This window comes from Pagrus major, chromosome 3 (assembly GCF_040436345.1).
Source record: "Pagrus major chromosome 3, Pma_NU_1.0".
NCBI classification, from domain to species: domain Eukaryota; kingdom Metazoa; phylum Chordata; class Actinopteri; order Spariformes; family Sparidae; genus Pagrus; species Pagrus major.
In genome coordinates this window covers 11742582-11884983 of record NC_133217.1, presented here as the reverse complement: position 1 = coordinate 11884983, position 142402 = coordinate 11742582, and the positions used below count along the sequence as shown (strand labels likewise).

The following is a 142402-nucleotide window of genomic DNA, read 5'->3' as shown; positions in this document are numbered from 1 at the left end:
ACCACTCCACAGCACACAGGCCTTCCATGTATCTCCCTGTGTGCTATTCTTTGGCTGTCTTTTCTCTTTCTCAACCTCAACTCTGCTGCTCTCATTTTTGCCTTTCCACCTCTCTGTCCTCCCCCTGCTCCTTCTTACCCAACATTTCCCTGTCAGATGGTTGTGGCAGGGACTAGTGGCCTAGCGGTGGGGGTCCTGTGGTGAAGGGAGACAGGGAGGAGGGGGTGGCTGTCCATGTCTGTGCCTGACAGGAGCGGGGCTGCCTTTACACTGTCCAAACGGGCCGAGCCGTCACTCCTGATTAGCCCTCGTGCTGCACAGAGCCAGGGAGTCGGGGGTCTCTGGAAGCCATTACTCAGCCAGTGAGTGAGTACCCTGTCCCCTCCTCTCACCCTTACACCACCCCCAGCCACCCACCCACCACCCGCCCCTTCGGCTCAACTTAATCACTCACAGCTGAGGAGAGCTCGAGGAGGAGGAGGAGGAGGAGGAGGGAGAAGAGGCAGAGGCAGGAGAGCAAGGGGGTGGAGTCGAGGCTCAATCAGCAACAAGTGCGATTGATTCCTTTTTGAGTGCATGACTTTTCATTCCCGTTGGTAAGAGAAGGCACACAGACACACACACACACACACACACACAAACACTGACATACACTCACAACAGGCCCATTTGCCCCCCGACGGTGAGCTGCCATGTTCTGTGAGAGGAAAGTCTGCCTCACAGGAACAGGAAATGAAGGAGTAGACACATACACAGGCTGCCTTGTGTCACTCTGGGTAGCAGCACACACACACACACACACACACACACACACACACACACACATACTTACACACTCACAGTGGCCTATGTCCACCCTCAGCTGGAGCTTGTTAAAGTCGAGACTGCTAGGCCAGCTTGTCTTTGTCAGAACTCTGATACCACATACAAGCTGATGGTTGGGACATTTTCATATGTGTGTGTGTGTGTGTGTGTTTGTGTGTGTGTGTGTAGACTGGTAACCAAGCCAAAGGATGCTGAGCGATGGTGACACACTGACCCCAGGCCTCTGTGTTTTCCCACAATCCCTCTCTTCCGTTAGCAGCTACCCATGATGGCTGCTGGGTGGGCACGAGTCAGAGCAAGAAACCTAAGCCTTCATCAAACGTGCACTAATCAGCCACACGGGCACAAACAAATTCACAGTTAATATGGATCAACACAAAGAGGAAAAGCCCCAAAGTTGTCTCACATGCCACTTTCTTTCCTGTTATGAACAGGGGAAGTGCCTCCAGAGCTCTTGCATGGTAAAATAAGACTGGCCTCCCAAGAAAGAAAGGAATGACAGCACCAGTTTAACCAAGTACCCAAAAATGACATGTTTACATTCAAGTGATAAAGCCCTCTAGCAGCTGTAGAGATTATGACCCTTGTTCTTCGGGGAAAAAAATGTAAGAGGTCCATAGAGTGCACAGAGTGGGTACCAGTCCAGGGAAGGAGAAGGTGAGGCTGGATGGATGGGACATCAAAAGATGGATAACATCCCATAACAAAGTAGTAATTTTAAACCAAACCTCGATCTTACCCTTACTTAACCAAGTTGCTTGTCTGCCTCAACCTATCCAAAATGTAACCACTTAATGTTGTCCTGCTGATAGAGACCTGATGTCATCCGTCCATCCATCCATCCAACTATTTTCTTGCGCTTAAGGAAAGGTAGGGAGTTCCAGACATCTCTCTCCGCAGCAATGTTTTCAAGCTCCTCCTGGGGGATCCCGAAGCGTTCTCAGGCCAGATGAGATATGTTATCCCTTCAGCAAGTTCTCAGTCTACACTCCCACAATAGGTTACCTTGGATGCCGAAAAACATCTAAAGTAAAGTAGAAAGGAGGCTTTCCTAATCAGAAGTGGCTCTTCTCGAGCTCTCTCTGGATGTCTGACCTCCTCACCCTAAAAACTAATTTTGGCCGCTTGTATCCATGATCTAACTCTTTCGATTGCTGCCCAAAACTCATTACCATAGGTGAGGGTTGGAAACGTAAATCGACTGGTAAATCAAGGCTTTGTCCAGTACAATGCCTGCATCACCTGGCATGAGATCAGTAAGCGCTTATGTCATTCTTGAGGTTATGAGCAAACAAGGTATTTCGTCATTTTTTATGTGGAGGACTTGTTGGATAAAAGACACTGAAAGGTGGATAAGGCCTCGAGTCTGCTTTGATTCAGGGACACCCCACAGGACGAAGAGGGCTTTGTGGCTCAGGAGCTGAAAAGGAAGACCCGTGTGATGATGGATCACATTTCCCGCTCTCCTCCACCTCTCATCTTCTTTCTCCTGCTCTCGCTTTCCTTTCATCTTTAAAGTGCTGATCCCAGGTGCGGAGAAAAAGATGCGTTTAACTGCATGTGAAAGTTAGACACCCACAGAGAGACAGGGAGGTGAATGAAAACATTCCTCACCTGTCGGCGGAGAAGCACGGTTCAGCTGACAGCTTATAAAGTGTGACCATGGATCAGTTTGTTGCTCTTTGGGGTAACGGTTCAGCAGTCAAAGAACTGCGAGCCATAAACCTCAGAAAGGGAGGTGCCCTGGGAAAAGGGAAAGATTGAAGGAGGAGGAGGAGGAGGGGTCGGTTCCAGAGATAGAAGAGCAGATAAAGGAAGATTGTTTATCTTCTAATTCCAATTATTGAAAAGCCACGGTTGCATCACCCTGTTTTATGTGCTACACTTCATTATCTTGAGTACCTGCTCACGTCTGAATCCATTTAGTTTCAGAATCCATCTGCAATATCCTTGAGAAATCTCTATGAAAACACACATTATCCATTATTGTGAACATGACAGCCAGGCATGTTTAGCCCCTCTGTCAGTAAGTGTTTTATTTTTTCAGCGTAATAATGAAGTTTTGTTCACTGGGAGCCGCGTGTTTCATGGGAATAGATTTGCAAATCAATGTGTTTTTCCACTTGAACCACAATAATTGGAGTCTGTTGTATTTGCTGCTTCCACACGGCCACATTTCACATGTCCCACGCTTTTGTCAGAGCCCAGAAAATCAGCTTAAAGGTTATATATTGTCACAAATTGAAAATAATAAAACTCCCTTCCTTTCGTCTCTCTCCTGGGGTTACCAGGCAGACAGGGTCTCTGGCTGCCATGTGACTCACCGGCCAATTAGTGCAGAATTTGAGCGTTGTAACGAGCCTGGGGGGAATAAGGAGAGTTTGATTACAACACCTAAACCTTCCTGTCGCCCCCAGCCAGCACCCCGAATATCTTGCTGACAGCCAAGTCACAGCTGGGGACACCGGGGTGAAATACTACAGCCCACTCTGCTCAGGACAATTTCTGAATGAACAGTCAGTGATGTGAAAACAGGGGGTACAGTTTTTCTTGGTTTTTTCAAGCACTGTTTGCACTTATTACAGCGCTACGGCGAAGAATTTATCTTTCAGAACAAGAGGCTTATTGAGGCAGCTACAGACACAAAGTGGGAGAGAGAGAAATATACAAAGCATAAGTGCCTGGTTTTTCCTACATGCCTGTTCGTGCTCAGGCCTTCATTTGGAATGCATGGCGTAAAAACCATAATAAACGGTGGGATTGAATCATTCAACAGCGCTGATTTGCTTGGCCAAACGCTGGCTAGGAGTTTATTTGTCTCTGTTGTAGTGAATCAGAGCCTTGGAGTGGACTGGACTCAGTCATCCCTGTTAGGAGACGGATTCAAACAAACACATGGATCCCACTATTTGGGGATCATTGTAAACAACATTGTAAAAATTGAGTGGATTGGCACTTCATCTCTGTGGGTGATTTTTTTTACCAACATGACATGTTTCCTGAGGTCTGGATATGATTCAGCATCAGACCACGCACAAGTGAGATGGAAAAGAGTAAACTAGCACTTCTTATCAAATGTAGTTCTGGACATAAAAAAGTAGGACGCCCCAGCTTCTCAAAGTTTATCCACTAATAGCTCACATACACCACGTGGATTTGTCCCCTGGACGAGGCCCAAACTCCTTCAAAATCCAGGAAAAGATCCACCGGCTCATCTGGGAACGCGGTGCCCTTGAAACGGCTCGACCTGGCCACCTCGGATGTCATCATGTTCCGCTGTAATCCTGACGTGAGACCGGCACCAAAGGGCTCTGCTGATGCCAATATTATCCTCAATGTCAGCTCGGATCTGCCGTCAGCCCTCTCCTAATGCATAGTGACAGGAGCCCCACTGTGAGGACCCCACTCTGTCTTCTGATCGGGCAGCCAGATGGACAGCTCAGCAGCAGGAGGGGACCCGATATCAGTGTCAGCAATCAGATCTCACCCTCCGAGAGCTTGTTTATGCGTGTGTGTTCACATGTGCGTGTGTGTGGGAGAGAGAGTGCACAGTGCCAAGTGATTGTTGGGAGCACATGTGCCGACGGCGGCCAGAGTGTGTGTTGAAATGAAGATTAATGAATAAGGGACCTGAATGCATGTGTGTGGACGAGGCCAAAGGGTCAGCGGACGCATGTCAAAGAGTGCACAAACCTGAGCTTGTGTTTACCTACAGTGTGTGCGTGTGTGTGTGCTGGTGTGTGTGTGTGTGCCAAGTTATACTGTATCTTTTAAATTTCAACACTTCTCGTCCCACAGCTGTGAGGTGTGGAGTGACATGAGAGAAACTCACAAAGCTTTGCTATAACCGCACGATTCAACAAGTCCAAAGCGTCTACTTTTACTCTGGGTGTGTTTGTCTTTTTTGTGTGTGAAAAGAAAAGAAGAAAAAGCAGGAGATGATTATTTGCATGTGTACATTTGTAACAATTTCAACTTCAAACCCACTGACAGACAAGTGAAAAGTCCCGGCAGCACCACATCTATCAACAAGCTGAGAGGGGAAATATGCTTCTCTGTGTTGAAATTAAAAATGACAACTGTAGCTGTTACTTTGACACCTTACAAAGAATAAATCAGTCCAAGCAATTTAACAAAATTATAGCTAAGCTGGTTTTATGCAATATCCTTGGCAGATGCCGTTCTAAACAAACAGTGAATCAAAATAATGCTCGGAGGCAAAGTGTTACTGCTCTGCAAAGCCAAAGAGCATAAACCCAATGTGTGTAGTAAAACTTTATCTCTCTCACAAAACTTTTGTTGCTACAGAAGTGGAGTTTGTATCAGTTTATAGGCCACGATAACAAATAAGCTCATAATGCTTTTGGAGAAACTGCACGACTTAAATCATGACATCTGACCTTTTAAATACAATTGTTGCTGTAGCTGTGTGTTTCAGAAAGTTTGATCGACCACAGCTACTGTATTTTGTGGCATTTCTGCTATATTAAAGGATAAGTTCACCCAAAAATAAAAATTAAGTCACAATCTACTTGCCGTCATGCCAATGGAAAGTCAGAGGAGGTTTTGTAGTCCACAAAACATTTCTGGAGTTTTGCAGCAAAACTGTGTTGCAGCATTCTCCTAAACAACTGAAATAAACAACTGAAAAAGAAAACATAAAATGGCTCCACACAGCTTGCCCAGTGTAATCCAAGTCTCCGGAAGCCCAGAGATTTTCTAAATTGGTTTTAAAAGACATTATTTAAACCCTCAGCGCGTGATCAAGCTTGTGCACTCACTTCATATGGGGTGTGTGCTAACACTTTTAGCTTAGTGCCTACAGTAATGATTTCTCGGCTGTAAAAAAGGTATCATATCAATTTGAAGTCTTGAGGCTTTCGGAGACTTGGATTACAGCGTGGCCATTTTAGGTTTTGTTTTTCAGTTGTTTTTTTAGCATTTTAAAACAAGTCCCCATCTAGAATGCTGCAATGCTGTTTAGCTGTAAGGCTCCAGATATTTTTGTGAACTACAAAAATTCAACCAACCTTCCATCGGTATGGGGATGAGTAGATATTGACTAAATTTTCATTTTTGTGTGAACTGATCCTTTAATACTTCACTGGGATGGTTTTTACGTACATGCGACACAACAAAAAAGTTCTAAAGTTGAATAACTTATTTTTTGTTTTCAATGTTATACCTCATATTTTATACAGATGAAAATTCTACTTCAATTTGCGAGGTAGATGTCAGATATTTACATATCACTTAAAGGTACAGTCCCCAATTCTTATCCAGTACAGTTTTTGTTAAATTCAGTGAAAATCTCCTCACAGTCCACAAGCTGCCCTCTATGTGTGTGCACTGAAAAAAAATCTGGTGTTCATGCACAACCCTGGCTCTGTAACACAACGCTGTCAGCAACAAAGGAACCAGTTGCACTTCGACCTCTGTCTCTTCCCTTTCTCCTGCCGTCTACTCTCACTCTTCCACGTCCTCACCCACGAGAAACCGAGGTCCATCATGATAGCAATGAAATTATAAGTAACATCAGAGATATTTCATGTCATCTCATTCTTCCCCTTGGAATTACATGTCTTACTTTTGGGCAGCAAACGCTTTGGATTCCACCATATTTCTTCTTCGTTCAGCTGGCCAAGTTGTAAGTGTTGTTGCCCTCGCAATGGGTAATGGAGCTTCTGAAGGAGCACTGGAGGGAGGGGTGTATAGTTTGTTGAGTCCAATAATCAACAATCTTTCTCCAGATTCGCTTACTCCACCTTTAAGTTCCAGTCACAGCCAAGATAGTAAGGATTGGCTCACTTCCATTTTCTTTAAAGGAACACTTTGATACATTTTTTCCATTCCGAGTAAAGAACACAGCTGGGAATTAGTTGTTGTTGCCAGGGTTTGTGACTCATGAGGTTATTGAAGTCTAAGTGGTGTTGGAAAATGTGCGAAATACAAAGTTTTTTCCGGGAGGACAACAAGCTCGTCCCAGCTGTGTCCGGGCCTGTTCGGTCCCCAGACACAGTTTCTCTTGTTATTTGATGTTTTCTTCATTTGCTTGAGTTTTGTCAATCAGCATGTGTTGAAGCGGCTGTGTGTTGGGCCACCGTAATTTACAGTTCAAAGTTACTTTAGACTTTTTTGACCAGAACAATATGTTTCAAAATCTTACATGGGGAAGGACTGCAGGGATAAAGACTTATTTCCACTCATACGGGAGCTATAGCCTGTCTTTTAATTACATCTATGAGTTGTGGATATGAAATGTAAATGGTCATAAAAGCTGACAGTTACAAGCCAAAAATGAGGTACTGCTTGATCCTTGTCGTGTGTGCTGGATACACAAAACAACATGTTCTTGAAGTGATTAATATCACAGCCTCGACAAGACAGTTTATCTCGAATGACAAAAGACAGTAAACTGAGACTACAGCAGAAAACAAATGAGCAACACCAGGGACATAAATAGCAAGACGTCAACACTCACAGCAAGACGCTGACAAAAGCCTTATGAGGGTTGGAGCCATGCAACATAATTATGAAGTACAGATGTATTAGTCAAACCCCCACCGGCACCACCATCCTTCCCGTGTGTGTTTGATGGGAAGTGTGCGTGTGTTTCTCTGAGTGCTCTTCGTTTGCTCTCTCGTCCCGCCTTTCAGCCACAGCATTGATAGATGTGACGAGGCGAGGCGGAGAGAGAGGAGATCTACCCTTTTCGGCGTCAGATGGCTCTATTGAGAGGAAGCAAGGGAATGCCAGTCACCCCCCCACCACCACCACCCCATTCCTCCTTTCTGCCCGTCCAGTCAAGCAGAAGAAATCGGAAGTCCATTCTCAAACAGAGAGCCAGGACTAGTTTAGACAACCCATTCCCCAGAGTAAAAGTTGACAATGTAAGATTTTAAAAATCATGGCGATGTTGAAACTTTACATTTCTTTGTTTTGCAACTTTTTGTTGGTTCCAGTTTGAAAGAAAGTTGATTTTTGAGTCTCATTCCCAACTCATCACATACTGATGCCTTGGGATGGCTGCCGACCTGACCTACAATTCCAAAGTGTCAGTATTTGACGAGTTGGGAATGAGACTCAAACATCGACTTTCTCACAAATCGGATCTTTAAATTCCCTCCTTTGGTTGCCACAAACACAGCTGCAGATGTCCCGACTTCCCGTCAAAAGGACACATTTTTTTGTCGCCACAGACTGAAAATTGTCCCGAGTTCTCCTAAAAAATATCCAGTTGTTTCACACCCAAAAATGTTGAAACACAGTCTTGAACCGCGGTCACTGGCTTGGCAGTCTTATCGCTTAACTCCACCACTATCCCCCTCCACCACCTCCTCGTGTGCGTGATATGGCACGTTTTGTAGAAATGTCAATAGGGTACATGGACTATGATTTATACAAATGTTAGACTATGAGTGGTTTGCAGACAACTGCCAATATTTTATTCTGGCGACTGGACCAGTTTAGATGCTGGTTGTCTTTTACTTTGGAAGCTGTCAACACTTCAGGCTCCAGTTTGAGCCATAAAAGGTGTAAAAATCAATCACTTTCAGCAGTATTAGTCAGATTTGGTGGTCGTTGTTTTCATCACTCACTGGACTAAATACCATGTCTTCCTTTTGGTGTTGCATGACAGATAATCTGTTTTCTTTCTTCCCTTTTTTGTCACTTTGCGTCTTTATTCATCTGTCTGCCCTTCCATCTATCTGTCAATCTGCCCATTTATCCGCCAGCATCTGTCATTTCTCTTGTCACTTAAATCATCCCTCCATTAGACCATCCATCTTTCAAGCTACGCACTCGTCTGCTTTTCAGTCCATCCCACCTTCATTCATCTGTCCGTCCTGTCTTTTGTGCACGGCGAGCGTTGTTGTGATCTCGACTTCTTTTCTGCTGAGTTATGGTGACAGATTTTAAGTACAGAGCGGCTCGACCGCCAACGCGCTCGCGTGCTTTCACACAGATAAGGCCAAACACACCTGTGCCCCTGACAACACACCAATGCACACTGAGACATGCCGCTTCCCATGACCTTATGTACATGTTGTTTTCACCTTACATGCCAGGTGAGCCGCTGCTGCTGCCGCTCTCACACACAGTGGAGGGTAAACAGGTTGTGTAACTTCTGCGAAATGAATAGCTATAGCTGGGTGAGCGAAGTGAAGAGCGAGGATGAATTTGCTATGTGTGTGTGAGCGAGAGAGAGTGTGTGTGTGTGAGTGTATACATGGGTTTGACAGCGGGTTAGAAGCCAGGGGGCCTCTCTAGGTCTCTCTTTAGCGAGTGAGTGAAATACAGGCCTCGTTGTCAATGTGAAAGACCCTGACAGCACACTCCGGCTAAACCGTCAACGGCCTTTCACCAAAGAAATACACACAAGAACACACACTCAGATCTGCCTCTCATTCTCTGGCTGAATTTGCTCTCTCTCTTTTTCTTCGAATTTCTTTTCCTCCTGCCTCTGATGATTCAACTTTTGTACATTTTCCTGCAAGTTCATACTTGGCAGCAGCTCTTGGCACACACAGATCACCTTCCCTCATGCTCAGGCAAGTTTGCACCACTCAGAGCACTTAAGGTTGTATTTAGATTTATCGGTGGTGTAATTCCGCCGTTCGTCCAGGTGAGGGCTGGGTGCTGAGAGATGAGAGATCTAAGTGAGAAATCACACAGCAAAGGGATGTAAAGAAATGAGAGATAGGACGGAGAAGAAAGGAATACAGGGAGTGACTGAAGGTAATTTATTATTCTAATGTTTGGTCTTTTATGGACCCTTCCCTGCCTCAGCCATCAGTCAGTCATTCTCCTCGTATCAGTGCTCTTTATCTCGTTTCCTCAGTTTGTCTTTTTGTTTGACAGCTGGGAGGTCTGCCACCATGCCGTACCTGTCAAAGCCTGTCACAAACCTCTTTCTGCCCTGCGGGTAAACACAGACACAGACACACACACACACACGATAGAAAGAAAGAGATGGAGTTATAAAAAGAGACTTTTATGAGTTGATTTACACTGCAAAAGAAAATCACAGGAATTCAGTGAAATCAACTAATATTTCCTCATTAACTAATTATAAATATACAAATTTTATTCATTTCAAGTTAATTAAATGTAAAAATTCTATTTTTTAGTTTCAGACCACTTCAGAACTGTAACAGAAGTTACATGCTGTGTATTTAAGGTAATCGAACAGGTTTTCTCAAGTTAACTTACCCATTGGCAACAAGAAGACTTTGTACTCATTTAAGGCAGCAGTTAAACTAACTTTTTAAAAAGCCCATAATTATTTACAGTTTGTGTATACATATGATAAACTGTCTAAACAGTCTAAAAGTCTATATTACTTTAAAAAGCAGGATCATGGAAACCAAGATAGTTTTGGTTTCTGTACAGGTTAAACATATTCTGTGAATTCAATCCTGTTGGCCTGCAGATTGAATACATTCCCATAACTGTCATCACAGCGGCCAAACACAGTGGTTTCCTGGATTCAGCGCTTATTGGAGAGCTGTAGGTGGGTTTCTTCTGGTTACGTTGGACGGTGCTTCCACGTTAAGCCATCTTCACTTTCACAAGCAGAAATGAAATTCCAGACTCACTGGCAATAAAGATGTGCAGTGCTGGAGTAAATCACCTGGGCATGATTTGAAACACAGATGTGCCTCTGCAGATGGGACATGAATCATCAGATCACTGACAAATAAACAAGGAGCCTGTTCAGCTCAAATGATGCCATTGAAGTGTTGTGCAGCTTATTATCAACATGGATTTTGAATTGATTACATTTAATGCAAGGTAGTATTTTATTTATTAACCTTTGACCAGGTAAGTTTGATTCTTTTTTTTTTTTTGCAGGGGTGACCCAAGCCCCCAGGAACAGCACCAGGCTTTGAAGCCAATTTGACATAGTGACCAAACCGTGTAATTACATCATCACAAAATGGACAACGACCCAAAAAGGATTTTTCCCATAGGCTTATATTGTGAAAGAAGAGGCCTTAAAACGCTGGATAATGCATCACAACAGACAATAAAACTTGAAAAGTAGAGAAGAGGCGTGACATTGTTTCATTCCCATTCAAGTTAGTGGAGGGCTAAGCAGGAAGTTAGCCGCTCATCTGGCAGAAGTCTTTAGTGTGTACGCTACGCAGAGGAGCTGTGTGATTTCACACACTGACATCATGTGGCTCTGAGCACTAAACTCTGCCTCTGCCGCTGTATTCAGATTTCTGTTATTATATCCATGGGAAGACGTGGCCAAGATGGCAGCATAAATAAGTTGCAGGCAAAATAATACAAAATCAGACAGCCAATAAAACAGTACAAACAAAAAATAAAATACCAGAATGAGACTAAAAATAAACAATAAACAGAGACGATCGACAAAGGAGTTCGTTAGTAATAGACAGCTATACTGTATGTCTTCTGATCCTAGAAAATGTAATGTACAGAGACGGTCGACCAAAACTAAGAACTTCTTTGTGAACTCTTTCGATGAAATTCAATTACGCCTACCATCAGATGTCGACCATCTGAACAAAGAAGAAAATGAAATGAAAATCAGCTGCAGCTCTTTATATAGACATTCTACTTTCACAATAACAACGCTTATTTGCCAGTGAATGTATTTGTTAGCTCTAAGCCACTTAAAAGGCCACCTCAGCCCCAAGGGTGAGCTGTGTCGGCCTTTGGGAATCGGCTGACTGAAAGATTCCTCCATTAATCTGAAGCCTCTGACAATTGTCTGTCAGCATACGAGGGGGATTTCCACACTTTCTGTGTCTGGTTGTGTTTGAGAACAAAACCGCTCGTTAGCGAGAGGGTAATTGTGACACAGGATCTCTCATCAGTGGCTGGCATGATGTCTGTTTGAGCTGCTCGCTCATAAATTTAAGGCAGACGTCTGCACAGTCACATGCATTCACTGTCACACCCAAGTAAGTAAACAGCCTCTCTAAATCACTTCAAACATGGGCCCAGAAAAATTGCTGTCTGCACAATCCACTGAGTGTAGACTGTCAATGACAGTGAGATCGGATACACAAAATACACAAAAGCTTTGAGCTGACGGTGTTGACAGTGACATAAAAGAATCTGACATGTAATTGTGTCTGATACAACAACTACTAGCTACTGATGACAGGCCAATGTTGGTGTTGGTGTACAGGTTTATGAGGGTTAGACTGTTGTGTCTGTTAACTTTGACGACAAAGCACATAAAAATACAGAAAATGACAAGAATAAGTAAAACAGTTTTTACCACTTGAGGGCAGAACAGCATTCTGTAAACACTGTTATATTATCACCTAATAAAGCTGATATGGCTAATTTATTGCCAAACAGTTGCATACTTACAAATCGAGCAGACACAGGCTAATATTAGTGTTTATTGTGAGTCATGTTTCTGGCCACTTGATGAATTCATATTCTATATTCACTCTCCTTTTAGCTCTGTTCTGGTCTCCACCAACTCCTGAGGGATATATATGGCTGTTAGCTGCTAAATGCTAGTTGCTAACTTTGTCTGCTGTTTGATAGTGGGTAGTGTAGTGTGGGATTTATGAGAACATTTCCACTGAAGACCGCTGCTGCTGCTTGAAAAGATGAAAATTAAAGCATTTTTTTTAAGTAATTTGTATTGCCTGTAAGACACTGCAAAGATCAGTTCAGCAGAGGGGATCTGCAGATTCAGGTGATAATTCTCTGTTGGTTTGTCACAAAGGCTGATTTCCTGCCATAATCTAAAATCCCATAGGCTTTCTGTTAAGGGAACCTTGACGATGCTAACTTCATGGTTGGCCTACAAAAATACATGATCCCTGCAGCACTGCATGCAGACTGGAAGAACGTATCATTTTCCCAGGCAAGATTTTAACAGTGAGTCGTATGGTAAAACAAGAGTACTTGAAAGGATTCAAAACTGATTCTGAATGGCCCTCCTCCTCCAAGACAGGTATGAAAAATGTATATTTTCTTTAGAAAATACATTGTGAGTCATGGCTTTACATCTATATATGAAGTTTAAATTGGTAGCTGACACAAAGCCAGCTGCCAACATTTTATGCTAGCCTTGCTAGCGAGCTATATTTTGTCGTTAGCTTACTATTATGAAGACATAACATTACCAGGGAATGTTGATAACGTACGCAAAATTACTATTACCAAGCAATTGAATCTGTGAACAGTAGCCTGCTGAAAAAAAGTTTAATACACCAACATCTTATTAGTATTAATCTTACATAGCCACAAATAGATGCTTTACCTCATCGCTCTGCATCCTGCAAACAGCCGTGATTAAAAAGGAAAAATAGTGAAAAATAAGTTGAGTCTTTTTTTCACTGGCTTCCAAAATAAGTGTATGACACAAGGCGTCAGTGTTCATGGAAAATTTTATTCTGGGAAAGAGTGCCACCGCTGTCCACACAGGCCACCAAATCTAACACATTATGACAGTTGGGACTTTTACAGCAAAGAAATATGTAAAATAACAAAACCATCCAAAAAGTAATTAACTGGAATATGTTGTGAGAGACTATTTAAGATTAAAGCTACAAACACACAATCATTGAACAAATTTCAACACTGGAGTTTTGAGCCTGCTGTGATGTTAAACTATAGGCTTACAGCTCAGCATCTGCGTGAAGAATCTTAAAACCTTCACAGTGGTTTTCTTTCAAAGAGGCTTATTGGGTAATAAGTGGAAGATGTGATATGTAATCGGGAAATCCCCTGGATTGATGCTCGAAGATGGACAGGACGTGTGGAAATGGGTTGCATGATTGCATGTTTGTGATGTGTTCGTGTGGCATGTACTCTATACACTATACTCTATATATATTCTGCATGCATGCTCATGTGTGTCAGTGTGGTTTTGCTCAGTGTGGGTTCCATGCTTCAGTTTCACATCCCAAACTTAGATTCTTGAGATGCTCTCACTTTCTGGCGGCTGTACTGTCATGCTATGGCGTGACATGACTTCATTGCGTGAATACTCACCATGCCAAAGAACAGACTTGTCATAGCTAGAGAGAGATCTGTATCTCTATAAATCTACCACACTTCTGATCTCAAACAGTACCAGATCAAGTTTACTCAACACTCACACACGAGTCAAAGGCTTCTTCTCTCAGTGCCTTTGTTTCATTTTCCAATGCATGATGAATGGCCGCTGTTATGTTGCTCCACAGAGTGCATCTGTGCTTGCGTGCTGTATGTATAGATGTTTGCATGCATCCACACTCCCTTTCTGCCGTCCTCTCCCCTGCTGTTGTAACAGTTGCTCTCCTTTCACCATTGTTTCTCAGAAAAACACCACACGTGTTCTCATTCCCACTGTAGCAGCCTCACATGCCTGATTCACTCACCACCTCCATTGTGACAGCTCCTGTTACGAAGAAGATAATCTTCATTCATATTTTTATCCACTCATTCTAATATTATGCTGATTTCAGACTGCCATCCTGCTGTATTTTGGGCCCTCTGGGGGTCCTGGAGGTGCAGGGGGTCCCCTCTCCCACTCACTCTCTCCAAGAGCAGATGGCCCTGGCTGGGCTGGCCAGCGTGAATGAGGCCCTATTGTCTCTGGATGTAGCGTAGCCGCCTAGCCCAGATGGCATTTGTACCTTTTGTGTCTATGCTGACTTTCTGCGGAGTGAGACAGTGTGTGCTGTCTGCTTCGGTGGGTGGTAGCCCTTTGCTCGCTTTCATTAGCTTCTCTCTCTCTGTCTCTTTGTCTCTCATTCTCTTGTTTCTCAGTGGGTCCATTCAGTCCAATTCAAATGTGCTCCATTGGCACAAAGGTGAAGAAACACTGCCTCAAAAGCAAAATAAACATATATAAATATATGTTACCAGAAGAGCCAAACTTACTACTACTACTATTATGTAATTAAGTACTTAGTATAGTGATACCCAGGCGTTACACACATATGTAACAAGTGAGCATCTCATTCCAAAAGTAAAATAATTATTTTAATGCCATAAAAGCCTCCACTCTTCTGGGAAGGTTTCCACAAGATTTTGGAGCCTGGTTTAAGACATTTGCTCCATTTCAGCCACAACAACATTTGTGAGGCTGGCGACTATGGCTGGGACGATTAGACCTGGCTTGAGGGCCAGATCATCCCAAAAGTGTTGGATGGCGTGTTATTTCAGGGCTCTGTGCAGAAAAGTTCTTCAGCAAACTCAGAAAACTCTTTTTTCTGTGCACTGGGGCATCGTCACATTGACACAGGAAAGAACCGTCTTCTGTTCACATGTAGCTGCAAACACAGTATTTTCTAAAATATCATTGTATGCTGTAGCTCAGGTTGAGAGGCTACGATCACGCTTTACAGCACTATGTCACACACCACCAACTATGGGTAGCTACCTATCTAAAAGAAGAAGTGGTAGTGTGGTATTCTCTGTGTGGACATCATGGCAGAGGCAAATAGACCAAAGAAGAGAAATAGGGTGAATCTCAAACTGGCTTTTAGTCGTTAGCAAGCCAGAGCTTTGCAAAATAAAAGGCTGCACGACAGACACCAAGCTGTTCGACAAGTAAGTAATATAAGCTGGCTTGCTATTTGTTGTTTTGTTGCACCTGCTTAATGTTTGGCTGTGCTAAGTTGTAATACCTGCCAATCCTCTCCCTATATTTAACCCTTTCTCCCACTGTGCTCCCAATTGGTCATATCTCCCATTAAACAGACATATAATACTTGTTTTTTCCTTTCCTTCAGTGTTCTACATTGGTACTTGTGCATATAAAAGGTCTTCAGAGTGTCCTCATCAGAAGTCCTGTCTTTAATTCTGTGACTTCTCAACATCACATTGCGTCACCATTAGCAGAATTTGAAAATGAGCATGTGTCTCCTTTAATCTCCTAATTTGCATGCCACGCGCAACTGTTTCGGACATCATCTTTACTGGTTCCAATCACTTCAGTTTCAGCTTTGAAAGAAAATACCCAATCTTGCAAAATAGTGCTTTAATGAGTATTAGCAGACACTAATAGGGCCCTTGTTCTGTGTGTGAGTCTTTGTGCATCTGTGTTCTTGCTCAGCCGTCCAAACATGTTGTTTTGTTTAAGGGGTTTTGAGGAATCCGGTATTTGTGGTGGTGGTTGCTTGTTTTGCTGTTTAAAGTTGCACTTTCTTCTCATGCACATGCTTAATGTCTAAAACCACACACACACACACTTGCATGCACACACACACACACACATCTCCTGCTAGCTGGTTTGGCTATCTCTTTTCATATTCTGAGGATGGTTTAGGTGGTGAGGACTGGGTGATTATATTGGTGATCTGACTCTGTAGGTATCTGCTGGCTGAGAGAGACAGAGATATGTGTGTGTGCATGTGTGTGTGTGTGTGCTCCCTCTTGTGTCATCTTCACCCAACCGCAAAAGTAGCATCAGTGCAACACCTCGCTGCTCCGCTCATTTCCATGTAACAGCTAATTTAGCGCTCAGATCAAGTCTAATGAATCTACACATCCATGCTAACACAGACCTTGGACGACCCCTCTGCCTTGCACAAATCATAGTTAGCGTGCTCCGATCGTGTCATATGGAGGCATCATGTGTTCCTTCGTGCCCTCGGGGCCTTCCCAGCACAATGCCAGGCTTCAGAGCATTGGCGAAATCCCCACCGGAGACAGTCTGCCTGGCAGGCTGGCACCTCCACAGACTGTATTTACAGAAACCTCTGGAAGAAAGGGATCTGATTACCACGAGGAGTATATACAACGCATCAATCAGCAGGGAGGGAGAGAGACAGAGAGTATGGTTCAATGTTGTGGTTTTATTGGTGCTCTTAAACCTTTACACACACGCACGTGCACGCACACAATCAAACACACAGACACACACATTGGGTTTGTTCTGGCAGGGGATGTGGGTCCAGAGAGCAGTCTGGTGTTTCAGCTTCAATCTTCCCTTCAGCCCAGATCAAATACACCGCCCGGCAACTAAAGATGATGTCACTATCCCACAGCTGTCCCTACCACTCAGTGCTGCGCCACAGTGTGTGTGTGTGCGTGAAAAGCTCTGCTGAGGTCAAATTGGACTCTCTCTCTCTGTCTCCCTCTCTTTAATTCTGTCTTCCTTCGAAACTCTGGGGATCCTGCAGCCCTGCTGAAAGCTATGGTCCGGATCAAGTTCCCTCTGTGTGTATGAGAGACACACACACACACATGCACGCACGCACACACACACTTTCTGAGTCCAATTCTAGCTGCCGGGAATGGCATGGGGAGAGAGTGGGAAAGGGAGGGGAAATGAGGGGAAAGTGGGGATGCTTTTACCATCACAAACCATCAGAGGATAACAGTGTTTTATTCACACATAACGGGCCACACACACACACTGTATACTGAGCATGTGCACATGTTGAAATATAGAGAAACTTAATATGGACAGTATCGTGGTTGAGTGCTGTGATGCCTTATTCATCTTTTTTGTCAAACATAATTCTTTTTCTCCTCTGTTTCAAAGCAATTTACTTGTTTTCCCTGTAAAAAGAGGTGGATGAACGCTTGCCAGTAGGATCATGTTGATACATTACATAACGATAAATGAATCACTATTAAATTGAAAGCATATTTATCTTTTGTATGTCTAAAATATAAAAACAATTGTGATGATTAAATCATATTTGTTTTTAAATATTATTGAAACAAGATCCGAATCAGATTAAATCCTGTATCTGATTAAACTAATGAATAAAGCATGGTCGTTCCTTCTCACTGGGCTGCGTTCACAGAGCTTAGAAGAGGTTGCATCTCAAACAGACTCATAAGAAGTGAGGTCAATTCTTCTCTTCCGGCTCAGCTCTGTGTTTCTCTGAGATCGGTGTGTTTGCATGCAAACAAGAAACAGTCTCTGCTTTTAATATTCATCTTATTTCTCTTGGCCTACGCTCTTTTAAATAAAGGATGTAAGAACAGCACTTTAATCAACCTGATGAGCCCTTTTGATGCGGACACTTCCTTTTTTATTGAAGCCAGATATGCCGTATTTCCTCGCGGTCCTGTGCTTTCGAGTTTTGTGTTGGTTTGAATGTTTCTAATTTTTTTGGTCTAACCGGTGATAAAAACAGTCTGCATAGTTTCCGCACTACTGCAAAATTATGTCTAAAACTTAAGAACTATTTATAAATACACAGCCTTCCTCTCTCTTCCCTCTCTGTCTTGTTCTGTCCTGCTACAATCACAGTAATGAATGTCAGAAACTGGCCTGGATAATCATCAGCATTTTGTAGCCTTGTTTGACCTCTCAAAAGTTTTTTGGAAATTAAAGTATGTAAAAATGTAAGACTTTCTGTGTTGGACTATTGGGATGTATAATACAATGCAGATAATTTGGTTTTATGTTCATCAGTGACATCAATGACATGTCGTTATGCACATATTGTGTGCTTTATCAAAAAGATGGCCAGTCATCTAAAATAGTTTTATTAATATGAAATAATATGAATAAATAAGATATATATTGTATATGATAAATATACATTTCATCCATCATAATTGTTTATACATTATAATTTTATTTATATATAAGTGATATTTTCAAAGAAATTGTAACATAATTAAGCAAAATCTTTTCAATATTAAACAATAAAAGTGTGAAGGTTAAGAGATTACATTTAGCTAGAAGCTAGAATAGCACCATGACTGCTCACTTAATATAGCATAACTACTATGTGTGTATTCTTTATTTATGGAGGTTAACGCATCAGAGGTTGAAAGCTTCCTGGAAGTGAAACATGAGCGTTTGTGCTGTAACTGAAAGCAGCTAAGTGCTTCGGTACTTGTATTTAAGCCGCTTTCTGATTGGAGGACTTTTAGAGGGCCGTTATATTACATCTGCTTTGATTTAATTAAGGTTACTGTGTGGTTCTCCCACCACTACAACATGCAGTACATACACGCTGGTCATGATAGCATAATGCAAACTACAGTTTCACATTTGGCATTAATTATTACACTAGCTACAAACAATCAACCAGAGGAAACCTGACTGTAAACTCATCATTTGTTGTTTTTGTGTTGGAAGCTTGTTATGTTCATAGCTGCGATTAGTCGATTAATCAATTATTCGATCAAAAGAAAATGTATTGAAGCGAATTAGATAATTGAGTAATTGTTTCAGTCATTTTTCAAGCAAAAATGTTAAACATTTGCCTGGTGCAGCTTTTTAAACATAAGGATTAGCTGCTTTTCTTAATCATTTATGTCTTTGGGTTTGGGGCAAAAGACACAATTTTAACACATCAAGTTGTGCATTTTTTGCAATTTTCTGACATTTTATAGCTTAAGCAATCAATTAATTGTCAAATAATAGGCAGATTAATCGATAATGAAAATAATAATAGGTTGCAGCACCAATTAGCCTGTGTTTAAATTAGGTACAGCATGCAAGAGATTTCCTTACAACACATGCTCACAATACAATTTTATTATGATACAATCCCATGTTTAATCAAAGACTATTATCTGCTCTGGGGTATGGAGCTCCTCATGTTTATTTTTAATGAAGCACTTTCCTTTGATCCGTCCAGTCTGACCTCCACACTTCAGTTTTTCTTCACATGGAGAAAATATCAGAAATACCGCTGATTAAGAAAAGAAATATTCCCTTGAAGTCTGATTCTGGTATTTTGTCCTCTCATGTTTTAGTTGATCCCCCCCCCCCCCCCCCCCCCCCCCCTCGAGCACTCAACATAAAGTGAGCAGTAAATGAATTAAGGCAGTGCATGCTTCCTGTCTCTCAGAGTCTCATGTATTCAATTAGTGATAATGTTGAACAGTCACATCTCCATCGTTATGGTCAAAGTGAAAGAAGTACACATTTCTGAATTTCTATTTTTACTTCCTCCACGTGGCAAATTACAAGCCCCTCGGATAAGCCTGCAAATATTTATCGTGGAGTAAACAAATCTGATTTATTAGTGTTAAAAAATGCCGTGTTCTCCTCTTCCCTGCTTTGCTTTAGGCGCTGTGCAGGGTTCAGCTGTGTGGCGGGGAGAGGTCGGAGGTCACGGTGTGAGTCTCCGTGTGGGTGTCTCAGATGACTTTTGACCTCCTCTGACCTGCTGAACAGCAGCCGAACCGGCCGTCCAACTGGGAGCAGAGAGAGGGCCCCGGAGGTCAGGAGAAACACGGCGAGAAAGAGCGTTTTCTCAGCTACTTTCTCCACTCAGGACTTCATTTTCTGCTTCTTTCTCTCTCGCTCGCTTTATCCTCACACTGCTGTTGCTGCATAAATATTATTTACACAATCCAAGCCCTTAATTCAGCAATAAGAGTGGAGAAAACGATGCTTGTTTTCGTATTGACACCAGTGTCTTTGGGATTTATGCGCCCGGGTTTTTAAGAGGTTTCCAGGTCCCAAGGATCATGAAACTCACTCAACAGATAAACGGCCGTGTAAACATTCAAATCAAGTAGGAGAAAAGAAAACAACAACATGACAGGGATTGTGTTTTTATCCCACCCTGAACAGCAGGAATTTCTCCACGTTTGTCTGCTGTTATCGGACAACTTCTTTCATATTTTACAGATTAACACGTCTTCTCATCTCTTCTTCTGTCATCACACTATTTTTGCTTCTTTCCATGTTTTATTGCAGCTGCTCAATCGCTCATCTCCTCTATCATCCATGCCTTATTTGCCTCTTTACACTTGAACGGGCCTTTTAGCGTTTATGTTTGGGGGAAAAAGGAATATATCTTATAATAAAAACACGAGACTTAACATATGCCTTTACTTCTTTCACACATACACACACACTCCTCTCCCAGGGCCCCTTTTTTCCTCCCCTCATCCTTCCCATCCTCCCCCTCCCCTCTCTCATCAAGGGTCATTTGCTCAGTTTCCTGTCTGCCTCTCCTAGCTTTTCCTCTCCGTCTCTGATTGGTGGATTTCTACATGTCTCTGATTGGACAGTGCTTCCAGCGCCTCCCCTCGTTAACAGTCATGAAAACACCTCCCCCTTGTTTTGGAGACACTCCTTCTTTCTCTGAGGACGGCCTCCTCCTCTGACTCTCCGCCTTCTCTGAAGTGCTCCTCCTCCTCTACAAGCAGAGAAGAAGGGTGTTAGAGCGCCTCCTGGTGGACGACACGTTTTACAACCCATGCTGTTTAAAGACTCCTGCTATTCTGCATTTAATACAAAAAAAGATGAATCTCTTTTATAAAAGGCCTAAAACTTCCCTGAAGATTGAATGATTGCTTAACAGAAACAATGTTTGATAAACAGAAACAGACAAATGGCACAAACAAATCTATAAACTCTTTCTATAGATTTGATCATCCAAGCCTAGAGTGACATCTGGTGGTTTTGTATGACAGAAATAAGAGGACGAAGACAAAATACATTTTAACTTTTAAGTAAAAAACAAACAAACAAACAGCTTATCAGTATTGGCACTACTTTAGAACTGAAGACGTGAATAAGTCAAATCCCAAGACAGTTAAAAGTAACACTTTATGATTCCACCATCAATAAATGGTACATTTATAGTTAATTAAACTGTAGTTAATAGTCATTTGACTGTTAACAAACAATGAAATGCTTTATAAACCATTTATCAAGCGAATGTTTATTGTAAAGTTACAACTCACGTTAATAACACTTTGTTAACAGTGAATTTACACTTTTTAGTTCCTCTATAAACATTTGGATGGTCATTGTAAAGTTGCAACTGGTGTTTATAGACCTTTACAAATGTTTAATAAATGGTTATAAAGCATTGTTTGTTAATGGTGAAATAACCGTTAACTAAAGCTTAATTAACTATAAATTAACCATATATAAATGAAGGTTATTATAAAGTGGTACGGTTTAACTATGACTACAGACTTCTGAATTTTTTTAAGGTTTCTGTTTTATTTAATTAGAAAAAAATGTTTCAAGCCCAAACTGGTTGTTCATCCGGTACAGAGGTAATAACTCTTTAACAAAGAACCATTTTGGGCAACTCAGAGAATTAAATTAGCTGAACATGAAAGATGGGGGGGGTTGCCTGTTTTACAGGCTGATAAACTGACTAAAGGCACCATTAAATTAAATTTAAATTCATTCGTTAAATTAAATTCATTCGTTAAAATGAAACATTGTATGAAATCTGCTAAAAATATACATATATATATATATTTATCAACAAAAATTTGAAAAAGGGAATGTTTAGAGAAGTATGTGTATTTCTCTTGTCTGTATGCAGAGCTGTACCAAGGCTCAGGGCCTTCAAGTACCATTGAGGGGCCCCAAATAAGTAAATTAGAAATTGCTGATGGCAGATAAAAAACATATCTCTTCCAAAAGTTTAGCTCTTCAGGAGCTAAGAAAAATGCTCTTGTTTTCATCTGAGTATCATCCAAGACACTGTGAGAAGGGTTAATCACCTTACAGAGATGAAAAATGATCTTTAAAAACCTGAAAATGCCCCAAAGTAGAGGTGACAAAACATGAAGCCCTGTGATACTTTGATTCCGATTTTAGATCAATCCATTAAAAAGACCAAACCTATCAATATACTGATCCTCATAACAAGTATTGTCTGATACAGCTAAACTGTCAAAAATACTTAATTGTGACACATCATTGCACTATTTTTATTTTTTGTTGTTGTTTTTTACGTGATTCCTCATTACAATGAACGTGGGAATTGTAATACTCACTGTACCAAATCCACAGCTGGAAATAGTCCTTAATGAATGCACTATTAACTCCTGTTTGAGTAATGTTTGCTAAAAAGCCCAGTCATTGGTCAAATAATTTAGAATTATTATTACCTTTGAGAATATATTTACAGTTATTAATGTTGGGATTGTCAACACCTTGATGCTTTGGCAGTACTGATTTTGTTATGGTCATGCCAAAAAAAAATTGTATTTGTATTTGTTTAGTTTTTTTATGTAAAAGTGCATTTACATTGACATAAATGTATAATTCCGTAAAGATTTATGTTTTCAGTAGTAACCAATCCAGTTGGGACTGAGAGCCACTAACAGGCTGGATCAGACTAATTCGTTCTTGGTTTTGGTCATTTCTCGAGAATATTGCCAGCGTTGTATTTTAATGATATCATGTGTTATCCTGTACCACCATAAGAGGGAAACTAACCAGGACAATTTACAGTCTTTTCCTCTTTTCCTTTTCTTTCAGTGGGCGGTTGTCAAATTCTGCTCACAGCTCCAACACTGCTCAGGCCTCTGCGTGTGTAACAGGTTAAAATACAAAAGCATGAAACTCTTTCTGTCTTTGTAAGAAAAGAAATGTTCAGTTGGTACTCCTTCCTGTCTGGCTCCACATCTGTCTCCTGAGCCTGCTATAGGCTCAATGTTTTTATTGGGCCACTTCCTTTATTGGATGCGGTCTTGACTTGTGAGAGACATGACTCCATCATCATCCACCACAATCAAAACTACCCAACACAGACTGACACGTACTGTAGCATGAGCCTGTCTGTCTGTCTGTCTGTCTGTCTGTCTGTCTGTCTGTCTGCCCGGCGTCAGCACGTCTTCCCATACATCATAATGCAGTGATCCCACAGAAATGGATTTGATCATTGATAAAACTATAACCCGTCACGAGGGCTTGATGAATGTGTCTCCTCGCTGAGTGTACGGGCATGTAAAGTGTTGTGATGATGACCCGGCTGATGTCTAAGTGAGGGGGAAGATAAAACTCCACATAAATCAGCTCAACAGGGGGGATAACAGCACATTCATACAAATCATCCTGGGAATCCGAGGGTGTCCTGGTCGTGGAGAGGAATTCTGGGAACGCTGCCAAATCCCAGACAGGCGAGGATCAACAGTGGCATTGTGTTCAGTTTCATTCTACTTCCTGTTTCTGTCTCTTCCATGGTTCTACTTTTATTTATCTTCGCCCTGTCAGTCAAAAACTTGAATTATAAGACAGCCAGATGAACACTGCAGGAAATTCTACACATAGTATATGATTGGTATGAAACACGAGTCAAAATAAGTCAAAAACTTGTTATATGGGAGAGTTGAAATGTAATAAATCAAAACTGCAGGGCCATATTTCTATCAAAGAAGCAGCGTCTGTTTTCGGGCAAGTGGACAGCATGTAGAGGCAGAGAAGGCGGGAGGGAGAGGAGGCCCGAAAGCAAGAAAATGGAAAGATGAAAAGGCCGCCGGGGTGGCGAGGGATGCACATTAAAAACATTAAGAAGAGAGAATTACAGTGGCGGAGAACAAGGTCTTTGAGGGAGTGCTCGCTGAAAGAACAAAGGGAGAGCTTGAGGTATAGGGAAGCCCTCAGCGGATAAGACTCAGAGACAGGATCGTAAATCCCAAACCCCATAGTCTGCGAGCTGGGGGCCGAGGTCAGGGAGGGAGAGCACAGAGAGAAGGGCTGAGGAGAGGTGGGAGGTAAATGATAATACAGAAAGATAGACTGAAACTGGAGCCATAAAAAACATCTTAAGGTTGATACTGACTCACTAAAACCAGATGTGATTCGCTTCAAACGGCTGTACCGGCGCTCAGAGGTGGGACTGGACATGGCAACATGGCAAATGGGAACAATGTCAGGGTCATGACGCATGGATCAAATTTAAGTTCTCTGTGGGTTGTCATTGTCAACCTGCGTCTCACACCAGGCATTCCTCACATTCTGTCTGCCTGGGACGCAAGTACAGCTCCGGTGAGTCATTAATGCATCTAAAGACGCTAAAGACACACTCAGAAACAGGAATGGTGAGTGATGTCACCCCCACTCCTGTGCTCCAAATGCCTGTCAAAGCTGAATCGTTCAGTGGTTGCTAGATACAGCAGTTTATATACAAAAACAAAGCAGCAGATTCATTTAATAAACAGAGAGGGAGAACATACCTCCTGTTTTAGTTTCCTTTATGCTTTTTTTCCAAAGAGAACTGAAAGACAGGATATGAGAAGGATGAAACTTGAAAGTACTTGAAAGTACAACGCAAAGTACAACGCAACCTGTGAAAAAAATTCTATAATGTCTTCTATCGGTCTGTGAGGAGCTTTGACAAGTCTGAGAAAACAAGCCTGTCCTGATGATGTCATTGCGTTATCCCAGGTTGGGCTTAGACTTGACATGTATAATAGAAAGCATGCATCACAATCTGTGCAATTAGCTTGCACAACATGGTTGCTGGTCTTCCAGGGGTCCGTATCAACATAAGCACAGCAAAAAAATAAATAAAATACAAAAAGTAAAATAGCAAAGTGTCAATAAAACTAAAAAATACAGCATAATCCAAGCATAAAGATCAGAAAGCAAATTAAATGACTCAACACATAAATCCAAAAACAACAGTTACCCATAACAGGAATAAAAACAAAAATCGTCCAAAACATGTCTCCAAAAAATAAACAAAAAAACAAAAAGGCACCAAAACAGCTAAAACACAATAGTATGATTGCTCAATTTTAGTTTAAGTGATTTCTTGAAAGTAAATCTGTTTTTAATCTGAAGAAGAAGAACCTTGTTACAGAACAGTTCTCATCATATAGTTTGAGGACAAGGTACTGCCAGTGTCTTATAACCATCAGTCACACATGATCAGATGATTGGTAGAACTCCAGATGTGACATGGAGTTGATGTAGGCATGGAGGGTCTAATAGAAAGAAATTATGGAGTTGCATGATGGGAAGTGTATTTGTCTTATACAAGTAATGACAAACTTTATGGAAGCGCAATGTTAAATCACTGGAGAACCTCTTTAAGTTTTTTTATTCTAGATGTTTAAAAGTAGAGAAACAGCTACCCAGCTGTTTTCCGAAATTCCCACGCCATTTAAAACAATAAAAGTATGAATGATTTTTAAAGATTTACGTCTCCAGTAGTAGGAGTAAGTGGGCTCAGGGATGTGAGCCGAACACAAGCTGTGGTCGGAAAGTATTGAGAAATGGGCTAATTTATTGTTCTTTATTTCATTTGGTCTTTTCATGGGATTTCCTGACATTCAGTCTCGAAAAACACTGGATCCTATTCCTCATAATGTTGCTTCTCTTCTTTGTTTAGTACAGAGTACTATACAAGGCCATCAACCAGGTATCTGCTGTGCTCCTCTCCCCAGTGTAACCATTTAAAATTACAGTAATGTTAATGTACATTAACTGCAGCCATTGTTCACAAGCAATAACTTCACTCTTAAGGACAATGAAATTGTAGAAATGTACAATATATTTCAAATGAAATCGTTACAAGGAAAAAGTGGAATTATGCATGCAGAAGTGAAAACATGAATATTACAGTTGTGATTAACAGTGGGACATGAAAATTGAGATATATTCACTTTCACCTTTTTTCTTTATTATAGGGAAAATAATAGAATTCATCGAACAAGTGGCAGCTAAATAAGATGGATTAGAGACTGCAAAACATCAATTTGTGTAACTGCTTCTTTCAGTGTTTTCAGTGCTGCTTGTCCTGTTTATTGTCCATCAGTCCATTAAAACATCCTCCTACTCTTCTTATGTTCATCCTTTGACAAAAAAGGCCAACTGGATCATTCAGCAGTCCAATTAGGACATTCTTTCCTTTTCAAATATATTCTTCAGAGCTGATTACTTGGCAGGAATTTACTTCGTTTAAATGAGGCTGTGGCTGGGGGTATATATGTATATGTGTGTGTGTGTGCGTGTGTGCATCACATGCAACAGGTGACGTATGTATTCAGGGGTCTTTAATAGCAGCAGGAAATTAGATGTAGGCCTATCGCGTTGCTGTCCTGAGAGAAAGTGTCTCCTGCTGCTAACATGTTGACCATAGTGTTTCTGTCAACAATCCTGATGCTCTGGGTGTTCAGTGGGGCAGAGGCATCTGACTTGCAGGTCTCTGGGAAATCAATCCACAGTGATAAAAGTTTGAGCGGCAATGATGGAAGACACAGTGTGAGGAAGCAGCTACACTCTTACCAGGTAAGAGCCGGACACAGATTTGTCTTATTAGGTTTTCCTTTACAGCTGAAAAGATTAGTCAGTTCAGCAATTTTTCTATCAAACAATTAGAAAAATCTCGGATTCTAACTTTTTAAAGTGAGAATTTGTAGCATTTTTGGTCATCTATGATATTATATGGTATATTTTGTAGTTTTGGGCTGCTGACTGAATTAAACAAGCAATCTGAAAATGTTGTCTGAGCTATAGGATGTTGTAGGATGCTTTTTGACAAAACAATTCATCGATGATGAAAATATTCATTAACTGCAGCCCCATTTTCCTTGTGTTATGTACGACATGACAAGATATTAAAGTATAATTAACATCTTTTTACTGTAAGGTATTTTGATAGCGTTTGACTATTTTCTATGCTGTCTTTGTCCAACCGCCTGTCTAAAAATATAAATGTTGCCATCACAATCATTTTCTATCATATAAGGCAAAGAAAATATACAATTCCTTACATTTAAGAAGAAGATGGAACCAGCAAGTGTTTCACATTTTTGCTTGAGAAATGACAAAAACAGATTGTGAAACTATAGTTGATGATTTATCACACATGAACATATTCTTTGATTTTAATCAATCTGGACTACAACATGTTTTTGTTTTCAGACAAAAAGTGCGATCCGCAGGAGTTTGGATCTCGAGAGCTTAAAAGTGCAAATGAGCCCCACCAGCAGCAGCAAATTCAGCCGCCCGACCATCATCAAGCTCTTCCCGCCCACTCCCCCACCAATCCACATGCACGCCAACATGCCCATGCGCTTCGGCAGGGACAGTGATGATGATGACGAGAGGGCCCCAAATTCGAGCCCTAATATGCCTCAGAGGTTTGGAAGAGCTTGGGAGGTGTTTGAAATATGTGCTGAGTGCCCTGGTGTCATAGAGGCACTGCAGCCGCCTCCGAGACCTTGGAGGAGGAGTCTGTACTGGAGCCTTCTGAGGACTCTGACCAGTTAGTGAACACTGGATTGCAATGGTAGGAAAGTCTTTTTAATAATAATTTAAATGAATTTTATTTCTAAAAAGGATGCCATAACTCTCAGAGATGGATGTTATCGGTGTTATTTTGTCTGTACAGTAAGAAAATGTATTGGCACACATTTGTCTTCAGGGTCACAGCGGGCTTGAGCCTGTCCCGTCATGCATTAGGTGAAAAATAAAATCACCTCAATAAAATCGACAAGGTTGTTATCCTCAGCATCTGAGCCCCTTATTTTCAGTTAACTTTAACATCCTTACATGTCTATGAGTTTTTAAAAATCTGAATAACACTCACTATGTATTCTCTCCCCGCAGGGCTGAAGATTTTGACTTTACAACCAGCTCAGAAGAGTTGGAGATGCAAGAAAAAACCTTTACAGGGTGAAAACGAATCCCAAACAATGATAATAAAAGTTTTCAAGCGAGTGGTTTGGGTTTTATTTTGCTTTATTATTGAGTCCTGCATATTTTCATCATGAGAACACTTATGTTTTTAAATCTTAATGGTCAAGTGTGGATGATTTAAGTTATTTGGGGGCATAAATGGAATTCAATATTCATAACCATGTTTAAATTAGTTTATAGTCACCTGAACATAAGAATTGTTGTGTTTTCGTTACCTTAGAATGAGCCTTTTATATCAGAGGGAGCACGTCCTCTTTCCCAGAGTCTGCCATGTTCCTACGGTAGCCCAAAACAGACAAACTAAACACTGGCTCAAGACAGGGCTCTTCATGTTTTTTGCATTTTTAGCAGCCATTGTATAGGGAGGGTGACACGAGGGGTGTTCAGTTGTTTGCAATCTGCAACCTCAGCACTGGATGCAACTAAATCCTACAAACTGGACCTTTAAGACATTTAAGACACCTCATATGGGCGAACAGTGTCTGAATGAGGGCTCTCCTTCTTGAAATGCCAAAAGGACCAGAGAGTAATTGAATGCAAAATAAACATTTTATTTTCCATTTAAAAGACATTTAAAAATAAGATGCTTTGAATTTAGTTTTAAAGGTCAATCCCACAAAAAAGTGTTATTTATGTTCAATGAACTAATTGTTTGGATTGGATTCTGTTTTTAAATCAAGCAGGCTGCAGATATAGATGACGACTGAACATGACAGTGAGGCTTACTTATATTGTTGTGTCTTTTGAATTGTGTGAATTAAAGCTACACATAACAAGCCTACGGAAGATCACCTTAAAATACTCTGCAAGAAATATAAGAAAATATGCTACAGTCAGCAAACATAATCTTAACAATGATCACAAAGTACAATCATGTATGCAATTCTTCATTAATATTAGTGTGTGCTGGATGGATCTCATCCCACCATCTGCTGTAACTGCTGTAGAAGACACCATGACATGTAAGTAGTCACACTGACGTAGATATATACTGACCTTTGCATAGACTCTCTCAGTGCAGTGATTGGTCACTAGAGGGAGACAAACACCAATTCATGGTCTCCACAGACAAAATAGTTCCCAAATGAACACAGAAGGTACAAACAATAGGATTCAGGTTTAAATCATAACTCTTCAAATGACCAAAGGGAAGGAGAAAAAAAATATGTTATTGGATTTGTCCCCTATATTTGTACCTTCATACCAGTGAGAGGTAAATAAAGGTGTCACCTATCTCTGTGCCATGTTCCCGTCCATCCACTGTCCGCATGATTCAGAGTCTGGAGTGAAGCTTAGATCCATCACGGGCTGCTGGACTGGACACGAACACAAAAACAAGCCTTATTCAGGTTCAGTCACAGTGATCTCTATAAGGTAAGAGGAGAGATGAAGAACTATGTTCAATGACAGCGAATACATCATGATAAATAAATGTTACCTTATTGTCACATTACTATGTTCCTAAATATTAAAGGCCTATTGCGTTTACAAATTAAAAAGTAAAATCATCTGTCATCTCATGATCCCTTGCATTTATTTCACTAGGTGGATATTTACATATTAATTATGTTTATGTACAATCCACATAATGACTGAGCTTGGGAAAGAAACAAACTGCAGTGACAGTACCTAGAACTTTAAAAGTAGCCATATCACAGTGTAGAAATACTCATTTATAAGTAGTCCTGCAGTCCGAATTTTACTTCAGTAAAACTACAAAAGTATCAGTATCACATATACTCAAATTACCAAAAGTAAAAGTACTCCATATGAAGAATGGAACATTTCAGAATAATGTATTTATGGTATTGGAATAAAAGTTATTGTGTACATCACTTTAATACTGATGCTGCTATTGGTGGATTAATTCATACACTGCTGGGTACAGCTTCTGAATATCACTATCATAAATGTAGTGGAATAAAAAGTACAATACTTTTACCTCTGAATTGTCACAGAATAGAAGTATAAAGTGGCTTAAAATAGAAATAATCAAGTACAAGTACCTCGAAATGGTTCTTAAGTTCAGATGTACACCACATTTTGTGTTATTAGAACACGTGCTGCTTATCAAGTATACCAAAATCCCTTCATGACATATTTTGAGTCCATGCTCTTCTATGACAAAATGACTGAATCTAATCTGCTCTTGTAGACCTTGTTCACAGAAGACACTTGTCAGGGCAAGAAGAGCACCGGGTCAGTTAAAACCATTAATAATGGCTGCATTCCTGTTTGATGTGTCACTTGTCAAGCCCTGGTATTATGCAGGATGGCTTATTATGACACATAATAGAGCAGAGGCATCGTTCGTCATAGCACCTGTGCTTTCTACTCATTACAGCAGACTTGTTATAGACTTATCACAGGTGTTACCTCCAGCATTAACGATGGCTCTATTCTCCTCCAGTGTCCCAGTATGTAATGACAGAAGTGAGCCAGCATGAACAATAATACCATGACTCTGAAACTGAAGCAGCTAAATGTAATTCAGCCATTGTTACTGTATTCTGTATTTCCTATTTTACTACTGTGATATAAATGTGTCCCACATAAATGGAGCATGCTCAGCTTATGTCCTCATCAGGGTTACAGCAGTATACCAGTTTAACAACAGTGTTGTGAAAAGTGTCAAGTCAAACTGAGTAAAAGTAAAGATACCATGTTAAAATATTACTTCTGTAAAAGTGAAAGACTTAAAGTATCTGCTGTTAAATGTACTTAGGTATCAAAAGTAGTTTTCTAGTAATAGCCTAAATGTACTTAAGTATCATAAATACAAGTGCAAGTAAATTATTGGCTACATATATTTACATACATTTATATATTGTATACTATGGGTTAACGGATTATCGATTAACGGATCTGATATTCAGCATTTCTGTGATTAGTGGAATCAGAGGAATCTGATTGATGATAAAATACATAATTTAAAAATGTGCTGCTTTGGTTCTGATGCAGCGTGCAATCTTCAAAGTTGCTAGTTGGCTAACTTAGATTATAAAATAAATGTAGTGAGTAAAAAAGTAAAATACTTTTCCATTTTGTTTATACTGCTTTCTATTATAATAATGCATTTTCATTAACCTAATGAAATCAGTCTTTTCAATATGACAGTGTAGGTGTAAACCATGTACTATCCTGTCACGGTCCTAAACAAGGGGAAGATGGGGTGAGCGTTGAGGGGTTCAAAGGTTGTGGGAGAAGAGGACACGGTCACACACTAGCACAAGGCACATCTTGATATAATCCTGCTAATGACACATCTTAACTTGCCTGTACAGTGTCAATGAGCGTTTTCCACAGCAGCTACAGCAGTAACTGTATTCCCATGCATTGTACACATACCTCACCTGCCGCTGGAAGCTGATGGGTGTGTCCCACATACCTTCCTGTGTCGTCTTCACTCAGTTTCGCAATCATGTTTAATCACATCTTATTTAACTCGAGTAAGCCGCTCCCATCTGAAATTTGAGTCCTTTTCCTCAGTGGTTCAATTCCGGTCGTGTTCATTACATAGCTTGTTTACAACTAGAGACGAGCAGAAACCTCGAAGCATCGAGGAAAAACACGAAACTAAGAAGTTTGACGAAAAGGGAGGGGAAACGTTTGTCCCTGAAGGTACGTGAACTACACATTGCCTGCAGGTAAAAGCGGGAAAGTGTTTTTGTTTATCAGCGTTGTTTGTCGTGTTTTCACAAGAGGAAGGTACCATGTTGTCTGTGTTTCATTAGCCTCTGTAATACACTGTTTACCTATTTTACTGTTTTATCACGCAGTATTATGTTTTATCTGTGTCGACATTTTCAATAGTGACAGCAGGATACCTATTTTTTAGGTCACAGCTAACTTTTTAATTCAAGCTAGTCGGTGTTTAGCTTCAGCTTCGCACCACTAACACACTTTTAGGTCCGTTTTTGTTTTGTTTTTCAAACCTACAAGTTTAGCTTGTTGTCATGTTCAATGACTTAGCAGCAATCCGGAAGTTTGAGGGCAACTTGTGTGCCCTGGGCTACATTATGTCAGAAATCCCTTTGGTCTCACTGGTGTTTTTCCACTCTTCATGTGTAACTACAGATTAATATCGTTTGGCTGACTGTAACACACACACACTGATAACCATCTCTTCCTCTCCACCCAGCTGCTGGTCATGGGGGACATCAAGAAAGGGAAGAAGGTGTTTGTCCAGAAATGTTCTCAGTGTCACACGGTGGATGAGGGGGGACGCCACAAGACCGGACCCAACCTGTGGGGTCTGTTTGGGAGGAAGACTGGACAGGCACCTGGCTTCTCCTATACACAGGCCAACATCGATAAAGGTATAGATCAGTGTGGGGAGGATCTTACAGCACACCTCAGAGAAACTGACTGCCTGATTTTCTAGATTACTGTCCATGCATGCATCAACTACAGAAACTGATCAAGATGCAACCAAAGTACCAGGCAAATTAAGGCAAATGAGAAACACAGGAGAGCACATGTGCAGCCTGGATGTATCCTCTCTTGTGTCCTGAATTAATATTGAGATCAAATCATGCTTCAGATAAATTATGCAATATATGATTCCTCCTGGTGTCATCACTGGTAGAGAGGTGCAACGATCAGCCACATCTCAGGATATGTAGGTGTCGTTTTGCACCGTGGTAACCTCTAGTGCATCGCCAGCCTACTCTGGATTAGTTTTTAAAGCAGTTAACAGATAAAAGTTTGATCATCCAGCATTCAGTAGTGTCTCATGATTTATTTCATGGCCAAAATGCAATTAGCATGGCAGCATGAAATGCCCGAGGAAAGGTTTTTACTTGCTGTCTAGGGAGAATGGAGATCCCAAAAGCACAATATAATAATGTAATGTATGATCCTAGTTTCAGTTGTATTAAGGACTGTAAATAAGAATAATTTTTATTGTCCATTCTTCTGGCAACTATTTTCACGATTAATTGATTAAATGTTTAATCTATAATATGTCCAAAACCCAAAGACTCTTCATTTACCATCATAAATGACAAAGAAAATCAGCAAATGCTATATTTAAGAAGATAGACAGAAACATTCATCAATTCTTAAAGACATAACGTAGGAATTCTGCATGAAAATGTCGAAACGACTTGAACTTTGTTATATATTTTATTGAGTTGTGTACATATGTTATCCCAAATTTTTCCAACAATGGCCAAACCCAGAGAAATCCGTAACTTTATTCAAGGTTTCATGGAGAACGGGGATACCAAAAGCAGTTTTTCTGATGCTATGACACTGTATGATTCAAGTTTCAGTATCCAGTTGTTTTCCCTTCACATCCCCAAAAATCCACACCCTTCTTATTAATTCATAAAGATTTCCACTCAGAATTTTCTGGTTTTACAACACAGAATTACCTACTGTCTTTCCTTCCTACCCTGAATGCAACATGTTCATGTTCATCTGAACTTTTAGGCATGTGCAACAATTGTTTCACAGTCACTGCCATAAAGCTGAAAAGCAGCTTGGTCCTTGCATTTTCTGTCAGAGCAGCAGGTCTGAACAGGCAGCACAGCTCTGACTCTGAGCTCTGCTCTAGCATGAGTCAATAAAACCTAAACACAGTTAACAGATGTGTGAGAATGCAGATTTGTCGTGAGATAATGTTCACACATTTTTTTTTCAAACCTCTAACATGTGTTTATTGTTTGTGTTTGTTTTTTAGGCATCATATGGAGTGAGGAAACTCTGGATGTATACCTTAAAAACCCTAAGAAGTACATTCCTGGTACCAAGATGATCTTTAGTGGGATCAGAAAGAAAAAGGAAAGAGCGGATATTATAACCTATTTAAAGGACGCCACCTCCTAATAGACTGACAACACGGGACACACATACAGCTGTGGACAGAAGCAATACATCTACCAAGAATGAAAAACAGTGTGCTCTTTGTTTTCATTTCAAAGAAGTTCATCATTTACAATAGTTTTTTTAAAATGTGCATCACTGCATTGTGTTTCATTCCAGCATTGCTGCCACCCTGTGTTGTGTGTAGGAGACTGTTTTTAATTATCATATGAGTCAGCCTTCGACACCGCTCAGTCAAGGCTTCTTAAAGGGGCAGCCACGCTTTTGGGTTTTCTAAAAAGAGTTGTTTACTAAAAAATGTTCCTTCTGCTTGCACAGAAACTTTGCATTTATGCCACTTTAGCTCTTACCGCACTGTTGATTACCTCTTAAGGTTTCTATTATATTGTGTTTACTACTACTGTTCTGAGTCTCTCTCTGTTTATAGGTTTTCTTTTACAGTCCTAGAATGGGGAGATTTTGAAAAATGCATTTAATGGTGCTGGAGTGTCTCCTCAGTTTTTTCCTCTGTTTTTAAGCTATTTGGAGTAATGTCTTTGATTGTTATAAAGATGCACTTTAAAATGAGTATGTTTTGTATTCATAAGGCAAGTGTGGTCACAGAGATTTGTCATTTTTTTTAAGTAAAACTGATTTTTTAAAGTATAATTTACAATTCTTAAAGTTTGCTAAGTGCTTACATTTGGGTAACATCATATGCCATTTACTGAGTTATAATAGTGTACTATTTATACTTTTATACTGTTATTTCTTTTCTAAACAATACATTGACCTTGACTTGAGTAAACGGATGTGCAAATAAAAAAAAAACTTGTTCCATTCTTTCCAGTGTGTTTTTATCGTCTCCTTCCACTTGTATTCATTTTGTATAGTTAGTTCGTTCAGCACTTTACTGTCTGTAATGTCTTTGGCTTCACCATGTTAACACAATACAGGAAAGGAGGCCCAGCATCAGGAACATGATTCGAAGAGATAACAGAATACAAATTGTTCAGCTGATATTGGAATAAATAGTATTAAATTCAAAACAAATGCGGAACAGAAGTATTTGTACTAGTGGTCTCAAACTTCTGGACCCTTCATGTCGCTGTTTGACACCTTGGCTGTTTTTTCTCAGTTTTCACTCCAACACTAAGATGCCATCCTCACCATACTTTTGCGTTGAGTGTCAAAAATCATGCTGGGATAACATGAGTCATCAGGTTTTGCACAGACTTGCTGAGTCCATGCCAGGTATTCTGAAGTGTTATATTAGTTTCAGTATTCAAAACAAATGCACAGTAGAAGTATTGTTATCACTGGTCTCAGACTTTTGGGCTTTTGGTTTGCATCCGTGTCAGGTATTCTGAAATGATCTGTTAATGCCATTCATTCATTCATTCATTCATTCATTCATTCATTCATTCATTCATTTGTATTGGGGGAGAAATAGTATTACATTCAAACAAATACAAAAAACAGAAGTATGTTTTACTCGTGGTCTCCTTACCTTACAGTATATATCTGCATATCTGCATATTTCTTGGTTTATGTCTGACACAGTTATGTACGAATACAGAATATTTATTTTACTTTGATTTCTTCTATGAACTAAAACATCCAGCAGAGGGCGCCATTTCACTGCTGAGAGCGCACCAGAAACGTGTCAAACCTAGTATAAGCACGCTGACTTAAAATACCAGTGCCACCCTGTTATCCATCCAGCTGGACCGACGTCGATCCAGATGACACAACAGTTAATGAGCTTCTGATCCAGAGACCCGCTGGGACCGAGCTGCCACCGCTGCGCTGCTTCCACTCAGTGGCCTCTGCTGGGAGAGAAAAAAGGTCCTCCCTCCTCAATTGTGTTGGTATTGACCGGCGCAGGGAAAGAAGCGGGTCGATAAGTGGATCAGATTTATTAGCGGTCCAGATTGGCTACGGCACGCCAGATGTCAGAGGAGCCACAGTGTGTGGGACCGACTGCACACCGCGCATTTCATTTAGGTTAGAGGAGCCAGACAGCGTGTCTACAAGTGCGGCGTGATCTCAAGTGGAAGGTAAGAAGGATCCTGTGCATTACAGATGACATCCCATCCATTCACGCTCCTGCATCATTAGGACATTAAAGCATGCTGCACGTTTAAGTAGATATGAATCAGAAGGGGAAATGTTGAATTGAAGCAGGTGCAGCACATTTTTTTTTCTGCAAAACACACGTGTGATCAACACGAGATCATAATTTTTTGTGAGACTCCTCACATCTTCTTCATGCATCCACTGTCACTGACCAGCTGAATGCATGTGGCCATACTGGAGATGTTTGTGTGCGGGAAACCGTGACAGCCTTACTATTGTTGACTTCTGTCATGAAGGGGGGTCAGAAGTCATAATAAGCCTGAGCGGCAGGTCTAATTCTGGCACATGTTTGAGGGAGGGGGTTGGTGCACGGCTGGAAATACAGCGGTGGCTGCATCTGCTGCAGTGTTGAGCTGCAACAAGTTTATTATGCTGTGAGGAGAGAGAGAGATCAGATGGTGACACCATCTAGAGGGAGTAAGGGAAAGTGACAGCTGCCAGGATGTGCATTAAGCTCAGACAGCAAAAATAAAGTGTGTGTGTGTGTGTGTGTGTGTGTGTGTGTGTGTGTGTGTGTGTGTGTGTGTGTGTGTGTGTGTGCATTGTATTGTAGGGACAGTAAAGCAAAGCAGCACCAGCAGGATGGACCTGGTCAAGATTGCAGTGTCTTTCCACCTTCTTCTGTGTCCTGCTTGGGTCCAATCCCGTCACACCTCCATGGACAGCTTCCTCTCAGGGCGCTCAGGTAAGTCGTGTAAGACTGGCTGTTAGATAACACACCTGCTGCCTGTAGACTGTCAGCGATACATCCTGTTTCTCTGTCTTCCTCTCAGCTTTCAGGTTGCTGGGTGAGCCGTTGAGCTTTGAACCCTGCTGCCTCATGTCACCGCCTCCGCCGCCGCTCTTCCCTCCGCCGCCTCAGCTGTGGAAGAGGGGCAGCCCTGTAGGTGTTCGCAAACACACACTCACACCTCCTTTACACACATATGTGTGCTGATTTAATCTCTCTTCTCTTGATTGAAGGACGGTGAGAGCCTCTTGGAGCCAAGTGTCTTTGGAGGAGGAGAACAGGAAGTAAAGAAACCTGTGACACCTGGGTGTTCACCTGGACCTCCAGGACCTTCAGGTCCCCAGGGCCCAGAGGTAAAGCCCTTCTTTCAGGGTTGAAAACCTCCCATTCATGGCAACTTTGCAATATGATTAAATGACAGTGCTGTAATATTGTGACAATACTGGAATGTTTTACTTGGATACAGTACCTTGAAAAATATTGAGATTTGATACCATGTTTGATACCACGGGGAAAAAGTTGTAGTGGAAAGATAAAAAACGCTGCTGGTACTGGTGAGCCGATTTAAGTATTGAAACCATTTAAAATATTCTAAATTGATATGTATCGATACTTCCTGCCTGCTGTAGCTATTCTAAGACAGCAGCTATATCGTTAAACAAGCATGGAAATGAAACAAAATGACCTTTTTAGTATTGATTTTCCTACAAATGTACCATGCTCTATTAGAGTATGTGAGCTGGATATAAACTCGGTGTCATTTCTCAGGGTCCTAGTGGATTACCCGGCATAAGAGGACCAAAAGGGGAGAAGGTTTGTGTTTTGTAGTTTTATCAGTCTTGAAGTATTTGTGCGTGTGTCCTTGTGTGCTCTAACGAGTGCTACATCTCCTCTCCCCTCATTTGTCCTCCTCCAGGGAGAAATTGGACGTCCGGGGTCAAAGGTGAGCCGCTCCTCCCCTCCTGCGTGTCTCGTTCCCTCGCTCATCTCTCTCTGGTCCATCTCGCATGTCCTTGGAAATAATGGGATCTGGAAATCTCTCTCTCTGCCTCCGTTGTCCCCTCTATGCATCCTCAATCTCTGTGATGTGATTTGTCTGTCGATGTGCTCAGAATACCCTCTGCAGCTGCTAAATGGGTCATGCTGCATTAGTCTCAGTAGCCGCTTTAACCACGTATAAGTTTGATCACATCCCTGGATGACTCCCGTCATCCTCCCGCTCCTCACCTCTCTATCATCCCCCCTTTTCTTTCCTTCTCCTCTGCGTCTTCCTCCTCTCTCCCCTCCTTTCCTTGGCCTGGCTCCATTAGCCCTCGTACTGGACTCCAGTCCTGCTGATCCAGGCTCTCCAGCACTCCACTTCTGCACTTTAATCTCCCTAAGTGCTTTTGCTCTCCGTGATAAATCACTTCACACAGCAGCAGCAGGTCCGCGGTGTCTCTGCAGGCTGCTGCTTTAATGACAGGCAGCTAAATGAGGGCACACTGCTAGCATGGCAGCAGCTCTGGGGTACTCATCCAGGTGTTACAGAGATATGAGACTGTTGTGTAATATAGTTGGCTCTCATGCTTGGAGGGAACTGGCGATAGAGTAAGATCAATTAAGCCTTTATTCCTGTCCACTAATTAGCAAATCTCAGTGGTATTGTTAAGGCTTTGCACGCTAGGTTTTGTCCTCTGTCATGTCCTGTTAGGAAATCATAGGAGGTCATTTTGGCTTGCTTATTTATTTCTGACCCTTATTTAAAGCTGGTTAGTCCTTATGAACATCAGTAGGGGAAAAAAGGTCATGAAAGAAGCATCTTAACTAGGGCTCTCCGATGTAGTTAAAAAAATCACATTGTGTTATTGGAAATGATTGTTTTTGCATCACAATTTTCATTTTCACAGAAAAAACTATTAAAATAATGAAGTTTTCTTACATCTGGAGAACAGCATTTGTAGGGCAGGGTACTACAGTACAACAAGACTTCATTATGATGCTGTTTTGTCATAAATTTGAGCTTTATCAAAAATGTGCAGGATATTGCACTTAGCCATATTGCAATTAACTGTGCAGCCCTAATCTTAGCAAACAAAGTGCTGCAGATCAGCAGCAGATATAGCGCAGTACAAAATCACAAATCAGCTCAATGACATTCTGGGAAATATGCTTATTTGCTTTCTTCTTAAGAGTGAGATGAGAAGATCGATATCAGGAGAAGTTGGCAGGCTGCCAGTGGAGGCTTCATGTAGTCACTACACCCGGCCAAGAAATAGTCCAGCACACACACCCCTGTAAAACCACAAATTGTCATTTTTACACTTCACTTGTTGTACAGATTAAACAAATAAGATGCAATGTGTTAAATAGCTCATTTAAGAGGTGATGATGGGAGATTTTGTTACATTTCGATGAAGCCAGGCGAGCTGTTTGCGATTGTTTTCAGGATTTATGCAAAGTTTCTCATTAGCACATCACTGTAGTCGCTCCTGTTTCCTCCTGTCGCTCTGACCCACTGATCTCACCCAGCAGAGAAAACTGTCACCACCAACACACCCTCGTGTCAGGTTAGCTGTGTTCAGCTTGAAACGAGTGAAGACAGCTAACTATACTGTGGAGGCTACACTAAGAAAACGCAAATAACTCTATGTGATTGAAAGAAACCCACTTACAGCGGCCTGCAGAAAAAATTATTATTATTATTTTGTTGAAGATCATCATTCAAACAGAAATTGAGTTGGTCGCAATACCCTGCATGCAATTCAAAGCACCGACTTCTAGTTTTGACATCTCTTTTGCACTGGTGTTTGTGTTTATGTAGGGTCGGACAGGAGCTCCAGGCCTCCCAGGGAAACAAGGAGCACCAGGATGGCCTGGTCCAGAGGGACCCAAGGTAAGTCTCGTCCACATACTCGAGTGATGAACACATTTTATAGTACAGTGGTCTCCTTACAGGTTTTACACAAGTGTACATGGCATATGTATGGTTTTTTTTAGGGTGAGAAGGGGGATCCAGGGCTCATGGGCTTACCAGGACTGAGGGGACCACCCGGGACAAAGGTTAATCACAAATTCACAACATCATACACACAGTTATTTATATGTTGGTAAAGAAAATAACTCGTTCAGTCTTTCTTTGACTGGATAACTGTACTTTTGTCATATCTGCTGTTATATTCCTCATCCTTCCAGGGTTTGCCTGGTTACAAAGGAGAGAAGGTAAGTTGTTTTTCACCGTGCACATGTCAGCTACTACAAAACTATTACATCCTTCTCTTAATGTTTCCCTCTGTTTTCTGTTTTTTAAAAGGGGACTCGTGGTGACTCCGGAGCAGCAGGACCAAAAGGCGATAAGGTTGGTGGAAAAATACAATTTCCTTTTATTGCAGATCATTAAATTGTTTCTGGAAAATGTTGCCTTGTGTTACACTGTACAGCCCATTTATGCTTGACTTTGCCTCCCGCTGTGTTATAATGGAATAATCATTTCATTAGGCAGTGAAAATCTCTAAAACAATTATTGGTTAGAATCCAAAGTGCTTCATGACTTGAAACATTTTCTTTCGGGTCCCTGCGTTTCAAGCTCTCTTGAGCCCTCTATCTCAGACACAGATTAAATGAACATTAAAACATTTTATGAGTGCCTGCTCTGCTGACTTAATGGCTTTTCACACATTAAGCTCTCGTTTTGACTCTTTTTAGGGTTCCATCGGTTTGCCTGGGATGCTTGGGCAGAAGGTAAGAATGATTCAATAATGAGCACATTAAGATTATGATTTAAACTGATTATGCATCAACTCCTCTCCCAGGGTGAGCAGGGACCAAAGGGAGAGCAAGGAGTCTCAGGGAAGAGAGGACCGACTGGACGGCCTGGGAAGAGAGGCAAACAGGTGACGAAAGCGAGGACGGATGATGCACATGTGCACAGTGTGTGTGAGACGCATGTTGGCGGTGAATATTCCACACATTTCAAACATCCTGGTGTGATGCACTGACACTCTGCTCTGTCCTCTCACAGGCTAATTCAGTCACTCAAGTTTTACTTCCAGCTCTAAGTATAGACTTCCTGAGGGGCTGTAGGGTCTTAGATCTTCTAGTCTACACATTTATATATGCACACACACACACACACACACACACACACACACACACTCACACACACACATTTCCCCCATCAACTAGATTATCACAGCTGTGCACAAGTGGCAGTTGCATGTAGGTCACCTTCAGCGTATGTGTGTATGTGTGTGTGTGTGAGAGAGAGAGTATTTTCTAATATTGGGTTGTTGCCTGGTTTGTACAGGGCACAAAGGGCCACTCCGGAGCACCAGGAGTCATGGGCCCCCCAGGACCCCAAGGTCCTAATGGCCATCCCGGGCCACCTGGACCACCTGCCTCAGGTACAGTAGTGTACCTCACACACTCATACACTAATCTACAATAAATTACAGTTTATAATGTAATTACATTGTAATGAAGTAGAGCTGCAAAGAATGATTATTTTCATGATTTATCGTTTAGTCTATGAAATGTCAACAAATTGTGAAAAATGCTCATCAAAGCAAATTAATTGACATTTTTGCTTGAAAAATAATTAATAATTAATGCGATAAATCGATAACCAAAATACTTGGCGATTCATTTTCTTTTTCCAGGTCTCTATCTGGTAGGAGAAAAGGGAGAGAAGGGTGTTCCAGGTCCACCAGGCCGCTGCGACTGTGACTCCAGTCTTGGAACAAACAATGCTCCTTATGGGAGCTACACACAGCGGGGCGGCTCGGATAAAGTCCCTGCAGTAAGACCCCGCTCACATAAAACCATCCAAACTGAATCTGTTTTCATACTGAATCAATTATTTCTCATCCGCTTTCAATGTGTGTAGATATTTGTGGTGAACAGTGAGGAGGAGATGGAGGGTCTACATCTGGATAACGCGATAGCATTCAGGAAGGATCAGAGGGCGCTCTACTTCAGAGATAAAGATGGATGGAAGCCTATACAGGTAATGACTTACAATGACCAATGCTGTAAGTTTTTAAAGTGTATCATAATATGTAATTGATAATTGATCATTTACAGCTCACAACTATGCGTATAATCTAAAACCGGGCAACAGTTGAAACATTGGTTTTGACCTCAAAAACAGTAGTTTTTGTCAATCTCTCAAGTCAAGGTCAACTTACTAGCTTCCCTCAGTCTTCCTCGATGGATGGAGTTTGCTCAGTTGTCTTCAGTGGGAAAGGGTTTAATTGGCATTCACTCCCAGGTCAAACGACTCCGTAAGATTTCTCATTGCCTGAAATGTCAAGTTATGTTTTGTTTTCTCTCAACTTGTCCAGCCCTTCCAGCCGTTCCAGTCCACGGAGAAAGTCCCAGATAGGGTTGGTGTGTGCGGGGACGGAAAGGTGCAGGCCCAGCACGGAGAGGAGTGTGACGATGGAAACCAGATTGTCACTGATGCTTGTCTCAGTGAGTTACATGCAACTCTCGCTCATTTGATTGCCTTAAAAACCCCTTATTCACAGATTATCTGTATCAATTGAGGTAAAACCTAGAAGTGAGACTTTTCTCAGAATACAAAGCAACTTAGGCTTCCTGCTACACAAACACCAGCATGCTGTCCCATACCCAGCTGTTCACGAGACACCCTGCAGCGCCTAAATACAGGACACCACAGAGCCTAAACCCCACATGACAGGGGATAAAAGCAGTAGGCACGGTGAAACCTTTCCTTGATCTTTCATTAATCTCGCCCTCTCTTTTCCTGCCATCCTCTCACGTCTCTCTCCTTCTCTGTTCAATTTAATTAGCAGGAAAATGCTGTACTGGCATCTCAGAAACACACAGGAGTGCCAAAGCAGTTAGTAACGTCATCTCTCTCCCTTCCTTCCCTCCCTCGCTCTCTCCTAACTCCTCCACTACCTTCCCCTCATCCCCCTTTTCTTCGTCGCTTCAGACTGTAAGTGGGCCTACTGTGGAGATGGCTACCGACATGAGGGCATGGAGGAGTGTGATGGAAAGGACTTTGGTTATCAGACCTGCAAATCCTATCTTCCTGGGTAAGTTCACTGACAAGGTTCGGAGTGCAGACACAACACATGTCATTCGTTTGGGTACAACTTGCTTCTCTTCTCTTGAGATCTTCAATGCCAAGTTTGCGCAATGAGAGTTGCTTTTTAATCAGCAGTACATTTATACTGCATCCGTCTAGGGATTTTAAAGGTCACTTGAATGAACTACTGTACTTTTACTGTGATGTCACTGAAACCATTCGGAGATGATGGTGCATTATACTGGCACTGGTAACTGTTCAGTGTTTTATGTGCTGAAATCAGACAACACTGCATACTTTGTACTCACGCTTAAAATATTGCTCAACACACCGGTACCTACCTCTCTTAGCCGTGCAGCTAGCAGTCCGGACTGGGAGCTTGGAAGTGTTTACAGCGCTTGCACAGGAGCTTTGGACTGGATGAAGCTGGCTAGTACATACACATCATAACATAACTGTTATTCCTTCACATTCTGTTGATATTGTTGGTGATGTTTTGAATGTTTTCAAGTAAAACTGTACCTTGCACCTTTAAAGTGTTTGTAAACTCACTTTTACCTTTGGAAAAGAGCCAGGCTAGATGTTACCCCCTGCTTCAAGTATTTATGCTAAGCTAGGCTAATTGACTCCTTGCTCTAGCTCCATGCTTAAAATATCAAACCAATCCCAATGTTTGTTTGCAATAACTTCCGGGTAGAAAACCCCTGTGTGTGTGTACATCTCATGTGTGTTACCGTATGGTTGTTCTGGTTCCTCAAAAACACTAGCAAAGCAACACAGTACATAAAATAAGCAGAAATGTCAGATAGGTTGGATCACTGTTATTAACTATATATCTTTAAATGTTACAGATGCAGCTGAAAAATACAACAGAAATAAGTTTGCCAATTTTTACATATCTCCATGATGCAAATCAGCTGCTAGTTGTCTAGTCAGAAGTGACTGTTGTTGTTAGCACGACGTCACAGTGATTCGGTCTGTAGATGTGAGGGTGGAAAATCTTCATAAGTGTCTGCAAGAAAGCAAATTAGTGTATTTCCTCAAATGTTGAGCTATTCCTTTAATAAAGAGCACATTGTGGAAATGTGGAGGTGTGCTGTATGACATGAGCAGGTACTGAGTGTAAATATAAGTTTACTCTTAGTGTGCTTGTAATAAAGAAAGAGTAATTCTCTGTGTCTTCTGCAGGTCCTTTGGGCAGCTCAGATGCACCGACTCTTGCCTCATTGATTCCACTGGTTGCAAGTATTTCACCTGAACTGGAAAGTGAAAAAAAAAATGGCCAGGATGCAACTTTGCAACTTTCCTCCTTCTGATTGCGGGGATTACACTTCAAATTTCTACTGAAGTCTCACCCCTTTAAAAATAACTGATGGACTGAAGAGAGAGTACTGAAGGGAAGCTCTTGTACCTGCTCTGAGCCATGGAAAGTCATGGGAGTCAGCTCTGAATGGACTATCTCTCCTGGAGGTTTGAGTCTTTTATTGGCCTCAGGGAGCAGCTTCCTGTTACTGTCACTCCATCGGCTGCAGCACTGTTATGAACACTGGTGATGGTGGGGAACATTTAATGATTGTATCATATGAAATACTGTAGTTGTGTATGACTTGCTGACTGTTGATGCAGAAATAAGCTATGTTCTAAACTTTTGTAATGACAGAGAAAAAAAAAGCCTTTTACAAAGAGGCAATGACAGTATTTAAAGTATTTGTACTGTAGTATGCAAATCAGGGGTGTTTAAATGTGTTTATTCCTGTGCCATGTATTGCAAAAACATGTATTTATGAAGTGCAATGCTGTGATATTGCATGTAAATGTGTGCCAGTGCACAGCAGACCGCTTTAACTAGTGCTGTTAATGTACCAGCAAAAGTGTGGCCCTCTTGAAGTGAATGTTCAAATACCTGACAGGAGGAAAATGAATGTCATACTGCAACAACAGCGAGAAAAACAACACCTGTGATTATCGCAGCAGCATGAAGAAACTGCTCACAATTAATGCAGCAATATGCGATTAGAGGTTAATCTCCTGCATGTCTGTAAATTAAATAAAACACTGTACACTAATAAAGATCAGGCCTTCACTTCACACAGTCCTGTGTAGCTGATGCTGAAGGAAGCAGAGGCAGTGGGCGGGGTTTATGAGCAAAAAGCAACCAATCAGAGAACGACTTCCTGCAACAACATGCATGATGAAACTGCCACGTAGAGGGAGCAGCTGCTGCTCCTCAAACTTTTTAGTTTATTCTGCTGTTTCTTGAGGAAAGTGGAGTGTGGCAGCATGCTGCTGACCGTGCTGAGCTGGCTCTGCTCCTCCCTGCTGCTGGCTGTCAGCGGGGGGAAGCTGCCTGAAGCCGAGGTGAAGGTAGAAGTCATGCACAGACCTTTTCTCTGTCACCGAAAATCAAAGTACGGAGACATGCTGCTGGTGCATCATGACGGATACTTCGAGAACGGGACCGTGTTTCACTCCAGGTATGTTTCATGATGGCCTGACAGTTGCTGAGAGGATAAGTTCTCATGTCACAGTGTTTAGCTAGTTGAAGACATTTTCTAAACTCACTCTTAGTTTGAAGATAATTCACATTTTGCACTCAAACATTAGCATACGTGGTCATTTTATCTTGTCCAGCCCTTTTCATGTAAGCGCGCGTGTTACATCTCCTTGGTGACGACGACTATGTCTGTCACGTGATAAAAAAAATTTTTTTAAAGGGTCACTTCACCCAAATAACAAGAATACAAATGTTCCCCCTCTCCTCTAGTGGTTTCTAACGCTGTAGATAGTTTGGGTTTAATTTGCTGCATGTCACACTGGAGGTGAGTTGGATATTTTCTATGGTGTTCAAAGAACTGAAACAGAAAAAGTGAGATTTAATATTAAAAATGGAAGAAATAGCCCACAATATGACATTTGAAAGCTAGCTGTGAACGATTTGTAATTTTTTTTCACCACAACTATAAAATCAAATATAAATACATTACCTCATCGCGATCCATCCTGCGGTCTCTCTGTCACTCACTTCCAGAACAAATGCATGCGCTAGCTAGCAAAGATCTTTACAACAGCAGGGGAATCTGACAGGTGACCACTTCATTTATACATATCGCACTGTTAATTACAGTTTTTTTTTTGTATAAAGTTACAGTCAGACCTAGCCCAGTAATAAAGGGGTATAACCTTCAATTTCCACTTTTATTACCCGTTATTGGCTGCAGACCCTCTCACAGTCCTTCCTCCTTCAGTCTTGTAACCCTCCACTCTCAACATTATGTGGCTGTGTCTGTCCACTAGTCGAGATCAAGCAGGTGACAGTGGAGCAGTGTGGTTTACGCTGGGCATCAAAGAAGTGATCAAAGGCTGGGACAAAGGCCTGCAGGACATGTGCTCTGGAGAGAAGAGGAAACTGGTCATACCTCCTGCCCTGGCCTATGGAAAGGAAGGGAAAGGTACCATCCTGTCTGTAGCCATACGCATGCGGGCTTTACTGCATGCTAACATACAGATACATGGCACTGTCTTCTTAGAAGTCCTTCAGCTTTTCTAAAATGTTTACATTATTATGCATGTATGTATATTATACTTCTCTGTCTTGTTTTGAATGGCCTTCTAGGACTCCCACACTGAATGAAGGTTTCATTCAGCAGTATTAGTCCACTTATTCTCAACATGGAGCATGTGATCAATACTATGCTTTGTCCTGGTAAGCACACACCATTCTAACCAATAGCATTTAACTCCCCTGTGCCTAACAACCTGCACTGCCTCTCATTAACACTGATGACATGACTTTTTACTCACTTAACTCACTTTTAGTATGTGTTGCTGCGTTCACTCACAAGGGGCGCCATTTCTGCAGCATTAACCAAACCAATAGTATATTCTTCAGACTGAAGCATGCTTACAAATACCTCAGGTTATAACCAGTCTGAGTTTTAGTTGACCTCTCTTCCTGTGGTGTTGTCTGCTGTCAGGCAAGATCCCACCTGAGAGCACACTGACCTTCATCATCGAGTTGCTTGAGATCAGAAATGGACCGAGGTCACACGAGTCCTTCCAGGAGATGGACCTCAACGACGACTGGAAGCTCTCCAAGCATGAGGTGAAAACAGGGATTGCACTGTTTATGTTTTCCACAGCAAACATTTTTGACTTTGAATAATATCTAGCCAACCATTTTTCTAAGCGAATGATTAAAAATAACTGACATACATTTAAAGGCTTCCTGTCTCGCTCTTTATGTCTCTCTCTCACACCAGGTGAGAGAGTACCTGAAGAAAGAGTTTGAGCGCCATGGTTACCCTCCCAACGACACTCTACACGAGAACATGGTGGCGGATATCTTCGCCAAAGAAGATGAGAACAAAGATGGCTTCATATCCTCGAGAGAGTTTACGTACAAACACGATGAACTTTAACAGCACTCATGCAGTCTTCCAGTCTTTTTTTATTTGTTCACAGTGGAAATACTTTGGTGCTTTGGAGTGCATTGCAAACACTCTCTCAGGTTACCTGAAAGTATTTCGGTTTTATAGAAATGTTGTGTTTGTGTAGTGTGTGACATGTAAACTCCTCCTGTGTGAAGATTTGTGTGATAGGACTGGAGCCAACAAGGTTTTTTAATCAGTTCATTTCTGCAATGTTTTGCTTTAGCAGGTCTTTGTATTTTTGTGTGTTTTTTGATCCTTGAAAACCTCCGTATACATTTTAAAGCAACAAAATGTACCTTTTGTGGAGAAAGATAGTTGGTTGTTGAGTCTCATCCCCAGATTATAACTCTGACACTTTGGGTTGGCAGCTCGGGTCAGACGCCAAACCAAAACCGTCTGTATTTGATGACCTGGAGATGAAACTCAACAATCAACTATCCTTTTTCAGGAAGTTAGTTTGTTTCTTTAAGACTGTACTTTTATTTGTTTGCAGAACATCTGTTGAGGATACCTGTAATGTAAGAAGATATAGTATCTGTTACTAAATTTGGCTCTGAAATTCCCCTTAAAGGTGAAATATGTAGATGTAATATGTAATAGAAGCATCACAGAAGTGTATACAAACACAACAAAACCACTGGTTATCATTTAATGTGATTTTGGGTTAACCCTAACATCTTACTCAGTTTCCCATTATGTACTAAACAGAACTGGGGAGCACCAGGACCCTGGTAACTTAGGACCCTTGGTCACGTTAACATTGTGTACTACTTAGATTTTAGGGGGAAAGGACCCTGGGAACATAGGAATGACCTTGTGTGTGTTGAGTCATGAAAATGTGAACTTCACACAGACCAACAGGTGTAACTAATAACATAAAAGTGGCCATCATTAATGTCATTAGAGACACCTGTGTTTGAGTGGTGAAAATATCTGTGAGAAAGTCATTTTGCACATGCAAACACTGCAGTATCAATGCTCAAAGGATATACTGGTCAGTCCTGCTCCTCCATTATTTCTCCAGTGCACGCGAAGACAAAGGAAGTTGGAAATACTTCTTACGTTTTAGAAATTTATATAATGACTAATTCTCTCTGCTGACAACGTGAGAGTAACTGTACCTGTTTTTTAAACAATGTGCTGGAGGCAGTTTTGAGACGCTAAACCTGAAAATGTTCCCACAGTGCCAACTAGAATCTCAACTGTCCTGTTTCTGTAGCTTTGTGGTTGACATCTTGTATGCAAACACATCAAGACTAACCTTAATAAGCAAATGTTCTGTTCGGGGTAGCTTTTTGCAAACAATGTGATCAATTAAGTGACAGTGTTCTTAATAAAATACTGTGGTTTATTTGGTGGTCAAACCTTGTAACACTTTACACATTGAAACCAGCAGGTGGCACTGTCTTCACAGGTGTTAGTACGGGTTAATACACTGAGAGAAAGGAAACCATAGATCTCATTCATTATCTATTCATCACTGTGTAACTTAAAACATAATCTTAACATGACAGTATGTTTTCTTCTACACTTTTATGGATTCATTTGTTACTTATAAAAACAATTACATAAACACAAGAGAGCACCATTATATAGTATGTACAAGGATTTATGAACCCCCTGGTTAGCAACATTTTACCTTTATCAAGAACTCAGCTCCTGTATATTGAACATTGAACTTGTCCTTATTGCAATTTTAATAATATTTTGATTGATTGTTCAGCCCTAATTGGGTTTAAGATGAGGTTTACTTCCTGCTAACAGTCGCCATATTTTAATGAATACTCAAAGAATGGAAAATGGATGACATCTTGAGAGGATTGTCTTGCTCGAGGATTTTTAAAAATGGCAGGTAGAACACTGTTGGAATTTGCTGTCGAACTTCATAGTCCACAAAAGATTTCTGGAGTTCACATTAAAGCAGCGTTCAAACACTCGCCGAGACGACTGAGGTAGATGGAGACATGTTTAAAAATGTATAAAAGGCTCCATATCGGCGTAATCCAATTATGTGTAAGCACTGTGATCCCAAATTGATTTGAAAAGACACTATTGTGTCAACAATAGTGCAGACTTTGTGTAACTAATGTCTTTTCAAATCAATTTGGGTCTTCCGGACACTTAAATTACGCCAGACAAGCTGTATGGAGCCATTTTTATGTTTTTTATTCAGTTGCTTTTCACGTTTTAAAACAAGTCCCCATCGACTTCAGTTTGCTGTGAAGCTCCAGAAATCTTTTGTGGACCATGAAACTTCACTTGACTTTCCATCGGCATGAAGGTGAGTAGACAACGTCAGAATTTTCATTCTTGGGTGAACTGTTCCTTTAAGGAGCTTCCCTTTGTACAGTAATTGTTGCTGGACCACAGTTTGTGTATATCTATCTTTACAAGAGCTGAAATCAAAATATTCTCTTCTGCATGTAGAGACTGAAATGCTCATGTCATGATAAATATAACCAGTGGAAGACACTGTCCCTGGAGTGTATGTGTGTGTATGAGTATGAGTAGGGAGATCCCTCCTCCTCACACACATTCAAAACATTCCACACTGAAAAGGTCACAGGTCACATAGTCTGTATGAGGCGGGACCCTGTTTGACACTCGCATACACAAACACACAAATGCACTAAACACAAACAACACACACTCACACGCTCAAAGCCTGCATCCGAACCAGTCCATGGCAGTTCTGTTATTGTCATGAGAAGGAAGAGGAGGAGGACGATTAACTGCCTGATATGTGTGTGTAGGAGGAAGATCCCTTCAGGGGGTGAAGAATTGGGTGAGGCCTTGACTCATCTGAGGTGTGTCCTCATCCCAGGTGGTTTGGGGTTCACTGTAACAGAGAGGAAAATAGTCTCAATAGATTCATAAAAAGTCATGGTGAAATTTGAGAATTAAGGAGCGCTCTGAGCAGCTACCTCTGTTTTCTTTGCTGGGATAGATCCGAGGGAAAGGCTTGAATTCATCAGGAGGGGGTAAGTCCTCTACAGGGTGGAACTGGAACTTGGATTCAAAGTCATCTGCTGAATGTAGGATAAAAAAATCCATCAAAACCATAAATGTATTCTAAGGTGTCACATATATAACTGTAAGATCCACGTAGTCCCACCCAGGCTGTGCAGGTGTCCATTCCTGAGGCTCGATGGAGGCAGGGGAGGCGGTGGTGGAGGGGGAGGAATGCGGCTGGACAGCTCAGTGGAGGGGGAACGTGCCGGAGGAGCTGGAGGAGGAGCCAGCCGGCCCACACCTGTTACCATGGGCGACAACAGCGGAGGAGTCAGAGGGGGTGTCAAGCATAAAAAATCCACAGCATGACAAATACATCAGTGAGACAGTGGGGCTATATTCACACATATTTTTACACAACACATAACTCTGTACGCTTTAATGACGAGGTACGACAGCTGCCACAGTTTCAAACCTATACTTGGTCAGAAAAATCACAAAACTAGCAATTACTACGAATATTTCTACTGCTGTTTTTTCCCCATGAACATGCTGTTGAAATGAGTGATGAAATGACTAAAAAAGAAGTCAGTTGCCTGGAACTGGGCTGTTGGCCTCTTGTGCTTTTTTAAATGATCATCATCTCACTAGAGAAGCTTATGGCTGATCATCATCACCATCTCATTTAACCGCTTCCTCCGAAAAACAATATAACAGTAGGTTCTTTTTTTATCCGCCTTGCAACAGCTCTCTATTTGCCATTAAAGATATATTATATAACATTTCTGCATTAAAATGTCTAAAAACGAATAGACCTTTGTTGTACATGTTGTTGTGCTGTGTACTTATGTTATCTTAAATGTTTTCTACAATGTTCAAACCCAGAGAAATCTGTCATTTTATTCACGATAACGGTGCATTTGATTTGGTCACCTGTCACTATAACTTCCGTTATAACGTGACTAGACATAGCGTGAATAAAACTTTAACACATTACTTCCTCAGTGAACATTTCTGCCTGAGTCATGTAGTTAGATTTCATCGGTAATGGTAGTTGTGTAATAATCAAGACAACATCTCTCATCGTCCCACGCTTCTTCACTACATCATAAAACGTCTTTTCATTGTTTTGATTGAGAGACCCCTAGTGGCAAATTACAAATGAAAATTACAAAAAAAATTACATACTGTGCGTTTAACAGAAAAGTCACACCTACCTGCACTCCTGGGCACAGCAGGCGGCCGTCGGGTGGGAGCGTTGCAGGGGTATGAGGGAGGCAGAGAGCGCATGGCGGGGGAGGGCACTGGTGCCACCTTAGGTGGTGGAGGGGGGAGGGCGGAGGGGCAGGTGGGGGTAAAAGATGCTGGGAGAGGAGGAGGAGGAGGTGGAGGAGGAGGTCCCAGTGGGCTGTCCCGTAGGATGGGGAACCTGGAAGGTTCGGAGTGGACTGGTGAGGGGGGCGGAGGGTAGAAGCACCCTGAGGAGCGGTCCCCTGGAACAGCAGAGGGAGACTGGAAAGGTGGAGGAGGGGGAGGAGGAGTAGAGTGCTGAGAGATGGTGGTGTGGCTGGAGTGCTGGATGGGAAGCCAGGTGGGCTTGGTGACCTGGGACGGAGGCGGAGGAGGAGGGCAGGAGGGGAGAGGTGGAGGCTTGTTGGCCGGCCGGTCCTGGAAGGCTAGGGGTGGCGGAGGCGGGGGAGGAGCGGAGGTAGGTGCAGGCGGCGGCGGCAGCGGGGGAGGAGGGGGAGAGGAAGTAGGGAAAGCAGGTGGGTGCTTGCCGCTGTGAGAGGGGGAGGGAGGAGCAGAGGACGAGGGGGCGAGTGGACGGTGGGCGGAGCCTCGCAGCTCCACCGTCCTGTGAGGCTCAGGGATGCTGCTGGTTTCTGCTGGTGTGGGGGGGTTCCACAGGGGCTTCAGGGAGGCTGTGGAGCTGGACCGCGACACTGTAACACACACACACACACAGTAGTCATTTTAATTGTCAAACTGTTAAAAAAAAAAAAACAGATTTAAAGAGAGCAAGAAGTTTTGCACCAACCTGGGGTCTTGCCTGCTATGTCTCGTTGTCCCATTGGCCTGAGAGTCGGGAAGCCTCCAGCAAAGAGCCCACCCAAAGAGGGTCCCATGGGTGCCGTCCCTCCCGATGAGCCCTGAGAAGTACCAATACTGCTGGACACATCTGTAGGGCTGGCTTTGGGCTCTGGGAAACATTACATTACCAATGACTGATGTCCATTATATATTCATCACATATATATCAACAAATAAGTTCATTCTCCCCTCAATTTTAGGGGCCGGTGCATTATAATTTCTTTAAAAAACATTTTCATATTGCCACATACTGACTTGACAGTCTTTGAAGTGCTCAGTAGGTTTCATATTTGTTGGAATTGTTTTCTTATTTGTGACAACAGGAAAGGGACAGTAATGGTTCTGGCAGGAACATGAGTACACCACCCAAACCACATGATGTCCCTGAGGCCCGACTACACACCTTTGCACAAAACACAGCGGCCTCTTTCAGCTGGTTTGGCTCCATTCAAGTAACTGACATTTCTACAGTAAACACTTGTGTAATGTATGTTAAGCCATTCCTTAACTAACTGAATGAACATCTGGCTAAAATATGATACATTGGCATCCATATTCCCATTATCTAGCATGTTCTCAGATGACTGAGTTGACTCTGATACAGTGTATGCTGTGTCTATTGTGCTTGCCACTGTGTATAGTAGTTTCCTCCTCTGCCTGCATCCTTATCTGCCATAGTGCATTCCTTCCTGAAGTGTGCACTTTGTGTGTATGTGCTCAAATTTAGCTAAAAAAGAAACAACATGTCCCCAATGAACTACATTCTATCATCTCTCCTCTCTTTACCCTGATGCATCACAATCTGGTATCTCACCATACAAACACACTCCATTAAACCTCCTTCCTCTGACCTCCACTGTGAGAAAAACAGTGACACTGTGCCATTCAGTGTTTTAACACAGTCTGAGTGTGTGTGTGCTGTTGGTAGCGTGGTGAGAATGCTGAATGATCTTACTATCGACAACAGGATCACTGCGGTCGTTGACCTGTGTGACTTTTTTGAGCCTGGCTCCTTTCTGGATGTCGGCCAGCAAGGCATTCCTGCCACCTCCTCCTCCTCCTCCAGTCTGGAGCTTGGGAGGATCCGACGGACACTGTCACACAGAGGAAAAAAGAGCTTTTTAGATAATTTTGACTGGTACAATGCAGTACAATGCAAACACTGAAGAAATATACAGTTAAGACAGGAAATAAGCATAGCATTTATTGAAAATAAAACTACACATTAAGGTAGCACAGAAATCAAGCACACAAACAGTAAAAACAATGAAAACTACACAGAAGTAGTAATTATGAAACAGGAGGAGACGAACACATGAATAATTTTTTCCAGGACTTGAAAAAGCCTTGAAAGGATAGTAAAGTTGTGATCAACACTATGGGTGTCACGATTCTCCAAATCCACGATTTGATTTGACTATAGGATTTAGGCTCAGCACTATGCCATCGGTGGACTAACTGCCAGTTAACTTAACTGACATATCTTATTTCTGTAAGAATGTACCGTAGCTGGTTTGACACTTATAAGTGAAGAGGAGTGCCTCCAATCAGTCATAGCTTTTCCTGTGCAGCATAATGCGGTTACAACTTCATTGTTAAACCCTGTGTTGTGGACTGGCAAATAAATGAACCTTGGCAAAAGAAATCAATTGCCCAAAAACGAAAAGAATTGTTAGTTGGAGCTCAACTTCACCTCAACTCCTCTGCCAAACAGATACAAACTGATGTACCGATGAAAGCATTCAGCAAAGGGTTAAGTGAGGAAATCATATTTAGTGATGTGACTATGACTAGAGCCACTAAGCTGTTTCTCTGCAGTGTGGCCTTGTTTGCTGGCGGTGACATCACTCATTTAACATGAGGACACTGTGCGCCTGCTGTGGAAACATTACACTCCTCTGCTACTGAGAGTCTGCTGTCTGCCCTGCTCTCTGTGTGTGTGTGTGTGTGTGTGTGTGTGTGTGTGTGTGTGTGTGTGTGTGTGTGTGTGTGTGTGTGTGTGTCACCTCAATCAATAATGCAAAAAAACCTCCAGGTGATGGTTGATGGTCAGTGAGAAGGACACGAGTGAGTGTTTACAATTGCATGAGAGAGAGTTGGAGTGATACTCAGTCTTTACCTGTGGCAGGGCAGCGCTGGGCGGTGGTGGAGGAGGGGGAGCCAGGGGAGGCGGAGGGGGAGGAGGGGGGGCTGGCATGCCGAGGCCTCAGATACCTGCAGAAATAAAACACTATTCACACACTGCAGCCACTGACCAGCTTCTAGTTCTTTTCCCTTCATGCCAGAAGCTGCTACTGTGTTCAGGGGCACGCTGGATGACCTCCTACCCTCTTCGCTGGACAGGAAGAGCTTTCACCACCGTACAGCGCAAAACAGGAAGCAGCGAGCACACCATCCTCTCTAGAGAAATCTGACACACTATCCCCACCACCACCACCACCACCACCTCCACCCCTGTCCTCCTCTTCTTCCCACAATGCCCCGTGGCAGGACTTGAGAGAGGAACAATGGAGCGTATTGTGTGAAAAGTAATGGACCCCTGCTCTTCAGTCGCTCAGTGACCGAAGGCCTTCACTGTAGTAAGTGAATGAAAAACACATTGAGGAAACTCCACAGGAAAGTGCTACAGCGTGCACACATTGTTCTTTTTATCCCACTTTACACTGAGCATGTATACAGGATGTCTTGTGGTTCTCTCATCATGAACAACTGGTTCAGTAATTAGCAGCCAATAACATCAACTTTCCAGGAGCAGCCCATATCCAGGATAACGCTGCAGTGCTTTCAGTGATATTGAGACCTCCACCCAGACTTCTTGGCATCATAAATTCTTGACGAGCTGTCCTCCACGGCTGTGAAACAGTCTGATGTTTGACATCCTCAGTGGAATTTGCACATGATCCTCCAGAGCAATTTAATAAAAACCAGAACAGAACCTGTTTTTGTTGACCCTCTATCAATCTCTTGTCTTTGACTATGTGTATGTGTGTGTGTGTGTGTGTGTGTGTGTGTGTGTGTGTGTGTGTGTGTGTGTGTGTGTGTGTGTGTGTGTACACTTCATGCCTCCCCTCAATGCAACTGGCAGACCATCCTGTGTTGCTATTTCTATCTTCATATCTGTGTCAAGCAGCCTCTGTGACACTGATAGCGGAGGTCTTTAAAGGGGGCATAGCTGCTGGACATGGGTTAGCAGAGCTTTAGACGAACAGGTGGCACAACGAGTGGAAATGCACCTCTCACACCAGTTGTTGTTTTTTTTTTCTTTGACCTGTAGCGAGTCTTGTTCAATCTGATGAGACACACAAAAGCAGCTGGAGGTGGCAGCTGCTGTTTCTACAAGGAGTTTCTACACTTTTTATGTGAAAGACATGCAAAAAGATGAAGACAGAGATGAGCCCCGGATGAGGCTGACCTAACTGACTTGAGGATATGACATAATACTGAAACTATTGTGAGTAAAGAGGGTGTAACTATATAATGTAATGTTCTTATTGGGGTCTCAGAGACCTCAGCTGTAAACCATCTTTGAATAAAATGGATTTTCATGTGCTCAGTATCTGTGTTACATCACATTTAGCGTCCAAATTCCTGAATAAATACGTTGGTTTTGAATGTATTTGGAGTTTGTCCATGAGTAGTCACAGAAAGTTTAGATGTAGGGTGGTAACTAACGTTTATTTTCATTGTCTTGATTAATCAGTTACTTGTTTGGTCTATAAAATATCAGAAAATGGTGAAAATTGACAATCAGTGTCTCCTAAAGTCCAAGATGACGTCCTCAAATGTCTCGTTTTGTCCACAACCAAGAGATATTCAGTTTACTGACATAAAGGAGTTATTAAACCATAAAATATCAGTGTTTCCCACACATAGACTTTACTTGGGCGGGCCACCCAGTTATAATTGGTGACCCAATTGAGCATTTTTTACTTTTATTTTTGTATCTCTCAAAGACCAAGCAGCCATGTAGGCCTGCTTATACTGCTGTTTTGTACAGGCTAGTAAGTACAAAAAGCAATGCTACATGGGATAGTTGATTTTTGAGTCTCATTCTCATTCTCCGCCACAAGTACACTGAAATTCTGTGGGAAACACTGAATATTCACATTCAGCTGGAGTCAGAGAGTTAAAAAAATGTTTTCCTTAAAAAATTACTGATTAATCAAAATAGTTGGTGATTAATTTAATGGTTGACAACTAATCGATTAGTCATTGCAGCGCTCGTTAACAGCCCCCAAACAACTAATTTGTCTGTTTATAAGTTTTTGGCAAACAAATTAATTTCTATTTTCATTCATGCATATCCCATATATCACGTAAGACAATGTATTTCCCTTCTTTACTTCATGTTCTTTTATGTATTTTATCAGCTTCATCAAACGAGCAAGCCCAGTTTGTAGCAAAGAATAAAATATGTAAAGGAAAGATTTGACTATTTGGTATCAATATCATGATTATTTTACCTTTTTGCACATGCAGCAGTGGCTCTGTCTGTGGCACCCCAAACAATGAGGAAGTGAAGCCTACACCACACAGGAGTTCAAACAATCATCTTTAAACATGGTTTTAATGTTCATGTGTGCGTCTTCTTTGCGAAACTTGCACAGAAATGCTCAAAATATTTACCTGCAAGTTTTGTGAAAGGAATGAACATGTGCAGCCCAGGAAATGAGATGGATCAGACAGCATTATTTGGTCCTTTAAAGTCAGTACAGCACCTTTAATATGAATCCGCTACAAGTTAAAAGCACTGGCATTAAGAGACAGGTTCACTTGAAGCCCCATGTCTTTGTCTTACCTTCACGAAATAGGCGAAATCCACCTGTTTGCAGACGAAGCTTCAGTGAGATGCAGCTGGCCTCATAGTGCGCTCCTCTGCCTGAGAAAGTTTCCAAGTTATTTTTAGTCAAACGAGGACACCGCTCATCTGACGTTTGTGCTCCAGTGAGTCTTAACTTCACTTCATATCTGTGTCCACAAAGCAGACACCGAAAACACGATAGTGGTCCCGCACAATGGTCTCTTTATAACCGTGGCTGTTTACGGTTTATTCCCCCTTGTGAGCGCACTGCAGGAGGCGGACAGCGCGAGTGGAGGCCACACCTTAGCACCCCACGCTCCACACGGGGACCAATGGGGACAGAGAGAGGGGCCAGGGCGCCTCGACTGGTGCCAAAAACTTTCCCTCACCTTCAGTTACACCTGTGGAATAAAATAAACAGCCTATTACGCATGCATGATAACTGGTTAGGACTGGGAGGTGAAGGAATCTGCACCAGTGTAACAAAATCTTCTCCATTTTCTCTGTTTTAAGGCAACAATTCCGCCCCCTCGTGTTCAAATCGTGCCATTACAACTCATCCTTCATTCCAGCTTTTGCATTCAGACCTTCTGTTCACTTTCTTTATTATAACAGCTGGTGTGAGGTGATTAGATGATAATAACACATCTGAAAACCATAAAGTGAATGTTTATAGACATAAATGTTGTGTCAGTTGTAACCCTGGGACACACACACACACACACACACACCTCAGACCTCAACCGTGACACAGGAATGCAGTGACACAGGGATGCTCCTCCCTTGTACTGACACAACAAAGTAATTCAGGCCTGGGTTTGACACACGCTGCAGACTAAAAATAAATTGCATTAATTCCTTGTAATTGACCTTTTCAGACAATGGGAAATTCACGCACTCTTCCCACGTATTATCTTAGTGTAGTGCTGAGTGGCCACTAACATGCCTGCCCAGGGAACTATTATCACTCATCTGCACATCTTAAGAACTTTGAGCGTATGTTTTCTTTTGAAGAGCACATTTTCTTCCGTATTTGTGAGACTCTTTGTCATCATTGAGCTGTTTCTTCCTCTGTTTTCAGACAAATCTGTCAACACATAGTTGACTTCAGCCAGTAGATTGTGGTCTCACAGGAAAATAAAGCACACATGCACATACACACACTCATACACCTGATTGTAACAGTTACCAGATTTATTTATCATATTTTCGCCTTCATTTAAGTATTCACAGGTGGTCAAAAAATACAAGCAAACTACATCAGTGGCCGGATCAGACTTCCTTGGCTTCCAACAGTAGTTTCATACTTCATTGTAAGTAGTAGCTTTGTTTCTGACCCATTATGTCACACAGGCTGGATTTCATCCTTCATTCAAAGTGTTTTAAAGCATTTTACTGGCGAGTGTCATGCATCGGACTAAAAGCAACTCACGAGTGATCCTTAATTTCCCTCCACTAACTGATTTTTTTTTCACACGTAAATCATTTAACACCTTCATAAATATCCTTCTAACCCTTTAGAATCAACATTTGTTTTGCAAAAAGGAGCGTTATAGTTATCCTTCATTATCAAACATATTCTTAATAAAGAAACAGTGTAAACATTTAATGGACAGTATTTTCCTGGAGCATTTCACACTTTCTCTGGGGTTCTGACAGGAAATAGCATTGGAGGATGGAGCTTTCTTAAAAGGCCATAGGTAATTCAAGGAGTTGTACATTGACATCACTGACTGTGACTGAATCACAGACACTGTGGGACATTAATTACATGTTAGGCTCTTAATCGTTTACTGCATTAGTACTGTAAGTCTTCTGTTTGGGTTGATTATGGGATTTTGTTGGCAGAATGGTTCAAAAACCATCATGAAGAACAAATATAAAGTAATTTCAAGTCATTTATCATTGTGACCTTTCATAAAAAAGTCTAAATTTCCATTATTTCATGTACCACATGATAACCTAACTCCTGCAGTACTGGGCTAAAAGTTGAATGTTCCTTCTCATCTTCATCATCACCTCTTGGTATGAATCAAGTGAATGAAGCATCTTCATGAACTCAACTCATTCTCCTTTCCTTCAAGCATCTTTGCAAAGCAGTCTCTGATCACCGTCTCCTCCTCCTCATGGTCACCGTCTCTCCTCTTTCCCCATCGCCCCATTATCTGTCTCTTTCTCCTCGATGGGAAGGCTCGAGCGCACCCTCCGCTTCTCCTTCCACCGACCCGAGCGCGACACCTTCATGTTCCTGCGACACGTCTGCTCGTTGAAAACCGAGTCTAGGTGGGAGTCATCGTAGGTGTCGTCACTGATGCTCTTGCTGGACTCTTGCTGGGACTGTGAGGACTGGTCGCCGGCGCTCTTGGAGGCTTCTGCGGCGTAATCCTTTTGCTTCAGGGCGAAAGGGTCAAAGTCTGGGCCAAAGGGAGGGTTTGAGGAGTCCTTGGGGCCTCCACTCTTCTTCTTTTGGAGGAATGACTTCCACCATGGGGTCCTCTCTGTTGTCATCTTTGGCTGGAGGGAGGGAAAAGATGCTGTCAGTAATTCAGCTGCATTTCAGATGCTCTCCTGTGCATCAGTATCATTTTATAAGTGATGTCATTTTTATCTGTGATGCCACTTTAATGCCCTAAAACATCAAATCACTCCTATATAAATGACTGTCATTGTTTTATAAAGCATTTCTGTTTCACACCATGACTCTCATCTTCATCCCTATAAAAACAACACTTGTTTTGTTGCATACATGGTCACGCTCATAACCCTCACAAATCCTATTTTCTGTTTGGATATAATGATTTGCCCTCTCTAAATCTGAATGTGTTTTGAATTAGATTCTCTCTGGTAACAATTTTGGTTTGTTTCACCGGTGAGACAGCTTCTTACCAACTAATCCTAAGAATAACCAGTATGACCATGATTAGCTTTTCTGAAAAACTGGTTTAATGAGTCGTGAGAACAGAGAAGCAAACCCAAGCCGTGATTCACAGGTGAACGATGCGCGAAAAAAAAAAAAAAGCAAAACTCTTATGAACACTCACCTGCGCAACAACAGGTGCCGTGGACACTTGAAACTATATAAAAAGAAAAACAGAATCACACTTTTAAGTGAGATAAAGATCCACAGGACAGTGTCAGTGTCTTCTTCTTCTTCTTCTTCAGTGGTGGTGCATAACCGTGACAGCAATCCGTCAATGCCTTGCAGCAGTATCCATTTTACGCACGAGCCAGGTGTCCTGCCTGCTCATATCTCCCACCTCCAGCAAAAAGCAAAGTTGCCCCTCTCCTCCTCTCCTCAAATGTCTCTACTCGTCCTCTGCACTTGAGGAAACTGCAGATGAATCGACACATTTCTAAGAAGCGACTGTCGACTACTGAACCAGCAGGTTTCCGCCTCCGAAACTCTCACCTCGAAGCACCTGTCCTCACTCCTGATTGGATGAACTCCCCGGGGTCGGTCACGTGAGCCACGCTCAGGTGAATCCACTGCAACAATGGGTGGGGCTTGTAGTTGCGTGGCAACATAGCCCATGGGAGCTTGTGCCTCTTCAGTGACAGATTAAAAAAAAGAGCCTTTTGTAAGAGCTGAACCCAACCCAAGCCAGTTCTGGGCGGCCCGGTACTTTTGGCCACAATGACTTTTAATTGTGATGCCACGCAGAGGAATGGTGTTGTGAGAAGTTAATGGTATTTATTAATAGTCACCGGCCAGAACAGGTTGAGCCCTGTGACCCTGCTCTTAAGTTATCAGAGGAATGTGTGAGACAGGAAGAAGTCAGGAGTCTCCTGAAAGGACGTCAATGCACCAGACGTGCAATTGTTGCTGCTTTAAGTTCACATTAAGTGAGGGGAAGCAGTTTGGCCTGGCGCCAGTTTCACATGCTGGGGTACTTCCGGATGCTTCTGCTTCTGTACTTTCAAGTCCAACTCTGGTGTCAGTTTCTTTATAGTTTCATGTAGCTTGTATAGTCTGTCTGACTCCACCATTTCACCATGCCATGTCCCAGATGAGCCTTTGTCTCAACACATGCTCCAATGCAATCAATTCCAAGTTGTGATTATGATCTCTTAATTAGGCAAAAGCAGCTGCTTCTTCTTCTGCATACCTTTTTACTTACTTTTTTAAAATCCTTTTCGAAACTTACAAAAGCTAGCAGTTGTCACGGTAGTAAAGGCTCATGGATGACTTACTCCCTAGTAAGCCATCATATAGTAGGCTATAGTCATATACTGATAAGTTCTTAAGGAATGGTGATTACAGTATTCTATCAAGTATGTGGAAAGTAAAGTAAATTTACAACACCGTCACTTTAATCTTGTACTTTTTACTCCATAAAGAGGTTACTAAACATGGTGAATTGTCAAGGTTACATAACATACCTATAATCATCTCAGGGCAGTGATTTTATTATACAGTAGGGGGGCACATCACCCCTAATATTCAGATGTGCTAAAAACAATTAAATAAAATAACAAAAGATAAACAAACGACCACACATCACCTTCCAAAAGTAGTTATTAGCCATTGTAATCTAATCATAACAAAACTTTATAGATTGCCAAAGTTGACTATGGATACGGTCTTGAATTAGCTCCACCTGGACCAGCTATGAGAAATAGAAAGGAAATTTCAAATTAATGCATCAACATTAACAATCCAATAATACAATATTTACTTATACACTCTCTGCAAAATTAACTCTTTTCATTTTGATATTTTAGTAAATTTTGCTGAGGAAATGGCCTTTGAATTAAATTTGCAAAGCACGATTTTCCTTTGTAATGGAGCAGTTTTAAACTGTTGTATTGCTTCTTTCACCTCAGTAAAGGCTCTGACGTGTCCTTCAACCACAAGTTATGCCACAATGGTCCATTGGACAGAGAGACAAAACATGTGTCATTCTGGAGCAGTGGCGGACTCAGGATGTTTGAGGGGCAGGGGCGGACAAAATATAAAGGGCACCAGCTATATGTGTTGGGGCACCATCACGCATTAAGGGCACTGGAAGGGCACCTTAGAGGGCACTTTATCATGTTTTATCTACCATAGGGGCATCCAAAAGGGCACTTTTGCTGTTTGTTTGTTTTTTGTTTTTGTTTTGTTTTTGTCATCACACACAACATGGCAATGTGCAAGCTGTTCCTTTTAATGACTTATTACTGATATATTAGTTAAAAATATAAACTGTTGATAAAGGGCACTTTATTAGAAAGTGGTAGCCAGCAGGCAATTTCACAGTGTGAGTTTGAATCTGTATTTATGTGACTGGGTGGTGCATTTGCATCTAATTAAACTTATGGGATAAAATAGAATACAAAGTTGTGCAGTGCAACATCAAGCTTTATTGCCTTTAATGAAATTTGTCCACAGCCTCAATATAAATACATGATACAAAACAAAACACATTAAATATGTAAAATCCCAGTACGACAGACCTCCTTCAAACTGAGAACATGCTACAGTCCAATACATCCTTAAATTGTAATTATTGAGTGTTAAATTGAAACATAAGGACACACTGCATGTTAACACATGTGTGAAGTTAAAATGCATCACATGGGACATTCTGTTATTCTCAAACCACCTATTGTGTAAAAGCCAAGTTTCACAGTGTCATTGGATCCTCCTAATAGAGGAAACCACTTCTCCTAGATGTGACGTTATGCTGAGAAAAGCTTCTTTCTTTCGTACACCCTTGGAATGAAAGAAATGGTTTCTGTGTGTGTCGGTGCCAACAGGGAAGACCCAGTCTGGGCTGAGATGAGACAGAAACAGAGAGAGGAGGGAGGAAGCAGGGAATGCCTTTCGTCTCCCTCCTCCAAAATGTTTGAGTGAAAGTTGTTGTGGCAACAGGAATGTGTACCGTGTCTGTCTCCCTTAGCAGCAGGTGGCCTGCATACCTGGGGGACTCCCATCTCCCATCTCCCATCTTAGTCGAAACTCCGACGAGTCATTTCATCACTGCACCACAAACACAGCTCCTTCCTTCATTGTACTTTATCCTGCCCGCTCTCACGTACAGGTAAGCATGGATGCAATGGACACTCAAATGCATTCAAATTTATGCACACATACATAAACATTGTAGATGATGCACCGAGAGATTAATATTCTTGGTTTGCAACTGATTATTTTCATTATCAATTAATCTGTTGTCTCTTTTCTTCATTAATAGATCAATAGATTTAGTCTGTAAAATATCTGAAAATAGTGAAAATTGCCCATCACAATGACCTAGAGCTCAGGAGAAAGTCTGGTTTTGTCCAGATAAGAGTAAAAAAAAAACAAGTATTCTCTATTTAAAATGTTACAGAAGCAAATTCTTACATTTAAGAAGCTCGAACCTGTTAATCTTTTGCATTTTTTGACAGTTCTTACCTGATAAATATCCAGATAATTACAATAATCCAAGTCTTAATTTCTTACTCACCCACCGTCTTCTTCTGGTCTGAACAGCATCAAAACAATCACAGGATGTTATTATATCACCTCTCACTTTTGCTCTGCCTCTCCACCTCATATCTCCCTTCTCACATCTGCTTTCCTCTCCATTAAGTACAGGTAGTCTCACTGAAAGTTGATCTTTGACTTGAACCAGATCAGATAAGGGAAACATCCATGCTGAGATTTTATAGATATCGAGCTGCACTGTAAACATTAGGCACCCCACCCTGAGATGACAATCCGTCATTGAACATATTCCAGTTTTGACTGAAGGATTCCCTCAGGGGTGAAATCTGGATATTTGCCCATTGAGACAGAGAGGTATGTGGAGAATGTAGAGACGTTGTAGGGAGAGACTGAAACAGTGACTCTGGATTGCATAAGATACAGCAATACCCTTCACCTGTATCTGTTTCAATGTATGAAACGGTGGACCATCTTTCTTCCGTCACAAGCTGCATTTTCTTCTCTCTAAGAACCACACACAGTTGTGAGGGTGACTTTTGATGCAATGTTTTTTCTTTCATGTTGAGTCAATGCATATAAATTGAAAAAAATAGTTGTACGATTCATTACAAAAGACAGAATAATCAATTTGAAAAGAATTACTTTCATGTAATTGTTGAGCAATAACACTTGAGTAATAAAATACTGAACTACATTATCCTTATGTAGAAGTTCCTCTTAATTTTATATGTAATAAACAAATAAGGTTTATATATAAGTCTGTATTAATTTAATTTAATCAGACTAAGTTATTTAATTTATTCACATGGACTCAATATTATAGGAAAACTGCATTAAACTGCATTAATTAGCCTTTGACACGTTACAGTGAACTTGTGTAAAAAAATATCCAATAAAATGGAAAATGTACATGTAATAGAAATGCTATAATGTATACTTTCAACTTTTTAGGCGTAGGTGCAGGTGTACACAAGGATGGAGAGTTTACTCTCAGTTTCTTTTAAAAACAGATGATCTGCTGTGAACAGTTGGAGTCAATAACTATGGACGGCAAAAAATACCAAAATCAAAAATAAATAGATAAAAGCCTCAATAAATAAATACATTTAATGGCATATTAATTTATTAATGTATCTATTTTTTATATTGGCAGTTTCAGTCCTCCATAAATAACACTTTAGGGCTTTCAAATGTAAAAAACATTTTCATATCATTTTCATATTTATCACAGATACATGATGTAAAGCTGTCATTTTATCTATTGTTCGTAACTTGAATTAGTGTATTATCAAAGTGCAATCAATGTCACTTATACATTTTAAATCTCAACAAGGCGTGATCATAAAATAAACACTCGGTGGCCACTTTTTTTTAGGTACACCTGTCCAATAAAACAGCCCTGCTGTGACATCTGTCTGTACGAAGCTCATAATGTGCCACTTTTGATGACATTGTTGGAAATATAATGATCTGTTCATTATTGAAGTCATGGTTCAAGGTGGCAATGTTATACTGGACTACTTAATATTGAGAGGTGTTTCAATTTTAGTGTACTTCCTTTTTACATCTATGTTGGATCGATGATGAATCTAATGCAGTCAAATAAAAAACCACCACTGACTATATGACCTCAGTGCTAAAACATATAATCAATAAATAAATGAATGAATAGACGCCTCTTTGACAGTGCCAAAAAAAGGAACATTATTGGCTTCATAAAATCAGATTTCTATGGCAGAATAGTTGTATTGGATTGCATTAGATTGTACACTGTATACTGACTATATATTCTATATTTAGCTGCTGCTCACTGAGACACTCAATATAAACACAACAAACTGACTCATTCAGTCGTGTATAAATACTTATGTTGACTCTGATGCACACTGTTCAAACTGCGTGCAAACTACGTGTCTACGCTTGTGCTTTTGTATGCGCTGATAATTGTAATGTGCTTGCATCACGAGTCTGTCGTGTGCGTCCTGAAAGTCATTGTGTTGTGATAAACCAGAAAATCTCTATTTGTCATTGAACAACAGGTTGAACCAAGGTGTGCTAGCCATGGGAAAGACAGCAGGGAGGCAGCCAGTTGGACTGGTAGAGTCAGCTAACAACAAGCTGTCTAAGGAAATGAGTGGCTACTGTGTCCAATGACACAGACCAGGTTTACTGGCCCTCTCTCACACACTTTAAACACTGTTTACCTCACAGGTAAACACGTGCATATGTTCTTGCTCACAATGGGGGGTTACGTGTTGCAAAGTAGCAGGAAATGTACACGCTAAACAAAAACAGTTGTCTCTTCCACGAGTTCTGGACTGAGTTTCGATGCTACATTGTGTGCTCGATTTGAGGATTGCATTGTTCGGCCGCCTTTCTTCTTCGGGACTTATTAAACTATTAGTAAAGCAGCTGAAACTCACCAGAGCTCTACCTGATTTACAACACAGACGCTAAAGGTGAAACTTCAGGAATGCAGAAAGGAATCTAACACTTACTGGTTACTTTTTGTTTTTATTGTCTTTCTCTCAAGTGCTGTTTTAAAAACAGACAGACAAGAAAAACACAAGATATAAACATGCTGCGCTCCACACACACACACATGGTTGACTAGACTGTACTTAGAAGGACCTTCTATTGAAGGCTCATGACTTTAACCCACACCACTTCATGCTGCTTCTTGCTTTACTTTGAATTATTCATTCTTGTTGTATTATTTTACTGTTGCTGACCTTTCCTTGTATTGCCAGAAGTAAAGAAACAAAACCAAAACACATTTTGTGGACTTTCTGAGCTTACAATAATAAATGAATTGTATTGAAACACCCAAATTTTGCCAACAATCCCTTCATGTACTTTTAAAGTTAGATATTATTTTTCAAACATGATTGACAACATGGCACGCAGTATATCTTGTTCTAAGACATTATTGATGCAATAAAATGTAACCACAAGTTACAGCGGCATCTCACAAAGTGTTTAATGATCCTAGAACTTGACACTCACACTGACGCTGTGCAGAATATTGTGGTGTCTCCTTTTCAGCCACTATGTGTGACTGGGGGCTTTTTGCACTGCAAATTGCTTAATTTACCTTTAATGCAGCCATGTACCCACTTACTGCAAGCTGACTGAGTTGCAGAGTCACAGCAAGTGTGAGGTTTAAACTTGAATTGATCTACAGGCACTTTTCTCCACACCAACCACTGTAGTGTATCAATATTAAAACAATGATGAAAAACTGTGTCACTTTTTCAGAGAAAACAGCGATTAACATAGAAAACTCCTACCAATGCCGTTCATTAGGAGGGCCCGACTTCAAGCTCTGATATCTACAGTAAAAAATGTGAACATCCTGAAGAAGCAGCAGACTTGCTGACTTAAACGTTCTGGCTGCTTCTCACCACAAAACAGCACACACTGTGTTATTTGACCACCAGATGGAGACACATTTCATTCTTGATTATCTGTTGTGCCATCACAGGCTTGGTACGAATGAATAGGTTATATTTTTTGCCAGTGGCAACAACAAAACCAGTAGCAAAACAGTCTTAAGGTGAGTTGTATATTTGTCAAATTAAATAATAGTTAACAAAAAAATAAGGATCAGTCTCCAAGAGTAACAAGCCATTTCAGGACAGTATGGACCCAAAATATTAGGACAACTGGACCTAACCAGCTGCTAGATGAGAGACGTCATCAACACATTCAGATAGACTTTAACTTTAAAAGAAAAAACTCTGGACACACACTGTTGACACCTGAAGGATCAATACTGTCTTTGCCTACACACTTGTATTGGAAAGAATATTGCAAGTGGTAGGAAAGTGATGGAATTCTGCTCCATACTCCATCGCAGAGGCTCGGAGCCATCCAGAAGAGGGCGCTACTGCGACACACTGAATGCACAGCGCCTCATGTAGCAGAAGAAGACGTTAGCAGCAGTAAACCTCTAAGAAGAAGAAGAAGAAGACATCAGTGCTGTCATGTAATCATAATATGACCAAGGTTATCCCGAAGATACTGGCGAAAAATATGAACTTCATTTGATAAAAACAGAGCGTCATCTTATCTCGGTAAGAAAAATAGCCCAGGAGCTCGCGGTGTGCTGTTGTATTGTGTGTCTGTGTCAAATAAACCGGCATTGACTTGCTAGCAGCTTTAGCTAGTGAGCTAACCATCACCAGCATGACTGAGGAGGTCACACCAAACTCCCTTTGAAATACTCACAATAATACTGTTCGCCGCTTTTAATCAGTATGTAACTTTTTAGGCTCGGTCTGCCTTTTGTATCTTTCATCCTCGTCTTTCAAAATACACATCGGTGGGTGGCAGCGAGCATTCTCAGTTATGCTGAGGTCTTGAGGCATGTTTTTCTGTCCAGTCAGGTGGGAATTAACTGACATGAATGTACGGTTTACTAGAGCATTCCGTGAGCGGAGTTTGGTGTGCTGTGCCCTCCCACCCAGAGGGGTGACGTTTAAGCTAAACTGTATTGTTAAGGGGCCCAGCTGCTGAATCTACTGATCTACAGGTGGCTGTATGCACTGACAATATTTACTTATGTGATGCTTAGCTTGAATGACAGTTGTTAGCTGTGGCAGCTAACACCAGATGTCCCCTTCTCTTTTCTCATATCAGCCCAGGTCGCCATGAGCGTCCCGTGTTTCTTGTCCTCTGCTGCCCGAAGCTTCAGCCTGCCGTCTCCGGCCGCCGGTCTGCTCTGCTGCCGGCTGCGGGGCTCCAGCTCCGTCACAAGGTGAGCTTCATCTGGAATATACAGGCTCTGTTTATTGTGCTCTGCTGTCCTGGCTGCTCTCACCTGAGGCACTGTAGAGGTTTGTTGTCCAGCCTGATCTACTTAACTTAAAGGGTCACTTCACCCAAATCATGACACAGATTTTCTCACTTACTCTTAACATTACATAGCCATACTGACGGCTGCTACACAGATTGGGGTTTTTCAAATGTAATCCTTCCAATCTTTGAGCCCCACAAGCCAAAGACTATTTGCCTCTGTTATATGTAAATAAACATTAGTAAGTGTCCATGACCAACATCTTAAAATGTAACCACAGGTAACCAGACCTATCTGCATGGCTACACACAGCTTGCTGTGAGTTGTATTTTTTGGTGAACTGGCTCTTTAAGCTTGTTGTAGCTTGCTGGCCATAGGGGCAAAGTCCACTTGCTGTTTTTGAATGTTCTTGTCACATAATGCTGCTGTGTAGCTCTTCTGTAGAGTATTTGACAAACAAGACAACCGACCAAAGCTACCTCTTTTTTTAGTAGAAGAAATATGACCTCCAAAAGGCAAATGGACCATCTAGAGAGAACAGCGAGCAACTCCAGACAATCTGTAAGTTGATTATTTGTAGTTTTGTAGTAATTGCAACTGTTACCTGCTTCACCTTTTTAAACAGTTTTTGCCGGCAGTCAGTCCTGAGATTATTAACCCACTCCTAACTCTCTTGTGTGTGTGTGTGTTATGTGCTTGACTGGCTGCCTAACACAGGCTCTGTATCCAGCTCAAGTATGCGGCATCATGAATGAGTCAGACACGGTGAAACGTTTGAGAATAGCTGTCCACCCAGACTTCAGCTTCAAAGCAGGACAGTGGTGAGTAGATACTTACGTTCACTTTTTACCATCATATTCATAAGTATTGCACTAATGAGACTAAGAGAAGTGAGAAAGGTACTCTGGCTCAGATATGTTTTATTAAACTCATTTGTGACCTCTCCTGTTGGCACAAATGAATAAAATCGTGTTTGTGCTTCTGCTGGATGACTATGCATTTTTTTTCAAGCATGTAAAGAACATGACTGCACAGCTGAAGTCAGCACTGGTACAAAATGCATCAAAATAACACAACACTTGTCTCAGAATAAGGGCTGGCTACAGAATCTTCTGATATTTATAACTGCAAAAAAGCAACAGTGCTGTTACATAATCTATAAAGGCGGTGTTCTAACATTGTCCTATCATAATACATTTTTTTTTCTTCTTAATTTTGAAACTCCCTATATATAGTGTACTATATCCAGACATTGAATAACCAATAGACACAGTTAAAACATAATATCGCAATGAAGATGTTTCTTTTTTGGCACAAGCTCCTTATCGACCATGCTGCCAGTTATAACTCCTGTTGTTCCTGTAAAAATCACACTACATTTACAACATAGCGCTGATCTGCTCGTCAGGTTATATGAAGTTTGGAAACAGAAGTAAGACATTAAATACCACAATCTCTATGATTCGCCTGAGAAATGAACAGTGGATGGCCACGAAAATCATCAAAATCGCCCATCCCTAGTAAGAAGTCATGCTTGTAACGTGTTCACAGCATATTGTTCAGATTAAACTCCACTCAAGTCACCCACATAGTTGTAATTCTGAGTCAGAGCTGTTGGGAATTTCAGAGGCTTTCAATGTCTCCCCCACTGCCACATGTAAGTGTCAACAAACTTGTGACAAAGGCTTCAAAACCACCATAGCTGGCATGAACACAAATCAAATCTAATGGATAAAATCTCACTTGGTTCTTGTAGAACTTTTTCTTGCTTTCCCTGTTCTGCTAACATTGCGTGAATGCATCATTAGCCTTTTAAACCTATTTTAGAAGTTACCATAGTAACGCTTTCTTGATGAAACAGAAATAAGCAAAACCTGCCAAAAGTGAGTTTACTTTGTGAAACATCCCTCTGGAGTCCTTTCATAGTGCATGCAATGCTCATAGTAACCACGAGGTGGCAGCATTGTGTTTGATTTCATCAGCCCGGTGGTTTTCTCTTCTCACAAAACTTTTACAGCGAACAGGAGTTTACAGTCCTACATCACAGTCATCATGTGAACCAGCTCCAGATTCATGTTGATAAGAAGAAGGAATGTGTTTTGAAGAAATGTGTCACAACAGCTAAAGGAAGAATCAAAGCTTATGAATCAATTAGAGCTTTTTACCAAATAAGGAAGAACAACAAATATTTGGAGACGTTATAAGCTGAAGTTTGCTCTGATGTTTGTGTATAAATCCGCTGTATGCGCTGGGTTGATTGTACACTGGCAGCTTTGACGTGAAAGGCGTTTGAGACACAGTGGTTTGTTTCTGTCTGGTGAGCAATGTTGGGAAGTGTTTGAGCTTTCAAGCTAACTTCCAGCGACTCTCTTGTAATCATAACAGCGAGTTATAAACTTCTTCGATGAAGGCAGAGCTTTTTTTTCTGACTCTCAGTCTGTCAGTCAGTGTTGCCAATGTTAATTAGTGTACCCTGCACATGCAGTATATGCACAGGAGCCCATACTGTAGGTGGGCGGTAGTGAGATATAAAAACTGGCAGCCAGTTGGCCTGCGGCGCCTGATAATGAATGTAAATGGATGGAAATCCTTGAGTTTCAGTGTTTCTGAAATTCGGAAAGAAAAAGGACTGTTTAGTTGTTTGTTTCCAGGTGGGAGAGGAGGAGGAGGAGGAGGAGGGGGAGGAGGAGGTGGGTGAAACATATGTGTGCGTCTTCACAGCAGATCCATATTTATGATGCCTCTGAGGGTTTCGCAGTCAGTGTCTCTCTCTAGTGTAACAGTGGGTCATTGTATTGGTGGAACATTAGCCCAACTGTTAAGCACCGCTGTTTTCCTCTGGGGGTAGTCTGCCGTGCTTGGTGATGGACAGATGCGACCATGTGGGGTGTTAAGACTGGGACGCTTCACTTTGTTTAAACTTCAGAGCAGGCAACTTTCCATCTGGTTTGGTTTTGTTCTACTTGGTTTCTGGAACAGGCTGCCACCTTAGCTGAGGTCAGAGGGCACCACGTCACATTCATTCACACTTTGACCCTCAGTTCAGCCTGTTCTTGCTCTTGTATTAACTATTGTTTAGAGATCTGAAAAGTCAGCTATATTTACAATCAGAATAACCTAGTGTGAAAACTCAATAATGATAATAATAGTATCAATTAAATGATTGTAGATGTGTTTTACGACAACATGCAGTGCAATTGTGTTCAAACAACACACCCATGATCAGACTTCGTCTTGTCATTTTAGAGTGAAGAACAGGAACACATTTTCAACCACTTGGAGTACATGTATTTCCTTGGGATGCACAACAATATAATAAAGTATTATATCAGCCAATAAAGGCTTCAAAATTAAATATCAGCATTGGCCCGAAATGAACATTTCTGTGTGCATTTTTAAAAACCTATGTCTGCAAATGCCAGTGGACCATCATGATACGAGAAGGCATAACAATATGTTAATAACAGGAGAGACTTGGTGTTCTCTGCAATTAGATGGAAAATATGTGCATGTATTGGAAATTGGCCAAAAATAGTTTCAGCCTATTGTGCATCCCTAATATTTCTTATAACTTGTGTCAACTTTAGCCTCCACAGTGCTGTAAACATAACTTCACAGGTTGTAGTCTAGATTTGAATAAAGTTCGAGTAAACTTAAGTATTAAACTCATTGACTGATTAACTAATTGCTGAATTAACTGTGTGTTGTGTTTGCAGGGTGGATTTCTTCATCCCAGGCGTGGAGAAGGTGGGAGGTTTCTCCATGTGCTCCGGACCGGGTTTGCTGCAGAGGGAGGGTGTTGTCGAACTGGCCGTCAAATACACCAAACACCCCCCGGCGCACTGGGTCCACACCGCGGTAAGTGGAGCCATCGTATATAATACTGTTTTTATTTTCACCCGAGAGGCTTGAACAGGAAAACTCTGGTCAGTGTAGTGTTAAGGATTGACCTCAGGTTACATTAAGTAATCATCAAAGTTTTAAAGTCTACTGTAAAACAGACTTGAAGCTGGTGATTTTAAGACTGGTGAGATGTGATATATCATCTTTCACATGAAGAAGTATAATATTGAAAGCCTGAATAGACTTCTCCCGAGGTCTAAGCATACTCATAAAAATAGACTTGGTCATCTTATGATTTGGAAGGTTACATCGTTAGTGTACGCATGAGTGAGATGGTGAAATCGTGTGAAGGTGAGGGTGCCAGACGAGAGGTGTAGAAAGAAAACGAGTGATGAAAAAGGATCAGGGTGTTGAGAGATGGTGTTATCAAGGTAAGAAATGAAAACTGCCACATACTCACACCACTGGATATTCTAAAATAAGTGAAGCGCGAAAGGGAAAAAGGCAAGTCAGATGTTATTTTCTTTTATTTTGTGTGGGCACTTACCTGGAATAAAAAGTTACATTATAGGGGTTCAGTTGGTAGAGCGCATGTCCCATGTACAGAGGCTGCGTCATTCCCACTCTCTCTCTATCTCATTTCCTGTCATCTCTCCAAGCTGTTCTATGAATAAAGCCATGAAAGGCCAAAATAATACTATAAAAAAAAATAAAAAATGAATGGTCTGTGTTGTAGATCTGAAGTAGAGTTGTGATAGTTATGAAGAGAGAAGTGAAGCTGGTGTTTGTGTGTCAACAACATGGCCGGCAAGCCTACGCAGGGTAAATAAAAGTTGTGTGAATACTAAATAAAGCTGCAATAATATCATTGATGAAAGATTTGAAACTAAGTTTGCTCAGTCTTTGCGTTTTGCATAAAAAATGTGACGTCTTTGCTGCAGATTATTGTGTCATGTTCACAAGAACGTGCTCCAAAAGGTAGCTTTACTTAATCCTGCATGTGTGCGAGTATTTGTCTGAATATGAACAATGTTTGCTTCCTGCTTACCTCTCCCTTCCATTTCTGTACTCTGCATGTTTGTTTGCAGCTTCTGTGTTTGATGACGGGCCTTAATAAATAGCTTTGAGCTACTGTGCTGCATGTAAATAAATATCAGAAAGCGGTGTGATGTGTTTGAGTGTTCGGAGACTTACAGCGCTCTGCTCTGGGATTGTTTGATGATCTATTTTGTTTGATTTTGCGCTCCGACTCCTCTCTGTGAGCAGGAATAGTGTAGGGACCGTGATAGCAGATTAAGAGCGCGAACATTGTTGTGTATACTTGTGCTCATATGTGTACAAAAGCAGACGGAGGCATATTTACTGCTCCTTTTGACTTCAAAAGATTTTCTCTGTGCAACTTGTGAAGCTACTTTCACTGGTAGCAGAGCAGAGGTTTGTTGTGTGTGCATGCTGATCCATTAATGTTTTTTTCCCTTGTTTCCTGACGCTTCGATGCAGTTAAAGCTGAACCTTTCTTGTAATTTCTTTCATTTTTCAAAAGGTGCAGCTCAGCTGCTGTGCACAGAGAAATGTTAGGAGCCCTGTGTATTTAAGTTAACCAGCTCTCTCCTCCCTCCTCCCCCTCAGTGTACAGTGGGCTCCCAGGTGGCCATGCGTGTCGGTGGGGATTTCTTCTTTGACCCGTCGCCCCCTGACCCCTCTGTGGATCTGCTGCTGGTAGCTGGCGGCGTGGGGATCAATCCCTTGTACTCCATCCTGTTGCACACCACAGATCTGCTGCATCTGAACCAGGCTTCTGGTGGGCGGGACTACAACATCGGCTCTGCCCACCTCTGCTACAGTGCCAAGAACACACAGGAACTGCTCTTTAAGGTGTGCGCTTTTCAGAAACAACAGTTTCCATGTGTATATCTGCAATATTGTGACAGCTGTGTTGCAGTATGTAAGGAGAATCACTGTCACAAATGTATTAAAACCTACCCCCTGTTCCCAGAGCTCAATCATCGAGGCGTGTCAGGAGTTCCCTGACAAGTTGTCCTGTGACTTGCACGTCACGCAACAGAGCACAGATGTGGACCCGCACCTCCAGCCGTTTGTCAGCTGTAAGTAATAACCATACATACACGCACTCCTACATGCGTATACTTCTCTTTGTTTACCAGGGATGATTTAGTTACTGTCACACTCTCCCATAGTCTGTCTTTGTTGATTTATCTCTGTCATCATGTAGAACAGGCACCATCAAAGTTCCACATGAGAGACTCAGAGGGAATAGGTGTCGCAGCACTGAGTCTTGATTAATTGATTGACGTCCCTTGTATCTCTGCAGGCGGGAGAATCACTGAGGAGGAGTTGAGGGCTCATGTGGACCCGCAGAGGACTTTGTGCTTCCTGTGTGGCCCCCCGCCCATGATTGAAGCAATTTCAAAAACCCTCATGGACATGGGCCTCGCAAAAGACAGAATCCTCTTCGAGAAGTGGTGGTAGAACCTCCTACGATTCCCAGAATCCTATAGGGTTGTACTCCTGGCTTGCGTTCCTTTTTGCAGTCTTCAGGGGAGGATGTATGAGGTGTGGTGTGAATGGAGAGCAACTGACATATGGAGTATTATGGACATTAATGTGAGTGTTCAGATGCTTGAAGAAGTGGACCCTCCGATCCCTGCTGCTGCAACCTGTGCCTGATCTGTCATAGACCGCTGGGACCGCCCACTCTTCAGCTAGCAGCTGCCTCACAAACACAATAGAGATGAGTTTTATTTCTTATAATTTAAAGAGGAAGACTGAGCAAACTTTAACATCTCAACTTTGGAAAAACACTACTCAGCCATGCTGAGTAAAACACAAATCTTTGTGTATGATAAACACATTGTGAAACAGAAGTTGCACATCTTCAAATCTCATTCGAGTTTAAACGTGACTGAGGTTCTTTAAATTAATGAATATTTACTTTTAATCCAACTTTTAAATAATGTTTACGCACAAATGTTTCTATGCAAAGATGTTTTAAAGGTGCAATATGTAAGAATTTTAGTTGAAAACGTTCAAAAATTAACTAGCAACAGAATGTGAAGAAATAACAGTTTTGAGGTTATGTCAAAGATGTCCATATATTGTGTTGATGAGATATCTACTGAAGTTAGCATGCTAACCAGCTAGCCCTGGGCCTGAATACCTCCTACTCCCAGTGGTCCAAAGTTGACACCAACACTCCCCTAGTGGTCCGGCTAACTGAGCTAACAAGCTAACAGTAGCCACAGTCATGGGTGTATGAACAGAATACAGTTTGCAGCAGTTAGTAGTTACCTTGGTGAGGACTCTTGGAGTATGAATTCAAGGTGTCCAATTCTCACGTATTGCACCTTTTAAAGCAATAATTTGACATTTGGGGAAATATTCATTTTCTTCCTTGCCAAGTCTTAGATGAGATGATCAATACTACTCTTGTGCTTGTTTGCCAAACAAGAAGCTACAGCCAGTAGCTTAGCTGGTTAGCTTAGCATGAAGACTGGGCACAGGTTACACAATCCACCTACCTGCATCTCTAAAAGATACCAATAACTTGTGTTGTTTTATGGGGGGTAGGTCATGTGCCAAACTGTTTCCAAGAAGTTACCCAACCCGTACAATATGTAGTCCAGCACACAATCCCTGTAAAACTACAACTTGGTTTTACATTTTGGTTTTTGTATGATGAAATGATGAGCTTTAGGCATGACATCACCCATAAGTTTTCTTAAGACCATTGTGAAGCTCAGTGTGGTGGCTCTGGCCATCACCTTCTTGGCAGTGCCAGACTGTGCTTCACTCCTTGCCAACCCAAAATTGTTTATAGATGGAGCGGAAGTGTAGTTGAGGCCAGCAGCTGCCTATCATTTAAAGCTCCCTGCCTTTTAATTATGCATAACTTTAAGCCTTAATGTAATTAAATTGAGATGTATACAAATTCTCCCTCTGTACAGTTGACACGTACAAGGAAATTAGCAATACCAAAACTGTTCTTTGTACCAGGCTGTAAACATGTTTAATCTACCGTTAAGTTGGGAATTTCAATATAGGGCAATATGTGGATTGACTCACCTTTGGAGCCAGCCTCAATGGCCATACGAATAACTGCAGTTTCTGGAGCTTCTGCACTGGCTTCATTTTTCAACCCTAATTGGCTTCAGGCAGAACATTTGAAACGAGCTTTAGCGCTTTATTTAGTGGACAGATGCAAGTGTGTTGTCGATCATCTTATCAAACTCTCGGCAAGAAAGCAAAAAAGGAAAGCGTATTTCCTAAAATGTCAAACAATTGCTTGAAAAGCCCTTGAATTACAGATGCATTGAAGCTCAGTACTGTTATTTTACACTGTACATATGTGTTTTAAGGAGTGACTCATTCTCTTCTATCAAAATACCTCTGCTAATTTGAAATAATGTGTTCTTGGTGTTATACTATGTGTTTATATACTTAGTGAAATTACTCAGAGCTATTTATTTGCAGGAGTGAGGATTTTAGAGATTGGCTGATAAGTTTGAGTTTCATTGGAGCGATTGTTTTTCACATTTTACTCACATGCAAACTTCACGCCAAGTGTAGAAACTTAACAATCTCCCACATATTGGCTAGTGTCCCCGCCCGTTTTACTCACTCTCACACTGTTACATGCATACACCGCGCCTCTCTCACACACACACTTTGACTCAATCACATACATCCACATACCCATAAACGGTTTCTCATCCCGGGGTGGAGTGAGTATCCCATGGTGCACTGTAATGGAACCTCCAGGTGGTCTCTGATTGGCTTGGATCACTGAACATCCCTCAGAGATGCTTGCGAGCTCCTTGTAGTTGTCTCTCAGTGGGGGGTTGCGCTTTTGAGACTCATTTTCGAGTTGTTTCTGCATTTCTTCCTCATATGAGGAAAACTGTTTATGCCAGTAACGTGAGACTTAAAGGAAATAAAAGAAATTGAGTCAATCTGTTTTCAAACACTTTATTGACCTCTGCTTTCATATAAAGACTTACATGTCGCACTACTTACACACAACACAAGGAGGTGGTCCAGGGAATAAGTAATAAATAGTTGATTTCTAATTTACACATTTTCTGAAAAGGAAATTACAAGAAGCATTTTTTCACCTGCCCCTCATATCTAACCAAGCAGACTATTGAGGTTTGATTCAATCAGGTCCATTACACTGGAGATGAATGGACATAATGTGTCTTTCGAGAAGCAATGTCCCAGTTAGTCTGAATAATAGACCTCACTGTTGTCAGTTTCCATAGGAACCTTTTTCTGCTGAAGAAATGGTCCCTAAGAAAACCGCGACCGTGAGTTCTGTGGATTATCTCGAGGCGGGCTGCTCAAAGTCAGCCCGCCATATGGTTCAATTTGACCCACTAGATGTTCCTAGCAAAAGAATAATTAAATGAATTTCAGACACTATAATGTTTATGCTGTTTTATTTTTGTAGGATCCCTAATTGTTAATTATTTATCATAGTCTGAGCATGGCGGGCAAAGTGACAAGTCAATCAGTTAAGGGAACTTCTTCATTCTAACATCCAATTGGTGTTAAAATGCAAGTTTCAGTTTTTGTCTGGTTTGGTTGCCCATGATTTAAAATATCTGGGATATTGGCTCTGGGAAAAGATGTTTCTGGTTTTGTTTTATGTAAGGAACACCACAAACACAATTCCTTGCACCTCCATCGTACTGAGGTGAAGATAAGTAAGATGGATATCTCAAATCTGGCCAAATAAAACCAAAACTAGCAAGATTCTGCTAGTGAAAGCTGTTTTAAGTGCTGTCAATTTAGCCAACTTCCTGTCCGTTTTGCAGTTAGCAATCCCCTCCCTCCTCTCTACGTCACCGCATGAACGCATAGCAGTAATTGCCAGACATAGCAGCAAACAAGTGGATCCTACGCTCTGTATATTCAAGAAGAGACGGGACCACCTCGTTATATAGTTCTATGTCCTGATTGGATAAAGTGGGCAGGCATACCAGAAAATGTCTTTTCTCTTTTACTGCATGAGCAGGGGGAGGAGGGACATGGGTTACTAACCCAACACTAACAGTGATTATTATCGGAATATAGAGCTATTTAACACTTATTTTAATTAGAAAATAACACTTACAGCAGCTTTAAGTTGTGACAAAGATGAGTTTTGAGTGAGTGTGAACTCTCTGCGGGGAAGAAAATACAGTATGCAATGAAGACAAAGTTTCAAAATTACCTAAAAAATGTTTTCTGTACTGCAATTTCTTTTTAATTATCAGCCACTTAAACATTTAAACCAATACTGAAATACATATTGTATCTGTGATAAGCTGAAACTGGCCAATGCAAGCCATCTATCAGGTTCTAATGCAGTGCACTACACACTTTGTTGACTTTTTCCTTCTCTTGTTTCTATCTTAAATTAGATACTTTACATATAAAAATACAGCGAGCCCAGTGAAATCAGTACTCCCTTCTTAACAGTCCTATTACAAGAAAGTATTAAAATACAACAATGGGCAAGAAAATAATACTTAAGGCTTGGACTGGAGACTTGCTCTAGGTCGTACTCTATAGCCGTGTACCGTTTCATGTCGTTTCATATAAGGATACATCAAATAGCAACACTGACCCGAAGCAGAGAACTGCACAACACTTTCCCATTGATGGGAGCTACAACCTCAAAGACTAAAGGGTGTCAACGCCCTAACCAGAGCAGACTGAAGCAAAGGTAACGGTATGACCGACTATATCTGGGTTCCAGATCAACACAATGTTACTTTAAAAGGCATTTCAAATAAACTAAACAGGCCTCAGCTCCCTCTTGCCTGCTTTGTGCCCAATGTGTCAACAGACGCCAGAAAACAGCTGCTGTTTGATCCGCTCTTCCGTCTTCACCTCCTCCTTGACCCCTCTGTCATCTCTCTGACACACATCCGTCCATCTCACCGACTTCTCCTGCCTGGACGCTGGGATCGCGTCAACATCGGTTTCCTCTTCCTGCTCTTCAACAGACACCCTGCTCCCCGATAGGAACAAGTAGCCCTTTTGATGCAGAGCATCCTCTTCGTCCTCCTCTCCTCCTTGCTGAGGGCTCGCTCCTTCGCTCCTTCCGCTGTCCCTGCTCTTCCTCCTCAGTGGCTCTTCTTCCTCTTCCTCTTTTGAGGTTCTTGTTAACCTGTCCATCTCTGTCTCCATCACAGGGGACGTGTTCTCTCTCTCGTCCTCTCCGGAAGATTTCTTCTTTGCCTTGCTGCGACCCCTGAGGTTCAACATCTGAAACCAAATAGATGCGTTTGAGACAGTTTTGTGCTTTTTCTTTCCATCTCTCCAGACACCTGACAAACCACAACAAAGTGTCTTTCATTGATGCCTCTTTCCTGTACAGTTTGAGGTCGACCATTTAACTATTATTAGACTCCTCCTGAGCTGGTTTATATTTGCTGTACATCCCATATTTAGCAACATGACTTTATAATGGCACCGTCTCTGACATAAAGTCACGTATCCTAAAGGCACGACAGAGACAAGTGACAGCTGTGCCGCGAAGATGGAAGACAAAGGGGGAACAAACCTTGAAGTCTTTTCTCTTGCGTTGCAAAACAGGTCTCTGAAGGAAGAGGATTTGCTTAGTCGACAAACTCCCGTCACTACAGAAAGAAAAGAGCAGCACTTTTACTACTGATACTTGTTATGTTACAATCTGAGGAGCTTGCACATCGCTACGTATATTGAAATCCGATTTCTGTTGGCAGCGGTGTGCAAAGTGACAGGTTACAAGACAAAAGCACATGAGCCACTTTGTTGTTCGCAGCTCCGCCGGATTTCAAAAGCGGTTTCATGTTGAGATGAGCATATGATCACGATTTGTCAGATCTCGAACCATCTGTCCCGTGTACAAAAGCTACTACTGTCAGTCCTAATCCCAAAAAGAATGGGACAGGCAGGTAATTAATCCTCACTGAGTTTTGGTGATGTTATTGAAAGTGATTTAATTTAAAGTAAATACAGGTTTATTAGAGATGTGAGTTTATTTCTGGGCGTCTTGTGTACCTGTTGGTCTTGACAATCGGTGTGGGTAACACACACATCAGCCTCCATCCATATGGAGCCAGAGACTGGAGCAAGGGGATGTAGTCTGCCTTCACCACGACACCCTGGACAGGATAAATACACAGAAATTCAAACACATTACCTCACGCGTGCAGGTTGGCAAATTTAAGCTTAGCCACAAGCTCGCACGCCACTTTCCCTCATCTCCACTCTTATGCAGTGTTTGACAGAAGCTTAAGCCTTCAGTCACAAAGGATTTCTCAAAGTGCACATCTTCTGCAGAGTGTTAAAAACCCTTCAGACCCACATCAACAACTGTCCACTGCTCAACCACGATGGCGTCGTAGGAGGCGTTTGTCGTCTCCTCTGCAGAGCTCTGGAAGATGAACACGCTATCCACAGATGAAACCCCGTTGTCTGCAGAAACAGGACAAATTAAAGTCAGAGTCAGATAAACAGAGGAGGATATATGGGATTCAAACAGGAGTTACAAGCTCATCTCTGCTCTCCAATCTCTCACTATTGATCCCTCGGTTCCCTTTGGCTTAAGCCTACTTATTCCATGGCTGAATGAACAGTGACTTATGGTGTAAGCTGTGGACTTGCGGCACATAACTCCACGTATACCATCCATTACCAGCAGTGAAGTGGAGATCTACAGCCTGAGCAGCTTTTTCCTCTTGTCATGAACTCAAACAGTGAAACTTCTTAGAGTCCAGGGATAAGGTGAAACATTTACTTTAAAGCTGCAATAATCAATATTTTTATATGAACAACAGATCAAATGACTATTCAATGTGAAATTGGTTATCCATAGTGATGAACCCACAGATATCATCACCCAACTCTGCAGCTCCCCTTAAATTCACAGAGCATTTTGGCTTCTTTCAGCTCGTTTTGGTTTTAAGGCACACTGTGATACCGTTTTGGTTAAGTTTCTCTGTTTTTCATGAACCTTGTGTTTTCAGGAAAAGTTCTGACGAACCAACTATCGACTTCCTGTTCAGCAACAGTCAGCTGACAGACGAAGTTAACGACTCGCTAGTGAACATAGAGGATCATTTAGCAGCCAAAGAGCCAGATATTTGACTCAGCAGTTGGTGGAAACATTGCTATGTATCTGCTATGTTGGTGAACTTGACTACAAACAGTCTTGACAATGATAATCTTTGAAGGAATCTGAAAATCCACAATGGGGGAAGCTATCATATTTAGCTGTGCCTGCCAACACAGAAGAAGACATTACATGCCATGTTCTGTTTCACTTGATTGTGGCAGTAAATTAAAGTTGCACACTGTCATGATCAGTAATTATTTAATTGCTATGGCCATGAAACATACCGTTTTCGTCTTCAACGTAGAAAAACCCGTCGATGAGGTGCGCGCCACTGGTGAAATGCTGAGTCATGTGGTCAAGCCAGTGTGTGTCAACTTCTGTGATGAGCCCTGCTTCCCTTTGTACTTGCAGTGGCACCCTGAGTGAGTAGAACCTCAGAGAAGTGTTGATCTCCTCTGTGTGGTTGTACAAGGCAAAGAGCTGCATCCCTACAGAAACACAGACAATAAACAGAATGGTCTGTTAGACGCCACTTTGAATAATGATGATCCATTCAGTGAATCTGGTTACTTACTAGCCTGCGCTGGTGGTGAAGATGAATTCTTATCTTTCTCAGAACTCTTGAGCCGGATGTGGTTGTTGTTGTGTGTCGTCATTCTGCTTTGCCCATCTGTACAGGTAGAGCTGGACTTTCTTTCATGGTTTCGATCCAGCTCTGGAGAGCTGAGCCAGCTGTCCGAGCTTGAACTTTGTCTTTCTCTCTGGTGAGAAAGGTTAAAGTGTTTGAGGTCTGGCAGCTGGCCCTTCGGCTGTCTTGTTACACCTGCAGCTTCTGCAGGGCTTGGACACAGCTGGTTCACTTGGACGTCTGCTTGGTTTAGATTTGGACACCACTGAACTGTATCTACACTGGGTTTGCTGTGATCTTGAGGTTGGTTTGGTGACTCTAGTGACTCTTTGAGGCTGATGTGTAAGGTCTGGATTTGCTCATTCGACTCCCCCTGGTTGAGCTCTAAACTCTGGATGGGTTTCAGAGGGATGAAGTCCAGTTCTCGTGGCAGCAAAGGCTTGTTCTGTTCTGCGTCTTCATGAGGTTGGAAGGGGTGATGTTCTGGTTCTATGTCGTTATGATACGCCTCTGCAGGATCTGTTGGGCTGGTGTTGGCACTGAAAGGGTGTCGATGTATGGGTGAAGGGCTTGAATGTAAGGAGGACAACTCTTCAGGGTCCCATTGTCCCAAGAAGCAGGGTCCTCCGCCTGGCTGCTGGAGAAAGCCCACAAACATCACCCCTTGTTCTGCTACATCCTGGATCTGCAGGCGTAACACACACACACACACACACACACACACACACACACATACAATATTAATATCCATACACACCAATAAAGTCTATTAAAATAAATCTGAGTGACACATAAATATAAAAGGACATCATTCGCAGTGCCACAAATAAATTTGCAGCCTCTTCTTCTCGTCAGACAAACAAAACCTCATTTACACACAAACAAAGGCTGACGTACGCGGAGTAGATATTCTGCAAAATAACAACCTACCTAATCATCTGCAAAGATCAAATATTCAAATGACAAAAGGACCTCATTATCTCAACGCATCCGTGTGTGCACATGTGTGTGACAGCGCGCACGCGTCTGTGTGTATGTGTGTGTGTAGCGCTCCCTCCCGCGGAGCTCTGGTGGTTAATTGTCAGTTGATATTTGGGCTGTCAGTTTTAGACAGGCTCAACGGGAGAGAAATCAGATCGCAAACTACCACCAAACAATAATGAGGCACATCTTCCCCTATTACCCACTGCTTTTCACACCTCACTCATCCACACACACTCATCACATACTGTATATAGAAACCGTCTCTCCATTACCCTCCAACACACTTGCGCAGTTTTATTACACGAGTTTGTCTGGAGACAGATTGAGAGTGGGTGGGCTAGCGAGCGCTGAAGAAATAGAAGTATAGAATTTCAAAACCGAACACACACTTTCTCACACACCAGCCTGTCACTCTGTCTGCCCGGTACTGCTCCTGGGTCCTTATCTCGAACTCTCTTCTGGCAGCTTGTGATCTGATTGGTTATTCATGTCACGCTGCCGGAGCCTATCACATTATACTCAGTGATGTGCATTTCCATCCAATCAGGTTTCCCTTTGTGCTCTATGGGTGTTCAGATGCAAATCTATTCAATAGAGCACATTTTCATTTCCCATTGTAGGACTGCTTGCGAATTCATGAGCAGGGAGACTAAAATTGAGTTTTACAGCTGATAAAATGCCAGTGATGACGCTGTGGTTGGCAGGGTATCTTTGGGTTAAGTCAAACTATAGTTTATGATAACTTCTGTAATCTTACATTCATTATAATGCTTCTTTTGTTACAGGATAGTGCCACATGAGATGCAACCAGTGGGAATCCAGCATTGTTAAAAATCCTTCCAAATAGGTAAATTTGCAAAAATTTAAAATGGAAAACCCAGAGTCAAATTTCCTCCATTTGAATTGGAGAAGCTCTGCGTGTCAGGACAAGAACAGGCAGGGTTACCATATGGCACAGACAGGCAATTATAGGCAGTTGCCTGTAGCCTTTGAGCCCGGTAATGTTTCCTTCACTGTCACAGCAGTGGAGTGCCAACATTAGCGGCACACGGAGACAGAGAAGGAGGGAGGGGTGGATTCTACGTCGATCGCTTTTGTTAAAAAAACACTGATTTAGCACTGCACTCCTAGAACTCAGTGGGACTAATTTTACAGGTGCGAAAAGCAATTCTGGAGGAAGATAGTTGATTGTTGAGTCTCAAATCCAGGTTGTCAAAAACTGACGCTTTGGGCAAGTACGTCTGGCCAGCCACCAACTAAAAGCATCAGTATTTGACGACCTGGGAATGAGACTCAACAATCCACTATCTTACAGATTGCACTTTAAAAAAAGAATTAAAAATTAAGAAATTATGAGAGAAGCGAGAAACTTACAAAAAAATCTTCTCAAAAATGTACTTTTTACAGATTAAAGGGCAACTGCACCAATTCAGGTCTTGTGACGTACTACTGCATATGTGAAAAAAAGTAGTATAAAGCCTTTTGTGGCTCCAGAGGGGGCTGCATGTAATCTGATAAATTGCCTCCAGTGATGTCATTATGATGCCTCCAGCATTGTGGGTAATGTCAAAGCCAGGTTTTGAAAAGGAAGAATAATACATGGAATAAAAAAGGCGATATCTCTGGTTCTGCTGTATCGATTTTGATCAGCTGTCCATAATGAGTCCAACAGTGTTATTGGTGTACAATTCTAGACCACTGGATTGTTTTTCAAAACATGGTTACATTGGGTACATTACCTGCAATGACACTTAGCCACAGAGTGGCATCACTGGAGGTAGTTTATGAGATTACATTTAGCTTCCTCTGCTGCCGCAAAAAAGCTTTTTACTATTTTTTTCACATATGCTGGAGTACACTGCAAGACCACTAAACACACATTAATGTGTAAAATTGGTTTGTCATTAAGAGTAGACATGACCTACTACCCACTATATGAAATGGACCATTCCACCACATGACCATGAGCAATAAGGACAGACATATTAAATATTTAAACCCTGCAGACATACAGTATAACATTTCCAAAGTGGTGCTAAGAGACAAAATAATGAGAACTCTCCAACAAGAGATTTGATGTCGAGGAGATGCGATCCACCTGCCTGTAGTCTGTGACCTCATCTCCTTCTCTCTACAAGGTTATCAAACACAACACACTCTCTAGGGATACACTTGATTTAATACAGCGGATCAGTATGAACACAAATACTGACCTCGTTAAGCCATGATGGAACAAATCCACTTTCTTGGCCAGTGTCATTATAAAATTCAGTGTTTCTGCCTTCAGCGGCACTTATTTAAGTAACAACTGGCCTCCTTGTGTCACTTACCTCACAGTGGGTCATTGCTTTTACAGCCCTATTGACTAGCTGTCTTATCTTAGTTAAATGGAAACACCTACTTCCTACTATATCAGGCTCAAAGACATTCTCTTTTTTTCTTTTACTGTAAATTACAAAAGATAACAGTTTCAATCAGTGTCTCATATCTTTCAATGAGACCTGGTTGCCTCTTTCAAACTAACTCACTGGGGTCTCACTTCAATTTGATGATGATGTGGTTCTATTCTAGTATCATTATTATTCATTACTGTATTAATGTTGTCCTAACTCCCACTCACCATCTTTATTTCCTGCCTCGTGGGTGGCTTCACATGTCTATAGGATGACATGTGATAGGGTTCTAGCATGTGGGAATGGTAGGGTATTGTGGAAGGCTGCCATTTGCTTCCTATATTATTGGAAACATATTGCACAGGTCCATTTTCTAGTGTCATTTTAAACCTGCCTGGCTATGCTCATGTTAAATGAATTTTTAAAAAAGGAAAGAATAACTGGCCGCCATCTCAGCTCTCTGCAGTGAAGTACACACAGTTTAAATTTGGGGCAAAAAAGAGCCCTGGTTATCGGATCTGCACCTGTAGATACCCCCAGTTGAGATATCAGAATCAGTACTGGGGAGAAAAGTTGGATGGGTGCAGCCCTACTACTCTCACACTGGATGCAACAAATAAGTGTGGATTTAAAATAATTCTCCTGTCCACCTTTCTTGTTTTAGTTGAATCATTCAGTGTCCTTCAGTCAGATTTGCTGTTGCATGTTTTCACCAGAAGGCCTTTCATCGAAACAATTTTAGCAATGTTGAGCCCTCTATCCTGCGTAGGTTGCTAATCATTAAGGCCAAGAATCTTTTTTGACCTCCCTTACAGTCAAAAAAAGAAGTATTTGTAGAGGATTGATTGCAAAAACCACAAAGAGCAAACATTGTTCTTACCTCAAGCTTCAGGCATCTATATTTGAAGCCAAATCCAATAAAAGTTAATCACATTTGACCAAACCAGCTTTGTTGGCATGGCTGACTGTTGGGGACTGTTGAACTCACCCTCTTGACATAGCTCTGGATCACCTCAGGGTCAGCAGACTGGTGACCTGCCACACACACATCTGTCTCCAGACGTTGCCTTCCCCACCTCAGTTGGCTTTTCTCTGAACTAGAGGATGAAAAAGAATTTTAAACAAATATTCAGCAAAAAGCATCAATCATATGTCATTTACTTCAGTTGGATTCTGTTCTTGTGAACCAGAAAATGTGAAATGGTCTCGTACTGTTGTGACATTACCCTGGACTGTTCCCTTTAGGTTCGTTTGCTGTCCATTATCACCAGAGCACTTCCATCACCCGGTAACATTACAGTCTAAACGAGCCTCGGCTCTATAGATTCTGGCAGACGCGCTCGTGTTCACGAGCACTCATTGACCCAGAATGATCACAGCAGAAACATAATGTCAATTCTAGTACAGGGTGAATTTTCCATTAAAGGATAGCACACTTTCACGGAAAGCACAATAGACTTATTAGAGGAGGAAAAAAAGGGAGCAAATTTCCTTCTGCTCCCACTGCAAGACACCATCATAAAAGCAGTATTCAGATACGCCTCTTCAGATTTGGATTGAGGTCAGTGGGAAGGCCGTGGTAATATCTTGTGCTCTGAGGCGTGAGTGACATTCTCAGCTAGATTTGAAACAGTGGATCTGTCAGATTTTTTTCCCTTTCATTTTTCGGGTTTTTGATGAAAGGGGATGGCGGTGATGGGGACATAAAAGGCGGAGTAAAGGGGACGAAGGGGGGTGCGGAGGACAAAAGAAAAGGGGGGGACGGCCATCACTGAAGTAAGCAGATGAAAGGATGGAGAGATGGTTTCTCTCTTTCAGCGTGCCGTTCCCCTCTGGTGAGCACTGGTGATGCAATCAGCCGTCTCCACGGTGACAGGTGCCAGGAAGCAGCAGGACCACTTGGCAGGAGGGGCATCAAAGGCGCAGCCCGGCACCTGCCTGTGCGCTAGAGTGTGTGTGTCAGCGTTTGTGTGTGAGAGAGTGTGTGTAACATACGCTATTCCTAGAAGAAAAAAAGAGGATGCCCCAAACTGTACGCCAATGTAATTACTCTAATTGCAAAGAGTAACTGACACCAATAGAAGGTTACACATGGTTGTCTGAGTGAGAAGACACAAAGAATGATCCACATGGGCCCCATCTGTATACGACAGAGGCATATCTTCATCCAAATTTGGGGATGCAGGATATTTATCGGGCCGATAATTATTGGTCGAATAATGGGAGATTTATATTATAGCTATCATTCAATAATAAAAGTAAGGTTGATGAATATTGTTGATAATTCAAATTGCTTCCATTTACCTAACAAGCTCACTATCTACACACTCCAAAACAGTAGGTGTCAGTATGCACCTGAAGAGGAAGAAGTAGAAGAAGAATCAGAAGATGATGAAGACAAAGAAGACGAAGAAGACAAAGAAGGAATTTAAAAAGTGTAAAATTATCGGTTATCTTGTTGGTATCGGCCATGAGAGGCAGGTGATTATCGGTTATTGGTTTCAGCTGAAAAATATCCTTATCATGCATCCCTATCCAAATTATCATTCAGTTCTGGTAAACTGATGTCAGTTATGTTGGAGATAAAGGAGTTCATGTGATCTATTGTAGATCACTCACATACGTTTTGTAAATTTCAAAATGTGTGTGTTTTAGTCCTACAATAATTACAAGAATATAAGACATGTGCTTTTTTTGTAATTTCTCTCAAATAAATTTACTAGAGAGCGATATATTTGTAAATTTAATTTTAAAAAACTGAAAAGACAATGGATAGTAAAAATCCAGACTAACATCAGGCCATACTTACATACCGACATCCAGTTTGTTTCACTTCCAGGTTTAAGTAAATACATCCAAGATATGTGTTGAAATTTTAGAATCAATTTCAGTTTGTCCAATCATATTGTGTATCACTATAAAACTGTAATGTTAGCTATGAAGTTGTATAATGCTAACGTTAGCTGTTGTCTAATGGAAACTATTAGGTTATCAAATATGTTGTTTCATGTTGAAATATGGCCTGATGTCCCTCCAGATTTTCACTATCCATTGTCTTTTTTCATTTGCTTATCAAGAAAGTGGTGGAATGATAATAATTTGTCAGATTCAGAAGTTGATGGCGCAGGATTAAAAGTTCATGGATCACCACAGTCATTATTATCCATCCTCAGGCGATAATGAATGTGTGCCAAATCTTGTGCCAGTCCATCTGGTCGAAGTTGAGATATTTCACAGGTTAAGTGAAAACCTTGACCTGCTGGCGGCACCAGATGTCAGATCAGAGGATCACCAGGGTCATTAGTCATGAAATGATTTCTGTTTGGACACGTGTCAGTAACTCCCACGATGAGATGCTGAGAGCTGATAGAAGGGAGGTATGAAAATAATGCTTTGCTCAAACATGGAGGAGAGTATTGTAAGTTTCATAGTCACCAAAGAACAACTGCGTGACAGCAGAGATGCACAGTGTATAGTGTAGTCAGAGTATAGTGTATTATCATGTATAGTCAAAAGTGAAAGAATTGGAACAGTGGGCTAAAATTAGCCATTTTTTTGTGGCTGACTCATCTGCAATTAATTTTACATCAAGCGAAGGAGGTGAGGTGCAGAGCTTGTGATAATGGGTCTCAACTGGTTTTCATGTCAAAACAATGAAGTGGCAAAAGTTGCTACTTTGAATCATCTCAATTATTTTAATCAATCTGCTGCATACATCATTACAGTCAGAGATGCTGAAGACAAGGGTGTGTTTAGTTTGCGTACCTTGGCGTCTCTCGGACCAGCACGGCCCGGTGGAGCTGGCGCTGGATGTGTGCGTGCCGAGGGCCGCAGGAGTGGACAAACGGGTGGACGGCGACCAGGACAAAACCCTGCGCGTAGAGTTCCCTGACCTGAACCGGTAGCTCTCTTACCGAGGAGAGACAAAGCACCGACGACACCGGCACCTCTGGAGGGAGGAGAATGGGTGAGAGGGGAGGGAGAAAAACATGGTTAGACAAGAAGGGGTAATGGGAAATGGTCAAGACAAGGACATGACAGGTTGCTAAAGGGGCAGGGAGGAGTAGAGGGGAGCTATTTAGTAGTGGGTAAAAGCTGGAACAAAGAGACAGAAGAGGGGAGAGAGAGAAAGAGGGACAAAGGGTGTGAAGAAACAAAGACAGAGCATGTTTCATTATGGTAATTCCCCACTGAACAACAACACATGGCATCGTCACGCTAAATCTGAAACTGATTACACCAGAACTATTAACCTCAGTCTGGAAAACACACACACATGATGCTGGCATACACAAGTGTGCACAAGACATGCACCTACACGAATACAGTTGAATTTAATCCAAAATGCACACACACATACATCAAAAGCTTGGAAAGACAATGCTATCACAGTGCCTGTTTGGGTGTGTGGTATTAGCCGCAATCGCTAACACAGAGTCGGCTCCCTTATTACCAAACACAATGGAAAGAAAACCCCTTTACTTCAATGGAAATGGTTAGCGGAGCTTATCGTATGGCAGCAAACTGTCAACGGCAAATACGCCAGGGAGAGTGCAATGTTTGTGAGAACCGCCCTCTCGGGGTCGGACCATTGTGGTAAAGCCCTCTCTCCGTTCATGGGCTTTTAAGGGAACACGTGCATGTACGCCTGTGTGTTTCTGTATCGCTGAGTGAAGCCAGGTGTGTGTGAGAGAGAAGAGGAGGCATGGAAAAAGAGATGGGAGAAGAAAAGGGAGACAGAAAGAGAGAGGGAGAGAGAGAGGCAGTTAGCAGAGCAGTGTTGGAGAGAGAGAGATGAGGCTGTCTGTTTGTGCCTGAATGCTTGTCATCCTTTTCCATTCAATCTCATTTGCATGGGTCTGGAGAAGAGAAAATAACCTGAATAAATTAACTAGACACACACAAAAACACACACACACACACACAAACACACAGGGAAAAAAAAAGATGCGCAAGCCATCTCATTTTCAATTTGTTCTCCATCATCTGGTGTGTTCACACACACACACACGCGCACACACACACACACACACACTTGCGCACGCACACACACACACGAGAAGCTGGCCAGCACATTAGGATACAAGCACATGAACACACACTCCTGACTCCCATCTCAGTGAAACAATGGGTGGAAAAAACCTCCCCGAGAAAATCCGACCATCACATCAGCTTGGCATAAACGCTTGGAACCACGAGAGCCTTTTCATCGAACAAACACTTAAACGGGTGTCTGCGGGGACTTATCAAAAGCAGTACAGTGATGATGATAATAATAATACCAGCTGGAGACTGGGGTGGGGTGTCTGGGGGGGGGGATAACAACGATCCTGTCACCGTAAACAGTCATTAGCCGTCATTAGCTCTGCACGGCTGGCACTCACCCACCGACAAGACGCAGGCAAGGCAGCTAATTCAGGCAAGGCATACAGAAGTTATTAGGGTGTTATGCAGCGCTTTAGGCTGGGAAGCGACTTCATTTATACTGTCTGCCACTGTGGGATTTAAAGGGAGGCTGAATTTCCGGCTGCAGAATGAGAACATGGGAACGGCTCAGGGCAGAAAAAGAAGCCGGGTGGAGTTTTATAGCTCTATAGAGGGGGGGGTGTAGTGTTAGGAGTGTGCAAAAGAGTTGTGTGTGTGCATGTGTGTTTAAGAGAGCTGGAGATGGTTGCTACTGTATGTGCGAATATATGAGTGTTTTTGTGGCTTTGAACGTGTGTGTGTGAGAGAGCGAGGTTATGTTAAAGCAGTGATTTCTAACTTTCTTCCTTAAAGGACAGGTTCACCCAAAAATTAAAATTCAGTCATTATCTACTCACCCCGATTGCTGATGGAAAGTAGGGTGAAGTTTCGTAGTCCGTAAAACATTTTTGGAGCATCACACCAAAACAGCTTTGCAGCATTCTTCTAAACAACTAAAGTACATGGGGACTTGTTTTAAAACGGAAAAAAAACAACAGGCAATGGAATAAAAATTGCTCCATACAGTTTTTGCGGTGCAAACCAAGTCTCTGGAAGCCTCAAGATGCCAAATTGATTTGAAAAGACGTTATATACACTCCTGACATGAGGTCGAGCTTGTTCACCTGCTTCAGAAGTTCAAAGTTCAAAGTTCAAAGTTCAAAGTCGACTTTATTGTCAAAACTGCAATATGTACAAGACATACAGAGAATTGAAATTGTGTTTCCCTCTGTCCAGACAGAAATAAGAAATATAAGAATATAAAATAAAATAGAAATATAGATCTAAAAATAAAAATAAAAATAAAATATGTACAGCTAAGAGACATTCGGGAATATAAAGTCCGGAGATATAAATAGTGTGGAATAGGTATGTCAGTATTGGGATTGGATATAAATATAGATATAAATATGGCAGTTTGATATAAATATGACAGTATAAAATGGTGTGAACTGGTCTATGACAATGAAATTGTAAACATTCTTACACAGTGCAAATAGATTTTAAAGTGTTTTTGAGTTGTAAAAGTGGCTGGTGCCATGGGGGGGGGGTCAACAATGTCCATAGTTAGTGGGGGCAGCGGGCGGAGAAGGAGAAGGAAGGGGGGGCAGCGCTGGGAGGGAGTTCAGCATCCTGATGGCCTGATGAATGAAACTGTCTCTCAGTCTGCTGGTTCTCGCTCGGAGGCTCCTCATCCTCCTCCCGGAAGGCAGGAGACTGAAGAGTTGGTGGTTGGGGTGGGTGGGGTCGCCCGCAGTGCTGAGTGCTTTGCGGGCCAGACGTGTGCTGTAAGTGTCCTGGAGGGAGGGGAGGGAGGCACCGATGATCCTCTCAGCTGCTCTTACTATGCGCTGCAGGGTCTTCTTGCAGGATGCAGTGCAGCTGCCGTACCACACAGTGATGCAGCTGGTCAGGATGCTCTCGGTGGTTCCACGGTAGAAGGTTGTCATGATGTGGACTGGTGCTCTGGCTCTTCTCAGTCTGCGGAGGAAGTAGAGGCGCTGCTGAGCTTTCCTGGCCAGTGATGCGGTGTTCCTGCTCCAGGAGAGGTCCTCAGAGAGGTGCACACCCAGGAACCTGGTGCTGCTCACTCTCTCCACAGCAGCTCCATTGATAGTCAGTGGAGGGTGCTGGGTGGAGGCTCTCCGGAAGTCGACAACAATCTCCTTTGTCTTCTCCACGTTCAGAGAGAGATTGTTGTCTCTGCACCACTTGGCCAGTTGGCTCACCTCATCCCTGTAGTTTGACTCATTGTTGTTGTTGATGAGCCCCACCACAGTCGTGTCATCCGCAAACTTGACGAAGAGGTTGGTGTTGTGTGTTGGTGTGCAGTCATGGGTCAGCAGGGTGAACAGTAAGGGGCTGAGCACGCATCCTTGGGGAGCCCCTGTGTTCAGCACGATGGTGCTGGATGCGCTGCTGCCGACCCGGACTGCCTGTGGTCTTCCTGTCAGGAAGTCCAGCAACCAGTTACGGAGTGAGGTGTTTAGTCCTAAACAGTCCAGTTTCTGTATCAGCTGCTGGGGGATGATTGTGTTAAAAGCTGAACTGAAATCCAAGAACAACATCCTCACATATGAGTCCTTAGAATCCAGGTGGGTGAGAGCTGAGTGGAGGGCGGTGGAGATTGCATCATCAGTGGACCGGTTGGCCCGATATGCAAACTGGTACGGGTCCAGGGAGGGAGGTAGGATGGATTTGATGTGCTGCATGACTAACCGCTCGAAGCACTTCATGATGATGGGGGTCAGTGCCACGGGGCGGTAGTCGTTGAAGCACGATGGGGAGGTCTTCTTTGGGACCGGGATGATGGTGGTGTTCTTGAAGCAGGTGGGGACAACAGCTTGGCTCAGGGAGGTGTTGAAGATGTCTGTGAGGACATCTGTGAGCTCCTCTGCACAGTCCTTCAGCACACGACCAGGAATGTTGTCCGGTCCTGCAGCTTTGCGAGCGTTGATCCTGGAGAGGGATCTCCTCATGCTGGCTGGAGTCAGGGACAGCACCTGGTCATCTGGAGGGGGTGTTGTCTTCTGTGCAGGTGTGGTGTTGTCGGCTTCAAACCGTCCAAAGAAGTGGTTCAGATCGTTCAGCAGAGTGATGTTGTTGTCACAGGTCTGTGGTCGAGGTTTGAAGGAGTGCGCATTAACACCTTTAGCATAATAGCTGAGTGTGAGTGAAGTTCTCGGCTTAAAAGAGGGAGTAAATAATTCTAATTAATTTGGGATGTCTGGACTTCTGAAGACTTACAGTGGAACAGCTGTATCGAGTTTTGTTGTGAAGCTCCAGAAATGTTTTGTGGACTACAGAACTTGAATAGATAATGACTGAATTTTTAGTTTTCGGTGAATTTGTCCTTTAAGGTACCCATTTTCTCTTATTGAGTAAACTGACAACAACCAGCTCAGTGACATATTTTATGGATATTTCATATCAAAATCAAAGAGTGAAGAGTGAACCAGATAACTGCAGGAAGTTTATATAAAACAAACTATTTGGATGAATTTTAAGCAGATTATTTTATGTTGATATTGCATCAGAAATGAGTTTTTCTGATAAATTAAGTAACTTTGTATACAATTTTCTTTCTACATAAGTGTTTCTTTCATTTTCAATAATAATATTTACTTAATAGGTTTCTTTTTTTGCCAAATTGAGTGTTTTCTCCTCCCAGATGCTTGGCTTTTGTTCCATTTGCTCATTAGTTGTTTTAACTGCATACTTTTCTAATGCATGATGAGACTGTAGCAGAGAGTGAAGGCTCTGTGTTAAGGCCTTCATCGTGCCCTTATCCTGTAAGATTTCTTTGAAGTCTGTATCATAAATAATAATATAAACTTTATTTAGTTTTCTTTGCAGAGATGAATGAAATGCTGACCTATAGGGCCTAGTGTTTTTCTTACACCTCTTAAAATTAGGAAGGCCTGGCGACCCCCCATGAAACTTTGGTGACCCTGAATTGGAGTCAGGACCCCTAGGTTGGGAACCAGTATATTAAAGAGTTTTTAAAAGTGAGATATCCATCCATCCATATCCAATCCATGCATTGTTTAACGGACACATGCAGACCGCTGAGCGGCTGCTCAGCTGTTGCTCCACGCTCTGCTATTTCCGTCTCAACCCGAAGCTTTGACCACATGACAGCCGGTGTGTTGCGAGCGACGCCTCACTTTTTGACCCTGGATTTCACGAGCTGTTTTGGGAGTGTGTGAGAGTCATCCCCTTCCTGAAGCCGCTTGAAAGGGCTTATTAATTCCTTGTACAAATCCCCAAATTTCTGTGTGCGACTCTAAAGCATATTTTGTGGTGTATTTGCGCCGCGGCATTTCAAGCGAGTGTGCATGAGGCCTTCTTTTTGCCTAGCGTGTGTGTGTGTGCACGAGACAGAAAGAAAGAGTTTGCACTAAGCCTGCTAGGTGATGCATGGGGATTACTACTCACAGCCACCCTTCAAGGCTTATCCCTCTGCTTGCTGGAGGTTCACGTTTATTTAAATAGCCTTCTAATGACTTGCAGAGGTTTTAGGCGAGGATATGTGCCAAAACAGTGACTATAAAATAATCAGCTTCCTGGAGCCAGGAGCTCCCCACCGTTTTGGGAATGCAGCCGCCGGCTATGGCAGTTGTTGGTCAGCGTCTGAGCTTCATCAAATGGGGTCTGAGCTCCACTTTACAGGAAAAGTCAGAGAAAGAGTTCACAAAAATGGCTGACGTGTAAAGCAGTAGGGGGAAAAAAAGGTTGGCTGTGGTGAGAACACAGTGTGGCACTTAAGGCGCATACAGTACCATGTACTTGTGAGGCTGTGAATCTCTCTGTCATCCTTGCTGGTATTCTCTCAAGCCTTTTTGGCAGATATGACTGGAACAGCGTAAAGGAAGGATGCAGAAAACCGTTTGAGTCGTGACAGATCAGCATTTTCAACAATCTTTCATAAAGAAATACCTGGAATAGGTGTGTCAGACAGGATAGATCTATCAAACTGATGGATTTGCGCTTCTCCTGCTCTCTGAGCCAAATACATCACACACAGAGATCGTGATAGCAGAAGATGTACCACATAAGGTCGAAGGAAGGTATACCATTCTTTGTCAACAGAGGAAACATATCTATGGTAACATTCAGGTGTGGATCATAATAGGGCTGCAACTAATGGATATTTACATTATCAGTTAATCTGATGATTATCTTCATGATTAAAAAAATGCCCATAACAGTTTCCCTGAGCCTCTTTTGTCTAACTGACAGTCCAAGACTCTTCATTTAAGATCATAAATGACAAAGAAAAGCAGCAAATCCTCACATTTAAGAAGCCCGACATAGTAAGTGTTTGGCATTTTTGTTTGAAAAACAACTGAAACAATCAATAAGTTATCAGTCTGATAGTCTAATTATTAGTTAGTTTAATTATTGATGTACAGTCAAAACGATGTATTTAAGGTACAGAGATACCACATCAAAAAGTTCAATAAAGTGCTGACATATACCAGTCAAAATAGACTCACAGGTATACAGTTGCAACACAAGAAGTCACACAAACACACACACACACAGCGTGCTGAGCGTTAGACACATATTGTAAGTTTTAATGAGCCGAGTGGGTCTCCGTCTCTGTGGGGCAGCAGAAAGTCATCAGCAGAGTTCAGCTCCGCGCTGTCTGCTCCAGAGACTGGCGTTAGTCACACAGCATCACACCTAACTTACTTCCTCACACATCCTCATGCTCCTGACTCCCGCTCGCCTGCTCGCTCTCACACCTCCAACTCTCTTTTCCCTCACGCGCCTCCTCCCTCCTCGTCAAACCCTCGCCGTATCTCCGTACTGTTCATTCTCTCACCCTCTGTTCTCTCAGTTACACCTTCTTCATTCCATTCTGCCTCCCTTTTCTCCCTCTTTTCTGTTCTCCACTCCCTCCGTTTCCTCTGCTCATTATCCGAGCAGCGCTTTGACGACAAAAGGAGGCTAGGTTAAAATGTCACACCTGGCTGTTACATTTCATACTGCACATTCTTGCTGACATGTCAAGGTAACCAATCAGTGTTACCACGGGGATTATGAAGATCGTGACACTTTTTTGTAAGGGAGGCCGACGTGTCAGGGTACAGCAGAGAGACAGCTCAATAGGGGAACACATTGGTTTTATGATGAGATGAAATGTGTGCGGCACAGGCCAAATGCCTGAAACACTGAGCATATTTCTTCTCATCCTCCCTGGATTCACCACAGGGTCGCTATGACCCAGTGTGCACCAGTTGGGTTTAGTCACATGGAAGTATTTCTCAGCACAGCTCATAAAACAAACACTATATTATCAGCCGCGCTGTTTCTGGTAAGTTTCATCACACACTAAGTGAAAGGTCGAGCTAGAAACCACACTGCACTCTTCATTGTGAACATTAAGCCCCTCTTCCTGAGAGCGCAACTTAGATTAACAAACAACCACTTGTCTCACACACGCTATATGTCAGAGGGGCAGCAACAAGATATTTGTTTTCATTACTGTGTGGGTGTCATCAAGTCATGCTGGTGAGGGGAAATAATAATATTAATGGAGGCCAAATTGAATTAAAGCATGGATTTGACCGTGGGTTTTCTCAATGTCATGGACTGACATACGGATTCCTCTATCTGCCTCCTACACACACACACACACATACACGGACAAACACACAAATACAAATAAATCCCTTTGCTGGGAATGAGGTCCCTCAATCTCCACAAACAATCAGATAATCCTTCAGGAATCCTTCACTTCTCTTGGTCTCTCTATCACAAATGGAGAGAGAGACGGAGAGAGGCAGGCATACACCCACTCACAGCCACACACACACACACACACACACACACACACACACACACACACACAATCAATTCACAGTAGCTGTGTTTATCCTAAAATAGAGTATACTCATCTTAAGCAGCTCAAGGTGGCGTCACTGAGTTTACCATATAAATGACCTGCCTGACTGTCGAAAGATAACACTAACTCTGTTGACTAAAGTGCTATAAAGTGTTTTGTGCAAGCTCGGATGAACAGTGTGTGCGTGTGTGTGAGAGTGTGTGTGTGTGGTCTTTCTGTATCAATATACGCCCGTGCGATTAGACAATTTATCTCCTACTGCCTTTTGCAAAGATAAAGACGAGCACTCCTCATGTCTATTGTCTGTTTTGGTCACCAGCACCGCTCCACGTTGCCAGATCTCTCAGCCAACGCTACAGCCTAACTCATTTGCCAAACATAACAGGGCTGGCTGAAAATGAAGCCGACTGGCAACCAGAGCGTTGCCACTTGGCTGTGGCGCCCTGCCTGCTATCTGTTACAGTGTTGCATTAGAGAATCTAAAAAGGACTTCAGTGAGCTACTTGCACCTGCTTCAGCTTGTCGGGTGACAGAGTGCGCGGCACAGCCTTGTAGAAACATTAAGCCATAAGGAAAAAGAGGTGATTTTTTTTATATATCTGCTTCAACACTATCTGTTTGTCCTCCTCGCCTGTCTTCTCCCTGGCTTCTATCTCTTCACAGTCCACACCAACACAATGGCAGAATTAGTATTTTTAGAAAACAGACGCCTCTAGAGGTTTCTCATCAAACGCTCTCAAGACGCTACGAGCGTGCACGCTCACACAAAAAAAACAAACACACACCCACATGGTATCAGACGCACTATTTTTCATATTCACAACCACAAAAAAATAAACACACACACACAGTTCCCAAGACAAACACACACCAGCTTTACTATATTGTCATTGCACGAGGGAGAGGCCGGGGGAAGTTGGAGGGCACGGCTGCAGCGTGCACAATATAGCTGAATCTGAGAATTAGAGAAGTCTTTGAACTTGCTGCAACAGGAGCCACACAAAAGATACAACTTCAGCTTTTAAGCCACTTTTTCGCCCTCAAGATACTTACAGTAAGAAAAAAAAAAACAGTTGTGCAGAGTTGCTGACCTAAACATTTTATTTAACTGGTTAAAGTTGGAATAGCAATAGTGGCTATTTTATGAGTGGAACACACACAAACACCAGAGCTCAGGATGACAAAGCAGAGCAGGGCGCAACGGAAAAGTTAAGTAAAAGAAACAGACTTAAGAAATAAAGATCCTCGGAAAAAAGAATTACTTTGGATTATGAATACATGTGAAGACACATTTCTTGGAGTCTGTTCCCACCTCCAGAGCGGAACTTGGACAAATGTGAATCAGATCTGAATGAAGAATGCATCTGATGGCCAAGATGTGTTATTTTTCATTTGAGCTGTATCTGAAATCACCTCCTCCATCACTCATTCATTCACTTTCTCTACATTAAAAAGGCACTGCATTTTGAGTTTTATAGTGTAAAATAGTAAATATGCATGAGATACAGCGACCCTGAAATGCAAATCACAACAGTAGGTAATAAACTGTAAGAGTGGGTCGATGTTTTTCATTATTTGCTGTTGTGTTTTCCCATTTGGTGTGTTTTCTTATTTGCAGTTGTACTTTGTGACTTGTTGTGTGTTCCTATTTGGTGTTGTGATTTTCAATTTGATGTGTTTTGTCTTTTATCAATTTGATTTCCAGTTCCAGTTTTCCTATTATTGTATTTTGTGATTTGCTGTTGTGTTTTCTTATGTGCCATTGTGATTATAATACAATTAAAAGGAAAATGTGACCATATGGCCGAGTGTTTTTCAAGTTTTACCATAAATAAAACACCATCTGCACCATTAAAGTTAGTTTGCTAAGTGGCTCATGAGTTCCATTTAAAGCCCACACCTAGCTATGGGTAACTTGTGCATATGTATGTAAAGTTTTTTGCCACTTGGGGGAAACACAACAAACTGTAAATGCAACAATTACATTTTATCACCTTACAAAGTTGGTAAATTACAAAGCTGCTAAATGCTCACATACATGTTCACCAGCTTGTAGCTAACTTTGTTTATATGCTGCCTGGTGGTGGCGAGGTAGCGTACAGATGATTTATAAGAACTTTTGTGGGCCTTAACACCAAAACAATGAACTGAAATGAACTAAAATGAGCTTGTTGTTAATCCCCTGTTGTTCTGTCATCATGAGTGACCACTTTAACATTGCACAAACTCATCTGATCCATTACCAGTTTTAAAATATTGATTATCGCAGTTTTAATGATAACATAAATCAATAATTCAGCCATTTGTGGGACAATGTTTTTCAACAAGTGGCAATGTTTAGATGAACATAATTTTTTTTCTGTGTCAATCATCTTCGATAAAGAAGTGTCACGTGAAGGAACAAGTAATAACACATGACTGTTTCAAGTATGCGAGTGTGGGGGTGAGTTCAAGTCAGGTCACATGAAGTACATCTCTCACTGGGTTTCACAAGACAAAAGACAAACGACAAAAAAGACAAAAAACACTGATAATCTCATCCAAACCTTCTTTCCCCAACAGGAAATCCAGGAAGTGGTAGGTGTAGGCCACACCCACTTTAGTCTCCACCTGAGGCCGTCGCAGGGTGGAGTAGATATTGCCTGGGCTTCGCCTCTCTTCTGCCTTCCTCAACTTCGGAAGCCTACACCCCATGTCTCTGTTATAGAGGAGAGGAGATTAAAAAAAGACGGGAGATGAAAAGAGAGAGAAACAGAGGAGGGTGCTAACTAAGACTCAAGTGGGAGACATGAAATTGATAGAGTTTCTAAATATACAGAAGACATTAGCACTTGCAATAGAGTGTGTGCGATAGTCACACAACTCTGAATGCTATGGCGCATGTGCAAGGTCCTCGGAAATAAAGTCTTTCTCGACACACACACACACACATACACACACTACAATCATACTGAAATGTGAAAGTGTCAGCCATTACCTGCTTGGTGGGCTGTGATACGGGCATCTCCTAATCAAACAGGGCTGATTAGGAGCGACATGTTTGATCAGAACGAATTAAAGCAGAAATGAGACTGATTTCCTGCCCTGTCAAGCAAAGCGACATGAGACTAGATAGACAGGGAGAGGAGAGGAGAGGAGAGGAGGTTGAACTGCTAACCAATTTATATGTTGATCCAAGGGGAGCCTTGAAGCACAAAGAAAACCATGTTATTTTAGTACATTTTCAGATTCTGTAAGGACCAGTTGATGCCCTCAAGGGTAGGTGATTGGAAACAATTTGGAGAGAGCTTGAAATTTCTTTTTAAATTCCTCCTCCCCTCAATTTCGACATGCAATTTAGTCGCAAAGATCTATAAGAGCTGCAGAAAAAGAAAAACAAGAAAAACATGAGGTGTCTTTTGTGAAAAATGATTGGGAATTGAAAGTGGAGGAATGGGCGGAGGGTGTGTAAAGAGAGGAAAAGAGAGGGGAAGGAGGACAAGAGCAAAAGGGCGTGGTCTGATAACGTCAAGCTAATCGGTTGTGACAGCGTCGGCACCCTCAAACCATCACCACAGTTCCGCTTAATATCCCCGTCTGCCACAGCTTGTAAGAGCCACGCGGCTAGGCGCACATCTGCATGTCTGTGTGTGCAAGTGTGTGTATGTGTGTGTGCATATGTCTTCCCCAAAGGCAGGTCTATATCTGTATCTCTGTATCTGTTTGGGGAGCGTGGAGAATGACACAGCGGCTCCCATTGGGCCAAGTGCATGGACGTTAACTCGGCTAACGATCCTAACAGACTACATTAAGAAGGCTGGTGTGCGTTTTTGTGTGTGTGTACATTTGGTGACTTACAGCTTTGATTGCACGGTACGTGCATCTCGAAAAGGTTACAAAGTTGGGAAAAGCAGCGCCTTGGATACATTTTCATACCTCATCTGTCTTGAGACAGTACACTCTGTCATCTTAAATTTTGCAAAGAACAAGCAATTAAGAGTCATTATTCTTTCAATACAACGTGCTCTTTCATAATGAGGACAAACGAGGAGAGAGGAATAACAGTGTAGTATCTCATCTTCCCTCTCTTCTTCCTCCCATCATCTCTCTCCTTTTGACCTGTCTGTTCTCCTTTTAAACTCTAGTACCATTAGCTCTTCAATGTGTCTCAAGATTTCTAAAAAAACTCTCTCTCGCCTTGTCTGACCCCTGCCTGAATCACCTCTTTCTCTTTGGCCTCTGCTCTGCTTTTGCCTGTCTTCCTAGATTAGGACCGACACTAAACTGTTCATTTTTCCCCCCTGTTTCATTATCCTGACTTTTACTTTTGCTCCATCAGTCCACTTTTATTTTCTCAAATCTTGCTCCTTCATTCCCATCTCTATAAAATCAACTGTCTTAATCTCTACCTTTATCTTTTCAGTCATTATAATGTTATATTATGCCCTCCCTCCCTGCCCTCAAGCCTCCCAACCCTCTCCATCCTCCGTCCGTCCACTCCTTCTGTCTGGTGGCTCGGTGAGTTTCGCAGCCAAAGTGCTCCCCTGCTGAGTCCAATAAAAAACTATTACAATGTCTCCAGACGGCTAGACAGCCAAGTCGACCCTGTGTTATGACTAAGTTAGAACATTTAGATCCACTCCCAAACATTTTCCCTCCAGGGCTGTGCTTTAATACGCTCTAACTGCAGAAAGCAGGTTAATGTGGGGATGTTAAGCAGGATTCTTCTCCGGGTCGTCAGGGAAAAAGGGGGGGTCAAAGGTGAAGCATAGGGTGTAGTCAAAATATGATAATGACCCCTGACAATGGAGAAATGAACAGGAGGATATAGGGAGAGAGAGTCATTTGCATCCTTAGTCTTTCCTTAGATCCATTATTCAACTTTTCTTAGCCTTTTCCTTAGCTCTAGGATTTTATTACAATTTCCATCCTATCCAATGCAAATGATCTCAATTTTAAAAAACAATCACACTCATTCATTGTTCTTATTCATCTTTATGCATGATGCATTATGCAGTGCAAAAAAAATCGTAACTATCCGGAATAATTCACTCACCATTCTGCTGGTGGCAGCTTTGCTCTCAAATAAAACCTGATTGATTCAAGTCTTAGTCCTGACTAGCCTACAGCTCTACTGTTTGATCCAACATCTCGTCATCCTTTTCACTGTACACTGACGGTTCTGTTTCAAAACAAAGGGCCTCGCTTTAACAGATGAACTCTGTCTGTGAGGTTTAGAAACAGATCTCTGTAATTGGACACAGCATGGAATGAAAAAACAAGGTGGTTGTAGCACTGGAGAAACTCCAGTGCCTTCAAGACTCGAGGCCTTTTTCTCTACATGTTGACTTCAAACAGAATCTTTCACTCGCTCTCACACAAACAAAAATGCAGAAAAGGGCCTTGACAGCTAAAAACATCCATTAAACGGAGAGAGACGGCAGAGAGAGAGACAGATAAAAGAGGTGAAAACGAGAGAATGGAGTGAAGACGGAGACAGACACGGAGCAGCGGAGGGCTTCTCATTAGAGAATCTCTTGTAACGGAGAGTTTTGAAATGACAGCGGATTTACGCGAGAGCATAATCCGTCTGCGCTTTGCCACTGTTCTGCCACCTCCCCATGCCACTCAGAGACGGGTCGGGCGGGGGTCTGCTTCCCAAAACATAGTATTCATGCGCTGCAGAGGGAGAGCTACAGGCGGGCAAAACTCACAGCAAATATAGATTATGCCGTCGGCAAGGCTCTCCAAAAGTGCCAAAGTTAAGATACACATTTTTAGTCTCTTCTTACTGAACACTTTATATTATCCTCACCATTGTAAAAAAAATACTACAATGCATATGAATAATACATACACTGTTTAACCCATTAATCATAATCGACTACTTTGCTGACGAGCTAAAGGCAGCTGTTTGATGATAAATGAAGCAATAATGCGATACAAGGAAATAAGAGACAATGTGAAAGTCCATTATGTTCTCAGAGGTTGTTTGAGGTGAGGTTAAGTAGGTTACTTTCTTCAGTGACTGAACTGGTCTGACGTTCTCACTCTAATAGCATGGCTGTTTTAATTATTTAAAGGGACAATTCACCCCACAATCAAAATGACATATTTTCAAGTAGGGACTATTATCTTTCTACAGAACTACACAGGCCAACGAAATCACCTTGCAGAAGGGAGCGTGAAGCTACTCATCCATGAGAGTTTAGCCAACTAAACTAGATAATGCTGCAGCCATGAATGGATTAATTAAACCTTGATACAGTGGAGCAGCTCACACTTGCTTCCAATTTTGCCCAGTGGCTGCTAATGGTATCGCAGCGATAATAATTCCTGAGGCCCAAAAAGCATTTTCCCTATAGTCATTTATGACTCCATCACGAAATTTAGATCCATGTAATGTGTTTATTCAGTGGGCCGCATAACCAAGAAGTAAACCTTTTTTTTTTACGTATGCACCAGGCAAGCAATTCTCATGGGACATAACAGGCAGCATCTTTGCATTCGGTTTCAAGTTATATATTAAATCTATGGTTACACCTCAGCCAAGTAGAACGCCATTAAAGTTTACATCCTGCACTGTCACAAGCAAGAGCGTCTTGTCAAAGAGTAGATGCACGGTGATATGGTTTGCAGTTTGGTAAGAAGAAAATAGTTCATACATGTAACTGCTCACAATAGATTGTAGATTATCTTGGGTAACGAGGTCATGATTTCTAGAAGGAGACATGGCTGTTTAATTTTTAAAAGGGAATAATTTGGTGCTTTGAGCACCACAAGCTGAGAACCATCTAATTCAATTATATTCAAGAGAAGGCGAACATCTCTATGGCTGATATATTTAAAAACTGGGCAACTTACACCACAACAATATAGATGGATAAATAGTACTACAGGTAAGAGGAAAAATACAGATTTTTGGGTAAACTGTCCCTTTAAACATTCCCATAATGATTCCCTTACCAAAACCATGTGGTTCTAGTAGCCTTTACAGCCAGACCATAACCAGTTTAAACATATTTCCTTAAATGTTAATGAAACGCCAGGGATTATAGATATTTCACTATATCTGAGTCATGAGAGAGCTGTTATCAGAAGGCCCAGAATTTCTCACACCATTGTTGACTAAAGGTACTGCAAGTCCTCTGAGGCAGAGTTTTAGCTGCATGTAATATACAATAGTTGCTAGTTGTGTTCATTTTTGCACAAGATGCACTGAACTGATTTACAGCAAATAAAACTGTCACTGCTTGCTTCCAGTCTCCTTTATTATATGAATTTATGGGCCTGCTTAGAAGCCATAACTCCTGCTGCTTGTGAGTGTGCCATCTATGCAAGACATTTTTGGCTTATTAACAGCGTTTGACTCTGATTTAAGTCACTTTTTATTGCTTTGTGGTTGTTTGACAAGAAAAACAAAGGGTATGTCAATATAACTGCTGCATTATCATCAAGATCTTGTATCATATTGCATGTGATTCAATGGATTTCAAAATTAGAGGTGACAGACAGAGTTCCTGGGGAGTGGGCTTCCCACCCACTGAGGCTGGAGCTCCACTCAGTTTCTATCCAAGGATGGGGGTATGGTGATGATAGGGGGGAAAGGGAAGGACTGCAAGAGGAAGAAAGAGAAGGAAAAAAGGAGGACGACAGACAGGGAGCAGACTGGGAGCATGTCAAGTTGCCTGGAGGGAGGTGCGATTCCCCCAAGCAACAAAGTAATCACCTCAAACAGTGTTTTAATGAGGCTGCATGGGGAGGATAAAAACAAATTATGACACTGATGTATCGGTGTGTCTCGCAGCTCCTTGAGCAGCCTAGTTTGCTCTAAAAAAGAACAGTTTGTGAACAAAGGCGCACCACTTGGACTGGGGGCAACAATTCACGGGCTGGCTCTCCGGGTACTTGAACTCACCATTTAACATTTTAGACAACTGAGGGGTGAGAACAGCTGATGACTTATTGAATATCAAGCCCACTGTGATAAACTGGGTGTCACTCACCACAAATGAGTGCTTTTTCAAAACGCTGCCACGCTATATGGTGAGCACCCATACATACCCATGTAACTAATTGATGCCCCTGTGCAGTCTTGCTTGAAATTACACGTTTCTGGCTTTCCTATTTTCCTACTTTGGCGCGTTCAACCTGAACCTCTCTCTCTCTCACACACACACACACACACACACTCACTCTCCCAACACGTGGGTGCTGCCCGTTAACGCCGGTAGTTTAGTGAACGGGAAATGATACATGACAGGTCGCTTATGCACCGAGGCGCACACACACACGCGCGCTTCCATCTGCGCTCGGCACATTTACTCCGTCACGCATATCTTGAGTTCACTTCAACCTGTGACAAGTGAGCAGAGGGGCATATTCATTTCGTTCCGCCACGAATACAAATGGCACACAACATCACACAAATCAAACGACTGGCTGGACGTCTAAACCCGGAGGATTTATCTCTAATGTGTTTTATTGTGAAAGGCGTCCAGAGACTTCCCCGTCACTCCTTGACTTTAATTTTTGGGGAGGGCATTTCCGCCTCTCTATGTCCATAACTCTCTTTAAAGTTGTTGTTTTTTATTATTATCTAAAATTGACATGACGCAATGACAGAAAACCTCGGTTGTTTTTGAAATGTAAGTGAGTTTTGCTAACTCACGCTCATAAGAATCATCCAAACGTCAACGAAATGCTCATAAATTGGTGTGATTGTTGTTTATTTTGCGGAATAAAAAGAGTTCAACTCACCAGTCAAGTCGTTTCCCAGTGTGTGCTGCTGGATGTGCGTCCCTCCTCCTCCTCTCTCTGTGATGTCTTCACTGGCTTTCTGTCCTCCGTCACGGATCAGATAGCTGCGGTCCAAATGGGAAGAAAACATGAATCCTCCATTTAATAAACTGCAACTGACTGCTGCTGCTGCTGCTGAATCTCACGGGCAGCTCATGATCAACACTCCGTCTACCTCAGCTGTCAGCATCGTGTGTGAAGAGGAGGGGAGGCGGTCTGCGCACATCCTCTCTCCTCCCTGTTGTCTCTCACGAGCTGCCCTCCAAGGTTGGATACTCTTTAAAAGACTTTAAATTGATAAAACTACCCGTGTGATAGTAACATTCTCAGAATAAAAGTAGGGGAGATAAACTGATTGCACAGTTTCCAAATATTTCTGCTCCACTTGTCAAATAAGTTACTGGTTCAGTGTGTTAGTCACACGTGGATGCTCCCATTAAGGTTATCCAGGTTAGAGGTGTTTGTGTTGTTCAAGGTTGTCCTTTGGAAAATTCATATTTCATAAGAAGCTATCCAGACTAATCCATAATTCAGAAACGTCTGACTGGGGGGTAGTAAAGGGTGGGGCTGATGGGTGGTCGCAGGCTGGACAGGACCCCCCTGGGGAGCCAAGTCGCACCACCAGACTGTGACAAAAACAAAACGCTCTGTGACCAAGAGATGATGGGCTTGTTGCCAGGGAAGACCAGGAATCCAACCCTGACAGAAAAGCAGCCGCCGCTGACAGGCTTATATAGAGGCTGGGGGCTCCAGCATCACCACCCGATAACAGAAAGTGTGAAATAAAACAGCCAGTTTTTAAAAAATATCCCCCCAAAAATGCGCAACTGGTGTTCAAAATAATGCAAATAAAACTTAAGACCTTCACGAGCTTAAATAACAAACTTCAACTTTTATTTTTCCAAAACAAAATCAAACATGAACACTTAACAAACCAAACCTAACAGTGCAGCGGCACAGGCTCCCTGAACACAACAATTCCATCGATACAATCACACGTCTGAGGTCAAATAAAACTATGCGCAACTGGGTGAAAAATAAAATTAGAAAAGAAATCTGTGGTGCACACCAAATACCAAAATGTGCATCTCCGAACACAAAGCTGCTCTTTAAGTGTATAAATCTAACAAAAGACAAATGAAGTGCACTTGCTGGAAAGAAAATCTATAAAAGAATCATCTCTCACTCATTCGACGTCAGTAAAATGCTTTGTGCAAGATCACCTGCAAGTACATTAAAACCCAAACTGCTGAGAGAAACAACTAGTATAAAGTAAACCATGTACAGTGAATGTTTCCCCAAAGAAACAGGGAGCACCTTACATTCAATCATGTCCTTCATTTGCAAAGTGGCTTAAAACTGCTTTTCGCACTTTTTTTTTATCCTCCAAACTTAAGGTGATTGACAAGTAATGGGGAAAAAAATTTGATGTTGTGATTGTCCTTGGAACCAGTCACAGGATGAGGCAGTTTAGAAATGCAAAATACAAATCTCAGAGGAACTTGAAATAGTCTGCTGTTTGACCAAGACGAGAAATCCGTGATACTGATGAGGCGCTAAAATGTGACAAAATTGCCATTCATTTAATGCCTCAAGCGACACCCAATTAAATAGACCGCAAAATAAATGCGAGTGCTTGAAATGAATGGAAGTGTCCGTATGCTGTAGTGGACCAGTTAATGAAATTTCTTAATCAGATGAGCTAAAGAAGCACTCTGCTCCATTGCCGACACAACCAGATTGCAAGACATTGTTACAATATATATATATATAAACAAACCTTTTTTTCTGTAGAGAGCCCTTGCAGAAGCTATAAAAGGTCAAACCAAACAAACATTTAAAATAACTCCAAAATAAATAATAAAACATAAAATATAAATAGGCACAAAGGGTGAGCTTAAAAGTCTTTTTTTGGGATACAAAGGAAAGCAAAAAGAAACAAACAAAAGTGAGCCCATATATTCAGCTGGTAAGGTGAGGGTGCTCTGCTCTTCTTGTGTGAATGTTACTGTGATCAATGTGGGTTAAAAGTGGTTCTACCACACGACAGGGATCCCTGTGGTCAAAGTGACTGTGATCAAACTAGTACAGTCAAAAGTGGAGAGCTCCTGCAGTCTGGTGTTAAACTGGGTCTCAGTAGTTGAAGGAAAGGAGGAGAGAGGAGGGCTTTCTGAAAACAGTGTGAGGAGTTGGGTTGCTTCCAGCCGTCCGTAACATCAAGATGTCATCCTGTCTGCGTTTTGACTCACTGCAGCCACTGTATCTATGGGAGCAGAGGAACAGAAAACAATATCACAGGCAATCAATTACACACCCAATAAGGGATAGGCATTTTAAAAGCTGTGTTGGTCAGATATCAACCACATTCCTGAGGTTTACTGTGTGTTTGTGCTACAGCAGTAAAGAATGAGAACAAGGGACGCTGAGGACGGAAATTAATGGACTAATGCTTGGCATGACTAGTTAAAGGAGGAGCAAAGTGATTGTGAAACAGCTAAATATGGACAGGCAACCATGTACAATGCAAGGCTAACAGAATGCAGGGTTTTCTCCCAACCAAACGCAACACCCCAAGTATTTTGCACTGATCAACCTACTCCTCCTTGAGTAAGGTGTCTCGTGGCCCTCTACTGTATCCCTGCTAGGACAGCTCTTTGTTTTACCTTGTGGGGGGGCTTGGCAGGCTGTGGACTACAGCACAGTCAGCATAGTCTGGACTCCACAGTCCACAAAGTTCTGGAAATGAAGAATAACATTACAAAAAGCTTTATGAGAACAATCTCACGGTGATGCTTCAAAGATACAAACAGCTGGCATAAAAATGGGTTCAACGTACACATGATTATCTTTGTATGATTCGGGATTTTAAGAATTGTTGGCACACACGGTCCATTCTTCAGGATGTCAGCACTGGCCAGACAACACCATCTAGTGGCCTGCATGAACACTGCAGTTTGTGGACAATTTGTTGCCACACACAGGCGTACACAGTGGCTGCGTACTGAGTACAGGGCATCATTGTCATTCACGAACTGTAACCAACTATCGTATGTCTCACTTACATGTAAGAAAACAGCAAACATTATATTAAAAACATTAACAACAAACATGACTATTGTTAGTACTCACTGCTGTTAAGCTAGTATGTCAGTATTGGGAAAGTTTGGCTGAGCTTTCTCTACTATTCTTGTGCAACTAGCTTGCTAATAGCTTTAGCAATATATCTGCTAAGCCTTGTGGAAGACTTGAGTCATGCGCAATGAGTGCACGGGCAGAGTGCGTGCAGGCAGGCATTTAAGTAGACGGATAGCCGGTCCAATCTTTTCATATGGGCCGAATGGAAAAATTGTACCAGCTTATCAGAGGCCTGCAACAGCCACAGAAACTGGATTTTTTCTCTTTTATTTGTCAGAGAATATGATTTGTTGAATGCTGTCGGGATGTGAACAGATTTTCTACAAATATAACAAAAAATTCTTCAAGAAAAACTTACCAACCATCTGCCTCAAACAGCAGATCAATTGATTATAAAAAATAATCATGAGTTGCAGCCTTAATCTCAAATGAGAAGAGATGCCTGTCGCTTTGAAACTTAATAATGCTCACAGCTGCTTCTATTCCCACTAAATGCAGTCACCTGATTGACAGGCCGTGTCCTCTGGTCCGCCGTCCAGTGAGGTGGAGTGTACTGCGTGTGGGGGGAAGAGGGGTCAGCGGTCAAACAGAGGGCAACAGACAAACCCAGACGCGCCTCTAGAGGAGATGGGAGCTTGTGTGTGTGTGTGTGTGTGGAGTAGGCAGGGACACATGGATGTAAGCCAGGCCGAACCCTTCATCTCATATGCAGGAGCATATGGGCAGTGCTTCGGAGACCCGGCACGGAATGCTGTTGACTAATTGGTGTGCGTGTGTGCACATACCTGGTAGGCATAGGGGTTCTGTTGGTAGTTCATTGGCATCTGTGGGATCATGACCCCTCCCATGTTGGAGTAGGAGTACGGCTGTAAAAAGAGCCAGAAGGAACACCATAAACCACAGTACGGAGAGTTAAATTTATACAGCAAACAGTGCTGAGCAGATGTCAAAAAAACATAATTGAAATAATGAAATGAGACTGAAAGGCTACAGCAATGAGTAATTGTGTCTCATGTTGGTGTCTTTGCGAGGATTGCACTATCCCTGCTAATGTTTTTGACAGTTGGTATTGTCTGAATAATTCACCAACTCGGATATTATTAGGAATGTCATCAATCACGACATAGCCGACTTTATTTTTTTATTTTTTTTATCCTTTCTGGTAAATTGAAAAGCAAATTGATAGACCATTCTCCACCTTGTGCCTCTATTCTTGGCTGTGATAATGAGCACACTTCCCCTCAGAGAAAATAACGTTCATTTTATTTTACAGAGTGTAAATGAGAGAATAAAAAAGGTGTGTGACAGCATTACTAATGCCACACAGGGTACTGACTTGGCTTGTTATGAGATTCTTGATAGCTTGTCTATGTGCGTGTAGTTACCTGATTGTAGGGGCTGCCCCCATTGAAGATGGCTGGAGGTTGTGCCACACCCCCTCCCACGGGTGCGCAGCAGGCACAGTAGAAGTACTGAGTGGGCGTCATCCAAGGAGCTGGGCCAGCTAGGCGGGATGGCATGGACCCTAGATGACGAAAGAAATGACATGACAGTATTAAATAATACATTGACTAGCAACATATTGTATTCTGCTGCCAAACAAACACCCAATAAAGTGTATTAGAATACATACGAGAGCTCCTTTCCTTCATGATGGCAGGGCCCAGCTTGAGTTTCCGACCCTTAAAACTGATCTGTTGCTATGGAAAAAGATATTGAGAGGAAATATTACTCTCAGTAGAAGACGGAAAAAAAAACCAACAGTTCCACAGATAGACATCCACTCACCTCAATGATTGACTGAATGTTGACATCTTCATTGAAGTACACAAACCCATACCTAGAAACACACAAAAAACTCAGAATTAAAAAACACACTGATGCAATAGTAATGCAAAATATAGAAAAAACGACAATAGAACTGCAATCAATTTATGAAAGCTAGTGAATATTCATAAAACTGATATGCAAATAAACACTTCCCCAGATTACACCCACACACTCTCACACAGGTTGACTGACAAATATAGAGAACATATCCTTTATGAAAATGTAAAAACTATTAGTGTATTCATGCTTCATGAACGTCTCCCTAAACTGACTGCAGTACAGTATAATACAAAAGGGGATAGTTGTACATTTTTTCACAGCCTCTTAAAATTCCTTAGTTATTATAAAAGTCGAATAATAACTCATAACCATACATTGAAAATCTACTAATATGTCAACTAATCTGCATAAAGTATTTAAATATTTAACTCTAAACAGCAAAACTCACCCTTTGCAGATGCCTCCACGGTATGTGATAATTTTTACTTCCTTAACAGCCCCATATCTGGCAAAGAAGTCCTGCATTTCATTTTCATTCACCTGAAGGTTGAAATAATTTCAAGTGAAAAACTCAATTTAAGCTGCTATACTTGACCATCAAGAAAAGCAAAGCAGTGCACTTGTGTACTGTGCACAATGTGCAGTTCAAGTACAGTCCAACCAGGGTTTTCAACTTTTTTTCCACGCAGGAGACCTAATTTATGTGTATACTATAATCTGTTCAAAGTTACACAACATTATTGAAGTAATTTAATTACCAAGGTTTCCCTCAATAGATAAATATATGAATAAAATTATGACAAATAAAAGTCCAATGACAGCATCCATCTTCTGGGGTTAAGTGGTAACACATTCAAAGGTGCTATGGTATGGAAAATTGAATTTACAGTAGAAACTAAAACTTACAAATGAATACATTTGTATTCCATTAACTGTGTGAGTAGCAAGCAGGTTGAAAAGCTATTATACTCGAGGATATACTTGACATCTGTCAGTTTCATGCTCAAAACAGTAAATGCAAATATCTAAAACAGCAGTTTTACCTACAAATCATTAACATATTTAAAAGTTTTCACACACAAGTTTCTGATCCATGGCTTTGGTCTTTTGATCTGTGCATCCAGGGTCCAATTATGATTCTTTTCACTTATTCTCACACATGAACATGCTTTGAATACATCTGAAATCATCAAATTAAATGTGATTTTCTCTTTGAATGTGGCCATAACCAATTCTAATCTGTGTCACATGCGGGCAATAGTTTTAGTAATAGTAGGTAGTAATAATCTGATATTACCTTCATGTCAATCCCACCAACAAAGAGGGCGTTGGGAGTCAGCTTGCCCTCAGGTAGAATGTAGCCATTTGCCAACTTCAGGGCAGGTGAAAACTGGTTGCAGCTCCTGGGCTTGTGGATATCCTGACAATAAATCAACATTGGAATTATTGAGTTGCATGACAGGAAATACTACCAAATTTGCTAAATCATACTTTTTCTCTGGCCCAACAACGAAAAATCAATGGTAAAGCTACCTACAAGCTACCTACAAGCTCATGAGACTGGATGACTCCTGCATGTTTTGAACTTGATTGAGCTATCTGGCGCTGCTTTCGCGTGATTACTGTGGAAATTCAGAGTAAATCAGCTAAGCTAAAAGCAAATAAAGGCATGTATTAGCAGCAGGAACATCAATCACAAATGCCGATTTCACCATCTGAGAACAGATTTTTTTTAACTTTCCTGTAGCTAAAGTTGACACTAACTTTCCTGGCAAACATGGCAACAAACATGCTAAGTTGGTTTACATTGTTATTTGACGTTAGCTAGCTTGAAAGTGGCAAAACCTCGATCCATCCAACATGCGGCAGCTACAAAAAAAGTAAGATAATCGCATGACAAAAGTCTGTTGCGATAAATCATCGTCTACTTAACGTAGCTGTTAGTTAGCCCCAGCTAATGGTAGCTACCAGCAGCGAGCGCGCCTTTTCCAAGCCAAACCTCGCTTAATTATCTCGCTAGCTAAAGCGTCAGTTAGCACAGAAGTTAGCCGAGCATATTGACTTCAAAATCGACAAAATGCGCTCACTTACACCGAGCGGTTGTATGGCTAGAACTGTAACAGCACAGTGTCGTGAACACAAAACTTGTGACTGTAACTTACCATATCTAAAATAATTAAAACGAATAAATTAGTCAGACACCGTCAAAGGGAAGCTGCGTTTCTTCTGTCCGACAACATCCACCTCTCTATCAGCTAAAGCCACGCCCAGGTCACATGACTAATCTAACATCCTACCAAATGTTAGACAGGTTCACATCCATTTAGATGTTCAATTGTAGCCGTTTGTTTACTGACCTTATAATTTTTTACAGATTTAAATGCTAATTAAACACAGCAGCTGTTTACAAAGAAAGAAAATCATTCGGGTAAAGTTTCACAATTTAATTTTTTGAGTACATAATGATTTTAGTGGCATGGCATTCAGTAATTCAAATGTACTAACGCTGCATTTTTTCGCAATCAAAAATGTATATTTGGGGCTGGATGTGCTGCACACCCACACAGGCCAATCAGTGGGAGAGGCAGTGTGGCTGCCAGCAGAGGGCTCAGTGTAATTGCTGGATGGTGATGATGCTTTTTTAAGTGAACTATCAGCACAACCCGCCGTCCCAACCCCTGAGCCTTGTTCTCTTTTTAATGGAATATAATGGACTCATTTCAACAAAGGCAGCTGTGTCACTGTGCAGTAGTGCTCGTCGTTTTGTCTGTGACCACAACAACACAGAGAAACGCTCACCAGGTCCGACATGTATCAGGAAACGAGCGCACGCGGCGCCGCCCACCACAGAGCCGGGCTGCCATGGAGACAGTCCCGACCGACATCAACAGTGTTTGAGCTCACAGCACCGTGATGTCTTCTCCTCAGTCAAAGTGTTGACAGGCAAAACTAAACTCAGTAGCGTAAAATTGCTCTGTCATTCATACCATAGAACAGAAGCAGATAAATACTTTCAAAGTCTGAGGGGCAACTTTAAGTGCTGACAGGCAGTTTTACACAAAACGTTTAAGCTAATCTCACGCAGCAATGAATGGAGTCCTACAGAGCGACCGGTAGAAGGTAAGTGATAGTGAAAGGCACAACTTGTTTGTTTTAGCCTTTAACTGACAGGTTGTGCTGATAAAAAGTGTACGTGTGCGTCTTTTTTCATTCATACATTCATATTATGTGTTTTGTTTCTTCCTTTTAGTGGCAGGAAAAGCTGACAGAGATGGAACGGTTGAAGCAGGTAACGTAACGTTAGCTAGGTTAAGTTAACTGTTGACTTGATCTGTTTGGCACAATTCATGGTGAAATCACCCTCATTTATACTAACTAAATACTTAGGAAAGAGTGCTTGTTATCGTGCTTTTATCATTATATTACCAATATATATTGTATGCAAATGGTATGCACTTAAATCAACATTGCAGGAACAATTAAAGGCCTGTGTTTAAAGTACTGAAATAAAAAGGCTGTTTATTTGGTTTAATCCTGTACAGCTTTTGAATCAGTGTGACGCGGATAAAAAGAACAAGAGATCGTAAGGGATATTTGATGTAATGTGTCAGTAAGAATAAATGAAAGTGTCCACCTTTTTTTGTCTGAACTACAGATGGAGGATGACTCCATCTACAATATGAGTCAGAACAGAGGATATTCTGTTCCCCCACCTTTACCCACAACTTGTAATGCAGAACCCTCAGAGCTGTATCAAGTAAGTGTATCATTTGAAGCCAGTTTTGCTCAGATATTTGCCAATTTAAACCCACCAACCTTTGTGCTACCATGCACCGTCTTAACACTTGATCTGTTATTTGATCTCAGATCGTCTTGAGGCACAGTCACTACCCACCCATCCTCCAGGCCAAGTCTTGGACTCTAGCAGTTCCCTTTAAAGAGCAACTTCTTCACCGTACTCCCAGTGAATCTATTGGAAACCACTACAGTCCCCGGGCCCAGGACCTTAAAATTAATAAACTCAAGCACAGACAACGCACTCTCCGGCAATCGTTGGCAAAACCAGCAAGGCTTCGTATCCTTTCATGTTGCTCTTATATCAAACCCTGGTCTGTGTGACTAAGGGAAGTTCAAATTAATCTGAAATTGCAATATTCTTTACTTTGAGAACACTTAAGGCTGCTCTGGAAACATTTCAGAATTGGATTTTTGATCTTAATGATGCTTTTAGCAGCTATTCCTCCTGGAAGGAAAGTAGCAATTAAAGCAAGTAGAAGGTAATTACACCCTTAAAGCGACACATTTGAATAATAGCTTATCTTTCATGATGTTCTTTTTTTCTCGAAGCATTTGATGCCATTTGTTAATGCTTTCACAGGGATACATCTCCTCAGGCTTTACTCTCACCTCGGCCAAAGCCTGGATCGAGAAACATCCGCACTCCCAGCAGCCGGCCTTTGAGCCCTAATGAGCAGCTGGACATCATGTACAGCCAAGAGGAGAAGATGAGGACCAAGCAGAGAGAACCTAATGAGAAAGACCTGGAAGCAAGTATAGATGAATTCAGTAATGAACCTATCATCTTCGGGTCTCCTTTTTTCTGACACATTGTTGATATTAATTTCACTCACACAGAGGCATATGTACTACATCACCATGGGTGTCCCCACCTCTATGCTGGCCCCCCTGCCTCAACAGCAGATGATGAACATCATGTGCCTGCTGCCTCCTGACACGGAGGATACTAGTAAACACCTCCAGATAATAAGGGCAAACATGGAAGAGGAGGTCAAAGGAGATTATTACTTCAGCATCAAGAAGAGCATAGGTATGCAACATTAAAGTGTCAGTTATACTTTAAAGGCATTATTGCTTTATTTCGACATCCTGAGCACTTTAACATTGATTATATGAACAGTCTGATTGTAAAACCCCCCACAGAACTCCACTTAAACTTTTCTTTTTATCTCCTGCCATCCCTATATGTCTGCTAGCACATTTTGTTGCATCATTAAACAGAAGAAACTGTGATTCTTTAAAATATATTACCATGTGAGTTTGAAACGCTGATCACCCTAGTTGGTGTCTCAGTTAACAGATTTTTTTCCTCCGTAATTAAACAGCCCCCTAGCTTTGAAAATGACAGTATGTCAATCTGTTTCATCTGTTTTGTTGTCTATGTTGTTCCTATTCAGTGGACTACATTCTGATGGACCCGTCTGAACTTCAGCGACTGTCCATATCCAGTGTGCCCAAGCCCTTTCCCAGGAGGGTGATCCGTGCACCAGTGCCCTGGGCAACTAGTTACAAGGAGGCCCACACATGGCAAAGCCAACATCTATTTACTGTCAGTCACATTATGGTCCTACTGCAGGATGTCTGGCTAAACGGGTAATTAAAAAATGTGCTACACTGTGATTTCAATCAGGTATAGATTACATTTATTTATTCATTTATTTATTTAACTCCTCTTTCTTTCTTTGTTTTGTAGTGCTCTTTCTATCCCTAATTTTTTTTTATTCAGTGTAATCCTGTTTATCTTTCATGAGTTTTAAGGAGGGGTCTATAAGATTTTAGCTTCCTGCTTTGGAAGAGCTTTGGAATTATGTGTATCTAAATGTTTGTTGGTAAAAGTGTATTAAAATAAATAAAAAATACAATTTTGTTTCAGCTTCTCATCCTTGAGGTTTGTTCGACTGGAGGACCTTTTCTCCACCAGCCTCCCCCTCCTGCCATCTGAGTTTGAAGAGTTTGTCCAGAGACAGTGCCAAACCACCAGAGATGAACTAGTCCAAAAGTGAGTATCGCCAGTTCTCTAAACAGCCAGTCTGTCAGTGAGAACATAACGTGATGTCCAGACTTAATCACTGTAGTGTGTCTTCTCATTGGCTTCTATAGTATGCACACTACCCAGAGAGCTAATTCTGTTGTAGGGGCAGTCTCATGTTTCCACCTTGTCCACTTCATCACCCATGTCAGGCTGCCTTTCAGGGGATGACTTTACACACTGCCTCACTTTAGGATTCCATTGCATCCTTTGTTTGCGTGCCTGTTGTATAGCCTGTTTGACCATGTAGCAGCCATGTAGGATGACTGAAACATGAGCCCCTGTAATTTGTAGAAATGAGCTGCTGTTTGTTTATTTTCATGTTAATAATTTGCGCTCACTTGGATACAATTATTCTGCAGTGTCTAGGTTTCCCATGACAGCCATACTCAATCCAGAGGACATTATGTGTCTCTGTAGGGTTGTGTCAGTAAGAACCAGGGAGTAAATAGGGATGTAATACCTGTAGTAACTAGTGCAGTCGGCATCAGGTATTCTGTTACCTCACATGCTCTTGGAAAGGGATTCTAATTACAGCAAAACGAAGAATTAAGATAAGAAGTTGAGTGCAGGCACACATTTGGATTGGATTTGCAAATTTAAGTTTTCAAAAATACATTAATACTGTAAAATGACACTTTTGCACAAAATTGCCTTTCACAATAAATGAAGTCCTCCTGCAACCACCATGATTCAGAAAATCTTCAATAAAAAAAAAATGAAATGATAATGATTGACCCTCTGCACAAGTGAAAAATAAGAAATAATAAATTTTTGTGCTGTGACTATTAATGGGTATATTTTTGTTAATACAACCTTTTCAATTCTTATGCTTCGATATTAAACACAAAAAAATACCGTAATGATCTCATCTTGACCATCTTCTTTCAGGTGGCTGCCTCAGTGTGCATCACTTTTTGACACCTATGAGGACCTGTGGTTGCCCCTCATCCCCAAGAGTGAGGAGGAGGCCCCGGTGGCTGTCAAGGAGTTCTTCAGTAGCGTGGCTACTCTCATGTCACTGCAGCTCAGAAGCTTGGTCATAGACTCGTTACAGGATCTGCTATACTTCTTCACCATACACGAGGTTTGGACAAAACTTTACTTGTTCCATTTTTTAACACGTTAAAATTAGTGTTTGGACTTGTGTGTAAATGTACTCAGATTTTTCAGACTTATGATTTTTTTTGTCTTTCTTTTCTTTTCTTTTCCTTTTTTCTGTGTTCTTCAGGGCGGCAGTGACTTTGGCGAGGTGTTTGATGAGATGAAGTATGTCCAGTCTCAGGTGCTGCTGGTGAAACTACAAGTGAATGAGCCTCACATTAACTTTATTCCCAGCTTTGAGGAATGTTGGGAGCTCATACAAAGATCCTTCATGGAAATTATCAAGAGTGCTGAGAAGCTCCCAAGGGTACAGTATTTCCTGAGCACTCCAAGCTTAAATGATCTTATTGCCATCTAATTTATGTTTTTATACAACAAACAAGTATAATCTGTGACTGATATTCCTTGGCCAGGTGGAATGTAACCTATTTCCTAATATCAAGAACCTTTACCTCCGCACCGTCAGCCCTGATGAATCGCTGGTCACAAACCTAATCAACAAAGCTGAGGATATTTTCCACAAAAACACCTTGGGACCTAAAAAGTAATGCAAACATTAACCAAATATATGTGTTAAATTATTCTGATGTTCCAGCACGTGTAAAAGAACTGCTAATACTACATGTTATTCCTCAGGTATTTGAATGTATATCAAAAATACAGCAATCTACTGGACCATGCAGCAAAACAAGAGATATCAGCTTTCCTCAAAGAGAAGCACGCGTTAGAAGGATTCAGAAAGGTTATTAAATCATTCCATCTGAACTCTACTCTGAACTTTTTATGTTTTCACGCTGGCATTGGTTGTGTACTTGCTTCACCAAAGTCATCTCTCCCTCATTCAATCCTCAGAAAATCGACAGCCTCAATCACTTGTGGAAAGAGATCGCCTCATTGCACGTCACTGTGCCTCTGTCCATGTTTTGCCTGTATGCTGGCAAGCTGAATGATGACCTGTGTGACCGTGCTGAGAGACTGAGAGACAAGATCATTACGTTCCAAGTGGAGGAGAACCGAGAGCTTAACAAAGGGTGAGAGGAAACTCTCTGCATTCTTAAACCTTTGTAACTTCAACAGCAGAAAGTATCTGATAGATTGATCATTTGATTTATTTCTTTATTCAGTGTCAACAGGAAATCAGTTACATAATCACTTAAAACTATCATTGCTAGCTAACAATACAGCTCTGCTGAAGAGGACAATATTACTCTTTACATCCCACTATGATAAGATAATGATAGATAAACACTCAGAAAAACATGTATTTTTGTATTTTGGGGTGAACTGTCACTTTAAATTTGAAGAGAAAGAATGTCAATCAAAAGTTATTGTACTTTCCCAGGATCTGTCAAAAGTACGAGGAGATTACTGAGACCATCAGAGGTACCCCAGAAACCACAGAGCAGTTGGTGACTCTCAACCAGTTCATTAAAAAGACCAGTGATGTGACCATTCACAAGCTGACAGATGAGATTGATGAGGCAGCATACCGCCTCAGCTTCCTCCTGGACTACGCCATTTTGCCCTGTATGTGAAACCTCTTGTGGTATTTACAAAAACGGTCACAAACACACAAGTACCATCATAGAATACATATTTTGTAGCTAAACCTTCAGCCTATCAGTGTATCATTTTTGGAATAAAGCAATTATAAAATTGTCTTTTTTTCTCTGTCTGTCTTTATCCCTTTAGCTGACGACTTGAGGCTGAACTCCCGTGTTTTTCAGTGGCCCAGTCAGATCCTGACTGAGCTTGAACACAGCAAGGCTCGCCTGGTCACCACGAGAGAAGAAGCTGAGGACTATGTCCAAACAAGGTAACTGAATGAACGCTTATCACACCCCCAGGTCTGCACAAGTTGCAACCACCACAGCAGAATGAGGTGTTTGCCACTTGTCTGTCCCTCAGCGTCTTTAGACACCACTCAGACTACATGAGACCTTTTGGCTCAAAGATGGAAAAGTGCAGTAAATTTAAATTTAGATTTCGACACATCCCACCTAAAACACACAACGTCCATGTTTTCTACCGTGTATTTTCTCACATCCTTGTATGGAGAAAATAATAAGATATATAGAAACAACTGTTTTTTAAGAATTCCACCATCTTCCTACAACTGTAACAGGAAATCGTGCCACAGTCAGTATTCTTTGACACTAGGGCTTCATCGATTTTTTCATTGTTGATAGGTCTATAACATGTCAGAAAATGATGAAAAATGTCCATCTGTCCAAAAGATATTTAGTTTACTGTCATAGAGGAGTAAAGAAACCAGCTGGAATCAGATAATTTTGACCTTTTTTCTTAAAAAATGACTTAACTGATTAGTCAATTAACAAAATTCTTTGTGATTAATTTAGCAGTTGACAACTAATCGATTAACTGAATTTTTGCAGCTCTATCTGACAAACAAAAAAAGTGTCTCCAACTACTATATCTCCATTTGACTGTTTGACAGGATATCAGACTTTGAGCAGAGGCTGCAGGATATGGACAAGGAGATAGAGGCCTTTAAAAAGAAGGAAGGGATGAACATGGAGCAGATGAAGAACAATGTGGGAAATCTCAGTCAAATCACGGCAAACCTAGAGGCTGCTCTACTTGAACTAGAGGTAGGCACTGCACTTCAACAGCGTGAGACTGAAATGCTATTTTGGATACTGCAAATATGCATGCGTTTATATTTTGATTACCCAAGCAAAACATAAATCTTACTTGATCCTAAAAGTCATGTTTCAGATGGTAGCCTGAAGATGTTTGTACTGCTGTCATTCCTCCAGGACATCAACAAAGAGCAGACTTTGCTGGAGAAGGAACAGAGCCAGTTCCCAATGCTCCAAACGCTGATAGCTGACAAACAGCCGTATGAACAGCTCTGGACCACAGCACTAAACTTTCAGAGCATGTCGGAAGAGTGGATGAATGGTAGGTGACTCAAATTGGGAAACCACGCCCATTGTTTGTATTTTCTCGCAGCTACTTCATGACTGTGTTCAAAAAGCTCTAAATAGCACAAATACAACCAATGGAACACTAAACAGTTGTTTTCACATTGGTGCACTTCCTTGATCTTTTAACTCTTAGGTCCTTTCCAACACCTGGATGCTGAGAAAATCTCTGATGAGCTGGACATCATGTGGAGGACCATGCATAAGCTGACCAAGTCTTTCTCTAATCTTCCCGGGCCTTGTCGTATGGCCAAAAGCTTCAAAAGCAAGATAGACCAGTTCAAGCCGCACCTACCCATCCTGACCACCATCTGTAACCCCGGCATCAAAGACCGCCACTGGGAGATGGTCGGCTGAATTCATAATTTTTTCTTTGCTTCGTTAGATCAGCTGACACTGATAGAAATCCAGTGTCAGATTCACTTTGTAAGGACCAAGTGTCCTGCGTCTCTTGTGATCCATGAAGCTGATGTGAATAATTTATGTGTCTGCAGATCAGCAGCATCGTGGACTTCGATGTCAAACCAGATGAGAACAGTTCACTGCTGAACATGTTGGACCTGGGGCTGTCCAAGTTCTCTGATAAGTAAGACATTACATCATGTTGGAATACACGTAGAGAGCAAAATGAGTGTGCAGTGTTTTAAAGGAAAACCATGACTTGTAAGAAAGTCACCCCGATTTTATGTTAATCATACATTTTAGGGCTGAACAGAATAGTTCAAAGCTCCATTCATAACGTTGACATTTGACTTAAAGGTAGAAGTAGTCCAAAATTATTTTTTTTTTAATCTAATAAAAGTTTCCTTTGATCCATATTTGTTTACATTTTCACTGCACTCAAAAAACTGTTTGCTCTCCTGCTTGCCATTCACTAAGGGCATACACCTGTATTAAGGGGGTGGTCTAGCAGCAAATTAAAAAAAAAAAAGACATTCGGTACAGCTCTAATACGTTTTCTCAGTTATGGAAAAACCCACTATGATCACAAGACAATGGAACCTTTTTTTCTTGCTGTACCCTAGGTTGGAAGAGATTGGAGCATCAGCCAGTAAAGAGTACTCTCTGGAAAAATCCATGGAGAAGATGAAAAATGAATGGACTGAGCTGCGGTTCTGTTTCACTCAATACAGAGATACAGTATGATGAACACATTCACAATCACATACATTACATAGACTCACCACAAGCTAAAATGCTCAGACATAGTCAGTGTAACTTCTTCCAAAGATTTATATCCTGAGTGTAAATGTTGGTTATGTTGCTGCCCATGATTTTTTTATACACAGCATTGACATCAACATGCATTAAATAGACTGAATGTTCTATCACAGGGTACCAATATTGTGTCAGCAGTGGATGACATCCAAGTGCTTCTTGATGACCACATTATAAAGACACAGACCATGCGAAGTTCACCTTTCATCAAGCCAATAGAGGCTGACTGTAAGGTAAGACACGGCAACACACATCACTTTTGGTCCCCTTGAGCATGTGAAAGGGATAACAAAGCCTTTCCTTTGTTGGTCAGTTGGTATGAATAGTAGATGTTGCCATAGTGAACTTGGCTTAAAGAAGATAACATGATGTCTTATTTCATTCTTTACTTAAAGAATAGAACAAAGGTGCTGACTAATCATGCTGTATGATATCTCTTTTTCTAAAAGTTAAAAGCTTTTAAATTAAAGATGAATCACACATCACTCCTGCTGCTGAAGGATGGATACAGGACCTTTATTGCATATTCCTACAAGCAGCTACAGATAAATTATTGCCACAATCAACAATCTAACACAATATAATATTATGACGTTTATAATTTTATGACTTTATATTTAATAAAAAAGGAAATTTATTCTCACCCTGGGGTATGGGTCTTGGGAGACATACAAGGTCTTAAATTTGAACCATATTAAAAGAAAATTACTTCATATTACTTGCTGGCAAAGCTGGTAAAAAGTGTGTCCTAGGAATTTGGAAATCTGAACATCCTCCTTTACAGAGGCAAGGGTTAAATCAGTATATATCCTATAGCACACCTGAAAAGATCTCGTATAGTGTGAAAAGGAAACCGGAAGCATATGAAAAAGTGTGTGTGGCTCTTTTAAGGCCTTACTACTATCATTCGACCCCCTTGTCTTGTAAATGACTATGGAAACTTGTTCTCCTTTGCTCTTATTGTCTACTTAATGTTGTAATATATACTTTGTTAACATATATTGGGTCCTCATACCATACTTAATGTATTTTTCAATTGTAAACATGGGAGAAATTTTTCTACCATACCAGGGCTGTTAGTGGGTGGTGGCAGAGTGCTTTTTGTTTATCTGTTTTTCTTTCTCATGTGTATTTGTTTATTGGAAAAATGGCTGCTATGCTTCAATGAAAACATCTTTTTTGTTATGATTTTACAACTAAAAATGTGTCTTAAAGTCAAAGAGCCTAAATTAAACATACGTAAAGTAAGTTTGCACCTCTGCCAACTAAAGACACAAAAATAACTTCTGTCTGCAATGAGAGGTGGTCTGAGCAGGTAGAAATTCAAGCTCAATTTCATGCCAGAACAAGTAACAAATTTTGTTACTTGTCTGTTCTGTATCAACACAACCTCAGTAGCACCATTTTATAAAACAGTGAAACTGACTTTGTTTGAAGTCATGAAATTACCATAAAAAGGCTTGAAACAACCTGTTTGAGGAATGCAGGCTGATAGCCAATACATAGTAATCTTATGAATCCACATATATGTTTATAGGCTTGCTCTCAAAATATTTTGTTTACACTGCCACACTGCTTGTGTATCATATTTACCCTGCTATCTTGTTTTCCTTTTTGTGGGTTCTTCTTTGTAATCATTTATTTATTGAGTATGATGTGGCTTTTGTGGGATTGTTATAAACTATACTTGTAAAATGCTACAGCTATAGCTTGTTGTTGCCATAATTGTGTTATTCTCACGTTACTTTCCTACCTAGCAATGGGAGGACAAGCTGCTAAGTATGCAGGACATCATAGACTCCATGTTGAAGTGTCAAGCCACTTGGCTCTACCTTGAACCCATCTTCAGCTCTGAGGACATCATTGCCCAGATGCCTGAGGAGGGACGTAAGTTTGCCATTGTGGACAGCTACTGGAAGGACATCATCGGAGAGGCGGTAAGACCCTCTTGACACAAACTCTTGTTTTAGTCTGCATAAAATGAGTCTCATGTACTTTGCTTCACTTTGGCTGCTGTGTGAATTCACTGGTCCAGGTTAAAGATTCACATGTGCTGGTAGCTACAGGCCAGCCCAACATGCTGGAACGGCTACAGGAGTCCAATGGGTTTCTAGATGACATCCAGAAAGGTCTCAATACCTACCTGGAGAAGAAGAGACTCTACTTCCCCAGGTTTTGACCGATAGCACTAGCCCTTATAGTACATTATTGATAAAGAATGACACAGTGAGCACTTGTATCATCAGTCTTCCTGATGGTCTTGTCAAGTGGTTATTTCCTCTTCATCACATTCCCAGGTTCTTCTTCCTGTCCAACGACGAGCTGCTGGAGATCCTGTCACAGACCAAAGACCCGCTGTGTGTGCAGCCCCACCTGAAGAAGTGCTTCGAGGGCATCGCCAAACTGGAGTTCACCGAGGACATGGCGATCACTGGCATGATCAGCTCTGAGCGGGAGACTGTGCCCTTCACAGAAAAGCTGTATCCAGCCCAAGCCAAGGTAAAAAACAGTCAGCGTTTTTAAACATAGTGTCAGTATTTGTTTAATATATTTTTTTCACATTCAATTGGTATGCATAGATGTGTCATATATATTTCATATTCTTTTATTTCTGTTTTGTCAAAAAATGTTACTTTGCTGGACAAAACATGGTGGACATGCAGTATGTGGCAGACTGTGACTGTTTGATTTTTAGGGTATGGTGGAGAAGTGGCTGCTGCAGGTGGAGCAACTGATGCTTAGGAGTGTTCAACATGTCATCCATCAAGGAGTGATTCAGTATACTGAGGTATTTAGAGTCGTAGCTTAATTTTTTAATCTGTGATTAACTGAGGTTGACTGAAAGTAGATGTAAGCAAGTTGTAGCTATACTGGAGACTGGGATAGTTTCATTTTATGAATGGTATGATTTTTTTTAAAATTATTGTGAAACTATTACACTATTACAACGTTCGGTAAAAAAAGGTGATCAAAGAGATGTAAATTGCAAATATTACCATTTACTCTGGATCAGATGAAGAAATAGCTATAAGAAGTGTGCAAAACTCTCTACTGTGTAATACTACTTTTTTTTGGTAGGTGCCCAGAAAGAAGTGGGTGTTGCAGTGGCCTGGCCAAGTCATCATTTGTGCCTCCTCCATCTTTTGGACCACTGAAGTATCTGAAGCCATCCAGACCAACTCTCTCTCTGTCAGTCTTTAAATCCACCAGTACATCCACTGCTAACTTGCTCATGGAATGACAACTTCTGAGCTCAAAAACGACATAATTATCCACTCCATCACCAACCGTATTTAACCATATGATTTTTCATTCCGCCCACAGGCTTATGTGGAGAAGTGCAACACCCAGATTGCTGATATTGTGGAGCTGGTGCGTGGGAAGCTGCCAGGAGGGGCAAGAATGACCCTTGGTGCTCTTACTGTTATCGATGTTCATGGTAATATAACTTTATATACGTTACTTTAAAAAGATAAAATACACTTAATTAAATCTAGCTTGCAGAAAATTCTCATGCTTTTTTCTCTCCTAGCTCGAGATGTTGTGGCAAAATTGGCAGAGGACCGCATCTCCTCCCTGAATGACTTTGCATGGATTTCTCAGCTGCGTTACTTCTGGGAGGATGGTGATGTGATGCTGCGCATGATCACCACCTGCTTGAAATATGGCTATGAATATCTGGGCAATTCCCCCCGTCTTGTAATCACACCACTTACTGACCGCTGTTACAGGTAACTTACAGTATATCTGATCCTTTATCCATGACTGGCCTTAGTGTAGCCATATTCTAACAGTAACACAAATGTCCAAGATGTTAAGCTCTCTTCTCTTGTATGGTTTGGTCAAATGACTTTGTGCGACACCAGAACTCTAATGGGGGCTTTAAAGTTGTACTTGGGGGGAGCTCCGGAGGGTCCTGCTGGTACTGGCAAGACTGAGACCACAAAAGATCTGGCAAAAGCTTTGGCTAAACAGGTACAACAAAATGTTTTACAGTAACATACTGATCTGCATTTTATGTGTTTTTGTCTTAATGCTGATATTATTATATCATTATTATTATATAGTTAAGCTTTTATGTGTTTCTAGTGTGTGGTGTTCAACTGCTCCGATGGTCTGGACTACAAGGCCATGAGTAAGTTTTTCAAGGGACTGGCTCAGTCTGGAGCATGGGCCTGCTTTGATGAGTTCAATCGTATTGAGGTGAGCACAATTATTGGTCAAATCTGTTCAATCGAATGAGACTCAATAAACTGAATAGTAGCCTAAATATTTGATTAATGTAAGATTAAGTATTGTTTTATTTTTTTTCAATGTCGTTGTTATTGTTGTTATATTGAAAAATGGTAATAATAAGAAGTCAGTTTGGCTTCTGAGGTTAAGAATAATTAAACATTTGTAATTACGTTTGCAAAACCTTAACAAAATCTGTTTTCTTCCTACTCAGACACCTTGCCAAATTTAGCTCGTTTACAGCTCAGCAGGATGTAGAGACACTTCTTTTGCTTTTATGCCAAGTTGATTGGATTATTTTAATACACTTAAAACTACCTTAACAAAGAGTGTAAATGACAGATTGCAGCTCACACAAAGCACTGCTGCTACAGCTCTCTAAAAAACAAAAATGAAATGGCAGAATGTAGCTCTATTCTTGTCTGCATTGCACTGTTTTTTTATAGAGCCAGGTAAAGGCACCTTTTTACATGTTAGAGTATCCATCATTTTATATCTTGCATATTCATTTACAAATGTGGTCACTTAGTTACTCATTAAGTGTGTGTGTGTGTGTGTGTGTGTGTGTGTGTGTGTGTGTGTGTGTGTGTGTCATAGGTGGAGGTGCTCTCTGTGGTGGCTCAGCAGGTCCTCTGTATACAACAGGCCATTGCCAAGGATCTGAAGACCTTCCTGTTTGAGGGGACAGAGCTGTCCCTCAACCCGACCTGCTCTGTGTTCATCACCATGAACCCTGGTTATGCTGGCAGAGCCGAGCTGCCTGACAACCTAAAGGTACATCCCTGTAGCACTGTTGTGTAGTCTGAAACATGATTCAGCAGAATCTGACAATGAAGAAAAAACAGGAAAAATGTGAAGTGAGAGAATACTAAACCAGAACTGGATGTGTACGTGTCAATCTTGTCCGGTCATAGGCTCTTTTCCGTACTGTGGCCATGATGGTGCCAGACTATGGTCTCATTGGAGAAATCTCTTTATATTCCATGGGCTTCATTGAATCTCGCAGGTATATGTGAATGGTGTCCTGGACAAAATATTTTTAGTTAGCATATTTTTTTCTGGGCTAGACTCCCAGTTGGTTCAGTCACCAAGCCTCATACATTTATAATTTTACTGACAGTCTGGCCCAGAAAATTGTGGCCACGTACCGTTTGTGCTCCGAGCAGCTGTCGTCCCAGCACCACTATGACTACGGCATGCGAGCTGTGAAGTCTGTGCTGACTGCAGCAGGGAATCTGAAGCTGAAGTATCCGGAGGAGAATGAGAGCGTGCTGTTGCTGAGGGCGCTGATGGACGTCAACATGGCCAAGTTTCTGGCACAGGATGTGCCACTGTTTCAGGTGACACATTTATTAACAAATCCAGTTGCATTTCTATGAATGAATCAGTTGGTTTAGTGATTATTTCACTCAATTCTCCTGCTGCTGTCCACAGGGTATCATCTCTGATTTATTCCCTGGTGTGGTCCTTCCAAAACCAGACTATGATCTCCTCCTCGAGGCTCTTAATGACAACATTGCTAAATTCAACCTCCAGCCTGTCCCATGGTTCATTGGCAAGATTATCCAGGTACCAAAGAGGAGTATTGGTTTCTAATACCTATGACTCATGAAAGTTGTTTGGTTAGTTGTTAACTTCAACCACATATATGTACTAAGAATTTGATTTGTGATTATGCACAGGTGTACGAGATGATGTTGGTACGCCATGGTTTCATGATAGTTGGAGATCCTCTAGGAGGAAAGACTTCTGCATATAAAGTTCTTGCTGCTGCTCTTGGAGACCTTTATAAAGGTATCTATTTCAGTTAACTTTCATCTTGTGGCTGCCACCCTGTTTTTTTTATTTTATCATAATTTGGCCCCTAACAAGCTATTTGTTTCTCTTTTTTGCAATAACATCATAAGGGTTTATTCTTTCTCCCTCCTCTTTTTCAGCCAAGCTGATGGAGGAGTTTGCAGTGAATTACTGCATCATCAACCCTAAGGCCATCACCATGGGTCAGTTGTATGGCTGCTTCGATCCGGTCAGCCACGAGTGGTCCGATGGCGTGCTGGCCACCTCCTACAGGGATCAGGCTATCTCCACCTCAGAAGATCGACAGTGGATCATCTTTGATGGGCCCATTGATGCTGTCTGGATTGAGAACATGAATACTGTGCTAGACGACAACAAGAAGGTACTGGACATTTCGATGCCTTAGTTTTGTTTTTTTTGCTAGATGTTACATGCTGATAGCAGTTAATTACTAAATTAGTTGGTCAGGCTTTCCCTTCATTGATCCACAACCAATCTCAATCAGTGCTGACCAGATTCAGTTACATTTGTGTGTACATTTATAGTTTTTATAAAGGATTTACCTTTGATTTACATTCTTTAAACGAGTTGTTCACTCTATTCTGTGCTAGCTTTGTCTGATGAGTGGTGAGATCATCCAGATGAGTTCCAAGATGAGTCTGATCTTTGAACCTGCTGACCTGGAGCAAGCCTCTCCGGCTACCGTCAGTAGGTAAGCAACACAGACAGAAGCTGGAACGGCAACTGTGGTGTGTTGAAAAACAAAGTTACTGTATTAAATGTAACCATCTGTCTGAAGGTGTGGAATGATCTACATGGAACCTCAGCAGCTGGGCTGGTCTCCTCTTAGAGATTCTTACATGAACACACTGCCTGAGAGTCTGAGCACAGAACACAGAGAACTGGTGAGATTACAGAATGCATGTCTTGATTAGCTAACCCATATGTCCTTCAAGATGTCAGTAGGTATGATGTGACTTATATGCGCTTCTGGATGTTTTGTCCCACAGATAGTGGACCTGTTTGATTGGCTAGTTCAGCCCTGTCTGGACTTTATAGACAGAGAGTGTCGCTTTGTTGTTCAAACATCTTCCATTCACTTGGCCTACAGCCTAATGAAGTTGTACACCTGCCTGATGGGTTCGTAAGAATCACCTTTAATCGATTATTCATGCATAATTCTGTGTGTGTGTGTATGTGCTAACATTCCTGTCCACACCCAGATGAAATTTCTGCATCAGGAGCCAATGGTCCACAGATGTCAAGCCAGCAGACAACGATGTGGCTGCAGGGTCTGTTCCTATTCGCGGTTGTATGGACTCTGGGTGGGACCATCACTGGGGACAGCCGTAAGAAGTTTGATGTCTTCTACCGCAATCTCATCATGGGCATGGACGATGAGCATCCTCGGCCTAAGAGTGTCAAACTCAAAAAGAATAACATCTTCCCAGAGAGAGGTCACAAAATTTAAAAAATAGTTAAATACATAGCTGTTATACCAATTAAAAATCTGCCTTTTTGGATTAATAAAACATAGTGTTTACTTATTGTTTTACAGGCACTGTCTATGACTTCTACTTCCATAAGGATGGACAAGGACAGTGGAATGTTTGGACTGATTCAATCACAAATGAAGAAAACGCTATTCCAGCTGGGGCCAATGTGAGTATGTTTATGTCACAGAGGTTACTGCAGCTTAACATGCCACTGTCCATTTATCGCTAAGACTCTGCTTATCCTCACCAGGTGTCAGATCTGATCATCCCAACGATGGAGACAGCACGCCAGCTTTTCTTCCTGCGTACCTACCTGGCACATGAAATACCCATGCTGTTTGTCGGGCCCACTGGCACCGGCAAATCTGTAATCAACAAAAGCTTCCTAGTTAAGCTGCCTAAAGAGCAGTATACACCAAACTGTATCAACTTCTCAGCCCGAACCTCAGCAAATCAGACACAAGACATCATCATGGCCAAGCTGGACCGGAGAAGAAAGGGCATGTTTGGACCTCCTGTTGGGAAGAAGTGTGTCATCTATGTTGGTAAAGAACGATGCATATATGGCGTGATCTCATACTGGAGGGTTAAAAGTGGATTATGGAGTGAGGGTGTCACATATTGAGAAGTGTTTGACAGTCATCTTTTCTACATAGATGATCTGAACATGCCAGCCAAAGAAATCTATGGCGCACAGCCCCCAATCGAGCTGTTGAGGCAGTGGATTGACCATCGTCACTGGTATGACAAGAAGGACACCTCCAGACTGGACATAGTGGATGTGCTTTTTCTGTCTGCAATGGGGCCTCCTGGTGGTGGGAAGAATGACATTACAGGTATTGAAGTAATAATTTATTTTTATTAGTAATATTTTGAAAGAAAGCAGCAGTATTGTGGTTTACTGTAACTGATCATCACAAAATGTTTTAAATGCTAGGCCGCTTCACCCGCCACTTGAATATCATCACAATTGATGCCTTTGATGATGAAACACTGACCAAGATATTCAGCTCCATCACTGATTGGCACTTCAGCAAAGGCTTTGATGCACCTTTCTACAGGTAACTCATCAAATATGTATCAGAGAGAAGTAGAATTTTTCTTTGTCAGAGAGACACGCTGTATTTTGTCTTGTGTCCAAGGCTAGGCAAGATCATGGTTCAGGCCACCATGGCAGTCTATAAGGATGCCATGGACAGCTTCCTTCCAACCCCATCAAAGTCTCACTACATCTTCAACCTGCGAGATTTTGCCAGAGTGATACGAGGCGTGCTCCTGGCTCCACATACACACATGCAGGTATGTGTGAAAACAATAATGAAATGTTTAATCGAATTGTTCTGAATTGCTCTATCTCTCCCTCATATACTGTATGTTGGCTATATACGTCAGGACGGAGACAAACTGATCCGCCTGTGGATCCACGAGGTCTACCGAGTTTTCTATGACCGACTCATCGACAACGAAGACAAAGAGACATTCTTTGGCATCGTCAAAGAGAGAACCTCAGGCTTCTTTAAGCAGAGTGTGGAAAAGGTTCATATTTGTTTAGTGCACACGTACACACTCAATCAATGAGTTAAAAAAAAAGTTTTGTTACAAGGTACATTTTGTCGTCCAAAATTACATCTGCATTCATGTGCTAATGGGAAAGTAAAATCAAATTTGTTATTAACTTGGTGTTTTACTTTATCTGTTCTTTTTTAACTCTGATTTTGTATTAAACAACAAGATCATGTCAGTGGTTAAAACAGTGTTCTTAAGCAAAAAATTGCTTTAAATTTGCATCCCTAATCCTAAATCTCTCCTATTGTTTTCTAGCTCCTGAGCCATCTCAGCCCAGATGGCAAGATAGCAGATGAAAGCATCCGTAGCTTGTTCTTCGGTGACTATTCCAAGCCTGATTCTGATGTCAAGGCCTACGATGAAATCACAGACTTGTTGGCCTTACAAGAGGTGATGGAGTTCTACCTGGATGAGCACAACAGCTGCAGCAAGGCCCCCATGTCCCTTGTAATGTTCAAGTTTGCCATCGAACACATTTCCCGCATCTGCCGTGTGCTGAAACAAGACAACGGCCACCTTCTACTTGTCGGCATTGGTGGTTCAGGGCGTCAGAGCACCACAAAGCTGGGCACCTTCATCAATGATTACGTCCTGTTCCAGATTGAGTTGACCAAGAGCTACAGCATGTCAGATTGGCGCGATGACCTGAAGAAGATAATGCTTAAAGCAGGCATCGAGGGAAAGAGCCTGGTGTTCCTGTTCAATGACAGCCAGATTAAGGATGAGGCCATGTTAGAAGACGTCAACATGCTGCTGAACACTGGTGATGTGCCCAACATCTTTGCTGCGGATGAACGTGCAGACATCATAGAGAAGGGGCAGGGAATTGCCCGGATGGAGGGCAAAAAGATTGATGCCACTCCGCTCTCAATGTACAACTTCTTCATTGATCGTGTGAAGGCCAACCTTCACATTGTGCTGGGTAGGCACCTTTATATGTCCTTTTGTTAACTGAAGATTTAGTAAGTATTTGTGTAACTGGGAATTATTGTACTCAACAGCCATGAGTCCTATCGGTGATGCATTTAGGAACCGTCTTAGAATGTTCCCTTCCCTTATCAACTGCTGCACCATTGACTGGTTCCATGCATGGCCAAATGATGCTCTGGAGATGGTGGCCCACAAGTTCCTGGAGGATGTGGAAATGGACAGCGACATCAGACTGGAGTAAGGACATAAGATGGGTGTAAAAAGTCGTACTCATTCCAGCTTAGTAACAGTTGCATTGACAAAATTTGAATCTAAGACTGAGTAGTATACCGATTTTTTTTTTCTTCTTTTTTTCCCATGATCTCAGGGTGGTGGAGATGTGCAAGACTTTCCAGACAAATGTCAGAGAGATGTCTGAAACATACCTCTCCCAGCTGAGGAGACACAACTATGTCACGCCCACCTCCTACCTGGAACTCATCCTCACCTTCAAGAATCTGCTCACTGTCAAGCGGAATGAAGTGGATACTGCAAGGAACCGCTATATCATTGGTCTCCAGAAACTGGAGTTTGCTGCATCTCAGGTGATGCACCCTGTCGAGCAGTATTAGCTTGAATGTTACTGTTTTTGTTTGGCACATCATCAGCCAACTTGATTCTATGTCCACAGGTGTCAGTGATGCAGGAGGAGCTGACAGCCTTACAGCCAGAGCTCATCCAGACCTCAGCTGAAACAGATAAGATGATGGTGAAGATAGAGGGGGAAACAGTGGAGGTGGATGCTAAGAAAGAACTTGTGTCTGCTGATGAGAAGGTGGCTAATGAAGCAGCAGCTGCAGCCCAAGCCATTAAGGTATACATGTATTACAGGAGCCGTAAAAAAGTCCATAATTTTTGTACAGTAGCGTTCATCTTTTTTCTCTAAATATACATAAATCAACTAATTGTTTCCAAGATGCATGAGACACAGATTTTTGTGTCTTTCAGGATGAGTGTGAGGGAGACTTGGCAGAAGCAATGCCTGCATTGGAGGCTGCCCTCTCAGCCCTGAACACCTTAAACCCTTCAGACATCACAGTAGTTAAGTCTATGCAGAATCCACCAGTTCTAGTCAAACTAGTCATGGAGTCCATCTGCATCATGAAGGGCATCAAACCTGAGAGGAAACCTGATCCTGGTGGCACCGGTAAGGTCATAGCTTTGAAAATGTCATTTCATATAGCATTATTCTCACTGACGAAAGTTTAAAATATTTTTTTAAAAATTGATTAAATATAGAATATGACAACAGAATGACTATTTTATGTAATTATTTTGCAGGGAAGATGATTGAGGACTTCTGGGGCCCCTCAAAGAAGCTCCTCGGAGACCTGAAGTTTTTGGACAGCCTCAAAGCCTACGACAAAGACAACATCCCTGCCCCGTACATCAAGAAAATCAGGGACAAGTTTGTCGACAACCCTGACTTCCAGCCCTCTGTCATTAAAAATGTCTCCTCAGCTTGCGAGGGTCTTTGCAAATGGGTGCGAGCAATGGAAATTTATGAGCGTGTAGCCAAAGTGGTAGCGCCCAAGAAGGCGAGACTGAAACTTGCTGAGGACGAACTGGCTGTACAGATGGAAACGTTGTCCGTGAAAAGAGCTGAGCTGAAAGAAGTCGAGGACAGACTGCAGAGCCTGAATGATGAATTGGATACCATGATTAAGAAGAAGAAAGAGTTGGAGGAAAACATTGAATTGTGTTCTCAGAAGCTGATCAGGGCAGAGAAGCTGATAGGAGGACTGGGTGGGGAGAAGGACAGGTGGACGGAGGCTGCAAGGCAACTTGGGATTAGGTATATCGAAATGTTCTCATCATTAATTGTCATGATGTTTGGTGTGGTGTGTCTGAAGTTTAATATTAATCAGATTGTTGTTATATTTCCCATTGCAGATACACCAACCTGACAGGTGATATACTCCTCTCTTCAGGAATTGTATCTTACCTTGGGGCATTTACAGTAGACTACCGTATAGAGTGCCAGGAGCAGTGGCATATCCTGTGCCAGGAGAAGAAAATCCCCTGTTCTACGGACTTTACCCTCAGTAACAGTCTGGGTAACCAGGTGGCCATCAGGGCGTGGCAGATCGCTGGACTACCAGTGGACTCCTTCTCCACAGACAACGGTATCATTGTGTTTAACTCCCGTCGGTGGCCCCTGATGATTGACCCTCAAGGTCAAGCTAACAAGTGGATCAAGAACATGGAGAAGGCCAATAAACTTGCTGTTATCAAACTGTCAGATGGAAACTATGTGAGAGTCTTGGAGAACTGCATTCAGTTTGGAACCCCGGTTCTTTTAGAGAACGTTGGAGAGGAACTTGATCCGGTTCTGGAACCTGTCTTGCTGAAGCAGACCTTCAAACAGCAGGGTGTCGAGTACATGAAAATAGGAGAGAATATCGTGGAATATTCCAAAGACTTTTTGTTCTACATGACCACCGGACTGAGGAACCCTCACTACCTCCCAGAGGTGGCCGTCAAAGTCTGTCTGCTGAACTTCATGATCACGCCACAAGGCCTTCAGGACCAGCTTTTAGGGATTGTAGCAGCCAAAGAGAGACCTGAGCTGGAGGAGAAGAAGAACCAGCTCATTCTGGAGAGCGCTGCCAACAACAAGCAGCTGAAGGAAATTGAAGATAAGATCTTACAAGTGCTTTCCTCTTCTGAGGGGAACATCCTGGAGGATGAGACTGCCATTAAGATCTTGTCATCCTCCAAAATCCTCTCTGAGGAGATCTCAGAGAAGCAAAAAATTGCCAGTGTCACAGAGAAAGAGATTGATGACACTCGCATGGGCTACCGTCCTGTGGCTGAGCACTCCTCCATTTTATTTTTCTGTATTTCAGAATTGGCCAATATCGAGCCTATGTACCAGTACTCCCTGACCTGGTTCATCAACCTCTACCTATATTCCATTGCCCAGAGTGTGAAGAGTGACGATGTGGCGGAAAGGATCAACAACATCGTGGAGCACTTTACCCTCAGCATCTACAATAACGTGTGCCGCTCGCTTTTTGAGAAGGATAAGCTGCTCTTCTCCCTGCTGCTCACTATAGGCATCATGCAGGGTAAGGGCCAGGTCGACGACCAAGTCTGGCGCTTCCTTTTAACAGGTGGCATCGCATTGGATAACCCGTTCCCCAACCCTGCTCCGGAGTGGCTATCTGACAAATCCTGGTCTGAAATCGTCAGGGCGTCGAAACTTCCAAACCTGGATGGCTTCTTCAAACATGTCCAAGACAACATCTCCGAATGGAAGAAGCTCTATGATTCAGGAAAGCCACATAAGGACCAGTTCCCTGACCAGTGGAGTGAGTTGGTGGGGATGGACAGAATGGTAGTGATCAGATGCTTCAGGCCAGATAAACTGGTTCCAGCAGTGCAGAATTTCATTGTGGATAACATGGGACAGGTTTACATTGAACCACCCACATTTGACCTGGCATTGAGTTACAAAGACTCCAACTGCTGTTCTCCTCTCATCTTTGTGTTGTCACCAGGATCTGATCCAACTGCAGGTGATTAATCAAATATTTTCTACATTTTAACATGTGATTAGAAGTTTTTCATTGAGAATTATATTGTTTCTTCAGGTCTGCTGAAGTTTGCTGATGACGTAGAAATGGGAGGCAGTGGGACCCAAACCATTTCTCTTGGACAAGGACAAGGACCCATAGCAGCACAGATGATTGACAAAGCCATCAAAGCAGGAACTTGGGTGGTACTACAGAACTGCCACCTGGCCACCAGCTGGATGCCAGCTCTGGAGAGGATCTGTGAGGAAACCATTACCCCAGAGAACACACATCCCAGTTTTAGGTAACTGATTCTACACAGATTCTGAGTTTAACTGAAACATGTTCTAGCGTACAGAAGATGATAAAAGTTAAGTATCTTTTATTCCTCTACCAAGGTTGTGGTTAACTAGTTATCCATCCGACAAGTTCCCTGTCAGTATCCTGCAGAACGGGCTGAAGATGACCAATGAGCCTCCTAAAGGAATTAGAGCCAACCTGTTGCGCTCCTACCTGAGTCACCCCATCTCTGACCCTGCCTTTTTTGGCAGCTCCAAGAAACAGGTCATCTGGCAGAAGCTCCTGTTTGGTCTCACCTTCTTCCATGCTCTAGTACAGGAAAGGAGGAACTTTGGACCTCTGGGTGAGAAATATAAACTGTATAATGTCTTTCATTTACATTGGATGATTTTAATGTGATTTTTCATTTTGATATTTCAAAACATTTTTTTCAAATTGTTTATGTTTATTGTACTATTATTTTGTCATTAAATGTTGTTTGTCCATTTCTCTCAGGTTGGAATATTCCGTATGAATTTAATGAGTCTGACCTGAGGATCAGTATGAGGCAGATCCAGATGTTCCTGGATGAGTATGAGGAGGTTCCACTGGAGGCCCTCACATACCTTACAGGTGAAAATTTCATACTTGTTAATTCAGCAGGGAATTCATTAATACCAGTTAAACTGGCAGCAAGGTGATGTGCTGAGCGGGAACGTCACCATTGCGCAATGCAAGTTGTAATCCCTTTATAGTACGCAAGGAAACATTTTTTTTATAGCGGAGTGCTGAGGATCAGTTGAGAAGTCTTACAGCCCATGTAAGACGCTGCTGTGTAGTCTGGTGGTACAGCAGTGGTGTGTACATATAGTGATACATACTGAATATAGTATATAGTAACATGATTCAAACTTCTCAATTAACATCACAACAATGTTTTTTTGATTTCCAATTTGATTTTGGTTTTAATAATCTCTTTCCTTTTTAGGCGAGTGCAACTATGGCGGCAGGGTGACAGATGACAAAGACAGGCGTCTGCTGCTGTCGCTTCTGTCCATCTTCTACAGCTGGGAGCTGATAGAGCAGGAGTGCTACCACGTGTGCGAGGGAGATCTGTATTATGTCCCAGCTCATGGTCCCCATCAGGTACCATCAGAGCTCTGATCAATTCCTAACTAATGCTGTAGCATGATTATTAGTCATGTCACATTAATCAGATGTCTTATTACATGATTATGGCCAAAGTACATGCAGGCTTGCATTTTAAGTAAACAGCAGCTGGATTAATGGTTTTAATCACTGAGTGTAATATTTGTCTGAAATGAAATCTAGTTAATGTTTGGCCACGAGGGCACTGTGTTGAAGATTATTGTTACGTAAGACAAATAATTCTTTAATCACCCTGTCTGATAAAGAAATTAATTTTCACAAATAATTTTCTTTATTCCAGACGTACGTTAACTACATTCGCACTCTTCCAATTTGTGCCGATCCTTGTGTTTTCGGACTTCATAGCAATGCTGACATCACTAAGGATAATCAAGAGACCAATCAGCTCCTGGATGGAGTACTGCTGACTCTGCCCAGGCAGACAGGAGGCGGGGCTAAGTCTCCTCAGGTTTGCATTATTATATTATATTAGCATTGCATTATAACCTGTTGGCTCATGCTTATTTCCCAGAAGAAACACTACATGCAAACAAATATTCACACTTTGTGTTGATGTTTGTTTTTGTTTTAGGAAGTAGTAGATGAGCTTGCAGAAGACATCCTGTCTAGGCTCCCAGCAGACTTTGACATACAACTGGTGATAGATAAATACCCAGTTATGTATGAGGAGTCTATGAATACTGTTTTGAGGCAGGAACTCATCCGCTTTAACAGGTAATAACAACTTACTTACCTTGTACTTTTTACTTTATTTTATGTTTGTGTGAAATACTCGGATGCTGCTAGAATTTCGTTGTACACTTATGCAATGACAATAAAAGGATTCTGATTCTGATTCTGATTCTGAACTTGTGCTGCTGTGGAATTAAATATCCGTATTTGAAAAGACTATTGATCAGTTTGAACAGGACACACTGAGGAAAACCTGTACTCGATCATATTTGTCTCCCCTCTTAACAGACTCACTCATGTGGTGCGCCTCAGCCTGGTTAACATCCGCAAAGCCTTGAAGGGACAGATTGTTATGTCTGCTGAACTTGAAAACGTCTTCAGCAGCATGATGGTGGGCAAGGTGCCCGCTATGTGGGCAGCCAAGTCATACCCCTCTCTCAAGCCAATGGGGAGCTACGTGACTGATCTCTTAGCCAGACTGCAGTTCCTACAAGTAAGATTTATGATTGTTATGGGTCACACAGACCTCGAGTGAAGGACACATATTTGTAATATGACTGTCAAGGTGAACACAGACAAAGTTTTCCAGTCCAGTGTACAGTTTTTCTCAAGTTAGGGAAGTTGTTTGAATTTGCATAATGAATTGATAAAATTAAACAATCTATAACATTCAGGTAGTACTAATACTGACCTATATGTATGCTTGGATGTCTGTCTTGACAGGATTGGATAGATAACGGCCCGCCTACAGTCTTCTGGGTCTCTGGCTTCTACTTCACCCAGTCATTTCTTACTGGAGTGGCTCAGAATTTTGCCAGGAAGCACACCATCCCCATTGACTACATTGGCTTTGAATTTGAGGCATGGATTGCTACATTTTCTCTGTGTTTTTGGTCATTCCTAATCATAAAAGTGGTTGGATTTTCACGCTCTGGGTTACATTCTAGGTCACCAAAGAGGAGACTCATATGGAGGAGAAGCCAGAGGAAGGGGCCTACATTAAGGGTCTTTTCATGGAGGGGGCTCGCTGGGACAGAGAGAACATGGTGATTGGAGAGTCCCTCCCCAAGATCCTCTTTGACTCCTTGCCCATCATCAAGCTCAAACCAGGAGAAATGGCCAAGTTTCAACATGAAGATATCTACGTTTGTCCTGTCTACAAAACCAGCGCTCGCAGAGGGACCCTGTCCACCACCGGACACTCAACCAACTACGTCCTGTCCATCGAGCTGCCCTCTGACAAGCCACAGAAACACTGGGTGAACCGCGGGGTGGCATGCCTCTGTCAGCTGGATGACTAAGAACTGATTCAATTTTTTAACAATAAAAGAGTCTATGCCAAAAACAGCCTATGTGATTGTATGCCAAAGTAACAGCGGTATAAACTGACACATGTGGACGTCACACAGAATAACAAGAATATCTAGCCCGATTCATTGGGAACAGATTTTTTTAGATTTAACAACCAACCAGACAAAACTATTTTTGATATTATAAATTTGCTTTTACATTTATTGACATTAGAGTCCAGATAAGACAAACCCCCCCAAGTTCATAATATTAAATACTCACTGTGAGCTACACAATAAATTCAAGATTTATTGTGTTAATGTGGAGAATGTCTTTGGAGATATTGTGATATGAGTTCAAAAACAACTTAATATTTACAGTGTCACATATTTATTCATATATTTTATTGGACCGTGGCACTGCATAATTAAAAAAGATGGTAATGATGTCTATTTGCACTATGATGCACCTTACAAATCTATTTTATATATTGTTCTTTGTTTGTGTCTCTGAATGGTAGCGCGTTATTACAAACATGCATTACCTGATAATAAAGTCAACATAATGTCAAAACAACTGGATGATGTCAATATGTAAAATCTGATCCTAAAAGCACCGACCCATTTTTGATGTCCATGAGAATGTTGATGTCTGTATCACAACATCTGTCCGGTGTACATTTGACTTGTTCTAGTAGTTCTCAACTCACAGCTCCACCCACCAGTGTGTTCTGGTGGCAAACACTAGATGGCAGCAGAGGCAAACCAGTGTTGCAAAGAGGTCTTAACTGGTACCCACAATGCCAATGTATGTACTGTTTACTTAGCTCCAGTCTCTACAATTTTTGCAATGTGTGACATTAATATATGTTTGCTTGTGTAGTCATTAAAGGGTAACTAGACCAGTTCAACACATTAGAGTGTGTTTACAGGTCTTGTGGAGTTCTAGTGAATATGTGAAAAAAGTAATATAAAGCCTTTTGTGGCTCCAGAGGAAGCAGTATGTAATCTGATAAATTACATACTCAGTGGCTAAATTGCATTGTGGGTAACGTGGGCGCCATATTTTGAAAAGCAGTCCACTGGTCTAGCATTAATTCCTATAACACTGTTGGACTCGTTGGACAGTTGGAAAACAAATGATTATAATCATTACAGCAGAACCAGAGGTAATACCTTTTATATTCCATGCATACATTACCCACAATGCATCTTAGCTAATGAGCGGCATCACTGGAGGCCTTTTACCAGATTAGATGCAGTTTCCCCTGGAACAACAAAAGGCTTTTTTTACTACATTTTTTACACATGTAGAAGTGCTTCTTAAGACATGTAAACACACTTAAAGGTGCAATTTTAGCTTAAAACATTCAAAATTAACTAAAACCTTTTCACATTATGTCAAAGATGTCTGTGTATTGTGTTGCAGAGATATTAGAGTTAGCATGCTAACTGTCTAGCCAGCACTGCCCTGTATCTTAAAACCTATTTGTACTTCAAGAGGCGATATAGTTCGACAGTATAGCTCAGTCTGCCCAGGGCTCCCAGTACGGGCAGACTCAAGTTGGCTAATAAGACTGCTAGCTGCATTGCTAACTAGCAAATGACAGTCACAGTAGTCTTTACCCTTTTGGATTATGGGAAATGCGGTCTCAATTTTGACACCAACACTAAAAACAATGTCATTGTTTCAACATATAATTAATAGGGGTTGCCAAAACATCTTGAATTCTGAGTCGTTTGCTTTTGGTAATTGTGTCAAATTATCATCAGTGAGAGCAATAATGGTTTGTGAGAGTGTGATAACAGACCACCCTTCCATACTCCAGGGTGGCACGATGCCAAAAGCCTGCCTCACCACCAGTGATTGAGATCCGGCTCGGTGTGTGATGACGATTTTCTGTCCCGACAAGCAGATAGATGGCTTAATTATGAAACGCTGAGACTCAGTACAGCACAAAAGCTGTTTCCACACACTAAAACACGGGATGCCACAAATCACCACTGAGCCTTTTCATGATTTAATCAAACTTTGGTGAAAGGAAGACGTTCATATTAAAATCCTAGCTGTAGGGTTACACACACTCAGACGGCTGGTGAGTAGTGCTGCTGGGCTGATGCTGTATTTATGTCAGCACTGCTTGATGTTCTCTGTAGTCAGCACTTGTGGCTTCAAACATAATTCATCTGACGTCTGAACTCAGCTGCTGCAATACCAACCCTAGATTATAGGACATAAAATACTGCAATATTAAATCCAAGCTATATATCATAAAGCACAGCTGGATGGAGGCTTTTGTGAAAGATGCTCCTCACTTCAGTGGTGACCTTATGATCAATGATAGTGGGAGCCACACTTGTCACAACCTTGGAGTTCAGCTCCAGTCTAGGTCTGTTCTCAAAAAAAAAAAAGAACAATGAAAGTTTTTGGGAACATCTTAAGGGAAAAGTCCCTTCAGGCGTCCTCAAGGTAAGGTGTTAAATGTCCTCCAGAAGGGGCCTCTGAGAAATAAGAGAAGCATTTCCATTTAATGAAAATGGCCGAACCTAACTGTGTGTGCCAAGAGGAGCCTAACACAAAAAACGTCCTCCAACAACTTTATGAGAGTACGACACTTCTATTTACTTAGCATCACAGAAATTCATCCTCCGTTTTCTTAGCAAGGACACACCGCTGCACAGCTTTTATTGCAGTCATTACATTATGTTAATGTGAGGCGATAATGAAATGGAAGAACCTCCTGTCTTTTCAGATAAGGTTCCCCTTAATGATTACCTCTGTGTGATACTGTGTTTTATTATGGAGGAACTACACTGAAAATGGAGGGAACCTTCGTCACATAAATCACACAGCACATTGGTTTTGCGTCAGTGAACGTCGCACTGACCTTGATTTGTGTAAGTATTGGAATAACTGTGTGTCAACAGGCAAAATCATTTCAGCCATTTAGAGCCTGTTGTTTGTCTCACAGAGTCACAGAAACACAATGTGGGCGGCAGTCTTCTTATAGGACCATGGATGTAACTTTCTCTGCTCTAGTAATTACATTTCAGGGAAGAAAAAAGAAAACTCATTCGTTTAATTTGGCATTTACCCTTGAGAACGGCGTCTTGGCATCTGTCCACGAGCAATGAATCACAAAAGTGTGCCCCTGAATCCTTGAGCAAAATCCATGACCTTGATTTCAATTCAGTTTTAGAAAGACAGTTGATGATGCGTTACACTGTGCTTTCAGCTATGTAAGGGACTGTTTCACAAGTGCACACCAGAAAAGAATATTAATTTGAGTGCAAGTCATAACTGCAAAAATATCCAAACAATAACTTATTTTCTCAAAATACAATCATGATTTATTTTAGTTATTATCTACTCACCCTCATGCAGAGGGACTGTCTTCTGCAGAAGATCGAGATGCCAAAATGATTTGAAAAGACATTATTTACAGCGTTTTAACTGTT

General features: G+C 41.7%; 9 protein-coding genes and 1 long non-coding RNA gene across 13 annotated transcripts; 6 read left to right on the top strand and 4 right to left on the bottom strand.

Moving 5' to 3' along the window:
• Window positions 1-26572: 26572 nt before the first annotated feature.
• Window positions 26573-28127, top strand: npvf (neuropeptide VF precursor). The gene is given in 4 exon segments (XM_073462798.1): window positions 26573-26734; window positions 27371-27707; window positions 27710-27737; window positions 28058-28127. Coding segments are annotated over 4 exon segments (597 nt in total).
• Window positions 28128-31684: 3557 nt separating this feature from the next.
• Window positions 31685-34325, top strand: LOC140993824 (cytochrome c iso-1/iso-2-like). Its single transcript, XM_073463374.1, has 3 exons — window positions 31685-31768; window positions 32289-32466; window positions 33834-34325. Exons 2-3 carry the CDS (start codon window positions 32298-32300, stop codon window positions 33977-33979), a joined length of 315 nt encoding a protein of 104 aa, XP_073319475.1. The 5' UTR covers window positions 31685-31768; window positions 32289-32297; the 3' UTR covers window positions 33980-34325.
• Window positions 34326-36676: 2351 nt separating this feature from the next.
• LOC140993976 (uncharacterized) lies at window positions 36677-44116 on the top strand. Its single transcript, XM_073463534.1, has 17 exons — window positions 36677-36783; window positions 36836-36977; window positions 37058-37177; window positions 37593-37637; window positions 37741-37767; window positions 39628-39699; window positions 39804-39866; window positions 39999-40025; window positions 40117-40161; window positions 40509-40544; window positions 40616-40696; window positions 41110-41206; window positions 41462-41601; window positions 41689-41808; window positions 42146-42275; window positions 42763-42865; window positions 44047-44116. The coding sequence occupies exons 1-17, from the start codon at window positions 36677-36679 to the stop codon at window positions 44114-44116; spliced, it is 1425 nt and encodes a 474-aa protein (XP_073319635.1).
• Window positions 44117-45096: 980 nt separating this feature from the next.
• On the top strand, window positions 45097-48639 carry LOC140993998 (peptidyl-prolyl cis-trans isomerase FKBP14-like). The gene is made up of 4 exons (XM_073463565.1): window positions 45097-45332; window positions 46153-46307; window positions 46833-46960; window positions 47118-48639. The coding sequence occupies exons 1-4, from the start codon at window positions 45139-45141 to the stop codon at window positions 47274-47276; spliced, it is 636 nt and encodes a 211-aa protein (XP_073319666.1). The 5' UTR covers window positions 45097-45138; the 3' UTR covers window positions 47277-48639.
• Window positions 48623-57331, bottom strand: wipf3 (WAS/WASL interacting protein family member 3). 2 transcript variants are annotated; one of them, XM_073463563.1, is made up of 8 exons: window positions 57130-57331; window positions 54451-54545; window positions 53287-53425; window positions 52279-52440; window positions 51458-52183; window positions 50404-50541; window positions 50213-50317; window positions 48623-50127 (listed from the first exon to the last, which is right to left on the bottom strand). In XM_073463563.1, the coding sequence occupies exons 2-8, from the start codon at window positions 54526-54528 to the stop codon at window positions 50087-50089; spliced, it is 1389 nt and encodes a 462-aa protein (XP_073319664.1). In that variant the 5' UTR covers window positions 54529-54545; window positions 57130-57331; the 3' UTR covers window positions 48623-50086. The 2 variants fall into 2 exon arrangements, with proteins under 2 accessions (XP_073319664.1, XP_073319665.1); XM_073463564.1 differs by having other exon boundaries at window positions 50213-50314.
• An 8707-nt stretch (window positions 57332-66038) lies between these two features.
• On the bottom strand, window positions 66039-68191 carry LOC140993537 (uncharacterized). The gene is made up of 2 exons (XR_012178671.1): window positions 68106-68191; window positions 66039-67496 (listed from the first exon to the last, which is right to left on the bottom strand). It is a non-coding gene; the product is annotated as an uncharacterized lncRNA (long non-coding RNA).
• A 5-nt stretch (window positions 68192-68196) lies between these two features.
• On the top strand, window positions 68197-77155 carry oxnad1 (oxidoreductase NAD-binding domain containing 1). Of its 2 annotated transcripts, none has more exons than XM_073463009.1 (7): window positions 68197-68303; window positions 68837-68903; window positions 69060-69163; window positions 72059-72200; window positions 73815-74060; window positions 74182-74290; window positions 74518-77155. In XM_073463009.1, the coding sequence occupies exons 1-7, from the start codon at window positions 68197-68199 to the stop codon at window positions 74673-74675; spliced, it is 933 nt and encodes a 310-aa protein (XP_073319110.1). In that variant the 3' UTR covers window positions 74676-77155. The 2 variants fall into 2 exon arrangements, with proteins under 2 accessions (XP_073319110.1, XP_073319109.1); XM_073463008.1 differs by having other exon boundaries at window positions 68834-68903.
• A 2-nt stretch (window positions 77156-77157) lies between these two features.
• rftn1a (raftlin, lipid raft linker 1a) lies at window positions 77158-105920 on the bottom strand. The gene is made up of 10 exons (XM_073463007.1): window positions 105854-105920; window positions 99661-99812; window positions 89062-89245; window positions 86285-86393; window positions 81866-82604; window positions 81576-81779; window positions 80542-80651; window positions 80235-80338; window positions 79756-79831; window positions 77158-79457 (listed from the first exon to the last, which is right to left on the bottom strand). The coding sequence occupies exons 2-10, from the start codon at window positions 99806-99808 to the stop codon at window positions 79029-79031; spliced, it is 2103 nt and encodes a 700-aa protein (XP_073319108.1). The 5' UTR covers window positions 99809-99812; window positions 105854-105920; the 3' UTR covers window positions 77158-79028.
• Window positions 105921-106764: 844 nt separating this feature from the next.
• dazl (deleted in azoospermia-like) lies at window positions 106765-113105 on the bottom strand. Of its 2 annotated transcripts, XM_073463343.1 has the most exons (10): window positions 113020-113105; window positions 112155-112277; window positions 111306-111397; window positions 110816-110867; window positions 110661-110727; window positions 110413-110552; window positions 109813-109893; window positions 109530-109580; window positions 108556-108628; window positions 106765-108155 (listed from the first exon to the last, which is right to left on the bottom strand). In XM_073463343.1, exons 1-9 carry the CDS (start codon window positions 113020-113022, stop codon window positions 108584-108586), a joined length of 654 nt encoding a protein of 217 aa, XP_073319444.1. In that variant the 5' UTR covers window positions 113023-113105; the 3' UTR covers window positions 106765-108155; window positions 108556-108583. The 2 variants fall into 2 exon arrangements, with proteins under 2 accessions (XP_073319444.1, XP_073319442.1); XM_073463341.1 differs by lacking the exon at window positions 109530-109580.
• A 1023-nt stretch (window positions 113106-114128) lies between these two features.
• Window positions 114129-138955, top strand: dnah3 (dynein axonemal heavy chain 3). The gene is made up of 62 exons (XM_073463149.1): window positions 114129-114146; window positions 114513-114614; window positions 114725-114944; window positions 115089-115111; window positions 115252-115404; window positions 115493-115685; window positions 116053-116248; window positions 116529-116654; window positions 117576-117771; window positions 117916-118095; window positions 118202-118332; window positions 118425-118530; window positions 118641-118819; window positions 119131-119315; window positions 119481-119604; window positions 120247-120400; window positions 120569-120713; window positions 120873-121084; window positions 121231-121322; window positions 121762-121876; window positions 122071-122187; window positions 123712-123891; window positions 123990-124126; window positions 124252-124453; window positions 124650-124742; window positions 125033-125143; window positions 125279-125393; window positions 125487-125685; window positions 125821-125929; window positions 126044-126157; window positions 126785-126961; window positions 127102-127193; window positions 127308-127527; window positions 127622-127756; window positions 127870-127981; window positions 128125-128366; window positions 128596-128696; window positions 128784-128889; window positions 128995-129124; window positions 129208-129441; window positions 129543-129646; window positions 129731-130025; window positions 130137-130316; window positions 130418-130541; window positions 130623-130779; window positions 130873-131016; window positions 131302-131968; window positions 132048-132213; window positions 132344-132560; window positions 132647-132829; window positions 132964-133162; window positions 133297-133810; window positions 133909-135536; window positions 135612-135837; window positions 135932-136176; window positions 136329-136445; window positions 136801-136958; window positions 137263-137430; window positions 137554-137696; window positions 137943-138147; window positions 138378-138515; window positions 138602-138955. The coding sequence occupies exons 1-62, from the start codon at window positions 114129-114131 to the stop codon at window positions 138953-138955; spliced, it is 12108 nt and encodes a 4035-aa protein (XP_073319250.1).
• The last annotated feature ends 3447 nt before the right edge of the window (window positions 138956-142402 follow it).

Bases quoted from the DNA above. Each gene is read 5' to 3' on its own strand.
- LOC140993824 (XM_073463374.1), top strand. From the start codon at position 32,298: ATGGGGGACATCAAGAAAGGGAAGAAGGTGTTTGTCCAGAAATGTTCT. The intron at 32,467-33,833 runs GTATAGATCAGT...TTTGTTTTTTAG, and splicing joins ACAGGCCAACATCGATAAAG to GCATCATATGGAGTGAGGAA.
- LOC140993976 (XM_073463534.1), top strand. From the start codon at position 36,677: ATGGACCTGGTCAAGATTGCAGTGTCTTTCCACCTTCTTCTGTGTCCT. The intron at 40,697-41,109 runs GTGACGAAAGCG...TGGTTTGTACAG, and splicing joins CTGGGAAGAGAGGCAAACAG to GGCACAAAGGGCCACTCCGG. The intron at 41,602-41,688 runs GTAAGACCCCGC...CAATGTGTGTAG, and splicing joins GCTCGGATAAAGTCCCTGCA to ATATTTGTGGTGAACAGTGA.
- LOC140993998 (XM_073463565.1), top strand. From the start codon at position 45,139: ATGCTGCTGACCGTGCTGAGCTGGCTCTGCTCCTCCCTGCTGCTGGCT. The intron at 46,308-46,832 runs GTACCATCCTGT...GTCTGCTGTCAG, and splicing joins CTATGGAAAGGAAGGGAAAG to GCAAGATCCCACCTGAGAGC. The intron at 46,961-47,117 runs GTGAAAACAGGG...CTCTCACACCAG, and splicing joins GGAAGCTCTCCAAGCATGAG to GTGAGAGAGTACCTGAAGAA.
- wipf3 (XM_073463563.1), bottom strand. From the start codon at position 54,528: ATGCCAGCCCCCCCTCCTCCCCCTCCGCCTCCCCTGGCTCCCCCTCCT. The intron at 53,426-54,450 runs GTAAAGACTGAG...TCTGTGTGACAG, and splicing joins CCAGCGCTGCCCTGCCACAG to TGTCCGTCGGATCCTCCCAA. The intron at 52,184-52,278 runs GTTGGTGCAAAA...TGTGTGTTACAG, and splicing joins CATAGCAGGCAAGACCCCAG to TGTCGCGGTCCAGCTCCACA.
- oxnad1 (XM_073463008.1), top strand. From the start codon at position 68,197: ATGAGCGTCCCGTGTTTCTTGTCCTCTGCTGCCCGAAGCTTCAGCCTG. The intron at 72,201-73,814 runs GTAAGTGGAGCC...CCTCCCCCTCAG, and splicing joins CGCACTGGGTCCACACCGCG to TGTACAGTGGGCTCCCAGGT. The intron at 74,061-74,181 runs GTGTGCGCTTTT...CCCTGTTCCCAG, and splicing joins CACAGGAACTGCTCTTTAAG to AGCTCAATCATCGAGGCGTG.
- rftn1a (XM_073463007.1), bottom strand. From the start codon at position 99,808: ATGGGGTGTAGGCTTCCGAAGTTGAGGAAGGCAGAAGAGAGGCGAAGC. The intron at 89,246-99,660 runs GTTTGGATGAGA...TCCTCCCTCCAG, and splicing joins TTTCCTGTTGGGGAAAGAAG to AGGTGCCGGTGTCGTCGGTG. The intron at 80,652-81,575 runs GTATGTTTCATG...CTGTTTCTGCAG, and splicing joins CTACGTTGAAGACGAAAACG to ACAACGGGGTTTCATCTGTG.
- dazl (XM_073463343.1), bottom strand. The intron at 111,398-112,154 runs GTAATATCAGAT...TTCAACCTTCAG, and splicing joins TTGGTGGGATTGACATGAAG to GTGAATGAAAATGAAATGCA. The intron at 109,894-110,412 runs GTAACTACACGC...CTCTTTTTACAG, and splicing joins GGGGCAGCCCCTACAATCAG to CCGTACTCCTACTCCAACAT.
- dnah3 (XM_073463149.1), top strand. The intron at 120,401-120,568 runs GTAGGCACTGCA...TCATTCCTCCAG, and splicing joins CTGCTCTACTTGAACTAGAG to GACATCAACAAAGAGCAGAC. The intron at 130,317-130,417 runs GTATTGAAGTAA...TTTAAATGCTAG, and splicing joins TGGGAAGAATGACATTACAG to GCCGCTTCACCCGCCACTTG.